This window comes from Taudactylus pleione, unplaced genomic scaffold (genome assembly GCF_031769625.1).
Source record: "Taudactylus pleione unplaced genomic scaffold, aTauple2 ptg000734l, whole genome shotgun sequence".
Taxonomy (NCBI): domain Eukaryota; kingdom Metazoa; phylum Chordata; class Amphibia; order Anura; family Myobatrachidae; genus Taudactylus; species Taudactylus pleione.
Genome location: NW_028285136.1, coordinates 4207153 through 4324758, shown reverse-complemented (window position 1 = coordinate 4324758; position 117606 = coordinate 4207153). Strand labels below are relative to the sequence as shown.

Genomic DNA, 117606 nt, shown 5'->3' with positions numbered 1-117606 from the left:
GAGTCACGACAGTGGAAATTCCAATGCATACAGGTAAGTAATTTAACACTTCCCATAACCCTACCCCTAATTTAACCCTCCCCTCCTGCAACCTAACTCTAACCCTCCCCTCCCACAGCCTAACCCTAACCCTCCCTCCCACAGCCTAACCCTAACCCTCCCATCCTGCAGCCTAACCCTAACCCTCCCCTCCTGCAGCCTAACCCTAACCCTCCCCTCCTGCAGCCTAACCCTAACCCTCCCCTCCTGCAGCCTACCCTAACCCTCCCCTCCTGCAGCCTACCCTAACCCTCCCCTCCTGCAACCTAATCCTAACCCTTCTCTCCTGCAGCCTAATCCTAACCCTCCCCTCCTGCAGCCAAATCCTAACCCTCCTCTCCTGCAGCCTAACCCTAACCCTGCCTGTCTGCAGCCTAACCCTAACCATTCCTTCCTGCAGCCTAACCCTCCTACCCTGCAGCCTAACCCTAACCCTCCCCTCCTGCAGCCTAACCCTAACCCTTCCCTCCTGCTGCCTAACCCTAACCCTCCTACCCTGCAGCCTAACCCTAACCCTCCCCTCCTGCAGCCTAACCCTCCCCTCCTGCAGCCTAACCCTAACCGTCCCCTCCTGCAGCCTAACCCTCTCCCTAATGCCTGACCACTAACCCTAAAACCCACTGTTGGGATTGCAGTTGCCAGAATTATGACTCCTTTCAGGATTCCGGCACTGGGATTCTGGGCACCGGCACTGTGTGCTCCGGGATACCAACTACATGCCGTCAAAGGGAATACTTAGGTTGTTGGAGTTGTGGCCATTGGCTGGAGGGATGATTTCTTCAAAAGCTTCCTAATAACTACTGATCTACCTTAGTTATTATTACCTTCTATAGCTCTCAGCCATTTACTAAATCTTACATACTGAACAGCTCTTAACATGTGACATATATAAACTTTTTAGTTAAGTAATTTTCAGTAAATGTTAATTGTATTTTTCCTCATGCTTCTAATAATCCAAAATTATAAAAAAAATTACTAAAACGGTTTGATTTTGTGTTTTTTATTCAAGCAAGGAGTATATACTGGGTAGAGGTTCTGCTACTATAATAAAAAGGTGCCAGCCAGGTTCGTATCTCACTGGTCTATGTACAGATGTGTCCTGCTACATCTTTGCTGCGTACACGGAAAATCGCACCATGCATGGCGCGAGGCATGCGCCCACGAGTAGATTTGCGCACTGCATTCGCACCCACGACTCCATAGGATTGCATGGTGTGATCGCAGTGCGTGCCATAGCGTACCGTAACGCATGCTGCTGCGGGTGATTGCTTGGCACGATGCGTGCGCACATAGTACGATCGGCAAGGATGTAAGAGGACACATCTATAGTAGTTAAAATGGACTAGTCTAGTGACACAAGCTCCAGGTAGGACTAATATTCTATAGCAGGATTTTGGTAGAATAATTAACTGTTTTGGGAGAAAAAAAACATATCTATACCCTCCCACTGTTTTGCTTTCTCTGACTATACTGTATCAGGGTGAGATGAGGAAACATTTGGACTGAAAAATATTATTTGTTTTTGTGTTTTGTGTAATTAGTCCTACTGCTAACTTATTTGACCAGTGTGTTTTATTTTTGTCAGTACCTCTCAATAGCTATATTATTATTGTATTTTAAATAGTAGGCTTTTATGGACATCTATTGGCCTCTCTTTATAATTGCAATGTCAGTTTCCACAGAAATAGATCTTTGCATTTCTCCTGTTCGTAAGTACCCTAACCCTCTCCTCTCCCCCTTCTAACCCTAACCCTCCCTTATTGGTGTCTAACCCTAAGACTCTCGGGGTGGTGCCTAACCCTAAGTCCCCCCTGTGGTTCCTAAGCCTAATCCCCCCCCCCCCGTGGTTAAGTGTTACCTTCATTCGGGATGGAGGCTTGTCAGGATTTCAGCATCTGGAACTTAAATGTAGATTATTTGTCATACACTTTTTTCCAGCATTTATGTTATATTTACTGAACAGTGTTAAAATTGCTTATGTAACACACCTTTCACCTCTAAAGGGACTTTAGGTTCCCAATTACTTTAGTGTCTAGAATGTACCCATCATTAACATCCCATTAAGTCATACTTACCTACTCCCCCGAAAAGGTCGGAAGCCTCCTGAAAATCGTGTGGCACCCAAGTACACCCGAAAGGCTAGGCAAGTCTCCTGGAACCAGCCGCCGCCGGCCTGCAACCCCCGTACCACCCACACCCCCCCCCCCCGTGACCACCCATTTACTGTATAGCACGGACAGACCTCAGCACCAACCAGGAGCAATGTGCAGCATGAGCGGACCTCTGTGCTATCTGGGAGAGATGCACAGCGCGAGTGGACCTAAATGCTAGCCTGGACAGGCACCAGGGAGGTAAGAAAATGGTTTTTAAGGACAGGAGAGTGACGATATCTAAGTGGGTTGGGAGAAGTGGTCATGTGATCTATGGTCTCTGGATAGTCCTGTGACCTCACTGAGCCTAGTAAGGAAGCTCGTTCTGGCTACAAAGATGTTAGCAGCACCGGCAACCCCTGCAATAAATCTGCAGATGTATTGTCCAAATGTGAAAATATGATCAATAGCAAATGTCTGTTAGTGGGAAAATGTGTTTCCCCGATATGATCATCAGTTTCTTCAGAAGGCAAATGAATTGCTATTCGCAATCTGTACAAGGAAGAAAGTTCAACATACACGACAGCTGCTTACTATACCCTCAGGGCCATGGAGAGATATTTTTGTGGACCTTATTCCTGATCTACTGTCTTCAAATAGGTTTACCACCATCCTAGTGTTCGTTGACTGCTTTGGCCCATATTATGCCATCGACCAAATTAACCACCACATCACAGATGCCTCACTTATTCATCATAAACATCTACTGACTTCATGGATGTCCTGATACCATCACTTCTGACTGGGATTCCCATATCATCGCCTGGATATGACCCACAAACAAATGAGCAAACTGTGTGGTTAAATCAATTTCTGGAGCAAATCTTACACATCTTTAGTAATGGGCAACAGGAAAATTGGTCACATTTCCCACCATTAGCAGAGTTATAACAATGCTCAGCATTCTTTAATGTTGTTTAGTTCATCTTTTATTAATTAGGGATATCATCCTCCAACTCTTCCCATGTCCGATTGTTTGGAAAATGTTCCAGCAGTCCTAGAATTGCATGCTGCATCAAAGGAAACATCGAAGCTGAACACCAACATGAGGTACAGAAGGTGGTTCCAGGATTTTCCTTGTTTGGATGCTTTCTCCAAATAGGTGTCCTGGAAAATGTGGGAGAGAAAGTGCAATATAGTGCATACAGTAATGGTAATGAAATGATCTAGGAGATTATGTGTAACCTCAACCTTGATGAATAGGAAGCAAACATTGGACAAACTCACACCCTTGTCCTATGGTGCTTGCATAAGCAATGTGGAACACTAGGGGGTACATTAACTAGGGTCGATTTTGGTCTATTTTAAAATGTTGCGCAATTTGCTATCTAGTTTGCAATTCAGAGATTTACGAGAGTCAAAACTGACCAAAAAATGACTTTAGAACATCGGACAAACAATCGATACTTTCACATAGACGACATTACAAACTGGAGATTTACAAATGGTTGGTTTGTATATCAACCAAAAACGATATTGCCATTTTCGACCGATTGGAATGACATATCGTTTAAAAAGTGCCCCCAATAGCACAACCAGCCTTGGGCTTTGGAGAACCAGTACTGGTTGTGCTAAATAGCGACATAAGCACAACCAACACCCTGCTATTCAGAGCCAGCCCTGGTTTCCAAAATACAGGGGACAACATAGGGGGCCCTTGTATTTTAGTTACCTTTGCAGTTCTCCCCATTGACTTTAATGGTGGGAACCGCTCATTGGCTGAGAGGCGGAAGACTCGCCTCTATCAGTCAATGAACGTTCAGAACTGGGATTTCTATAGTGAAATTCTGCCACTGAGTCATCATTCGGGTAGTACCATCCTTAGAGGACAGTACTAATGTCCACTGGTTCAGATTTTTGTTTTGACAAGCCCGTGGATGCCTACATGGACAGAAGAGATCATGCTCCACAAATAGGAAGAGGTGGATAACGAATTATTTTTGCAGGAAACTATGGATTCCTCTTTGGAGAGGTGGACATGAATGGCTTCAGGGATACTAGGTGAGTATGTGAGATAGTGAGTGCGAGTGTACATGCGAGTGTGCAAGTATGTTTTATTAAACTTTTACTTTTCAAGGTGTGTGTACTGACTTTTTTTATTTTACAGTGGAACTACAGGTACCAGCGTGTCTGTAATGCCCCACATTGCTGGTACTTGTGGTTCTCCAAGTACAAGCCTGTTGGGGAGGCTTTCTGGGACCTGTAGTTCCACTGCAAAAGACAATAATTTTAACTCTTTCATTTACACCACACTACACTATCAACCTGGCACCCACCGCTTCAGGGGTGCCGAAAATAGCCCCGGGCTATCAGCACAGGCCTGAGGTGCCCTGGGGAAGGAGACCCCTTTATTATAGGGGGGTCCCCAACTCCCCAGGGATCCCCAGCCTGGGAGGACTAGTGGTCAGGGGTAATGCTTTGGCCGGGGGATCTGGTGAAAGGGTTCCCTTGTCTGTGGCATTACCTACTCACTAGAAATAGCCGGGTGCTGGTTATGGATAATACAGGGGACCTCTATGCATTTTGTCCCCTGTATATATCCACAACAAGGCCGGCTCAGAGCCCAATGCTTGTTGCGCTAAATACAGGGGACCCCTACATCATTTGTCCCCTGTATTTTGCACAACCAGTACTGTGTCTCCAAAGCCTTGAGCTGTTTGTGCATTTTTTTGGGGTGGGGGGGGGCATGCCATTATTTTTTTATATTTGCCCCTGTTTTACTTTATTTAACACAGAAGCACAGATGGATCAATGTGTCCGATTTTTACACACTGATACATGCACCCCGGGTCTCCCTGATCCATGCGTGCATCTGTGTCAGCCATGACATCGCTCATCAGGCATACACATGGAATGATGTGTGACATATCGTGAAAGATAGGTCAGTGATCTTTCTGCATGTTGAAGAAATCACCGACCAACGACCACCTAGAGCGCATCGGCATCGTTATTGTACCTACACACGGCACTTTTTAAATTATATGTCATTCCAATCGGTCAAAAACGGCAATATCATTTTCAAAAATTGTACTGTCTGTGTGGTCTTTAACTGTAAAACAGGAGCTAATGTCATGACCGATAATGTAGGGGGAGAAAGGTATTTTTAATTTAAAGACAAATATCTAATGGGTCTTTTCAAGCTAACTTATACCCCTTTCACACTGCCAGCAATTACCCGGGTTAGTGCACGTGAACATGTAGCAACCCGAGTTATTGCTCAGTGTGATAGGACCAGGTTGAAATAACCCAGCATTTAATCCCAGGTAACGAGCAGGTAACACGTGTTCAACCCGGCTTGCGGTGCAATGTGAACGGGTAACCTGGGTCGATTCGGAAGAGCCGGCACTTGGAGGTAATCTCATCTCCAAGCGCTGGCTCAGCAAGTGATAACAGTGATGTCATGGACGTGGAAATTATCCGGGTCAGGCCACCAGTATGAAAGGGATCTCACCCAGGAAGAACCCGTGTTCAAAATTCTGGGTGGGATCTAGGAGAGCGGTGTAAAAGGGGTATAAGATGGAGTGTAGAGGGTTAGTCATAATCATAAACAAAATACTGTTAATTCAATATACATTGTAGCGTTGTAGCATTATCACCTGGTTAGGTCAAATATTTACTTATCATAATAATTGTCATAAGATCTCTGCACATAGTCAGCTGTGTATAATGAGAGTAAATAACTATAGGATTCTTCTGTATATAAAGAGAACAGCCATATATATTACTATAAGGCTACAAATACAGATCAGAGACTCATCCCGTCCTGTGTGACAGAAGACAAGAGAATGGAAGCCAGACCCAAGTTGAAGCATTATCATGTGCATGGGATGGATTCCAGGGAGCACCTTAAATGTTATTTTGATTCAGAAAGTGCATTCAGAGATGAGACAGTGGTGTTTATTATGGAGAAGCTGCACAACGCATTAGTGACAGGTGTGTATTCAGGATAAATTGCTGCTTTAGCTATATAATATGGTTATTCTGAGCACCAGAAGAATTAAATGGGTGACCTTATAGTGTACAGACAGGGGTGTAGTGTGGGCAGAACCGGTGGAGCTCATGCACAGGTGCTGGCTACGGCAGGGGACACTAAGGGCGGTGGATCAGCAGTGTTTTGTTTTTTTTTAAACATTTAATAAATAGACTGACATAATTGCCTGGAATGTAATTAATTTACCTCTGCACGGAATGGCGGCGGTCAAACATTGTCACCGGAATCCCGACATCATTTGAGATGCTGATACTGGAATACTGACAGCTGGCATACCGAACGTAAGTATAGTAAGCCAGGTTAGCTTTTACCCACAGGTTATGTTTAGGCACCGTTGTAGGCTGCGGACAGGGGGGGGTTAGGGTTAGGCTCAACTGGGGGGAGGGGTTAGGGTTAGGCACTAAAGGGGGAGGGTTAGGTGTAAGCACTAAACAAGAGAGTTATGGTTAGGGTGCACGGGGAGGTTAAATACTGAGCATCGGGATGCCGCTGTCTGTGACGGCCAGCATCCAAACTGCCAGTCTCCCATACCCAACCCATTTCCCAGTCCCCTGGTCCCAAATGGAACTGCAGATGCAGAGAAATAAAGCTGGCACTGTGCTCAGGGCCACGGAAGCTCACACTCTGCCAATGGTCTGACACTGCACCACTGGAGGAGTCCAGTAACCAGCCACACGGATGCAACACTGAGGAAAGGAAGACATCAAGGAGTGGAGCAGAGCTGGTAAGAGCTGTAGAAAAGACAGAATAAGGAGACTGGGCGGAGAGGGAGAGGTAGGTGTGTGTGGGATTCGGTGTGATACAGCGCCAGCCTGACATGAAAGGAAATCCCGATCGTCTAGAAGGTAAGTATATACTACCCAAACTCTACCCCCTAACCCTAACCCTCCTTTAGGGGTGCATAACCCTAAAACCCCCTTCTAAGTGCCTAAACCTAACCCCCCCTTTCCCCGCCACCTAAACCTAGGTCCCCCGGGGGGGTGCCTAACCCTAACCTTCCCCCGGGGGTGCCTAACCCTCCCTCCCCCTAGCCTAAACCTAACATCCCGATTGGGATGCCGGGCGCCGGTCTCCCGGCGTAGGTTAGTTAACCCTCGCTGGGATTCTGTAGTCTAGATGCCAGCGGTCGGCATTATGACAGCCGGCATCATAAACGTATACCTGTGTGTGTGTGTGTAGTAGGGTTTGAATTTTTCATGCGGGACAAACGCGGACCTTCTCGCACATTTTAAGGTCCGATTTTGTCCACAACTCACCAAATCTGATAGCCTGCGAACTCATGCTCGCAAGTTATCTTGTATTTTGTATAGTCTTTCTTGCGGAGGAAGGGCATTTACTCATACCCTTCCTCCGTGCGAACGACCGAGACCCATGTGAGGTTTGTCATTACAGGAACCACCAGCCAATCAGCGTGCACCTTCGTAGGAGCTGCACGCTGATTGGCTCTTAGCAGTCAGCCTGTATGTCACACTTTTCCCCATAGACTTGATTGGTGGGAAAGCGCCATTGAAGTCTATGGTGGAAACCACTACATTGCTGCCTATTATGGGAACCGCAAGGTTAATAGAGGTGGCGCCGACTGATTGGCTGCTGGCTCCTGTAATGACAGTACTCACGTGGGTCCCGGTCATTCATGTGGAGGAAGGGTATGTGTAATCCCTTTCTGACCTGGTTTCTGGTGTGCTTTTTTCTTGTTTTTAACCCCATGAATGCCTACTTGGAACTAAGAGGATATAATCTACACTAGGAGTTGGTGAGTATTAATTTTTTTTTTACAGGTGTTGTGGATTCTACTGGACAAGTGGATGTGAATGACTACAGGGATTCTAGATAAGTATGTGTGAATGTTTGCTTTAATAATAATGTGAGTGTGAATGTTTGCTTTAATAAAAAGCTTGGTCTTGGTTCTTAAAATACAGGGGACCACTATGCATTTTCCCCTCTATATTTTAAGAACCAGGACAGGCTCAACAGAGCCCGGGGCTGGTTATGCTTGTAGTGGGGGAGGGACACACATTACAGTTTACTTTTTTTTTTTTACACACAGAAACATTCATGGATTTCACGGATCAGTGCATCTTTCTGTGTTAATCGGACCTGCTGAGGATAGACTCAGTAGCCTGAAACAGGTCTGTTTTCTCTCAAGTTTTCAGGCAGTGATAGTGTACATTGCCCAACTTGTATGCTCACAATGGCAAAACATCTGGATGCGGGTTTTGCCATTGTGAGTTGCATGGGGTTTGAGAAACATGCAAGTTTGCATGTTCACCCACCCTAGCAGACCAAGGGACATACACTAACCACCCACCCCCACAAGCACATAAACTATCCTCCCTACCATCCCAGTGCCAGGCACATACACTACCCGTCCTGTCCTCTCATCCCCAGGAGCCTACACTAGCCACCCTACCCCCAGGCCCATACATTATCCAACCTATAACCCTCGATCCAGGGACAAACACTACTTACCCAACCCTCAGACCCTGAAACATATAGTACCCCCATCCCTTATGTCCAGGTCATACATTAAAACTCCCTGTCCCCCTTTCCCCCGAAAACCTTCATGGCTTCTATATGGTTTTGTATTGATCATGTTCTATTTTAATTTATAAATACAATGCATTGTGTTTGCTTGTTTGAGAATATAATTAAATTAAAAAAATTACTCCATAATAGGTGCTGCCCATCCTGTACACTAGCTGCATATCACCCCCATGTGCTGGCTATGCCTAGTCCCCAGACACACCTCTGTACTGCAGGATGGGGGGTGCCATAGCATGTACCTGCTATGGGCACCAGAGGCATTTCTAGAGAGGAGGGGGCCCGTGTGCAATCTCCGACACGGGCCCCCTCCTCTCTGCCCGGCGGCCGGCTGCGCACTGAGTTGTGCGTGGCCAGCGCTGGAGTTATAGACTCTGGGCACTAGAGTGTGCCCAGAGTCTATAGTGTCTGCACAGGTCACCGGGAAAATGGCCGCCGAGGCCATTTTCCCTGTACGGCGCATGCGCAAACGATGGGAAAATGGCCACTGCAGCCATTTTCCAGTCGTATTACAGTGCCAGACGCTCGCACCGACGTGGGACTCCAGAGAGGTAAGTAATATTATGGGTGCAGGGTGTGCGGTGCGGGGCCCCCCTGGACCCAGGGGCCTGTGTTCCCCACACACCCTGCACCCATTATAGATACACCCCTGATGGGCACCTCAGCTCCACATTACACCTCTGTATACAGGATATAATGGGAACAGGAGACACTTTCCCTGCTCACAGAGAGATGTCAGCTACAGACGTCACTTTCATCCATGGTGCTATGGAATAGAATTAACCCACCAAACGTTATACACACAGCACAGAAATGGCGACAGACTCGGGAATCATAGACATATCTTCCTTATGCATCACAGAAAATTGAGGAATAATATATAATGTTTGGGTGCAGTATATAGATATAAAACATGTGACACAGATGCTATTTTTTTTATATTTGCTTTTATTGCCAACACAGTGTCTCATATATACCATGTGTCCATTACAGTCACACAGCTGTGGGAAATGTATTAACTCGCAAATTCCCAATAATATATTTCATTGGCATAGATGAAGGCACCCAGTATTATGCCATGACACATAAATCATGAGATCCGTTCCAGTATGTGCCCAATACTGGGACTCACATTATCTTTCTTTGCCATTAACTCATTGTAACTTTATAGAATGTTGAATTTCTTCTTATCTGATTCCTCTTTGCAGGTCGTATTAAAGGAGAAACTATGATTGACATCAGTATCGGATCCATGGTTCATCATCTTTTTGTTATAAGTGAATTTTTTAAAGAAATCACTATATTAAAATTAAAAGAGTCCTGTATTATGGAACTCAACAAATGGGTGAACACCCGCACTGGGGCTTTCGATTGGACTCATGCATCTAAGATTGTTACCGAGCTGGGAGGCATCAGGTAAAATGTGATTCTAAACATACAGTAAAAGAACATAAAGATTGAGTCAATTTTAATAAAAATAATAAACAAAAATGTAAATTAAATGTAATAAAAAATGACTGTTTTAGTTTTAAATGGAGATCAGAGAGTTAGAGGACAATAGTGAATATTTCCTAGTTGGTGGCCGGTATTCCTCCTGATTCAACCGTTCCAGTTGTGCATGTTATTTTCTTTTCGTTTTTGGTTTTTTTTTGTGTGGCTGAGGTATAAAAAAAAACTGAAGTGGAACATACAATTCGGCACTGACACTTGAACCTGCTGTATTATATAATGTAATGGTGTTATTATTTTAGTGTGGAAGAACAGAAAAAGGAAGAAAAGTTGAAGGAAACCATTAAATGCATTGTGCAATTTGACTTCAGCAAAGAAAACCTCACGGATCCGGTGGTGTTACCACAAGCCGACTGTATACTCACGGCGGTGGTGCTGGATGCGGTTTGTCAGGACCAACAAGACTTCATCAAAAACCTAAGGAAGATGTCAAAGCTGCTTAAGCCTGGGGGATACTTTATTATAATTGGGTGCCTAAATATGACATATTACACTGTTGGTAATGATAGGCTACATGCATTGACTTATGATGACATATTTGTAAGAAAGACCCTCACTGATGAAGGATTTGAAATTGGTTCCTGTGAGTTACTTGATAGAAAAGTAGAGACTGATATAATAGATTACAAGCAATTGATGGTCCTCACTGCTGTCAAAGGGGGTTGGGTATGCGATTCCAGCACAAACAATGCTGGCGGTCAGAACCCCGGCGCCAAAGTCACGATGGTGGAAATTCCGATGCATACAGGTAAGTAATCTAACCCTTCCCGTAATCCTACCCTAACCCACCATTACCGCAGCCTAACCATAACCCTTCCCCCACAGCCTAACAATAACCCTCCCCTCCTGCAACCTAACCATAACCCTCCCCCCCACAGCCTAACAATAACCCTCCCCTCCTGCATCCTAACCATAACCCTCTCCCCCACAGCCTAACAATAACCCTCCCCCCACAGCCTAACTCCCCCTAATGCCTAACCCTAAACCTGAAAACCGACTGTTCGGATCACAGCCGCCGGGATTCTGGATACTGTTGAGGGTTTTGGAAGGAAACATAAGATATTTATTGTTGCCATCTTTCTCCCATTCAACCCAAATGACACTGACACTTACTTACATATGGGAATGTTTAGTAAGAAATGACACTGATATATCTTTTCTTATCTTAAGTATCAGACCACAAATGTTTCATAGCCAGTCTATAGTCAGTACACAGCTAGCAGGGACAAGGGTTAGGTAAAGTGACATCCAATGACAGGCTGAATGGTCTGGCATAAGTTCAGGCAATAGAAACAGGCAGGTAAAAAAGCAAGCATGTACAGTAATACAAAAGCAAGTCCATTGTTCAGGACATAACAACGGTAATAACATGGTATAAGCAAAGCTGATTCAGATAAAAGCCAGGTTAGCATGTGATAATAATCAAGCAATCAAGAAGGAAGCCAGAAAGTCAGAAGCCGATGTTTATTCAAAGTTTCCGGAGTTTGCGCAAGGCCAAGTTCACAGAACAATCACCTAGCACTGACTGTTAGGTGAGATCTCACTAAAAGTGCTGGTTAATTGGTAGCAAATGTGCAGACCATTTCAAACAATGCTAGGAGCTGGATACGCATCTCACCCTACAGACAATGTCTCCAAACACATGAAAGCTATATCAACCAGCTAACTTGCTGTAGTAATACAAATTTTAAGTTAACCCTAAGGACATCCAGTTGGTACAGGATCCTAGATGGCAGTGGCGTAAAAATGGCCCCAGCAGAGCTCTCGGTGGCTTGGGGACCATTGCTATGCCACTGCAACTGTGAACACTGGCCTCTGAAGTGATCAGGTGACGTCATGATGTCACCCACATTGTGAGGAGCCTGCGCGGCCTCACCTTTTGGATCAAGTTAGATTCAGTCAGTGCACACTGATCAGGATTCCAGCTCCGGGACTTTGTCAGTCGGCATCCCGGCAGTCGGTCAATCCTTTGTCAGAGGTCACATCCCAGGAGGAAGAGACCTCTGACAAAGCCGTGGGTGGAGCGACGGGGAAGCGCATCAGGTGATTGTGATAGGGCGACACAATATGTGATGGACAACATCTGGATATCACAGGAGTCAACTGCATTTGGGGCGAATGAGTCCTGCCCAAAAATCACACAGCAGCCCTGCCTATCTCTTTTGCTCCTCTACTCTACTTACCTCCTTGGAGCCGGTAATTAAAAGTGAAATGTGCAACACTATCACTGTATTAATTAAATGCATTGCTGTTTTTCATGAAACATTTTTATTAAATGATCTTTCATTTTTCGGTGTTAGCCATATTTATTTATTTTTCTTCAAAAATTTAAGTAGCTCTTCGGGAGGTTTAAATTTTCTTGAGTAGCTCACATCCCAATTAAGGTTGGTGACCACTGATATACATATATAATTTATAATTTATTTTTTATATAGCGCCACACCGAGTAACTTCACGCACAGTGCCAAAACCTATTTTTCCCGGAAATGGCCCTGTTAATAACATTCTTGAAATGCAGAGTCCGTAACTCAGTTTCAATATGTAAGCATTATGAATGTATCAATAGGGCTTGTCATTGTATCCAGGATACAGATTTCTTTATTACAATACGCAAAGGAAAACTGTAGAGTAAGACCTAGATAATTACTCAATTCTACATGTGCTGCATCTGTAATTTCCATGCACATTGCTCATATATCAATTAATAAAAAAATAGAAATATTTATATAAAAAAGGGTATATGATTGATTATATATATATATATAGCACCAAAATAATATGAGATATGGTAAGAACTTACCCTTGTTATCTCTATTTCTACGAAGTCCATAGGGTTCCACAGGATACCTTGGGGTATAGGTGTGACGTCAGTCGCAGGGCACCAAAGAGTTAAGCTTTCAGCCTCCCAGGATGCACTAGGTCCCCCTCCTATACCCCGCCCCCGGGCCAAGGCACCTCAGTTAGTTACCAAGCCATAGGCCGGAGGAGGAGAAGGAAGAGAGAGAACAAAGATCTGGACACATACAAGAATCACATTCTCACCAGAGGGAGACAGAAAACCGGTGACCAGAGCAAAGCCCATCTGCAGCACAGGTGCGACAGGGCGGGAGTCCTGTGGAACCCTATGGACTTCGTAGAAATAGAGATAACAAGGGTAAGTTCTTACCATATCTCATATTTTCTACTTCAGGGTCCATAGGGTATCCACAGGATACCTTGGGGATGTCCCAAAGCAGTATCCTTTAAGGGTGGGGACGCTCCTGTGCAGAAAGGAGAATCCGCCGCCCGAAGGAAGCATCCTGAGAGGCGAAGGTGTCAAACCTGTAATACCTCACGAAGGTATGGACAGAAGACCACGTAGCAGCCTTGCAGATCTGAACTGCCGAGGCACCACGTTGAGCTGCCCACGAAGGACCCACAGACCTAGTGGAATGAGCCTTCAGAGAAGGAGGGACCGGTAGGCCTTCATGAAGATAAGCTTCAGAAATAGCCATACGGATCCAGGCTGCCAAAGTTTGCTTTGAAGCAGGCCAACCCTTTTTACGGAAGCCATAGAGGACAAACAAAGCGTCCGACTTCCTAAACGAAGAAGTGCGGTCAACATAAGTCCTTAAGGCCCGCACAACATCCAAAGAGGCCTCACCCACGGAAAGACCCGGTGAGTTAAAGGCCGGAACAACTATTTCCTCGTTAACATGAAACTGGGAAACAACTTTGGGAAGAAACTCGGGCCGAGTGCGGAGCACTGCCCTGTTCCCATAAAAAACCAAGAAAGGGGGTCTACAAGAAAGAGCCCCTAACTCAGAAACACGTCTGGCCGAAGCAATGGCCAGAAGGAAAACAGTCTTAGCTGTTAGCCATTTAAGATCCACTGAGCCCAGTGGTTCAAACGGCGGTCCTTGGAGAGCCCTCAGGACCACAGCCAAATCCCAAGGCGTCACAGGTGGAACAAAGGGCGGCTGAATGCGGAGAACACCCTGCATAAAGGTGCGCACATCCGGGATTGTAGCAATCCTACGGTGAAACCAGACAGATAGGGCCGAAACCTGTACCTTCAAAGAAGCAAGGCGAAGCCCATGATCTAGTCCCGCTTGCAGGAAGGCGAGAATCCGAGACAGATGAAACTCCCGCGGTGCATAACCTCTCGGTCGACACCACTGGAAGAACGTATGCCACACGCGATGGTATATCCTCGCGGAAGACGGTTTCCGAGCTCGTAACATGGTACGCACCACAGAGCTGGAAAACCCCCGGGACCTCAGCATGGCCGTCTCAACAGCCACGCCGTCAAAGACAGCCGAGTCAGGTCCGGGTGAAGGCAAGGACCCTGAGACAGAAGGTCCGGTCGTAGCGGCAACCGCAGAGGAATGTCCATGGACAGACCCTGAAGGTCTGAGAACCAGTGCCGTCTGGGCCACGCGGGAGCTATCAACAGGAGCGTCCCTCCTTCCTGTTTGAATTTCCGGATTACCCGTGGAAGAAGGGAGACCGGAGGGAACAGGTATGCGAACCGGAACGTCCACCGGACGGACAGAGCATCCACCAGAGACGCCCCTTCGTCTCTTGTGCGAGACCCGTACACCGGCAACTTGTTGTTGTGCCGGGACGCCATGAGGTCGATTTCTGGAAGACCCCACCTGTCCACCAGTAGTTGAAAAACGTCCGGGTGCAGGGACCATTCCCCCGGATGAACGTCCTGGCGACTTAGAAAGTCCGCCTCCCAATTTAGCACTCCCGGGATGAAGACCGCTGATATGGCCGGAAGATTGCGCTCCGCCCAAACCAGGATCCGAGAGACCTCTACGAGAGCCGCCCGACTGCGAGTTCCTCCTTGCCTGTTTATGTAGGCCACGGTGGTAGCGTTGTCCGACTGGACCTGCACCGGGCGACCCTGGAGAAACCGCTGTGCCTGCTGGAGAGCATTGAAGACCGCACGGAGTTCCAAGATATTTATTGGAAGCTCCGCTTCTGTCGGCGTCCACCTGCCCTGGAACAAGTGTGGACCCGAAACTGCTCCCCAGCCCCGAAGACTGGCGTCCGTTGTCAACAGGACCCAATTTGGAACCCAGAACGGACGTCCCTTGTTGAGGTGGGTCGTCTGTAACCACCACGCAAGGGACAGGCGAACCTCCTGGGTGAGCACAATCGTCTGGGACTTCAAAGACTGAGTCAGCCCGTTCCACTTGGACAGGATCAGGTGCTGCAGAGGTCTGGAGTGAAACTGGGCGTATTCCACCATGTCGAACACCGACACCATGGAGCCCAGTAACCTCATCGCCGAGTGTAAGGACACCCGGCGGCTGTGCAGGCAACTGCGCACCCTTGACTGTAAAGCAGAGATCTTGTCCTCCGTCACGAAGATCCTTTGCTGTCCCGAGTCCAATAAGGCTCCAAGATGCAGAATCCTCCGAGACGGGATTAGAGTGGACTTCTGCCAGTTGATTAGCCAGCCGTGCCGTTGCAGCAGTGCAATGGTCAGGTCCAAGTGGCGTAACAGGAGCTCTGGAGATCCTGCCACCAATAACAGGTCGTCCAAATACGGCAACATGCAGACTCCCTGCAGCCGCAGAGAAGCCACCATGACCGCCATCACCTTGGTGAAAACACGTGGTGCTGTTGCCAGGCCAAAAGGTAACGCCCGAAACTGGAAGTGGTCGCTGCGGATTGCAAACCTGAGGAACTGTTGATGGCGCCAAAGAATAGGGACATGCAGGTAAGCGTCCTGTATGTCCAATGACACCAAGTAGTCCCCAGGTTCCAGCGCCAGAATGATGGACCGTAGGGTCTCCATCCGAAACTTCGGGACCCGCAAAGACTTGTTGAGTGCTTTGAGGTTGAGAATCGGACGATATGACCCATTGGGTTTCTGTACCAAAAATAGATTTGAATAGAAACCCTGGCCCCTCTGGGAGAATGGAACCGCCACTATAACTCCAGCCTGGAGCATAGTGTGCAATACCTTCCGCAGCTCCGTAGCCTTGTTCCGGTCTGATGGGAGACCCGTGGTGAAGAAGCGAGCCGGGGGTCTGTGCCGGAAGGAGAGGGCGTATCCGTGGGAAACCACCTCCAGAACCCAAGTGTCTGTCGTAGTGGTCGACCAACACTGGGCGAACTGTAGCAGGCGGCCTCCCACCCTGGGATCCCCCAAAGGGAGGCCCGGACCGTCAGGCCGCAGGCTTGTCATCTGGCTTGGGGGCCGGACGTCTGGTACTCCATGCCTGCTTCCGGGGCTTGACCGATTTCTTAGGGCCAGCCTGTCGAGGAAACGACTGTGGTTTGGGCCTGCCCTGGGCCCTAGATGACCGAAAGGACGATGGTCCCGAACCAGAAGGAGCAGCGGCCGACGGGAGACAAGCAGATTTGGCTGCCGCCAGCGTGGCCACAATCTTATCCAGATCCGGACCGAAGAGAACTTCTCCGGTAAACGGCAACGCTTCCAGACCTTTCTTGGAATCTGCGTCCGCCTTCCAGGATCGCAGCCACAAGGTGCGACGAGCAGCTACCGCTGCTGAAGAAATTCTAGACACCAGAGTACTAATGTCTAGAGCCGCCTCGTTGATGTAGGTGGCCGAATCACGGAGATTGCCAATCAACTCCGCCTGTTTGGCCGGACAGTCGGATTCAAAAGAAGCCTCTAATGAATCCGCCCAGCGCTCCATCGCTCTGGCAACCCAGCAAATGGCCATAGCCGGCCGTGCTGCCCCCCCTGCAAGGGAATAAGCGGACTTCAGGCAGATTTCTACCTTGCGGTCCGTAGCATCCTTAAGGGAGGACATGGATGGCATCGGCAATGTGGCACTACGGACAAGACGGGTCACGTGAGAATCCACCTGTGGAGGGGATTCCCACTTAGCAAAATAATTATCCGCGAACGGATAAGCCACCGCCAGGCGTCTCTGCGGCTGGTATCTTTTGCCAGGTTGTTTCCACGCCTCCTCTAAATGGTCCACCAACTGATCCGAAAGAGGAAAGACTGTGGCATCGCCCTTCACATCTTTGAAAAAGGCATACTTAGATTTAGCCGCTGGGGGAACTTCGTCCTCAATCACCAAGGCTGTGCGGACCGCCCGAATAAGTCCAGGAATATATACTTTGGACTTAGCATCAGCGTCCTTAGTATGGAGAGGTTCCTGATCGTAAGGATCAAGAATCTCCCCATCATCAGACGTCCCTTCGTCATCCTCATAAGGAGCGGACAGAGACGCCACCGGCCTTTTATGAGGCCGCATCACAGACTCCCCTTGCAACACATCCGACAAGTGCTGTACAGAACTCGTCAGGGAGTTAACCCACGCTGGCTCCTGAGAACCCGGGAGCGGGGAAATAGGGAGACTGTGGGGTACCACCAATTGTCGTGGGAACCCCTGCATGGGTGACGACACCACAGACTGCTGGGACAAACCCCTCGGAGTAAACGCGGGCTGCGGTGCTAACTGGCCCACTAAAGGTGTTAACGCCTGAGCGAAACAAGCCCAGGGCGGCTCCTGTACCGGTGCTGTAACCGTAATAGGCCGCGCCATGGACAAACACTGCCGGCAAAGGCCCTCCGCGCTACCCTCCCCCTCCGCTAACGGTACTTTGCACGTGGTACACTGTAGCCGGAGGGGAAAATCACTTTCAGACATGATGGCACCACGTATGTGACCTCTCTCACCAATTAAGTATTAAATAGGCGAGAGACCACCCTGCAGCACCGCACCGCAAGGGCTTTAGCAGAAGAACAGGGACAGTAATAAAGCTGACAGTTTAGAGAAGAAAAGTTACAGGCAGCAGCGCTAGCACAGTCACATACAATGCAGAGAAATAACAATTCCTGCACTAACAGCGCTGATCACTCAACTACACAGACACAGGGCCTGGTAGGACACAGCGCTGCATACACAGACCTGACCACAGCGGAGGAGAGGTATGCGGGGGGACCCAGACCATGATGCTTCCGTCCAGCGCTTCCAGCAGCGTTCACCATGCGTTCTGGAGAAGATGGCCGCCGAGGAGCAGAGAGGAGGCTGGCCTGGGGGAGGAGCGCTGCCACAGGACCAGTCGGCAGCATGCAGAGAGGGCTGTGTGCAGCGGGGGAGGCGCCGGCTGTGAGACAGGGAAGGCGCGCTCCCCTGGCATGCATTTAACCCCTGGGACGCCGCAGCGCTACCGCTCTGCTGCGGTCCGCTGTCCCAGGGGGTAGTGGAAGCGCAGGTTGGTCGCCTGGCTCCACGCTGCAGCCAGTCCCCAGGGAGCCCCCTGCCTGGGGACTTAGGACCATGTGATCAGCGGGGACCCACCGCGGGACCCCGCTGCTTACCTCTGTCCCCCTTGAATCCGGCCATGGTCCGGAGCATCTGGGGTCACCGCTAGCTGTGACCCCAGACGCCCACCAGCATCCCCGGATCAGTACCGGCGTTCTGGTACCGGCGGGGTGTAGGGAAGACAGCATGGACGTCAGGACTGACTGTCCATGCTGTTCATCCAGATGTGCAGCCACAGCTGCATGAAGAATAAGCTTCAGGGGCTCTTCTAGCCCCCACTCCAACAGGTGCACCCGACTCCGGCCGGGCACCAAACTAAACTGAGGTGCCTTGGCCCGGGGGCGGGGTATAGGAGGGGGACCTAGTGCATCCTGGGAGGCTGAAAGCTTAACTCTTTGGTGCCCTGCGACTGACGTCACACCTATACCCCAAGGTATCCTGTGGATACCCTATGGACCCTGAAGTAGAAAGAATACTTTATTGTGCACTGTATAGTTATTCCACTGATGTAGTCATAAATATTTATTTGCTATGAAAAGTAGACTATGAAGTTTATTAAATATTAAATGTACAATAAAATACTTAAATTGCCTCATGGTGTTTTTCTGTAGGATCCACTTGGGAAAGATGTTGGACTTCTTAGTTGTGTAATAAAATAGATCAATACAATATATGTCAATAGAAAAAAATATATATAAAATATATAGATATGAAAATTTAAAAATATAGAAAATATGTATTTAGATATAAATATAAAATATTTAGGGTCGTATTCGATTAGACGATTTTTGGGACGACCAAATCTTCTTAAATGGTTAAAAGAGGTTGTTCCATAGAAACATAAAAACAGAAAAATATATAGAATATTGTAATAGAAAATAATCTAAATCAAATGATCTGTCAGCAAGACCTCAGAAAAGGAAACCGGAGAGACCCTTCACACAGTAGTCCTCATGTGACAGGCAGGAATCTTAACACCCCACAGTGTCTTGCTAAGGTAACAAATGCTCACATGATTGTTACCTGTGAACAATGTGAATGAATCACTTCAAGGTTTCTTTACCCAGACACATATATGATGACAGAACATGGGATGCTCACATAGAGGCTGACTTGAAACTGGTATGATGAAAACTTATAAAGGTTTCTTTTCTTCTTAAATCATAAGTGATACCAATAGGCTCCCAAAAATAGGAAAGAAACTGAATATTGGGCCTGATTCAGACCCGCTCACAAGCGGGTCGATGGTGGCCCAGTGCGCACGCATGAGCCCTGGAGCGAGCGCAAAAAGCACTTGCTCCGGGACCCACTACAAAAGGGGCGGCTGTCGATGTTGATCGACAGCTCGCCCCATTTTGTAGGCATGGCGGTGGGGTTGGCTTCACAAACGGAGGCGTTCCCATGCGAACACCTGCCGTTTGTGGGCGGTCCCACTGACATCACTGGTGATGTCTCTATTTGAGCCAGACGCTGTCTGGGGCTTGCAGCCATGAGACCCTACCACAAGGGTCTCATCGCAAGCCCGATGGTCGCGATGGTCTTGACCATTGCGACCATCATCATGGCCGCTCACTATAGCTGTGGGTGGTCACCCACAACTGTGCAAGCAGCCAGGAGGCCACTCCTAAAATAACCAGAGGCGTTCGCAAAAAGCGAATGCTCGCTTTTTGCGAACGCCTCTGAATCAGGCCCATAGTGTAGTATGTCTTAACAAAAATGTAATAAACATTAAGAAAAAATATAAACATAAAAAGTGGGGATTAGCCTTCATACCAGATAGATGGTAAACAGCGTTCACATTGGTATGCATTCAAAGTGGGGGAAAAAAGACACCCGGTGGTGCGCTATTAACCATCTATCTGCTCCTTCAGAACATAGGGGCATATTTATAAATTATCAGGTTTTAGACCCAAGAATTATCTTATTGCAACTTATCACAGCAATAAGAAATTAAAGATCACAGGGATGTACCATTGATCATTTGGGTTCCAATTGAAGCCCATCCCTTTGTTGTGTAAAATTAAAGTGATCAATAATTACTTTCTCCTTTGGGTGACTGTCATGGTACTGCGCGTGCGCGGTTAGCAGCCCACCCTTTTGAGTATGTACGGTCAGCAGGCCACGCAAGTGTGAGCAGCTATTGCCGTGGAGGGATTATACAGGGATTTACCAGGGATTTACTCCTGATAAACTTTGAAATAGGTAGCCCATAAGTTACAATGGTAAATGTTGTCTAAAGATGGTGTTACAGTAGCTACCGGGGGCAAGCTCATAGATCTCATTAATAGCAGCCCCCATACAAACCTATGAGAGCTGCTATTGTGCTCACAAACTGGGGACTGCAAAAGACCCCCCCCCTCCCGATACATTGAGGGGATACTTAAAATTTTCAGATATCACCTGAAACCTGTGTTTTCTGGGGGATATCCTGCAAATTTAATTTCATAGTATGAAAATAGGCCCCATAGTGAGCCTCAGTGATCACCCTGCAGAGTTACTGCCCTACTAACTTTTCTGGTCTTGTCTCGATCTGGAGATACACTTCCCTACCTCAGTATGTCACCTGACCTTCATCCCTTACCGGCTACCTCCATTGATGCGTTGCCTTGAATAACAACTTCTATACAGAGGAAACATGTCAGGACCTGGACTGTCAGACTACGGCTGAGGTCCCGGGCGACTGTGCTCCACGTGTTCAGATTCAGGTGTCCTCTCTGGTATGCCCACTCTCCATGCAGCCATGCATGGCATCAGACGCGTGAAGTCATCTAAACACTGCCTGAATATCTAAACGTCCACTCCTGCACGTGTGGGTTTTTTGCTATTCAATTAGGTGCGTGATTTTTTTTTTTCACGCCGGGAGGTTTTTATTCATGCACCTCCAGAGCAAGCGTGATATTTCCTAAAAACTTTATTTTTAAGAAAAATCCGAGGGACTTGCTCTGGCACCCCGGCGGCACCCCCGCCTTAGAACTAATTAAGCAATTGGAAATTTCCAATTAGCTTAAATAGTCCTTAATTAGTGACTGTGTGTGTGCATGAGTGTGTTAATGTGGCCCCCCAGAATGGGCGCTGGGAGAACTACATCTCCCAGCAGCCCTTGCCCCTCCCACCAGCCCCTGGAGCCCAATGAGCATATTCTCAGTTTTGTGCTATACTAATTAACTCCAGACAACCTCACAAGAGATAACCTGTATAAGAAATGTATGGATGCTCTAAGAGCAATATATCACTATGTTATCTGATCTGTTTCTAGAATAATGTATGTGGAAGTATTCCAAATTGGCACCCTGATAATTATATGAGAGATACAGTAAGTGCTTTTGGAATTCCCAAACAATCAATATGGATATAGTCCGTATTTGCACTGTGATAACTACTGTATATGATAAATAAGTGCTCTTTGAATTAATATTATAAGTAGGGTTTGTGAGAGAGTGAATACTGAAATAAATCAATCACCTTGATCTCTGAAACCTGGCTCAAGAAACTTTGATACTGTATATTGACATACGGGGATTGCAACATTGAGTGCAATTCTCCTTATAGTGGATACAAAACGTAACAAGGGCACATCATAATAAGACTGAGAAATAGCACGTTGGAGAGCAAGATCAGTATTATTTGTGTGATTTTTTTATTCACCAAAAAAAAAATTGTTTAGACGCATGACTGCTTTTAATATTTCACTGGAGAGGCATATTATTTTATTGAAATTAATAAAAGTTATGTTTTAATATGATTTTTCTAGTGCGCCAGCAAAGAGACATTCTATCTTCTTTTCACCATGCTTAAATGTCAATTTGAATCTGATTGGTTGCTATTGGCAACATCTAAACTTCCAAAAACTCTCACGTTAGTAAATATACCTCAAAGACTCAGCTACTGTGCTTACTGCATCCATCTCTAAATCAGGCCCAATATTTCAAAACATAATACACAGCAAATGCTACTAACTACTAAATCATATTAAATGTCATTTATTACATAGTGTAATAATGTTTATAAAAACGTTCCCAGCACCTATTGTACTAAAATATTAAGTAATTGCAAAAAATAATACATCAAAGCAGCGGCTGGAAGTTTGCAAGGACACAGGTATTGCAACATGAATATTTTCACACTGGAATTTCTCACAGAAAATCCTTACAGATATCCTGGACTTTTACCTCTGAACAATTTGTCTTAAGGTTGCCATCTGTCTAGGATTGCTCTGGACAGCCTAGAAATTAGGACATCTGTCCGCTGTACGGAGCTTTAACAATCCCAGACAGATTTACTAAGAATCATGTTTTGGTCAAGTTTAAAGACGATTGGAATCATTGGAATTTGTGAGAGTTTTTTAAGATCAAAGACTCAAATTTACTAAGAATCGTGTTTCACAGAATCATGATTTCCAATGGTGTTTGCAAGTGCATTTGTCTTTTCTCCCCCATGTTGAAACTATCTGAACACTCCCGAACATGAAGCCTGCACAGATCAGTGAAATCCATGCAGGTTTCTGTGTGTATAAAAATATAAAAAAAAAACATGGTGTGGGGTCCCCCAAAGCATAACCAGCACCGGGCTTTTTGAACTGGTCCTGGTTCAGCAAAAACGAGGGAAAAAAATTATGAGGGGTTCCCATATTTCTTTCTACAAGCACCAGGCTCTTATTAGCAGGGGTGTAATGGCACAGCCATGGGTCACACTTGACTGGATCCCCCTGGCAAAGCATTAACCCCCACTAATTATTCAGCACACGCCAATAATGGGATTCCCCCTCTCCAGGTAACCCCAAGCCAGGGCTGAAGGTGGGTGTGGGGTTGATAGTTGTAAAGAATAGATTTAAAGTGTCTTTTACATTAGGACTACAAGTCCCAGCGAGCCTGCTCCACATGCTGGTACTTGAAGAAACACAAATACCAGCATGCAGGGAATTAAGGGCCCGCCAGTGCCTATAGTCCCCCTGTAAAAGAAATATAAAAATAAAGATAGTACACGCACACTGTACAAAAGTAAAAAATTTAATACATACTGTATCACGACCGGATTAGGGGTCCCTCTCCTGGGGTAGATGGACTCCCTCTTCACACACACAGCAGCCGGAAAAATAGTACACCAGTCTGGGGTCTCGTACCAGCTGGTCGGTACCAGTCTTTATTGTGCAAAAAGGAAAACAAAACATAAAAGTAAACGCTAGCCCGTCTGGGCGCTAACTAGACAAGAGGTTCCCTCGCTACAGAAATAGTGGGGCCTACTGCCTCCACCATCAACACAAGCACATGCACAAGACTTTACAGGTTGTTTTCCCCAAGTGTCTCTGAGCCAGCCAGTCTGCTTGCTCTCCCAGGTATGAGACACTAGCTTACAATCAGACACAGCCTATATTAGCCAGTTCCAGGTGCAGACCCTAATGAGCCTGCTAACAGACCAAGAAGGTCAAAACCTGGAGTGGCCTGTGGATGGAGCCCTCCCTCTCCTCACATCCACACCCCCAAGACCCAAACCAGCTTTTCAAAAAGCCGACACTCAAATCTGCTTCACTGCAGACTTTTCTCCTGGGGGTTTTTAGAACACATAGGTCAAAAACCTAGGACAAATGTATCTACCACTGACCACTTTACCAGTGTTCCTATCACAATACCTACACTATACTCAGTGAATCCCATTATATGGTTACAAAAAATAAACATACTCACCTAACCCTTGCTGCAGATCCGTCGTCTTCTCCAGTATCATCCCTGGGCCATTAAAAATAACAAATCATGGTCTCGAGCTATAACAGACACAGAAGAGCTGTGTGTATTGTGATAGAAGCACTGGAGAAGTGTGGAATGGCTTCTATGTATGTCCTAGGTTCCTGTCATATGTGTTCGGAAACCCCCAGTAGAAGTCTGTTTGGGAAAAACAGACTAGAAATGTCGGCTTTAGAGAAAAGCCGGTTTGGGTCCTGGGGGTGTGGATGTGAGGAGAGGGAGGGCTCCATCCACAGGACACTCCAGGTTTTGGGCCTCTCAGCCTGGTAACAGGCTCATTAGGGCTTGCAGCTGGAAATGGCTAATATAAGCTGGGTTTGTTTGTGGCTGAGTGTCTCACACCTGGGAGAGCAGGCAGACTAGACTGTTCAGAAACACTTGGTGATAATCCTTGTAAGTACTGTGCACATGTTTTGTTGATGGTGAGGGCAATAGGCCCTACCATTATTATAGAGAGGGAATCTGCTGTGTAGCTAGTGCCCAGCCTTGCTAGGACTTATGTTTATGTTTTGTTTATGTTTATATTCATTTGGCACAGTAAATACTGGCGCCGGCCAGTTTGTATGAGAACTCCTGACTTGTATCCTGTTTCTATGGCTGCTGTGTGTGAAAAGTGGGAGTCCATCTACCCCAGGAGAGGGAGCCCTATCCCGACTGTGTTACAGTACACACACACAGCTCATCTCCACAAGTGACAGGACCAATGAGGTTCCCTGCACTTACAGAGCTGCCAGCCAACCAGTGGCCACTACTATAGTAACAGGCCAGGTCGCTGATTGGTCTGTCTGTTAGCCAGCTTGATGCTCACATAGAAGTGTGTTTGAAAAGTGTGTTTTGACCCGAGTTTAGTGTTTTTATGGACGTGTTTAAAAACACGATTCTTGATAAATTTCTGGGAATTATTGTTTCTTCTGGAAAGTACTTCCGAGCTTGGCCGATGGTGTATTTAGTTCTATTGGGGTTTTCTTACCAGGGCCATAGCTAGGGTAGTGCGGCCGGTGCCATCGCACAGGGCACCACTGGTCAGGGGGCGCTGTTTGGGCCTTTCAAATTTCTGTTTATTATCATTCTTGCTTGTAGCTTCCTTTTATTTCATCCCCAGCATCTCCTGGCCTCTCCTATCTCTTCCCTGGCCCTTCCCCATGAGGCCATGGCCCTCTCTCAGGTGCACTATATTATGTCCCTATTTATCTCCAGCATCTCCTGGCCTCTCCTATCTTTTCCCTGGCCCTTCCCCATGAAGCCATGGCCCTCTCTCAGGTGCACTATATTATGTCCCTATTTATCCCCAGCATCTCCTGGCCTCTCCTATCTCTTCCCTGGCCCTTCAGCATGAGGCCATGTCCCTCTCTCAGGTGCATTAAATTATGTCCCTATTTATCTCCAGCATCTCCTTGCCTCTCCTATCTCTTTCCTGGCCCTTGCCCATGAAGCCATGGCCCTCTCTCAGGTGCACTATATTATGTATAATAATCAGGATTTGTGATATATGTTTTCACTGCCATAGATTTGTTATGAAGATCAGGATTTATCTTGACACTATATGACTGCCATTCTTAGTGAACAGTGCTGTAAAATTTATTATGTGCTTATTTATTATCAGCTGATTTACACATCCTTATAGAACCATCAGTATTTATCTCTTCTTTCACTGTTTAATATATTCACCTTTTTCTCCCTGACATAGTTTAACACTATGTGAGCAAAGGGTTGCTAAGAATTTTTTGATTGTTGACAACAGTAATGTTTTTCTGGATCATGTTGAAACGATTCAATTAACTAACCAGTCGACTATAATATATTTTTCCCAATTGAGGGTTGATAGTGACCTAACACCTGATGGTTTATAAATTGCTGCTGACATTAACATTATTTGTGAACAACAGCATGTATTCCTGACTGTTATATGGCAAAAGATCACCTCTCGAACTGTGCTGTGATTCTTGTTGTTTGTTATTATTTATTACCAAAGAGCAGATTTTAACATCTTGGAAATAATTTTATATGGGTACAATTTCAGGAGGTTTGCATATTATGCACAGACTTTAAGATACACCCTCTGGATATGTCTGCGTGATCTATATTGTTGTTATGATTGCAATGATTCATATGCATTGGTGACATTTGTGATACAGTTGGTAACGGAGTGTGTTATTTCTACTCATTTCTTTCTATTTTTTCAAGAGGCTCTCATTCCGACCTGATAATCCTCTCATTTGTTGTCCTATGCCTTTTGGGTATGACCACCAACAGCAGAAATTGGGGTTGATGACGGGAACCTCTTCTTATTTGCTTTCTCTGTACTACTACACCAGCAGATCTCTCACTCCTCCTCCTCTACAATTGTGTATGAGACTGAGCAGCAGAGCCTGATTGTGGAATCTTTAGCCCCTACTATTTTTATATCTCTGTTTACCGACATTTCCTATCTATTGACCTGGAATTATACCATGTCACTAGAGCCTTTCACTTCTATGACTGTGATATATCTAGTTATACGATCACTTATGTTTGAAATTCATCATCTCTAGTTGATTACAACTCTATCTCTACAGCACTCTGTATCTTCCTAGAGGTCCTTATTTCAACCGATAAATTCACTCATTTGCGGTCCAATACCATGGGCATGACAGCAAATAGCAGTAATTTGGTGTGAAGACCAGGAACACTGTTGACTATTGTTCTCAGGGGTTACAATGCCAGGAGATCTCTCACTCCTCTTCCTCCACTTTTTAGTGTGAAAGGAGCAGCAGAGTCTGGAATTGAATTTGATATCCCCCACTTTCTATTTTCCATTTTTCAATTTCTGCTATTAATAACCGTCCTTGGGAATCATTAGAGTACATTGTTACGTTATTATTCAATTGAATACAATTTATTTCATTTCTATTGACCTGGTGTTTTTTACTTTATTTTATCAATACATGTTTCATGTTGTATTGTCTAGTATTTGTTGTTCTATATTTCGCCTACTTTTATCTGGGTTATTCCTATCCTGAGATTAATCTATTCACTCTTTTCACTACTCTTGTCAGATATTCTTGTTATCTGTGTAAGTCTTTTTATTGAATTGTCATAGATATAATAAGAGTTATGTTTTATTACTACCATTTGAATTAGTAGAGTGCACCCATATAGAGTCTTTTGGTTTAAGTTCTCTATGAACCTGAACCTTTTGTTTTTCGGAATCCTATATTAAGTCTAGGTAGCACCACCACCCTGAAATATTTATGGTACTGAGATACCCAGATTGACATCAGAGGTGGCTTTAGCATCCTTACACTATATTATTACTTAGATAGATCTATCCAGGATCAGTGCGGAGAATTTTTCCTTTTTTCCTCTTTCCCCTTCCCTCATTTATGATAATCTGTAACATGACAGTTAGGACCTGAGTTCATCTGCCCCAAAGGATTGTCCTGTCTGTCTTGTGTAATTTGTTATTCACTTAGATGGAGGGGAGAAGGAGAAGAGAGGACGTAGCACAATCACAACCCCTGAGGACCCATTCCCAGTTGCACTTCCTAAAGGGAAGTTGTGTCCAATTATTTGCTGACATTAAGTTTACATTTCAGCATACTTACCATTAACATGTTTGTTTGTTTGAGATGTGTGCATCTGTACTGTACATTTACTGTACAATTTTTTTTTTTGCTTTGCTCAAAGCTCTGAAACAGCCCATTTTCCCTTCTTCGTGCAGCATGGATGCTCAAGGCTCAATGCAATATTGAGCATCTTGAATTAAATATCACACAGTTTTATGTAATGTAGACTAAGCACATGTGATCTAGAAATGGCCAATGATATTTGCTTCACAAGAATTAGACCTTGCAGTTAGACATACATTTGCAGCAGAATTACGATGATCTGCAGTTAGTACGCCTTGAAAAATCCATAGAAAGGAAGACATATAACGCCTGTTATATTATGCTTTAGAAAAAGTACAATTTATAAGTAATATTTATTTCACACAGTAATAACTTGTGATCACGTATTCATAGAGTCGGAATAAAACCATATCTTAGTTAACCACTTGCCTGGCATAGTTGCATTTTTCCAACCAAACCACACAATAATCCGATCAGTCAGATACACAGTGGGGGCGGCTGCAGGAAGAGAATCTTCCTGCAGCTGCCGCTCTCAGAGGGATCTTCCTTCCCTGCACCCTCTCCCCCAGTGTCTGCTGTGCTGCCGATCAGCACAACAGGAGATGACAAGAGATGCTGATTCTTTCATTATTACACAGGAAGATAAAAATAGACAGTCCCCAAAGTGCACAGAAATCTACAGATACCTTTGTGCTGATCTTTCATTTTGACTCGAGGTTCCCTGTATCATTCTGTTCCACTGCACTTACTTGCTGTATTACAACCATGTGTAACTATATTGTGAACCTACATGTCTTATGGACCCCACAGTGTTATTATGCAATTTATTAAACCTCAATATAATACTTTTAGAGCAGTGGTTCTCAAACTCTGTCCTCAGAACCCCACACAGGTCACGTTTTCCAGGTCACCCAGCAGGTGCACAGGTGTACTCATTACTCCCTGACACATTTTAAAAGATCCACAGGTGGAGCTAATTATTTCACTTGTGATTCTGTGAGGAGACACGGGAAACATGTACTGTTTGGGGTCCTGAGGAAAGAATTTGAGAACCTTTGTTTTAGAGCATCTCTTATGTAGTGAAGATCAGTGTTTCCCAAACTAATTACTCAGGAAGTACTAACAGTGCTTGTTTTCCATGTCTCCTCACAGAACAACAAGTGAAATAATTAGCTCCACCTGTGGATTTTTTAAAACGTGTCAGTGAGTAATAACTACACCTGTGCACCAACTAGGAAATATGGAAACCATGCACTGTTATGGGGCATACACACTAGAGCAGTGGTTCTCAAACTCGGTCCGCAGGACCCCACACAGGTCACATTTTCCAGGTCACCCAGCAGGTGCACAGGTGTACTCATTACTCACTGACACATTTTAAAAGATCCACAGGTGGAGCTAATATCTCACTTCTGATTCTGTGAAGGGACTTGGAAAATATGCTCTGCTCGGGCTCCAGAGGACCGAATTTGACAACCTGTGAATTAGACGATAAAAGTGAACGATAACAAGATTGTTCAACGATATATTGTACATATCGTCCAGTGTATATGCACCAAGCAACCAACGATGCACGCTCCCACGGGACGTTAACGATATTTGCTGTCGTGCAAACAAGCAGTCCAATATGACGATATATCGTCAGAAAGAGCCTGTTCAGGGATGTGGCAGGATGATGTCACTGAACGATATTGGTAATGATATCGTTCAGTGTGTACACCCAATATTTTTCACCAAAATCGCTCAGCGCATCGTCTAGTGAGTATGAGCCTTTAGTGCTCCCTGAGGAATGTTTGGGAAACACTGGTGTAGACGTTCATAACCCTTATATTTGCATCACACATGCTGAGGCTGGCGTGCCACCAAATCACTGATTTCTGACTACCCACTCTTTAAAGTTCCCAGTAGTGCTTGAATTGGTCCCAACTAGGAATAGTTTCTATTATGAGTCATTGGGGCCTATGTATCAAAGCTTAATGAGAGAGAAAATTGTGAGATATAAATCACCAACCAATCAACATGTAACTTACATTTTATAGGCTGTGTCTGATAAGTGACAGTTAGGAGCGGATTGGTTAATACTTTTCTCTCACAATTTTATCTCTCATCAAGCTTTGATACATAGGCATCATTATCACCTATAACTTTCAGGGTGTAGTGAATCCTAAAAAGAGAGAATGTGAGAAACTACTATGTTATAATTATGGAGGCGTCTCTTGTATTAGGTGACCGTAGGCCTGTTTATATGAGGTAAACATGAGTAGCTGCTTTGATAATAGAGAATTTACAAATCTTGTGACATGAATATAAAACTCACCCTCAGGCAGAACCATATTATTTGAAAACACACAGTAAACTGCCAGAGTCATTAATTCATTGTATTACAAGATACACTGTACATTCAGTATATACCTTTGGGAGTTGAGTAATTTGGAACAGAACAGTATACACAAACATTGTAAATATTATTTTGTAGATATTGACTTATCAGTGTGTGATGTGTTATTATTAAAATGGCAATATTTGTATATTTATTATAGTAAGTATTGCAATCTAGCTAAATCAGAATTATATTTATAAGGATACACAACTATGAATGTTGTATACTGTATTTTTTTATTATATGTTATTAGTAAATATTGCATTTTTGATCGCACCCATTAATAAATAAATATCCCTCTACATATCATAGACATATAGGGCTCTATTCAGCAATAGTGACGATGTTGCCCTGAATATTATTGGGTAACATCGTCGCAATTTTTTACCAATTATTACATTTTATGGGGCATATGTAAAAATGCTTGATGTGAGATAAAATTGTGAGATATATATCACCAACCAATCAGCTCCTAATTATCAATTTTTAAACACAGCCTGCAAAACATAAGTTAGAATCTGATTGGTTGGTCGTATATATCTCACAACAAGCTTTGATACATATACCGCTAAGTCTGCTATTCAGCAATTTTATATGCTGGGACAGTGGTTGCGTTAACACAATGTCCCTGCGATGTTACAGAAGGCATTGTATTCGGGATTCTGTTTCTGCGCACGCGCAGTCATGCGCTCGGGAATAGTCCCTGTCCCTGCTTTGCGGTGACCGCTGAGGGCAAGTCCAACTAGACCCTGTCGAAACTGTCCATATTGATTGAAATGTGTACACAGGCTTTATACTAGTGTGTATACATTTATATTTATGTGCTTTTATATTTATAATGTATATATACATTTTAAATATAAAAGCACAAATATAAATGTATGCAGACTAATATAAAGCCTGTGTACACATTTCAATCAATATGGACAGATTTAACAGGCTGGAGTTGTACTTACCCTCGGCGATCACCGCAAAGCAGGGACGGAGACTGGGAGGAGTTTCAAGATCCAGCAGGGGCTTGTGGGAAGCTTTTCCTTAGTCCCTGCAGTTTCTGGGATAATTAAGGACTTTCGTCATATAACGCCATTCTTAGATGTCGTTATATAAAGTAAATATTTTTAGCATGATTTAAACGTTTTTTTGCTTTGCTGAATAGCAAAAAGCATTAAAGCACTATAGAGATCAATGTCTGATCCCTACAAAATGGTACTCTGCGATATGGGAATTCAATTTAGAAGACAATTGCGTTATCTTATCCCATTGCTGAATAGGGGATTTACATAAAAAATGCAGAAATGATAGTTTCCGCATTTCGTATGTAAAAAAAAAAAAAAAAATCATTGCTGAAAAGACCCCATATTATAGTAGGTATTGTAGACATTGGATATACAATCACACACATAACATGTATATTTCCCATCCAGCCACTTACACACAGATTCCAGTTATCCATATATGCTTAGACACACATCATAGGGACAATGATATTTATAGCAATAAAGATATTATGCGTACTTAGGGCTTCCATAAAGGCAATATGTATCCTTATTAACATAACAATAATCACATACATAATATAAATCAGTTTAGCATATGGGGTAACCATACATTAACAAGTTTCCTTTCATCTGAACTCTGTTTCAGAAAGGTGTTAATGTATTTTGCTCATGTATGTGTGTGGAATCGGTACAGAGGAAGCCCGACAGCGCTGGAAATCCCGATCGTCCCTAAGGTAAGTGTAAACTAACCTAACCTAACCCCCTAACCCTCCTTAGGCGTGCCAAACCCTAACCTCCCCCCCAAGTGCCTAACCCTAACTCCCCCCTCCCCGCTGCCTAAACCTAAGTCCCCCAGGGGGTGCCTAACCCTAACCTCCCCCCAGCAGTGCCTAACCCTTCCTCCCCCTAGCCCAACCCTCCTGGGGGGGTGCCTAACCCTAAGTCCCCCCGGGTGCCCTAAACCGAAACATCCCCCCTGTGGCTGTCCGCTCGCGGCCCCCAGCATCCCTTCGATCAGGATGCCGGGCGCCGGTCTCCCGGCATCGGGAAATGTCAGGCGTCTACATGTAGACGCCCGGCATTTCACCCTCGTCAGGAAATGACAGTCGGGATGCCGGCTGTCGGTATTAAGGTAGCCGGTTTCCCGATTGTATACCGTGTGTGCAGGGGCGTAGGAAGGGCGGCTCCAGTGGAGAGCAAGCTCCAGGTGCCTAAAAGATTAGGGGGCGCTGGCGTGCCACAGCCTGACTCCAGCACTTGTCACCTGGTCGCCCGCAGTTGTGTCAGTGACAGCCTGAGCCGCGTTACAGGTTTCTTCCTCCCTCTTCGCTCCCGGCCCCTAGACATGCGTGTGACAAAAGTGGGCGGGGACTGCACTGCACAGGAGAGGAGAATGGAAAGAGGAGCTGCCTGGGACTCACCGACCCACCCTGGAGGGTGCCATCCAGGAGGGGCAAGTGAACAGAACTGTACACTGCCGGGCTGACACTGGGGATGGGGAATAGGAAGTGCGGTGGCATGCACTGCAGTGAGCGCAGGAGGCACGCTACTTCTTGGAGGGCGGAGATACAGATAGAGGCACAGAGAGGAGTAGGGGTACAGATAGAGGCAGAAGGGTGGACATATAAAGACACAGAGAGGAATATGTGGTACGGACAGGCTGAAGAGGGTACAGTTAGAGGCACAGAAAGAATACGGGGTACAGACAGAAGCAGAAGGGGGTACAGATAGAGACACAGGGACAGAAGGGAGCACAGATAGAGGCACAGAAGAATAGAGGCCCTGATTCAGAGCCGGTCGCTCTGACAGAGCGCTCGCTCTGAATCAGGGCCGGTCTTTTTTTTTTCTTTTTTAGAACGGCCTCCTGGCCGCTTGCATAGTTGTGGGTGACCACCCACAGCTATAGCGAGCGGCCAGGAAGATGGTCGCGATGGTCAAGACCATCGCGACCATCGGGCTTGCGACGAGACCCTTGTGGTAGGTTATATTTGCTTTTTTTGCCAACACAATGTCTCATGTATACCATGTGCCCATTACAGTCACACAGCTGTGGGAAATGCATTAACTCTCAGATTGCCAGTAATTTATTTCATTGGCATAGATGAGGGCACCCAGGATTTTGCCATTAATCATACACCATGAAATCTGTATCAGTATGTGACCAATGCTGGGACTCACATTTTCTTTCTTTGCCTCTAACTGACTGTAACTATATAGAATGTTACATTTCTTATCTGAATCTTCCCTGCAGGTCGAATTAAAGGAGAAACTTTGATTGACATCAGTATCGGATCCATCGTTCATCATCTTTTTGTTATGAGTGAATTTTTTAAAGAGATCACTATACTAAAAATAAAAGAGTCCTGTATTATGGAACTCAACAAATGGGTGAACACCAGCACTGGGGCTTTTGATTGGACCCATGCATCTAAGATTGTTACTGAGCTGGAAGGTATCAGGGAAAATGTGATTCTAAACATAAAAGAACATAAAAGATGAGACTATTTAAAAAATAATAACAAAAATGTAACTTAAAAAAAAATGACTGTTTTAGTTTTAAATGGAGATCAGGGAGATAGACGACAATAGTGAATATTTCCTAGTTGGCGGCTGGTATTCCTCCTGATTCAAGAGTTCCAGTTGTGCGTGTTATTTTCTTTTTGTTTGTTTGGTTTGTTTTGTGGTATAAAAAAACTGAAGTGAAACACACAATTCTGCAATGACCCTTGAACCTGCTATATTATATAATGTAATTGGTGTTATTATTTTAGTTAGGAAGAACAGGAAAAGGAAGAAAAGTTGAAGGAAACAATTAAACGTATTGTGCAATTTGACTTCAGCAAAGAAAACTTCACGGATCCGGTGATGTTACCACAAGCCGACTGTATAGTCACTGCGTGGTTGCTGGATGTGGTTTGTCAGGACCAACAAGATTTTATCAAAATCCTGAGGAAAATGTCAAAGCTGCTTAAACCTGGGGGATACTTTATTATAATTGGGTGCCTAAATATCACATATTACACTGCTGGTAATGATAGGCTACATGCATTTACTTATGATGACATGTTTGTAAAAAAGACCCTCACCGATGAAGGATTTGAAATCAGTTCCTGTGAGTTACTTGATAGTAAAGTAGAGACTGATATAATAGATTATAAGCAATTGATGGTCCTCACTGCTGTCAAAGGGGGTTGGGTATGCGATCCCAGCACACACAATGCTGGCGGACAGAATCCCAGTGCTGGAGTCACGACAGTGGAAATTCCAATGCATACAGGTAAGTAATTTAACACTTCCCATAACCCTACCCCTAATTTAACCCTCCCCTCCTGCAACCTAACTCTAACCCTCCCCTCCCACAGCCTAACCCTAACCCTCCCTCCCACAGCCTAACCCTAACCCTCCCATCCTGCAGCCTAACCCTAACCCTCCCCTCCTGCAGCCTAACCCTAACCCTCCCCTCCTGCAGCCTAACCCTAACCCTCCCCTCCTGCAGCCTACCCTAACCCTCCCCTCCTGCAGCCTACCCTAACCCTCCCCTCCTGCAACCTAATCCTAACCCTTCTCTCCTGCAGCCTAATCCTAACCCTCCCCTCCTGCAGCCAAATCCTAACCCTCCTCTCCTGCAGCCTAACCCTAACCCTGCCTGTCTGCAGCCTAACCCTAACCATTCCTTCCTGCAGCCTAACCCTCCTACCCTGCAGCCTAACCCTAACCCTCCCCTCCTGCAGCCTAACCCTAACCCTTCCCTCCTGCTGCCTAACCCTAACCCTCCTACCCTGCAGCCTAACCCTAACCCTCCCCTCCTGCAGCCTAACCCTCCCCTCCTGCAGCCTAACCCTAACCGTCCCCTCCTGCAGCCTAACCCTCTCCCTAATGCCTGACCACTAACCCTAAAACCCACTGTTGGGATTGCAGTTGCCAGAATTATGACTCCTTTCAGGATTCCGGCACTGGGATTCTGGGCACCGGCACTGTGTGCTCCGGGATACCAACTACATGCCGTCAAAGGGAATACTTAGGTTGTTGGAGTTGTGGCCATTGGCTGGAGGGATGATTTCTTCAAAAGCTTCCTAATAACTACTGATCTACCTTAGTTATTATTACCTTCTATAGCTCTCAGCCATTTACTAAATCTTACATACTGAACAGCTCTTAACATGTGACATATATAAACTTTTTAGTTAAGTAATTTTCAGTAAATGTTAATTGTATTTTTCCTCATGCTTCTAATAATCCAAAATTATAAAAAAAATTACTAAAACGGTTTGATTTTGTGTTTTTTATTCAAGCAAGGAGTATATACTGGGTAGAGGTTCTGCTACTATAATAAAAAGGTGCCAGCCAGGTTCGTATCTCACTGGTCTATGTACAGATGTGTCCTGCTACATCTTTGCTGCGTACACGGAAAATCGCACCATGCATGGCGCGAGGCATGCGCCCACGAGTAGATTTGCGCACTGCATTCGCACCCACGACTCCATAGGATTGCATGGTGTGATCGCAGTGCGTGCCATAGCGTACCGTAACGCATGCTGCTGCGGGTGATTGCTTGGCACGATGCGTGCGCACATAGTACGATCGGCAAGGATGTAAGAGGACACATCTATAGTAGTTAAAATGGACTAGTCTAGTGACACAAGCTCCAGGTAGGACTAATATTCTATAGCAGGATTTTGGTAGAATAATTAACTGTTTTGGGAGAAAAAAAACATATCTATACCCTCCCACTGTTTTGCTTTCTCTGACTATACTGTATCAGGGTGAGATGAGGAAACATTTGGACTGAAAAATATTATTTGTTTTTGTGTTTTGTGTAATTAGTCCTACTGCTAACTTATTTGACCAGTGTGTTTTATTTTTGTCAGTACCTCTCAATAGCTATATTATTATTGTATTTTAAATAGTAGGCTTTTATGGACATCTATTGGCCTCTCTTTATAATTGCAATGTCAGTTTCCACAGAAATAGATCTTTGCATTTCTCCTGTTCGTAAGTACCCTAACCCTCTCCTCTCCCCCTTCTAACCCTAACCCTCCCTTATTGGTGCCTAACCCTAAGACTCTCGGGGTGGTGCCTAACCCTAAGTCCCCCCTGTGGTTCCTAAGCCTAATCCCCCCCCCCCCCCCCCGTGGTTAAGTGTTACCTTCATTCGGGATGGAGGCTTGTCAGGATTTCAGCATCTGGAACTTAAATGTAGATTATTTGTCATACACTTTTTTCCAGCATTTATGTTATATTTACTGAACAGTGTTAAAATTGCTTATGTAACACACCTTTCACCTCTAAAGGGACTTTAGGTTCCCAATTACTTTAGTGTCTAGAATGTACCCATCATTAACATCCCATTAAGTCATACTTACCTACTCCCCGAAAAGGTCGGAAGCCTCCTGAAAATCGTGTGGCGCCCAAGTACACCCGAAAGGCTAGGCAAGTCTCCTGGAACCAGCCGCCGCCGGCCTGCAACCCCCGTACCACCCACACCCCCCCCCCCGTGACCACCCATTTACTGTATAGCACGGACAGACCTCAGCACCAACCAGGAGCAATGTGCAGCATGAGCGGACCTCTGTGCTATCTGGGAGAGATGCACAGTGCGAGTGGACCTAAATGCTAGCCTGGACAGGCACCAGGGAGGTAAGAAAATGGTTTTTAAGGACAGGAGAGTGACGATATCTAAGTGGGTTGGGAGAAGTGGTCATGTGATCTATGGTCTCTGGATAGTCCTGTGACCTCACTGAGCCTAGTAAGGAAGCTCGTTCTGGCTACAAAGATGTTAGCAGCATCGGCAACCCCTGCAATAAATCTGCAGATGTATTGTCCAAATGTGAAAATATGATCAATAGCAAATGTCTGTTAGTGGGAAAATGTGTTTCCCCGATATGATCATCAGTTTCTTCAGAAGGCAAATGAATTGCTATTCGCAATCTGTACAAGGAAGAAAGTTCAACATACACGACAGCTGCTTACTATACCCTCAGGGCCATGGAGAGATATTTTTGTGGACCTTATTCCTGATCTACTGTCTTCAAATAGGTTTACCACCATCCTAGTGTTCGTTGACTGCTTTGGCCCATATTATGCCATCGACCAAATTAACCACCACATCACAGATGCCTCACTTATTCATCATAAACATCTACTGACTTCATGGATGTCCTGATACCATCACTTCTGACTGGGATTCCCATATCATCGCCTGGATATGACCCACAAACAAATGAGCAAACTGTGTGGTTAAATCAATTTCTGGAGCAAATCTTACACATCTTTAGTAATGGGCAACAGGAAAATTGGTCACATTTCCCACCATTAGCAGAGTTATAACAATGCTCAGCATTCTTTAATGTTGTTTAGTTCATCTTTTATTAATTAGGGATATCATCCTCCAACTCTTCCCATGTCCGATTGTTTGGAAAATGTTCCAGCAGTCCTAGAATTGCATGCTGCATCAAAGGAAACATCGAAGCTGAACACCAACATGAGGTACAGAAGGTGGTTCCAGGATTTTCCTTGTTTGGATGCTTTCTCCAAATAGGTGTCCTGGAAAATGTGGGAGAGAAAGTGCAATATAGTGCATACAGTAATGGTAATGAAATGATCTAGGAGATTATGTGTAACCTCAACCTTGATGAATAGGAAGCAAACATTGGACAAACTCACACCCTTGTCCTATGGTGCTTGCATAAGCAATGTGGAACACTAGGGGGTACATTAACTAGGGTCGATTTTGGTCTATTTTAAAATGTTGCGCAATTTGCTATCTAGTTTGCAATTCAGAGATTTACGAGAGTCAAAACTGACCAAAAAATGTCTTTAGAACATCGGACAAACAATCGATACTTTCACATAGACGACATTACAAACTGGAGATTTACAAATGGTTGGTTTGTATATCAACCAAAAACGATATTGCCATTTTCGACCGATTGGAATGACATATCGTTTAAAAAGTGCCCCCAAAAGCACAACCAGCCTTGGGCTTTGGAGAACCAGTACTGGTTGTGCTAAATAGCGACATAAGCACAACCAACACCGTGCTATTCAGAGCCAGCCCTGGTTGCCAAAATACAGGGGACAACATAGGGGGCCCTTGTATTTTAGTTACCTTTGCAGTTCTCCCCATTGACTTTAATGGTGGGAACCGCTCATTGGCTGAGAGGCGGAAGACTCGCCTCTCTCAGTCAATGAACGTTCAGAACTGGGATTTCTATAGTGAAATTCTGCCACTGAGTCATCATTCGGGTAGTACGATCCTTAGAGGACAGTACTAATGTCCACTGGTTCAGATTTTTGTTTTGACAAGCCCGTGGATGCCTACATGGACAGAAGAGATCATGCTCCACAAATAGGAAGAGGTGGATAACGAATTATTTTTGCAGGAAACTATGGATTCCTCTTTGGAGAGGTGGACATGAATGGCTTCAGGGATACTAGGTGAGTATGTGAGATAGTGAGTGCGAGTGTACATGCGAGTGTGCAAGTATGTTTTATTAAACTTTTACTTTTCAAGGTGTGTGTACTGACTTTTTTTATTTTACAGTGGAACTACAGGTACCAGCGTGTCTGTAATGCCCCACATTGCTGGTACTTGTGGTTCTCCAAGTACAAGCCTGTTGGGGAGGCTTTCTGGGACCTGTAGTTCCACTGCAAAAGACAATAATTTTAACTCTTTCATTTACACCACACTACACTATCAACCTGGCACCCACCGCTTCAGGGGTGCCGAAAATAGCCCCGGGCTATCAGCACAGGCCTGAGGTGCCCTGGGGAAGGAGACCCCTTTATTATAGGGGGGTCCCCAACTCCCCAGGGATCCCCAGCCTGGGAGGACTAGTGGTCAGGGGTAATGCTTTGGCCGGGGGATCTGGTGAAAGGGTTCCCTTGTCTGTGGCATTACCTACTCACTAGAAATAGCCGGGTGCTGGTTATGGATAATACAGGGGACCTCTATGCATTTTGTCCCCTGTATATCCACAATAAGGCCGGCTCAGAGCCCAATGCTTGTTGCGCTAAATACAGGGGACCCCTACATCATTTGTCCCCTGTATTTTGCACAACCAGTACTGTGTCTCCAAAGCCTTGAGCTGTTTGTGCATTTTTTTGGGGTGGGGGGGGGGGGGGGGCATGCCATTATTTTTTTATATTTGCCCCTGTTTTACTTTATTTAACACAGAAGCACAGATGGATCAATGTGTCCGATTTTTACACACTGATACATGCACCCCGGGTCTCCCTGATCCATGCGTGCATCTGTGTCAGCCATGACATCGCTCATCAGGCATACACATGGAATGATGTGTGACATATCGTGAAAGATAGGTCAGTGATCTTTCTGCATGTTGAAGAAATCACCGACCAACGACCACCTAGAGCGCATCGGCATCGTTATTGTACCTACACACGGCACTTTTTAAATTATATGTCATTCCAATCGGTCAAAAACGGCAATATCATTTTCAAAAATTGTACTGTCTGTGTGGTCTTTAACTGTAAAACAGGAGCTAATGTCATGACCGATAATGTAGGGGGAGAAAGGTATTTTTAATTTAAAGACAAATATCTAATGGGTCTTTTCAAGCTAACTTATACCCCTTTCACACTGCCAGCAATTACCCGGGTTAGTGCACGTGAACATGTAGCAACCCGAGTTATTGCTCAGTGTGATAGGACCAGGTTGAAATAACCCAGCATTTAATCCCAGGTAACGAGCAGGTAACACGTGTTCAACCCGGCTTGCGGTGCAATGTGAACGGGTAACCTGGGTCGATTCGGAAGAGCCGGCACTTGGAGGTAATCTCATCTCCAAGCGCTGGCTCAGCAAGTGATAACAGTGATGTCATGGACGTGGAAATTATCCGGGTCAGGCCACCAGTATGAAAGGGATCTCACCCAGGAAGAACCCGTGTTCAAAATTCTGGGTGGGATCTAGGAGAGCGGTGTAAAAGGGGTATAAGATGGAGTGTAGAGGGTTAGTCATAATCATAAACAAAATACTGTTAATTCAATATACATTGTAGCGTTGTAGCATTATCACCTGGTTAGGTCAAATATTTACTTATCATAATAATTGTCATAAGATCTCTGCACATAGTCAGCTGTGTATAATGAGAGTAAATAACTATAGGATTCTTCTGTATATAAAGAGAACAGCCATATATATTACTATAAGGCTACAAATACAGATCAGAGACTCATCCCGTCCTGTGTGACAGAAGACAAGAGAATGGAAGCCAGACCCAAGTTGAAGCATTATCATGTGCATGGGATGGATTCCAGGGAGCACCTTAAATGTTATTTTGATTCAGAAAGTGCATTCAGAGATGAGACAGTGGTGTTTATTATGGAGAAGCTGCACAACGCATTAGTGACAGGTGTGTATTCAGGATAAATTGCTGCTTTAGCTATATAATATGGTTATTCTGAGCACCAGAAGAATTAAATGGGTGACCTTATAGTGTACAGACAGGGGTGTAGTGTAGGCAGAACCGGTGGAGCTCATGCACAGGTGCTGGCTACGGCAGGGGACACTAAGGGCGGTGGATCAGCAGTGTTTTGTTTTTTTTTAAACATTTAATAAATAGACTGACATAATTGCCTGGAATGTAATTAATTTACCTCTGCACGGAATGGCGGCGGTCAAACATTGTCACCGGAATCCCGACATCATTTGAGATGCTGATACTGGAATACTGACAGCTGGCATACCGAACGTAAGTATAGTAAGCCAGGTTAGCTTTTACCCACAGGTTATGTTTAGGCACCGTTGTAGGCTGCGGACGGGGGGGGTTAGGGTTAGGCTCAACTGGGGGGAGGGGTTAGGGTTAGGCACTAAAGGGGGAGGGTTAGGTGTAAGCACTAAACAAGAGAGTTATGGTTAGGGTGCACGGGGAGGTTAAATACTGAGCATCGGGATGCCGCTGTCTGTGACGGCCAGCATCCAAACTGCCAGTCTCCCATACCCAACCCATTTCCCAGTCCCCTGGTCCCAAATGGAACTGCAGATGCAGAGAAATAAAGCTGGCACTGTGCTCAGGGCCACGGAAGCTCACACTCTGCCAATGGTCTGACACTGCACCACTGGAGGAGTCCAGTAACAAGCCACACGGATGCAACACTGAGGAAAGGAAGACATCAAGGAGTGGAGCAGAGCTGGTAAGAGCTGTAGAAAAGACAGAATAAGGAGACTGGGCGGAGAGGGAGAGGTAGGTGTGTGTGTGGGATTCGGTGTGATACAGCGCCAGCCTGACATGAAAGGAAATCCCGATCGTCTAGAAGGTAAGTATATACTACCCTAACTCTACCCCCTAACCCTAACCCTCCTTTAGGGGTGCATAACCCTAAAACCCCCTTCTAAGTGCCTAAACCTAACCCCCCCTTTCCCCGCCACCTAAACCTAGGTCCCCCGGGGGGGTGCCTAACCCTAACCTTCCCCCGGGGGTGCCTAACCCTCCCTCCCCCTAGCCTAAACCTAACATCCCGATTGGAATGCCGGGCGCCGGTCTCCCGGCGTAGGTTAGTTAACCCTCGCTGGGATTCTGTAGTCTAGATGCCAGCGGTTGGCATTATGACAGCCGGCATCATAAACGTATACCTGTGTGTGTGTAGTAGGGTTTGAATTTTTCATGCGGGACAAACGCGGACCTTCTCGCACATTTAAAGGTCCGATTTTGTCCACAACTCACCAAATCTGATAGCCTGCGAACTCATGCTCGCAAGTTATCTTGTATTTTGTATAGTCTTTCTTGCGGAGGAAGGGCATTTACTCATACCCTTCCTCCGTGCGAACGACCGAGACCCACGTGAGGTTTGTCATTACAGGAACCACCAGCCAATCAGCGTGCACCTTCGTAGGAGCTGCACGCTGATTGGCTCTTAGCAGTCAGCCTGTATGTCACACTTTTCCCCATAGACTTGATTGGTGGGAAAGCGCCATTGAAGTCTATGGTGGAAACCACTACATTGCTGCCTATTATGGGAACCGCAAGGTTAATAGAGGTGGCGCCGACTGATTGGCTGCTGGCTCCTGTAATGACAGTACTCACGTGGGTCCCGGTCATTCATGTGGAGGAAGGGTATGTGTAATCCCTTTCTGACCTGGTTTCTGGTGTGCTTTTTTCTTGTTTTTAACCCCATGAATGCCTACTTGGAACTAAGAGGATATAATCTACACTAGGAGTTGGTGAGTATTAATTTTTTTTTTACAGGTGTTGTGGATTCTACTGGACAAGTGGATGTGAATGACTACAGGGATTCTAGATAAGTATGTGTGAATGTTTGCTTTAATAATAATGTGAGTGTGAATGTTTGCTTTAATAAAAAGCTTGGTCTTGGTTCTTAAAATACAGGGGACCACTATGCATTTTCCCCTCTATATTTTAAGAACCAGGACAGGCTCAACAGAGCCCGGGGCTGGTTATGCTTGTAGTGGGGGAGGGACACACATTACAGTTTACTTTTTTTTTTTACACACAGAAACATGCATGGATTTCACGGATCAGTGCATCTTTCTGTGTTAATCGGACCTGCTGAGGATAGACTCAGTAGCCTGAAACCGGTCTGTTTTCTCTCAAGTTTTCAGGCAGTGATAGTGTACATTGCCCAACTTGTATGCTCACAATGGCAAAACATCTGGATGCGGGTTTTGCCATTGTGAGTTGCATGGGGTTTGAGAAACATGCAAGTTTGCATGTTCACCCACCCTAGCAGACCAAGGGACATACACTAACCACCCACCCCCACCCACAAGCACATAAACTATCCTCCCTACCATCCCAGTGCCAGGCACATACACTATCCATCCTGTCCTCTCATCCCCAGGAGCCTACACTAGCCACCCTACCCCCAGGCCCATACATTATCCAACCTATAACCCTCGATCCAGGGACAAACACTACTTACCCAACCCTCAGACCCTGAAACATATAGTACCCCCATCCCTTATGTCCAGGTCATACATTAAAACTCCCTGTCCCCCTTTCCCCCGAAAACCTTCATGGCTTCTATATGGTTTTGTATTGATCATGTTCTATTTTAATTTATAAATACAATGCATTGTGTTTGCTTGTTTGAGAATATAATTAAATTAAAAAAATTACTCCATAATAGGTGCTGCCCATCCTGTACACTAGCTGCATATCACCCCCATGTGCTGGCTATGCCTAGTCCCCAGACACACCTCTGTACTGCAGGATGGGGGGTGCCATAGCATGTACCTGCTATGGGCACCAGAGGCATTTCTAGAGAGGAGGGGGCCCGTGTGCAATCTCCGACACGGGCCCCCTCCTCTCTGCCCGGCGGCCGGCTGCGCACTGAGTTGTGCGCGGCCAGCGCTGGAGTTATAGACTCTGGGCACTAGAGTGTGCCCAGAGTCTATAGTGTCTGCACAGGTCACCGGGAAAATGGCCGCCGAGGCCATTTTCCCTGTACGGCGCATGCGCAAACGATGGGAAAATGGCCACTGCAGCCATTTTCCAGTCGTATTACAGTGCCAGACGCTCGCACCGACGTGGGACTCCAGAGAGGTAAGTAATATTATGGGTGCAGGGTGTGCGGTGCGGGGCCCCCCTGGACCCAGGGGCCCGTGTTCCCCACACACCCTGCACCCATTATAGATACACCCCTGATGGGCACCTCAGCTCCACATTACACCTCTGTATACAGGATATAATGGGAACAGGAGACACTTTCCCTGCTCACAGAGAGATGTCAGCTACAGACGTCACTTTCATCCATGGTGCTATGGAATAGAATTAACCCACCAAACGTTATACACACAGCACAGAAATGGAGACAGACTCGGGAATCATAGACATATCTTCCTTATGCATCACAGAAAATTGAGGAATAATATATAATGTTTGGGTACAGTATATAGATATAAAACATGTGACACAGATGCTATTTTTTTTATATTTGCTTTTATTGCCAACACAGTGTCTCATATATACCATGTGTCCATTACAGTCACACAGCTGTGGGAAATGTATTAACTCGCAAATTCCCAATAATATATTTCATTGGCATAGATGAAGGCACCCAGTATTATGCCATGACACATAAATCATGAGATCCGTTCCAGTATGTGCCCAATGCTGGGACTCACATTATCTTTCTTTGCCATTAACTCATTGTAACTTTATAGAATGTTGAATTTCTTCTTATCTGATTCCTCTTTGCAGGTCGTATTAAAGGAGAAACTATGATTGACATCAGTATCGGATCCATGGTTCATCATCTTTTTGTTATAAGTGAATTTTTTAAAGAAATCACTATATTAAAATTAAAAGAGTCCTGTATTATGGAACTCAACAAATGGGTGAACACCCGTACTGGGGCTTTCGATTGGACTCATGCATCTAAGATTGTTACCGAGCTGGGAGGCATCAGGTAAAATGTGATTCTAAACATACAGTAAAAGAACATAAAGATTGAGTCAATTTTAATAAAAATAATAAACAAAAATGTAAATTAAATGTAATAAAAAATTACTGTTTTAGTTTTAAATGGAGATCAGAGAGTTAGAGGACAATAGTGAATATTTCCTAGTTGGTGGCCGGTATTCCTCCTGATTCAACCGTTCCAGTTGTGCATGTTATTTTCTTTTCGTTTTTGTTTTTTTTTTGTGTGGCTGAGGTATAAAAAAAAACTGAAGTGGAACATACAATTCGGCACTGACACTTGAACCTGCTGTATTATATAATGTAATGGTGTTATTATTTTAGTGTGGAAGAACAGAAAAAGGAAGAAAAGTTGAAGGAAACCATTAAATGCATTGTGCAATTTGACTTCAGCAAAGAAAACCTCACGGATCCGGTGGTGTTACCACAAGCCGACTGTATACTCACGGCGGTGGTGCTGGATGCGGTTTGTCAGGACCAACAAGACTTCATCAAAAACCTAAGGAAGATGTCAAAGCTGCTTAAGCCTGGGGGATACTTTATTATAATTGGGTGCCTAAATATGACATATTACACTGTTGGTAATGATAGGCTACATGCATTGACTTATGATGACATATTTGTAAGAAAGACCCTCACTGATGAAGGATTTGAAATTGGTTCCTGTGAGTTACTTGATAGAAAAGTAGAGACTGATATAATAGATTACAAGCAATTGATGGTCCTCACTGCTGTCAAAGGGGGTTGGGTATGCGATTCCAGCACAAACAATGCTGGCGGTCAGAACCCCGGCGCCAAAGTCACGATGGTGGAAATTCCGATGCATACAGGTAAGTAATCTAACCCTTCCCGTAATCCTACCCTAACCCACCATTACCGCAGCCTAACCATAACCCTTCCCCCACAGCCTAACAATAACCCTCCCCTCCTGCAACCTAACCATAACCCTCCCCCCCACAGCCTAACAAAAACCCTCCCCTCCTGCATCCTAACCATAACCCTCTCCCCCACAGCCTAACAATAACCCTCCCCCCACAGCCTAACTGTAACCCTCCCCCCACAGCCTAACCCTAAACCTGAAAACCGACTGTTCGGATCACAGCCGCCGGGATTCTGGATACTGTTGAGGGTTTTGGAAGGAAACATATAAGATATTTATTGTTGCCATCTTTCTCCCATTCAACCCAAATGACACTGACACTTACTTACATATGGGAATGTTTAGTAAGAAATGACACTGATATATCTTTTCTTATCTTAAGTATCAGACCACAAATGTTTCATAGCCAGTCTATAGTCAGTACACAGCTAGCAGGGACAAGGGTTAGGTAAAGTGACATCCAATGACAGGCTGAATGGTCTGGCATAAGTTCAGGCAATAGAAACAGGGAGGTAAAAAAGCAAGCATGTACAGTAATACAAAAGCAAGTCCATTGTTCAGGACATAACAACGGTAATAACATGGTATAAGCAAAGCTGATTCAGATAAAAGCCAGGTTAGCATGTGATAATAATCAAGCAATCAAGAAGGAAGCCAGAAAGTCAGAAGCCGATGTTTATTCAAAGTTTCCGGAGTTTGCGCAAGGCCAAGTTCACAGAACAATCACCTAGCACTGACTGTTAGGTGAGATCTCACTAAAAGTGCTGGTTAATTGGTAGCAAATGTGCAGACCATTTCAAACAATGCTAGGAGCTGGATACGCATCTCACCCTACAGACAATGTCTCCAAACACATGAAAGCTATATCAACCAGCTAACTTGCTGTAGTAATACAAATTTTAAGTTAACCCTAAGGACATCCAGTTGGTACAGGATCCTAGATGGCAGTGGCGTAAAAATGGCCCCAGCAGAGCTCTCGGTGGCTTGGGGACCATTGCTATGCCACTGCAACTGTGAACACTGGCCTCTGAAGTGATCAGGTGACGTCATGATGTCACCCACATTGTGAGGAGCCTGCGCGGCCTCACCTTTTGGATCAAGTTAGATTCAGTCAGTGCACACTGATCAGGATTCCAGCTCCGGGACTTTGTCAGTCGGCATCCCGGCAGTCGGTCAATCCTTTGTCAGAGGTCACATCCCAGGAGGAAGAGACCTCTGACAAAGCCGTGGGTGGAGCGACGGGGAAGCGCATCAGGTGATTGTGATAGGGCGACACAATATGTGATGGACAACATCTGGATATCACAGGAGTCAACTGCATTTGGGGCGAATGAGTCCTGCCCAAAAATCACACAGCAGCCCTGCCTATCTCTTTTGCTCCTCTACTCTACTTACCTCCTTGGAGCCGGTAATTAAAAGTGAAATGTGCAACACTATCACTGTATTAATTAAATGCATTGCTGTTTTTCATGAAACATTTTTATTAAATGATCTTTCATTTTTCGGTGTTAGCCATATTTATTTATTTTTCTTCAAAAATTTAAGTAGCTCTTCGGGAGGTTTAATTTTTCTCGAGTAGCTCACATCCCCATTAAGGTTGGTGACCACTGATATACATATATAATTTATAATTTATTTTTTATATAGCGCCACACCGAGTAACTTCACGCACAGTGCCAAAACCTATTTTTCCCGAAAATGGCCCTGTTAATAACATTCTTGAAATGCAGAGTCCGTAACTCAGTTTCAATATGTAAGCATTATGAATGTATCAATAGGGCTTGTCATTGTATCCAGGATACAGATTTCTTTATTACAATACGCAAAGGAAAACTGTAGAGTAAGACCTAGATAATTACTCAATTCTACATGTGCTGCATCTGTAATTTCCATGCACATTGCTCATATATCAATTAATAAAAAAATAGAAATATTTATATAAAAAAGGGTATATGATTGATTTTATATATATATATATATATATATATATATATAGCACCAAAATAGAATACTTTATTGTGCACTGTATAGTTATTCCACTGATGTAGTCATAAATATTTATTTGCTATGAAAAGTAGACTATGAAGTTTATTAAATATTAAATGTACAATAAAATACTTAAATTGCCTCATGGTGTTTTTCTGTAGGATCCACTTGGGAAAGATGTTGGACTACTTAGTTGTGTAATAAAATAGATCAATACAATATATGTCAATAGAAAAAAAAATATATAAAATATATAGATATGAAAATTTAAAAATATAGAAAATATGTATTTAGATATAAATATAAAATATTTAGGGTCGTATTCGATTAGACGATTTTTGGGACGACCAAATCTTCTTAAATGGTTAAAAGAGGTTGTTCCATAGAAACATAAAAACAGAAAAATATATAGAATATTGTAATAGAAAATAATCTAAATCAAATGATCTGTCAGCAAGACCTCAGAAAAGGAAACCGGAGAGACCCTTCACACAGTAGTCCTCATGTGACAGGCAGGAATCTTAACACCCCACACAGTGTCTTGCTAAGGTAACAAATGCTCACATGATTGTTACCTGTGAACAATGTGAATGAATCACTTCAAGGTTTCTTTACCCAGACACATATATGATGACAGAACATGGGATGCTCACATAGAGGCTGACTTGAAACTGGTATGATGAAAACTTATAAAGGTTTCTTTTCTTCTTAAATCATAAGTGATACCAATAGGCTCCCAAAAATAGGAAAGAAACTGAATATTGGGCCTGATTCAGACCCGCTCACAAGCGCGTCGATGGTGGCCCAGTGCGCACGCATGAGCCCTGGAGCGAGCGCAAAAAGCACTTGCTCCGGGACCCACTACAAAAGGGGCGGCTGTAGATGTTGATCGACAGCTCGCCCCATTTTGTAGGCATGGCGGTGGGGTTGGCTTCACAAACGGAGGCGTTCCCATGCGAACACCTGCCGTTTGTGGGCGGTCCCACTGACATCACCAGTGATGTCAGTGGGAGAGCTTCCAGCTCTATTTGAGCCAGACGCTGTCTGGGGCTTGCAGCCATGAGACCCTACCACAAGGGTCTCATCGCAAGCCCGATGGTCGCGATGGTCTTGACCATTGCGACCATCATCATGGCCGCTCACTATAGCTGTGGGTGGTCACCCACAACTGTGCAAGCAGCCAGGAGGCCACTCCTAAAATAACCAGAGGCGTTCGCAAAAAGCGAATGCTCGCTTTTTGCGAACGCCTCTGAATCAGGCCCATAGTGTAGTATGTCTTAACAAAAATGTAATAAACATTAAGAACAAATATAAACATAAAAAGTGGGGATTAGCCTTCATACCAGATAGATGGTAAACAGCGTTCACACCCGGTGGTGCGCTATTAACCATCTATCTGCTCCTTCAGAACATAGGGGCATATTTATAAATTATCAGGTTTTAGACCCAAGAATTATCTTATTGCAACTTATCACAGCAATAAGAAATTAAAGATCACAGGGATGTACCATTGATCATTTGGGTTCCAATTGAAGCCCATCCCTTTGTTGTGTAAAATTAAAGTGATCAATAATTACTTTCTCCTTTGGGTGACTGTCATGGTACTGCGCGTGCGCGGTTAGCAGCCCACCCTTTTGAGTATGTACGGTCAGCAGGCCACGCAAGTGTGAGCAGCTATTGCCGTGGAGGGATTATACAGGGATTTACCAGGGATTTACTCCTGATAAACTTTGAAATAGGTAGCCCATAAGTTACAATGGTAAATGTTGTCTAAAGATGGTGTTACAGTAGCTACCGGGGGCAAGCTCATAGATCTCATTAATAGCAGCCCCCATACAAACCTATGAGAGCTGCTATTGTGCTCACAAACTGGGGACTGCAAAAGACCCCCCCCTCCCGATACATTGAGGGGATACTTAAAATTTTCAGATATCACCTGAAACCTGTGTTTTCTGGGGGATATCCTGCAAATTTAATTTCATAGTATGAAAATAGGCCCCATAGTGAGCCTCAGTGATCACCCTGCAGAGTTACTGCCCTACTAACTTTTCTGGTCTTGTCTCGATCTGGAGATACACTTCCCTACCTCAGTATGTCACCTGACCTTCATCCCTTACCGGCTACCTCCATTGATGCGTTGCCTTGAATAACAACTTCTATACAGAGGAAACATGTCAGGACCTGGACTGTCAGACTACGGCTGAGGTCCCGGGCGACTGTGCTCCACGTGTTCAGATTCAGGTGTCCTCTCTGGTATGCCCACTCTCCATGCAGCCATGCATGGCATCAGACGCGTGAAGTCATCTAAACACTGCCTGAATATCTAAACGTCCACTCCTGCACGTGTGGGTTTTTTGCTATTCAATTAGGTGCGTGATTTTTTTTTTTCACGCCGGGAGGTTTTTATTCATGCACCTCCAGAGCAAGCGTGATATTTCCTAAAAACTTTATTTTTAAGAAAAATCCGAGGGACTTGCTCTGGCACCCTGGCGGCACCCCCGCCTTAGAACTAATTAAGCAATTGGAAATTTCCAATTAGCTTAAATAGTCCTTAATTAGTGACTGTGTGTGTGCATGAGTGTGTTAATGTGGCCCCCCAGAATGGGCGCTGGGAGAACTACATCTCCCAGCAGCCCTTGCCCCTCCCACCAGCCCCTGGAGCCCAATGAGCATATTCTCAGTTTTGTGCTATACTAATTAACTCCAGACAACCTCACAAGAGATAACCTGTATAAGAAATGTATGGATGCTCTAAGAGCAATATATCACTATGTTATCTGATCTGTTTCTAGAATAATGTATGTGGAAGTATTCCAAATTGGCACCCTGATAATTATATGAGAGATACAGTAAGTGCTTTTGGAATTCCCAAACAATCAATATGGATATAGTCCGTATTTGCACTGTGATAACTACTGTATATGATAAATAAGTGCTCTTTGAATTAATATTATAAGTAGGGTTTGTGAGAGAGTGAATACTGAAATAAATCAATCACCTTGATCTCTGAAACCTGGCTCAAGAAACTTTGATACTGTATATTGACATACGGGGATTGCAACATTGAGTGCAATTCTCCTTATAGTGGATACAAAACGTAACAAGGGCACATCATAATAAGACTGAGAAATAGCACATTGGAGAGCAAGATCAGTATTATTTGTGTGATTTTTTTATTCACCAAAAAAAAAATTGTTTAGACGCATGACTGCTTTTAATATTTCACTGGAGAGGCATATTATTTTATTGAAATTAATAAAAGTTATGTTTTAATATGATTTTTCTAGTGCGCCAGCAAAGAGACATTCTATCTTCTTTTCACCATGCTTAAATGTCAATTTGAATCTGATTGGTTGCTATTGGCAACATCTAAACTTCCAAAAACTCTCACGTTAGTAAATATACCTCAAAGACTCAGCTACTGTGCTTACTGCATCCATCTCTAAATCAGGCCCAATATTTCAAAACATAATACACAGCAAATGCTACTAACTACTAAATCATATTAAATGTCATTTATTACATAGTGTAATAATGTTTATAAAAACGTTCCCAGCACCTATTGTACTAAAATATTAAGTAATTGCAAAAAATAATACATCAAAGCAGCGGCTGGAAGTTTGCAAGGACACAGGTATTGCAACATGAATATTTTCACACTGGAATTTCTCACAGAAAATCCTTACAGATATCCTGGACTTTTACCTCTGAACAATTTGTCTTAAGGTTGCCATCTGTCTAGGATTGCTCTGGACAGCCTAGAAATTAGGACATCTGTCCGCTGTACGGAGCTTTAACAATCCCAGACAGATTTACTAAGAATCATGTTTTGGTCAAGTTTAAAGACGATTGGAATCATTGGAATTTGTGAGAGTTTTTTAAGATCAAAGACTCAAATTTACTAAGAATCGTGTTTCACAGAATCATGATTTCCAATGGTGTTTGCAAGTGCATTTGTCTTTTCTCCCCCATGTTGAAACTATCTGAACACTCCCGAACATGAAGCCTGCACAGATCAGTGAAATCCATGCAGGTTTCTGTGTGTATAAAAATATAAAAAAAAAACATGGTGTGGGGTCCCCCAAAGCATAACCAGCACCGGGCTTTTTGAACTGGTCCTGGTTCAGCAAAAACGAGGGAAAAAAATTATGAGGGGTTCCCATATTTCTTTCTACAAGCACCAGGCTCTTATTAGCAGGGGTGTAATGGCACAGCCATGGGTCACACTTGACTGGATCCCCCTGGCAAAGCATTAACCCCCACTAATTATTCAGCACACGCCAATAATGGGATTCCCCCTCTCCAGGTAACCCCAAGCCAGGGCTGAAGGTGGGTGTGGGGTTGATAGTTGTAAAGAATAGATTTAAAGTGTCTTTTACATTAGGACTACAAGTCCCAGCGAGCCTGCTCCACATGCTGGCACTTGAAGAAACACAAATACCAGCATGCAGGGAATTAAGGGCCCGCCAGTGCCTATAGTCCCCCTGTAAAAGAAATATAAAAATAAAGATAGTACACGCACACTGTACAAAAGTAAAAAATTTAATACATACTGTATCACGACCGGATTAGGGGTCCCTCTCCTGGGGTAGATGGACTCCCTCTTCACACACACAGCAGCCGGAAAAATAGTACACCAGTCTGGGGTCTCGTACCAGCTGGTCGGTACCAGTCTTTATTGTGCAAAAAGGAAAACAAAACATAAAAGTAAACGCTAGCCCGTCTGGGCGCTAACTAGACAAGAGGTTCCCTCGCTACAGAAATAGTGGGGCCTACTGCCTCCACCATCAACACAAGCACATGCACAAGACTTTACAGGTTGTTTTCCCCAAGTGTCTCTGAGCCAGCCAGTCTGCTTGCTCTCCCAGGTATGAGACACTAGCTTACAATCAGACACAGCCTATATTAGCCAGTTCCAGGTGCAGACCCTAATGAGCCTGCTAACAGACCAAGAAGGTCAAAACCTGGAGTGGCCTGTGGATGGAGCCCTCCCTCTCCTCACATCCACACCCCCAAGACCCAAACCAGCTTTTCAAAAAGCCGACACTCAAATCTGCTTCACTGCAGACTTTTCTCCTGGGGGTTTTTAGAACACATAGGTCAAAAACCTAGGACAAATGTATCTACCACTGACCACTTTACCAGTGTTCCTATCACAATACCTACACTATACTCAGTGAATCCCATTATATGGTTACAAAAAATAAACATACTCACCTAACCCTTGCTGCAGATCCGTCGTCTTCTCCAGTATCATCCCTGGGCCATTAAAAATAACAAATCATGGTCTCGAGCTATAACAGACACAGAAGAGCTGTGTGTATTGTGATAGAAGCACTGGAGAAGTGTGGAATGGCTTCTATGTATGTCCTAGGTTCCTGTCATATGTGTTCGGAAACCCCCAGTAGAAGTCTGTTTGGGAAAAACAGACTAGAAATGTCGGCTTTAGAGAAAAGCCGGTTTGGGTCCTGGGGGTGTGGATGTGAGGAGAGGGAGGGCTCCATCCACAGGACACTCCAGGTTTTGGGCCTCTCAGCCTGGTAACAGGCTCATTAGGGCTTGCAGCTGGAAATGGCTAATATAAGCTGGGTTTGTTTGTGGCTGAGTGTCTCACACCTGGGAGAGCAGGCAGACTAGACTGTTCAGAAACACTTGGTGATAATCCTTGTAAGTACTGTGCACGTGTTTTGTTGATGGTGAGGGCAATAGGCCCTACCATTATTATAGAGAGGGAATCTGCTGTGTAGCTAGTGCCCAGCCTTGCTAGGACTTATGTTTATGTTTTGTTTATGTTTATATTCATTTGGCACAGTAAATACTGGCGCCGGCCAGTTTGTATGAGAACTCCTGACTTGTATCCTGTTTCTATGGCTGCTGTGTGTGAAAAGTGGGAGTCCATCTACCCCAGGAGAGGGAGCCCTATCCCGACTGTGTTACAGTACACACACACACAGCTCATCTCCACAAGTGACAGGACCAATGAGGTTCCCTGCACTTACAGAGCTGCCAGCCAACCAGTGGCCACTACTATAGTAACCGGCCAGGTCGCTGATTGGTCTGTCTGTTAGCCAGCTTGATGCTCACATAGAAGTGTGTTTGAAAAGTGTGTTTTGACCCGAGTTTAGTGTTTTTATGGACGTGTTTAAAAACACGATTCTTGATAAATTTCTGGGAATTATTGTTTCTTTTGGAAAGTACTTCCGAGCTTGGCCGATGGTGTATTTAGTTCTATTGGGGTTTTCTTACCAGGGCCATAGCTAGGGTAGTGCAGCCGGTGCCATCGCACAGGGCACCACTGGTCAGGGGGTGCTGTTTGGGCCTTTCAAATTTCTGTTTATTATCATTCTTGCTTGTAGCTTCCTTTTATTTCATCCCCAGCATCTCCTGGCCTCTCCTATCTCTTCCCTGGCCCTTCCCCATGAGGCCATGGCCCTCTCTCAGGTGCACTATATTATGTCCCTATTTATCTCCAGCATCTCCTGGCCTCTCCTATCTTTTCCCTGGCCCTTCCCCATGAAGCCATGGCCCTCTCTCAGGTGCACTATATTATGTCCCTATTTATCCCCAGCATCTCCTGGCCTCTCCTATCTCTTCCCTGGCCCTTCAGCATGAGGCCATGTCCCTCTCTCAGGTGCATTAAATTATGTCCCTATTTATCTCCAGCATCTCCTTGCCTCTCCTATCTCTTTCCTGGCCCTTGCCCATGAAACCATGGCCCTCTCTCAGGTGCACTATATTATGTATAATAATCAGGATTTGTGATATATGTTTTCACTGCCATAGATTTGTTATGAAGATCAGGATTTATCTTGACACTATATGACTGCCATTCTTAGTGAACAGTGCTGTAAAATTTATTATGTGCTTATTTATTATCAGCTGATTTACACATCCTTATAGAACCATCAGTATTTATCTCTTCTTTCACTGTTTAATATATTCACCTTTTTCTCCCTGACATAGTTTAACACTATGTGAGCAAAGGGTTGCTAAGAATTTTTTGATTGTTGACAACAGTAATGTTTTTCTGGATCATGTTGAAACGATTCAATTAACTAACCAGTCGACTATAATATATTTTTCCCAATTGAGGGTTGATAGTGACCTAACACCTGATGGTTTATAAATTGCTGCTGACATTAACATTATTTGTGAACAACAGCATGTATTCCTGACTGTTATATGGCAAAAGATCACCTCTCGAACTGTGCTGTGATTCTTGTTGTTTGTTATTATTTATTACCAAAGAGCAGATTTTAACATCTTGGAAATAATTTTATATGGGTACAATTTCAGGAGGTTTGCATATTATGCACAGACTTTAAGATACACCCTCTGGATATGTCTCCGTGATCTATATTGTTATTATGATTGCAATGATTCATATGCATTGGTGACATTTGTGATACAGTTGGTAACGGAGTGTGTTATTTCTACTCATTTCTTTCTATTTTTTCAAGAGGCTCTCATTCTGACCTGATAATCCTCTCATTTGTTGTCCTATGCCTTTTGGGTATGACCACCAACAGCAGAAATTGGGGTTGATGACGGGAACCTCTTCTTATTTGCTTTCTCTGTACTACTACACCAGCAGATCTCTCACTCCTCCTCCTCTACAATTGTGTATGAGACTGAGCAGCAGAGCCTGATTGTGGAATCTTTAGCCCCTACTATTTTTATATCTCTGTTTACCGACATTTCCTATCTATTGACCTGGAATTATACCATGTCACTAGAGCCTTTCACTTCTATGACTGTGATATATCTAGTTATACGATCACTTATGTTTGAAATTCATCATCTCTAGTTGATTACAACTCTATCTCTACAGCACTCTGTATCTTCCTAGAGGTCCTTATTTCAACCGATAAATTCACTCATTTGCGGTCCAATACCATGGGCATGACAGCAAATAGCAGTAATTTGGTGTGAAGACCAGGAACACTGTTGACTATTGTTCTCAGGGGTTACAATGCCAGGAGATCTCTCACTCCTCTTCCTCCACTTTTTAGTGTGAAAGGAGCAGCAGAGTCTGGAATTGAATTTGATATCCCCCACTTTCTATTTTCCATTTTTCAATTTCTGCTATTAATAACCGTCCTTGGGAATCATTAGAGTACATTGTTACGTTATTATTTAATTGAATACAATTTATTTCATTTCTATTGACCTGGTGTTTTTTACTTTATTTTATCAATACATGTTTCATGTTGTATTGTCTAGTATTTGTTGTTCTATATTTCGCCTACTTTTATCTGGGTTATTCCTATCCTGAGATTAATCTATTCACTCTTTTCACTACTCTTGTCAGATATTCTTGTTATCTGTGTAAGTCTTTTTATTGAATTGTCATAGATATAATAAGAGTTATGTTTTATTACTACCATTTGAATTAGTAGAGTGCACCCATATAGAGTCTTTTGGTTTAAGTTCTCTATGAACCTGAACCTTTTGTTTTTCGGAATCCTATATTAAGTCTAGGTAGCACCACCACCCTGAAATATTTATGGTACTGAGATACCCAGATTGACATCAGAGGTGGCTTTAGCATCCTTACACTATATTATTACTTAGATAGATCTATCCAGGATCAGTGCGGTGAATTTTTCCTTTTTTCCTCTTTCCCCTTCCCTCATTTATGATAATCTGTAACATGACAGTTAGGACCTGAGTTCATCTGCCCCAAAGGATTGTCCTGTCTGTCTTGTGTAATTTGTTATTCACTTAGATGGAGGGGAGAAGGAGAAGAGAGGACGTAGCACAATCACAACCCCTGAGGACCCATTCCCAGTTGCACTTCCTAAAGGGAAGTTGTGTCCAATTATTTGCTGACATTAAGTTTACATTTCAGCATACTTACCATTAACATGTTTGTTTGTTTGAGATGTGTGCATCTGTACTGTACATTTACTGTACAATTTTTTTTTTTGCTTTGCTCAAAGCTCTGAAACAGCCCATTTTCCCTTCTTCGTGCAGCATGGATGCTCAAGGCTCAATGCAATATTGAGCATCTTGAATTAAATATCACACAGTTTTATGTAATGTAGACTAAGCACATGTGATCTAGAAATGGCCAATGATATTTGCTTCACAAGAATTAGACCTTGCAGTTAGACATACATTTGCAGCAGAATTACGATGATCTGCAGTTAGTACGCCTTGAAAAATCCATAGAAAGGAAGACATATAACGCCTGTTATATTATGCTTTAGAAAAAGTACAATTTATAAGTAATATTTATTTCACACAGTAATAACTTGTGATCACGTATTCATAGAGTCGGAATAAAACCATATCTTAGTTAACCACTTGCCTGGCATAGTTGCATTTTTCCAACCAAACCACACAATAATCCGATCAGTCAGATACACAGTGGGGGCGGCTGCAGGAAGAGAATCTTCCTGCAGCTGCCGCTCTCAGAGGGATCTTCCTTCCCTGCACCCTCTCCCCCAGTGTCTGCTGTGCTGCCGATCAGCACAACAGGAGATGACAAGAGATGCTGATTCTTTCATTATTACACAGGAAGATAAAAATAGACAGTCCCCAAAGTGCACAGAAATCTACAGATACCTTTGTGCTGATCTTTCATTTTGACTCGAGGTTCCCTGTATCATTCTGTTCCACTGCACTTACTTGCTGTATTACAACCATGTGTAACTATATTGTGAACCTACATGTCTTATGGACCCCACAGTGTTATTATGCAATTTATTAAACCTCAATATAATACTTTTAGAGCAGTGGTTCTCAAACTCTGTCCTCAGGACCCCACACAGGTCACGTTTTCCAGGTCACCCAGCAGGTGCACAGGTGTACTCATTACTCCCTGACACATTTTAAAAGATCCACAGGTGGAGCTAATTATTTCACTTGTGATTCTGTGAGGAGACACGGGAAACATGTACTGTTTGGGGTCCTGAGGAAAGAATTTGAGAACCTTTGTTTTAGAGCATCTCTTATGTAGTGAAGATCAGTGTTTCCCAAACTAATTACTCAGGAAGTACTAACAGTGCTTGTTTTCCATGTCTCCTCACAGAACAACAAGTGAAATAATTAGCTCCACCTGTGGATTTTTTAAAACGTGTCATTGAGTAATAACTACACCTGTGCACCAACTAGGAAATATGGAAACCATGCACTGTTATGGGGCATACACACTAGAGCAGTGGTTCTCAAACTCGGTCCGCAGGACCCCACACAGGTCACATTTTCCAGGTCACCCAGCAGGTGCACAGGTGTACTCATTACTCACTGACACATTTTAAAAGATCCACAGGTGGAGCTAATATCTCACTTCTGATTCTGTGAAGGGACTTGGAAAATATGCTCTGCTCGGGCTCCAGAGGACCGAATTTGACAACCTGTGAATTAGACGATAAAAGTGAACGATAACAAGATTGTTCAACGATATATTGTACATATCGTCCAGTGTATATGCACCAAGCAACCAACGATGCACGCTCCCACGGGACGTTAACGATATTTGCTGTCGTGCAAACAAGCAGTCCAATATGACGATATATCGTCAGAAAGAGCCTGTTCAGGGATGTGGCAGGATGATGTCACTGAACGATATTGGTAATGATATCGTTCAGTGTGTACACCCAATATTTTTCACCAAAATCGCTCAGCGCATCGTCTAGTGAGTATGAGCCTTTAGTGCTCCCTGAGGAATGTTTGGGAAACACTGGTGTAGACGTTCATAACCCTTATATTTGCATCACACATGCTGAGGCTGGCGTGCCACCAAATCACTGATTTCTGACTACCCACTCTTTAAAGTTCCCAGTAGTGCTTGAATTGGTCCCAACTAGGAATAGTTTCTATTATGAGTCATTGGGGCCTATGTATCAAAGCTTAATGAGAGAGAAAATTGTGAGATATAAATCACCAACCAATCAACATGTAACTTACATTTTATAGGCTGTGTCTGATAAGTGACAGTTAGGAGCGGATTGGTTAATACTTTTCTCTCACAATTTTATCTCTCATCAAGCTTTGATACATAGGCATCATTATCACCTATAACTTTCAGGGTGTAGTGAATCCTAAAAAGAGAGAATGTGAGAAACTGCTATGTTATAATTATGGAGGCGTCTCTTGTATTAGGTGACCGTAGGCCTGTTTATATGAGGTAAACATGAGTAGCTGCTTTGATAATAGAGAATTTACAAATCTTGTGACATGAATATAAAACTCACCCTCAGGCAGAACCATATTATTTGAAAACACACAGTAAACTGCCAGAGTCATTGATTCATTGTATTACAAGATACACTGTACATTCAGTATATACCTTTGGGAGTTGAGTAATTTGGAACAGAACAGTATACACAAACATTGTAAATATTATTTTGTAGATATTGACTTATCAGTGTGTGATGTGTTATTATTAAAATGGCAATATTTGTATATTTATTATAGTAAGTATTGCAATCTAGCTAAATCAGAATTATATTTATAAGGATACACAACTATGAATGTTGTATACTGTATTTTTTTATTATATGTTATTAGTAAATATTGCATTTTTGATTGCACCCATTAATAAATAAATATCCCTCTACATATCATACAGACATATAGGGCTCTATTCAGCAATAGTGACGATGTTGCCCTGAATATTATTGGGTAACATCGTCGCAATTTTTTACCAATTATTACATTTTATGGGGCATATGTAAAAATGCTTGATGTGAGATAAAATTGTGAGATATATATCACCAACCAATCAGCTCCTAATTATCAATTTTTAAACACAGCCTGCAAAACGTAAGTTAGAATCTGATTGGTTGGTCGTATATATCTCACAACAAGCTTTGATACATATACCGCTAAGTCTGCTATTCAGCAATTTTATATGCTGGGACAGTGGTTGCGTTAACACAATGTCCCTGCGATGTTACAGAAGGCATTGTATTCGGGATTCTGTTTCTGCGCACGCGCAGTCATGCGCTCGGGAATAGTCCCTGTCCCTGCTTTGCGGTGACCGCTGAGGGCAAGTCCAACTAGACCCTGTCGAAACTGTCCAAATTGATTGAAATGTGTACACAGGCTTTATATTAGTGTGTATACATTTATATTTATGTGCTTTTATATTTATAATGTATATATACATTTTAAATATAAAAGCACAAATATAAATGTATGCAGACTAATATAAAGCCTGTGTACACATTTCAATCAATTTGGACAGATTTAACAGGCTGGAGATGTACTTACCCTCGGCGATCACCGCAAAGCAGGGACGGAGACTGGGAGGAGTTTCAAGATCCTGCAGGGGCTTGTGGGAAACTTTTCCTTAGTCCCTGCAGTTTCTGGGATAATTAAGGACTTTCGTCATATAACGCCATTCTTAGATGTCGTTATATAAAGTAAATATTTTTAGCATGATTTAAACGTTTTTTTGCTTTGCTGAATAGCAAAAAGCATTAAAGCACTATAGAGATCAATGTCTGATCCCTACAAAATGGTACTCTGCGATATGGGAATTCAATTTAGAAGACAATTGCGTTATCTTATCCCATTGCTGAATAGGGGATTTACATAAAAAATGCAGAAATGATAGTTTCCGCATTTCGTATGTAAAAAAAAAAAAAAAAAATCATTGCTGAATAGACCCCATATTATAGTAGGTATTGTAGACATTGGATATACAATCACACACATAACATGTATATTTCCCATCCAGCCACTTACACACAGATTCTAGTTATCCATATATGCTTAGACACACATCATAGGGACAATGATATTTATAGCAATAAAGATATTATGCGTACTTAGGGCTTCCATAAAGGCAATATGTATCCTTATTAACATAACAATAATCACATACATAATATAAATCAGTTTAGCATATTGGGTAACCATACATTAACAAGTTTCCTTTCATCTGAACTCTGTTTCAGAAAGGTGTTAATGTATTTTGCTCATGTATGTGTGTGGAATCGGTACAGAGGAAGCCCGACAGCGCTGGAAATCCCGATCGTCCCTAAGGTAAGTGTAAACTAACCTAACCTAACCCCCTAACCCTCCTTAGGCGTGCCTAACCCTAACCTCCCCCCCAAGTGCCTAACCCTAACTCACCCCTCCCCGCTGCCTAAACCTAAGTCCCCCAGGGGGTGCCTAACCCTAACCTCCCCCCAGCGGTGCCTAACCCTTCCTCCCCCTAGCCCAACCCTCCTGGGGGGGTGCCTAACCCTAAGTCCCCCCGGGTGCCCTAAACCGAAACATCCCCCCTGTGGCTGTCCGCTCGCGGCCCCCAGCATCCCTTCGATCAGGATGCCGGGCGCCGGTCTCCCGGCATCGGGAAATGTCAGGCGTCTACATGTAGACGCCCGGCATTTCACCCTCGTCAGGAAATGACAGTCGGGATGCCGGCTGTCGGTATTAAGGTAGCCGGTTTCCCGATTGTATACCGTGTGTGCAGGGGCGTAGGAAGGGCGGCTCCAGTGGAGAGCAAGCTCCAGGTGCCTAAAAGATTAGGGGGCGCTGGCGTGCCACAGCCTGACTCCAGCACTTGTCACCTGGTCGCCCGCAGTTGTGTCAGTGACAGCCTGAGCCGCATTACAGGTTTCTTCCTCCCTCTTCGCTCCCGGCCCCTAGACATGCGTGTGACAAAAGCGGGCGGGGACTGCACTGCACAGGAGAGGAGAATGGAAAGAGGAGCTGCCTGGGACTCACCGACCCACCCTGGAGGGTGCCATCCAGGAGGGGCAAGTGAACAGAACTGTACACTGCCGGGCTGACACTGGGGATGGGGAATAGGAAGTGCGGTGGCATGCACTGCAGTGAGCGCAGGAGGCACGCTACTTCTTGGAGGGCGGAGATAAAGATAGAGGCACAGAGAGGAGTAGGGGTACAGATAGAGGCAGAAGGGTGGACATATAAAGACACAGAGAGGAATATGTGGTACGGACAGGCTGAAGAGGGTACAGTTAGAGGCACAGAAAGAATACGGGGTACAGACAGAGGCAGAAGGGGGTACAGATAGAGACACAGGGACAGAAGGGAGCACAGATAGAGGCACAGAAGAATAGAGGCCCTGATTCAGAGCCGGTCGCTCTGACAGAGCGCTCGCTCTGAATCAGGGCCGGTCTTTTTTTTTTTCTTTTTTAGAACGGCCTCCTGGCCGCTTGCATAGTTGTGGGTGACCACCCACAGCTATAGCGAGCGGCCAGGAAGATGGTCGCGATGGTCAAGACCATCGCGACCATCGGGCTTGCGACGAGACCCTTGTGGTAGGTTATATTTGCTTTTTTTGCCAACACAATGTCTCATGTATACCATGTGCCCATTACAGTCACACAGCTGTGGGAAATGCATTAACTCTCAGATTGCCAGTAATTTATTTCATTGGCATAGATGAGGGCACCCAGGATTATGCCATTAATCATACACCATGAAATCTGTATCAGTATGTGACCAATGCTGGGACTCACATTTTCTTTCTTTGCCTCTAACTGACTGTAACTATATAGAATGTTACATTTCTTATCTGAATCTTCCCTGCAGGTCGAATTAAAGGAGAAACTTTGATTGACATCAGTATCGGATCCATCGTTCATCATCTTTTTGTTATGAGTGAATTTTTTAAAGAGATCACTATACTAAAAATAAAAGAGTCCTGTATTATGGAACTCAACAAATGGGTGAACACCAGCACTGGGGCTTTTGATTGGACCCATGCATCTAAGATTGTTACTGAGCTGGAAGGTATCAGGTAAAATGTGATTCTAAACATAAAAGAACATAAAAGATGAGACTATTTAAAAAATAATAACAAAAATGTAACTTAAAAAAAATGACTGTTTTAGTTTTAAATGGAGATCAGGGAGATAGACGACAATAGTGAATATTTCCTAGTTGGCGGCTGGTATTCCTCCTGATTCAAGAGTTCCAGTTGTGCGTGTTATTTTCTTTTTGTTTGTTTGGTTTGTTTTGTGGTATAAAAAAACTGAAGTGAAACACACAATTCTGCAATGACCCTTGAACCTGCTATATTATATAATGTAATTGGTGTTATTATTTTAGTTAGGAAGAACAGGAAAAGGAAGAAAAGTTGAAGGAAACAATTAAACGTATTGTGCAATTTGACTTCAGCAAAGAAAACTTCACGGATCCGGTGATGTTACCACAAGCCGACTGTATAGTCACTGCGTGGTTGCTGGATGTGGTTTGTCAGGACCAACAAGATTTTATCAAAATCCTGAGGAAAATGTCAAAGCTGCTTAAACCTGGGGGATACTTTATTATAATTGGGTGCCTAAATATCACATATTACACTGCTGGTAATGATAGGCTACATGCATTTACTTATGATGACATGTTTGTAAAAAAGACCCTCACCGATGAAGGATTTGAAATCAGTTCCTGTGAGTTACTTGATAGTAAAGTAGAGACTGATATAATAGATTATAAGCAATTGATGGTCCTCACTGCTGTCAAAGGGGGTTGGGTATGCGATCCCAGCACACACAATGCTGGCGGACAGAATCCCAGTGCTGGAGTCACGACAGTGGAAATTCCAATGCATACAGGTAAGTAATTTAACACTTCCCATAACCCTACCCCTAATTTAACCCTCCCCTCCTGCAACCTAACTCTAACCCTCCCTCCCACAGCCTAACCCTAACCCTCCCTCCCACAGCCTAACCCTAACCCTCCCCTCCTGCAGCCTAACCCTAACCCTCCCCTCCTGCAGCCTAACCCTAACCCTCCCCTCCTGCAGCCTAACCCTAACCCTCCCCTCCTGCAGCCTACCCTAACCCTCCCCTCCTGCAGCCTACCCTAACCCTCCCCTCCTGCAGCCTAATCCTAACCCTTCTCTCCTGCAGCCTAATCCTAACCCTCCTCTCCTGCAGCCAAATCCTAACCCTCCTCTCCTGCAGCCTAACCCTAACCCTGCCTGTCTGCAGCCTAACCCTAACCATTCCTTCCTGCAGCCTAACCCTCCTACCCTGCAGCCTAACCCTAACCCTCCCCTCCTGCAGCCTAACCCTAACCCTTCCCTCCTGCTGCCTAACCCTAACCCTCCTACCCTGCAGCCTAACCCTAACCCTCCCCTCCTGCAGCCTAACCCTCCCCTCCTGCAGCCTAACCCTAACCGTCCCCTCCTGCAGCCTAACCCTCTCCCTAATGCCTGACCACTAACCCTAAAACCCACTGTTGGGATTGCAGTTGCCAGAATTATGACTCCTTTCAGGATTCCGGCACTGGGATTCTGGGCACCGGCACTGTGTGCTCCGGGATACCAACTACATGCCGTCAAAGGGAATACTTAGGTTGTTGGAGTTGTGGCCATTGGCTGGAGGGATGATTTCTTCAAAAGCTTCCTAATAACTACTGATCTACCTTAGTTATTATTACCTTCTATAGCTCTCAGCCATTTACTAAATCTTACATACTGAACAGCTCTTAACATGTGACATATATAAACTTTTTAGTTAAGTAATTTTCAGTAAATGTTAATTGTATTTTTCCTCATGCTTCTAATAATCCAAAATTATAAAAAAAATTACTAAAACGGTTTGATTTTGTGTTTTTTATTCAAGCAAGGAGTATATACTGGGTAGAGGTTCTGCTACTATAATAAAAAGGTGCCAGCCAGGTTCGTATCTCACTGGTCTATGTACAGATGTGTCCTGCTACATCTTTGCTGCGTACACGGAAAATCGCACCATGCATGGCGCGAGGCATGCGCCCACGAGTACATTTGCGCACTGCATTCGCACCCACGACTCCATAGGATTGCATGGTGTGATCGCAGTGCGTGCCATAGCGTACCGTAACGCATGCTGCTGCGGGTAATTGCTTGGCACGATGCGTGCGCACATAGTACGATCGGCAAGGATGTAAGAGGACACATCTATAGTAGTTAAAATGGACTAGTCTAGTGACACAAGCTCCAGGTAGGACTAATATTCTATAGCAGGATTTTGGTAGAATAATTAACTGTTTTGGGAGAAAAAAAACATATCTATACCCTCCCACTGTTTTGCTTTCTCTGACTATACTGTATCAGGGTGAGATGAGGAAACATTTGGACTGAAAAATATTATTTGTTTTTGTGTTTTGTGTAATTAGTCCTACTGCTAACTTATTTGACCAGTGTGTTTTATTTTTGTCAGTACCTCTCAATAGCTATATTATTATTGTATTTTAAATAGTAGGCTTTTATGGACATCTATTGGCCTCTCTTTATAATTGCAATGTCAGTTTCCACAGAAATAGATCTTTGCATTTCTCCTGTTCGTAAGTACCCTAACCCTCTCCTCTCCCCCTTCTAACCCTAACCCTCCCTTATTGGTGCCTAACCCTAAGACTCTCGGGGTGGTGCCTAACCCTAAATCCCCCCTGTGGTTCCTAAGCCTAATCCCCCCCCCCCCCCCCCGTGGTTAAGTGTTACCTTCATTCGGGATGGAGGCTTGTCAGGATTTCAGCATCTGGAACTTAAATGTAGATTATTTGTCATACACTTTTTTCCAGCATTTATGTTATATTTACTGAACAGTGTTAAAATTGCTTATGTAACACACCTTTCACCTCTAAAGGGACTTTAGGTTCCCAATTACTTTAGTGTCTAGAATGTACCCATCATTAACATCCCATTAAGTCATACTTACCTACTCCCCCGAAAAGGTCGGAAGCCTCCTGAAAATCGTGTGGCGCCCAAGTACACCCGAAAGGCTAGGCAAGTCTCCTGGAACCAGCCGCCGCCGGCCTGCAACCCCCGTACCACCAACACACACCCCCCCCCCCCCCCCGTGACCACCCATTTACTGTATAGCACGGACAGACCTCAGCACCAACCAGGAGCAATGTGCAGCATGAGCGGACCTCTGTGCTATCTGGGAGAGATGCACAGCGCGAGTGGACCTAAATGCTAGCCTGGACAGGCACCAGGGAGGTAAGAAAATGGTTTTTAAGGACAGGAGAGTGACGATATCTAAGTGGGTTGGGAGAAGTGGTCATGTGATCTATGGTCTCTGGATAGTCCTGTGACCTCACTGAGCCTAGTAAGGAAGCTCGTTCTGGCTACAAAGATGTTAGCAGCATCGGCAACCCCTGCAATAAATCTGCAGATGTATTGTCCAAATGTGAAAATATGATCAATAGCAAATGTCTGTTAGTGGGAAAATGTGTTTCCCCGATATGATCATCAGTTTCTTCAGAAGGCAAATGAATTGCTATTCGCAATCTGTACAAGGAAGAAAGTTCAACATACACGACAGCTGCTTACTATACCCTCAGGGCCATGGAGAGATATTTTTGTGGACCTTATTCCTGATCTACTGTCTTCAAATAGGTTTACCACCATCCTAGTGTTCGTTGACTGCTTTGGCCCATATTATGCCATCGACCAAATTAACCACCACATCACAGATGCCTCACTTATTCATCATAAACATCTACTGACTTCATGGATGTCCTGATACCATCACTTCTGACTGGGATTCCCATATCATCGCCTGGATATGACCCACAAACAAATGAGCAAACTGTGTGGTTAAATCAATTTCTGGAGCAAATCTTACACATCTTTAGTAATGGGCAACAGGAAAATTGGTCACATTTCCCACCATTAGCAGAGTTATAACAATGCTCAGCATTCTTTAATGTTGTTTAGTTCATCTTTTATTAATTAGGGATATCATCCTCCAACTCTTCCCATGTCCGATTGTTTGGAAAATGTTCCAGCAGTCCTAGAATTGCATGCTGCATCAAAGGAAACATCGAAGCTGAACACCAACATGAGGTACAGAAGGTGGTTCCAGGATTTTCCTTGTTTGGATGCTTTCTCCAAATAGGTGTCCTGGAAAATGTGGGAGAGAAAGTGCAATATAGTGCATACAGTAATGGTAATGAAATGATCTAGGAGATTATGTGTAACCTCAACCTTGATGAATAGGAAGCAAACATTGGACAAACTCACACCCTTGTCCTATGGTGCTTGCATAAGCAATGTGGAACACTAGGGGGTACATTAACTAGGGTCGATTTTGGTCTATTTTAAAATGTTGCGCAATTTGCTATCTAGTTTGCAATTCAGAGATTTACGAGAGTCAAAACTGACCAAAAAATGTCTTTAGAACATCGGACAAACAATCGATACTTTCACATAGACGACATTACAAACTGGAGATTTACAAATGGTTGGTTTGTATATCAACCAAAAACGATATTGCCATTTTCGACCGATTGGAATGACATATCGTTTAAAAAGTGCCCCCAAAAGCACAACCAGCCTTGGGCTTTGGAGAACCAGTACTGGTTGTGCTAAATAGCGACATAAGCACAACCAACACCGTGCTATTCAGAGCCAGCCCTGGTTGCCAAAATACAGGGGACAACATAGGGGGCCCTTGTATTTTAGTTACCTTTGCAGTTCTCCCCATTGACTTTAATGGTGGGAACCGCTCATTGGCTGAGAGGCGGAAGACTCGCCTCTCTCAGTCAATGAACGTTCAGAACTGGGATTTCTATAGTGAAATTCTGCCACTGAGTCATCATTCGGGTAGTACGATCCTTAGAGGACAGTACTAATGTCCACTGGTTCAGATTTTTGTTTTGACAAGCCCGTGGATGCCTACATGGACAGAAGAGATCATGCTCCACAAATAGGAAGAGGTGGATAGCGAATTATTTTTGCAGGAAACTATGGATTCCTCTTTGGAGAGGTGGACATGAATGGCTTCAGGGATACTAGGTGAGTATGTGAGATAGTGAGTGCGAGTGTACATGCGAGTGTGCAAGTATGTTTTATTAAACTTTTACTTTTCAAGGTGTGTGTACTGACTTTTTTTATTTTACAGTGGAACTACAGGTACCAGCGTGTCTGTAATGCCCCACATTGCTGGTACTTGTGGTTCTCCAAGTACAAGCCTGTTGGGGAGGCTTTCTGGGACCTGTAGTTCCACTGCAAAAGACAATAATTTTAACTCTTTCATTTACACCACACTACACTATCAACCTGGCACCCACCGCTTCAGGGGTGCCGAAAATAGCCCCGGGCTATCAGCACAGGCCTGAGGTGCCCTGGGGAAGGAGACCCCTTTATTATAGGGGGGTCCCCAACTCCCCAGGGATCCCCAGCCTGGGAGGACTAGTGGTCAGGGGTAATGCTTTGGCCGGGGGATCTGGTGAAAGGGTTCCCTTGTCTGTGGCATTACCTACTCACTAGAAATAGCCGGGTGCTGGTTATGGATAATACAGGGGACCTCTATGCATTTTGTCCCCTGTATATCCACAACAAGGCCGGCTCAGAGCCCAATGCTTGTTGCGCTAAATACAGGGGACCCCTACATCATTTGTCCCCTGTATTTTGCACAACCAGTACTGTGTCTCCAAAGCCTTGAGCTGTTTGTGCATTTTTTGGGGGTGGGGGGGGGCATGCCATTATTTTTTTATATTTGCCCCTGTTTTACTTTATTTAACACAGAAGCACAGATGGATCAATGTGTCCGATTTTTACACACTGATACATGCACCCCGGGTCTCCCTGATCCATGCGTGCATCTGTGTCAGCCATGACATCGCTCATCAGGCATACACATGGAATGATGTGTGACATATCGTGAAAGATAGGTCAGTGATCTTTCTGCATGTTGAAGAAATCACCGACCAACGACCACCTAGAGCGCATCGGCATCGTTATTGTACCTACACACGGCACTTTTTAAATTATATGTCATTCCAATCGGTCAAAAACGGCAATATCATTTTCAAAAATTGTACTGTCTGTGTGGTCTTTAACTGTATAACAGGAGCTAATGTCATGACCGATAATGTAGGGGGAGAAAGGTATTTTTAATTTAAAGACAAATATCTAATGGGTCTTTTCAAGCTAACTTATACCCCTTTCACACTGCCAGCAATTACCCGGGTTAGTGCACGTGAACATGTAGCAACCCGAGTTATTGCTCAGTGTGATAGGACCAGGTTGAAATAACCCAGCATTTAATCCCAGGTAACGAGCAGGTAACACGTGTTCAACCCGGCTTGCGGTGCAATGTGAACGGGTAACCTGGGTCGATTCGGAAGAGCCGGCACTTGGAGGTAATCTCATCTCCAAGCGCTGGCTCAGCAAGTGATAACAGTGATGTCATGGACGTGGAAATTATCCGGGTCAGGCCACCAGTATGAAAGGGATCTCACCCAGGAAGAACCCGTGTTCAAAATTCTGGGTGGGATCTAGGAGAGCGGTGTAAAAGGGGTATAAGATGGAGTGTAGAGGGTTAGTCATAATCATAAACAAAATACTGTTAATTCAATATACATTGTAGCGTTGTAGCATTATCACCTGGTTAGGTCAAATATTTACTTATCATAATAATTGTCATAAGATCTCTGCACATAGTCAGCTGTGTATAATGAGAGTAAATAACTATAGGATTCTTCTGTATATAAAGAGAACAGCCATATATATTACTATAAGGCTACAAATACAGATCAGAGACTCATCCCGTCCTGTGTGACAGAAGACAAGAGAATGGAAGCCAGACCCAAGTTGAAGCATTATCATGTGCATGGGATGGATTCCAGGGAGCACCTTAAATGTTATTTTGATTCAGAAAGTGCATTCAGAGATGAGACAGTGGTGTTTATTATGGAGAAGCTGCACAACGCATTAGTGACAGGTGTGTATTCAGGATAAATTGCTGCTTTAGCTATATAATATGGTTATTCTGAGCACCAGAAGAATTAAATGGGTGACCTTATAGTGTACAGACAGGGGTGTAGTGTGGGCAGAACCGGTGGAGCTCATGCACAGGTGCTGGCTACGGCAGGGGACACTAAGGGCGGTGGATCAGCAGTGTTTTGTTTTTTTTTAAACATTTAATAAATAGACTGACATAATTGCCTGGAATGTAATTAATTTACCTCTGCACGGAATGGCGGCGGTCAAACATTGTCACCGGAATCCCGACATCATTTTGAGATGCTGATACTGGAATACTGACAGCTGGCATACCGAACGTAAGTATAGTAAGCCAGGTTAGCTTTTACCCACAGGTTATGTTTAGGCACCATTGTAGGCTGCGGACAGGGGGGGGTTAGGGTTAGGCTCAACTGGGGGGAGGGGTTAGGGTTAGGCACTAAAGGGGGAGGGTTAGGTGTAAGCACTAAACAAGAGAGTTATGGTTAGGGTGCACGGGGAGGTTAAATACTGAGCATCGGGATGCCGCTGTCTGTGACGGCCAGCATCCAAACTGCCAGTCTCCCATACCCAACCCATTTCCCAGTCCCCTGGTCCCAAATGGAACTGCAGATGCAGAGAAATAAAGCTGGCACTGTGCTCAGGGCCACGGAAGCTCACACTCTGCCAATGGTCTGACACTGCACCACTGGAGGAGTCCAGTAACCAGCCACACGGATGCAACACTGAGGAAAGGAAGACATAAAGGAGTGGAGCAGAGCTGGTAAGAGCTGTAGAAAAGACAGAATAAGGAGACTGGGCGGAGAGGGAGAGGTAGGTGTGTGTGTGTGGGATTCGGTGTGATACAGCGCCAGCCTGACATGAAAGGAAATCCCGATCGTCTAGAAGGTAAGTATATACTACCCTAACTCTACCCCCTAACCCTAACCCTCCTTTAGGGGTGCATAACCCTAAAACCCCCTTCTAAGTGCCTAAACCTAACCCCCCCTTTCCCCGCCACCTAAACCTAGGTCCCCCGGGGGGGTGCCTAACCCTAACCTTCCCCCGGGGGTGCCTAACCCTCCCTCCCCCTAGCCTAAACCTAACATCCCGATTGGAATGCCGGGCGCCGGTCTCCCGGCGTAGGTTAGTTAACCCTCGCTGGGATTCTGTAGTCTAGATGCCAGCGGTCGGCATTATGACAGCCGGCATCATAAACGTATACCTGTGTGTGTGTAGTAGGGTTTGAATTTTTCATGCGGGACAAACGCGGACCTTCTCGCACATTTAAAGGTCCGATTTTGTCCACAACTCACCAAATCTGATAACTTGCGAGCATGAGTTCGCAGGCTATCTTGTATTTTGTATAGTCTTGCTTGCGGAGGAAGGGCATTTACTCATACCCTTCCTCCGTGCGAACGACCGAGACCCACGTGAGGTTTGTCATTACAGGAACCACCAGCCAATCAGCGTGCACCTTCGTAGGAGCTGCACGCTGATTGGCTCTTAGCAGTCAGCCTGTATGTCACACTTTTCCCCATAGACTTGATTGGTGGGAAAGCGCCATTGAAGTCTATGGTGGAAACCACTACATTGCTGCCTATTATGGGAACCGCAAGGTTAATAGAGGTGGCGCCGACTGATTGGCTGCTGGCTCCTGTAATGACAGTACTCACGTGGGTCCCGGTCATTCATGTGGAGGAAGGGTATGTGTAATCCCTTTCTGACCTGGTTTCTGGTGTGCTTTTTTCTTGTTTTTAACCCCATGAATGCCTACTTGGAACTAAGAGGATATAATCTACACTAGGAGTTGGTGAGTATTAAGTTTTTTTTTACAGGTGTTGTGGATTCTACTGGACAAGTGGATGTGAATGACTACAGGGATTCTAGATAAGTATGTGTGAATGTTTGCTTTAATAATAATGTGAGTGTGAATGTTTGCTTTAATAAAAAGCTTGGTCTTGGTTCTTAAAATACAGGGGACCACTATGCATTTTCCCCTCTATATTTTAAGAACCAGGACAGGCTCAACAGAGCCCGGGGCTGGTTATGCTTGTAGTGGGGGAGGGACACACATTACAGTTTACTTTTTTTTTTTACACACAGAAACATGCATGGATTTCACGGATCAGTGCATCTTTCTGTGTTAATCGGACCTGCTGAGGATAGACTCAGTAGCCTGAAACCGGTCTGTTTTCTCTCAAGTTTTCAGGCAGTGATAGTGTACATTGCCCAACTTGTATGCTCACAATGGCAAAACATCTGGATGCGGGTTTTGCCATTGTGAGTTGCATGGGGTTTGAGAAACATGCAAGTTTGCATGTTCACCCACCCTAGCAGACCAAGGGACATACACTAACCACCCACCCCCACCCACAAGCACATAAACTATCCTCCCTACCATCCCAGTGCCAGGCACATACACTATCCATCCTGTCCTCTCATCCCCAGGAGCCTACACTAGCCACCCTACCCCCAGGCCCATACATTATCCAACCTATAACCCTCGATCCAGGGACAAACACTACTTACCCAACCCTCAGACCCTGAAACATATAGTACCCCCATCCCTTATGTCCAGGTCATACATTAAAACTCCCTGTCCCCCTTTCCCCCGAAAACCTTCATGGCTTCTATATGGTTTTGTATTGATCATGTTCTATTTTAATTTATAAATACAATGCATTGTGTTTGCTTGTTTGAGAATATAATTAAATTAAAAAAATTACTCCATAATAGGTGCTGCCCATCCTGTACACTAGCTGCATATCACCCCCATGTGCTGGCTATGCCTAGTCCCCAGACACACCTCTGTACTGCAGGATGGGGGGTGCCATAGCATGTACCTGCTATGGGCACCAGAGGCATTTCTAGAGAGGAGGGGGCCCATGTGCAATCTCCGACACGGGCCCCCTCCTCTCTGCCCGGCAGCCGGCTGCGCACTGAGTTGTGCGCGGCCAGCGCTGGAGTTATAGACTCTGGGCACTAGAGTGTGCCCAGAGTCTATAGTGTCTGCACAGGTCACCGGGAAAATGGCCGCCGAGGCCATTTTCCCTGTACGGCGCATGCGCAAACGATGGGAAAATGGCCACTGCAGCCATTTTCCAGTCGTATTACAGTGCCAGACGCTCGCACCGACGTGGGACTCCAGAGAGGTAAGTAATATTATGGGTGCAGGGTGTGCGGTGCGGGGCCCCCCTGGACCCAGGGGCCCGTGTTCCCCACACACCCTGCACCCATTATAGATACACCCCTGATGGGCACCTCAGCTCCACATTACACCTCTGTATACAGGATATAATGGGAACAGGAGACACTTTCCCTGCTCACAGAGAGATGTCAGCTACAGACGTCACTTTCATCCATGGTGCTATGGAATAGAATTAACCCACCAAACGTTATACACACAGCACAGAAATGGCGACAGACTCGGGAATCATAGACATATCTTCCTTATGCATCACAGAAAATTGAGGAATAATATATAATGTTTGGGTGCAGTATATAGATATAAAACATGTGACACAGATGCTATTTTTTTTATATTTGCTTTTATTGCCAACACAGTGTCTCATATATACCATGTGTCCATTACAGTCACACAGCTGTGGGAAATGTATTAACTCGCAAATTCCCAATAATATATTTCATTGGCATAGATGAAGGCACCCAGTATTATGCCATGACACATAAATCATGAGATCCGTTCCAGTATGTGCCCAATTCTGGGACTCACATTATCTTTCTTTGCCATTAACTCATTGTAACTTTATAGAATGTTGAATTTCTTCTTATCTGATTCCTCTTTGCAGGTCGTATTAAAGGAGAAACTATGATTGACATCAGTATCGGATCCATGGTTCATCATCTTTTTGTTATAAGTGAATTTTTTAAAGAAATCACTATATTAAAATTAAAAGAGTCCTGTATTATGGAACTCAACAAATGGGTGAACACCCGTACTGGGGCTTTCGACTGGACTCATGCATCTAAGATTGTTACCGAGCTGGGAGGCATCAGGTAAAATGTGATTCTAAACATACAGTAAAAGAACATAAAGATTGAGTCAATTTTAATAAAAATAATAAACAAAAATGTAAATTAAATGTAAGTGGAACATACATTTCGGCACTGACACTTGAACCTGCTGTATTATATAATGTAATGGTGTTATTATTTTAGTGTGGAAGAACAGAAAAAGGAAGAAAAGTTGAAGGAAACCATTAAATGCATTGTGCAATTTGACTTCAGCAAAGAAAACCTCACGGATCCGGTGGTGTTACCACAAGCCGACTGTATACTCACGGCGGTGGTGCTGGATGCAGTTTGTCAGGACCAACAAGACTTCATCAAAAACCTGAGGAAGATGTCAAAGCTGCTTAAGCCTGGGGGATACTTTATTATAATTGGGTGCCTAAATATGACATATTACACTGTTGGTAATGATAGGCTACATGCATTGACTTATGATGACATATTTGTAAGAAAGACCCTCACTGATGAAGGATTTGAAATTGGTTCCTGTGAGTTACTTGATAGAAAAGTAGAGACTGATATAATAGATTACAAGCAATTGATGGTCCTCACTGCTGTCAAAGGGGGTTGGGTATGCGATTCCAGCACAAACAATGCTGGCGGTCAGAACCCCGGCGCCAAAGTCACGATGGTGGAAATTCTGATGCATACAGGTAAGTAATCTAACCCTTCCCGTAATCCTACCCTAACCCACCATTCCCGCAGCCTAGCCATAACCCTCCCCCCACAGCCTAACAATAACCCTCCCCTCCTGCAACCTAACCATAACCCTCCCCCTAATGCCTAACCCTAAACCCAAAAACCGACTGTTGGGATCACAGCCGCCGGGATTCTGGATACTGTTGAGGGTTTTGGAAGGAAACATATAAGATATTTATTGTTGCCATCTTTCTCCCATTCAACCCCAATGACACTGACACTTACTTACATATGGGAATGTTTAGTAAGAAATGACACTGATATGTCTTTTCTTATCTTAAGTATCAGACCACAAATGTTTCATAGCCAGCCTATAGTCAGTACACAGCTAGCAGGGACAAGGGTTAGGTAAAGTGACATCCAATGACAGGATGAATGGTCTGGCATAAGAGCAGGCAATAGAAACAGGCAGGGAAAAAGCAAGCATGTACAGTAATACAAAAGCAAGTCCATTGTTCAGGACATAAAAACGGTAATAACATGGTATAAGCAAAACTGGTTCAGATAAAAGCCAGGTTATCATGTGATAATAATCAAGCAATCAAGAAGGATGCCAGAAAGTCAGAAGCCGATGTTTATTCAAAGTTTCCGGAGTTTGCGCAAGGCCAAGTTCACAAAACAATCACCTAGCACTGACTGTTAGGTGAGATCTCACTAAAAGTGCTGGTTAATTGGTAGCAAATGTGCAGACCATTTCAAACAATGCTAGGAGCTGGATACGCATTTCACCCTACAGACAATGTCTCCAAACACATGAAAGCTATATCAACCAGCTAACTTGCTGTAGTAATACATATTTTAAGTTAACCCTAAGGACATCCAGTTGGTACAGGATCCTAGATGGCAGTGGCGTAAAAATGGCCCCAGCAGAGCTTTCAGTGGCTTGGGGACCATTGCTATGCCACTGCAACTGTGAACACTGGCCTCTGAAGTGATCAGGTGACGTCATGATGTCACCCACATTGTGAGGAGCCTGCGCGGCCTCACCCTTTGGATCAAGTTAGATTCAGTCAGCGCACACTGATCAGGATTAAAGCTCCGGGACTTTATCAGTCGGCATCCCGGCAGTCGGCCAATCCTTTGTCAGAGGTCACATCCCAGGAGGAAGAGACCTCTGACAAAGCCGTGATAGGGCGACACAATATGTGATGGACAACATCTGGATATCACAGGAGTCAACTGCATTTGGGGCGAATGAGTATTGCCCAAAAATCACACAGCAGCCCTGCCTATCTCTTTTGCCCCTCTACTGTACTTACCTCCTTGGAGCCGGTAATTAAAAGTGAAATGTGCAACAATATCACTTTATTAATTAAATGCATTGCTGTTTTTCATGAAACATTTTTATTAAATGATCTTTCATTTTTTGGTGTTAGCCATATTTATTTGTTTTTCTTCAAAAATTTAAGTAGCTCTTCGGGAGGTTTAATTTTTCTCGAGTAGCTCACATCCCAATTAAGGTTGGTGACCACTGATATACATATATAATTTATATTCTATAGCTCCACCCCCAGTAACTTCACGCACAGTGCCAAAACCTATTTTCCCGAAAATAGCCCTGTTAATAACATTCTTGAAATGCAGAGTCCGTAACTCAGTTTCAATATGTAAGCATTATGAATGTATCAATAGCGCTTGTCATTGTATCCAGGATACAGATTTCTTTATTACAATACGCAAAGGAAAACTGTAGAATAAGACCTAGATAATTACTCAATTCTACATGTGCTGCATCTGTAATTTCCATGCACATTGCTCATATATCAATTAATAAAAAAATAGAAATATTTATATAAAAAAGGGGTATATGATATATATATATATATCACCAAAATAGAATACTTTATTGTGCACTGTATAGTTATTCCACTGATGTAGTCATAAATATTTATTTGCTATGAAATGTAGACTATGAAGTTTATTGCATAATAAATGTACAATAAAGTACTTAAATTGCCTCATGGTGTTTTTCTGTAGGATCCACTTGGGAAAGATGTTGGACTTCTTAGTTGTGTAATAAAATAGATCAATACAATATATGTCAATAGAAAAAAATATAAATAAAATATATAGATATGAAAATATAAAAATATAGAAAATATGTATTTAGAAATAAATATAAAATATTTAGGGTCGTATTCAATTAGACGATTTTTGAGACGACCAAATCTTCTTAAATGGTTAAATGTAGTTGTTCCATAGAAACATAAAAACAGAAAAATATATAGAATATTGTATTAGAAAATAATATAAATCAAAAGATCTGTCAGCAAGACCTCAGAAAAGAAACCGGAGAGACCCTTCACACAGTAGTCCTCATGTGACAGGCAGGAATCTTAACACCCCACACAGTGTCTTGCTAAGGTAACAAATGCTCACATGATTGTTACCTGTGAACAATGTGAATGAATCACTTCAAGGTTTCTTTACCCAGACACATATATGATGACAGAACATGGGATGCTCACATAGAGGCTGACTTGAAACTGGTATGATGAAAACTTATAAAGGTTTCTTTTCTTCTTAAATCATAAGTGATACCAATAGGCTCCCAAAAATAGGAAAGAAACTGAATATTGGGCCTGATTCAGACCCGCTCGCAAGCGGGTCGATGGTGGCCCAGTGCGCACACACAAGCCCCGGAGCGAGCGCAAAAAGCACTTGCTCCGGGACTCAATACACAAGTGGCGGCTGTCGATGTTGATCGACAGCTCGCCCCATTTTGTAGGCATGGCGGTGGGGTTGACTTCACAAATGGAGGCGTTCCCATGCGAACACCTGCCGTTTGTGGGCAGCCCCACTGACATCACCAGTGATGTCATTGGGAGAGCTTCCAGCTCTATTTGAGCCAGAAGCTGTCTGGGGCTTGCGGCCATGAGACCCTACCACAAGGGTCTCATCGCAAGCCCGATGGTCGCGATGGTCTTGACCATCGCGACCATCATCATGGCCGCTCACTATAGCTGTGGGTGGTCACCCACAACTGTGCGAGCGGCAAGGAGGCCACTCCTAAAATAACCAGAGGCGTTCGCAAAAAGCGAGCGCTCGCTTTTTGCGAACGCCTCTGAATCAGGCCTATAGTGTAGTATGTCTTAACAAAAATGTAATAAACATTAAGAACAAATATAAACTTAAAAAGTGGGGATTAGCCTTCATACCAGATAGATGGTAAACAGCGTTCACATTGGTATGCATTCAAAGTGGGGGAAAAAGACACCCGGTGGTGCGCTATTAACCATCTATCTGCTCCTTCAGAACATAGGGGCATATTTATAAATTATCAGGTTTTAGACCCAAGAATTATCTTATTGCAACTTATCACAGCAATAAGAAATTAAAGATCACAGGGATGTACCATTGATCATTTGGGTTCCAATTGAAGCCCATCCCTTTGTTGTGTAAAATTAAAGTGATCAATAATTACTTTCTCCTTTGGGTGACTGTCATGGTACTGCCCGTGCGCGGTTAGCAGACCACCCTTTTGAGTATGTGCGGTCAGCAGGCCATGCAAATGTGAGCAGCTATTGCTGTTGAGGGATTATACAGGGATTTACCAGGGATTTACTCCTGATAAACTTTGAAATAGGTAGCCCATAAGTTACAATGGTAAATGCTGTCTAAAGATGGTGTTACAGTAGCTACCGGGGGCAAGCTCATAGATCTCAGTAATAGCAGCCCCCATACAAACCTATGAGAGCTGCTATTGTGCTCAAAAACTGGGGACTGCAAAAGACCCCCCTCCCGATACATTCAGGGGATACTTCAAATTTTCAGATATCACCTGAAACCTGTGTTTTCTGGGGGATATCCTGCAAATTTAATTTCATAGTATGAAAATAGGCCCCATAGTGAGCATCAGTGATCACCCTGCAGAGTTACTGCCCTACTAACTTTCCTGGTCTTGTCTGAATCTGGAGATACACTTCCCTACCTCAGTATGTCACCTGACCTTCATCCCTTACCTGCTCCATTGATGCGTTGCCTTGAATAACAACTTCTATACAGAGGAAACATGTCAGGACCTGGACTGTCAGACTACGGTTGAGGTCCCGGGCGACTGTGCTCCACGTGTCCAGATTCAGGTGTCCTCTCTGGTATGCCCGCTCTCCACGCAGCCATGCACGGCATCAGACGCGTGAAGTCATCTAAACACTGCCTGAATATCTAAACGTCCACTCCTGCAGGTGCGGGTTTTTTGCCATTCAATTAGGTGCGTGATTTTTTTTTTTCATGCCGGGAGGTTTTTATTCACGCACCTCCAGAGCAAGCGTGATTTTTCCTAAAAACATTATTTTTAGGAAAAAATAGTGGGACTTGCTCTGGCACCCCCGCGGCACCCCCGCCTTAGAACTAATTAAGCAATTGGAAGTTTCCAATTAGCTCAATTAGTCCTTAATTAGTGACTGTGTGTGTGCATGAGTGTGTATGTGTGTCCCCCCCAGTGTTAGTGTGGCCCCTCAGAATGGGCGCTGGGAGAACTACATTTCCCAGCAGCCCTTGCCCCTCCCACCAGCCCCTGGAGCCCAATGAGCATATTCTCAGTTTTGTGCTATACTAATTAACTCCAGACAACCTCACAAGAGATAACCTGTATGAGAAATGTATGGATGATGGATGCTCTAAGAGCAATATATCACTATGTTATCTGATCTGTTTCTAGAATAATGTATGTGGAAGTATTCCAAATTGGCACCCTGATAATTATATGAGAGATACAGTAAGTGCTTTTGGAATTCCCAAACAATCAATATGGATATAGTCCGTATTTGCACTGTGAGAACTACTGTATATGATAAATAAGTGCTCTTTGAATGAATATTATAAGTAGGGTTTGTGAAAGAGTGAATACTGAAATAAATCAATCACTTTGATCTCTGAAACCTGGCTCAAGAAACTTTGATACTGTATATTGACATACGGGGATTGCAACATTGAGTGCAATTCTCCTTATAGTGGATACAAAACGTAACAAGGGCACATCATAATAAGACTGAGAAATAGCATGTTGGAGAGCAAGATCAGTATTATTTGTGTGATTTATTTATTCACAAAAAAAAAATTGTTTAGACGCATGACTGCTTTTAATATTTCACTGGAGTTGCATATTATTTTATTGAAATTAATAAAAGTTATGTTTTAATATGATTTTTCTAGTGCGCCAGCAAAGAGACATTCTATCTTCTTTTCACCATGCTTAAATGTCAATTTGAATCTGATTGGTTGCTATTGGCAACATCTAAACTTCCAAAAACTCTCACGTTAGTAAATATACCTCAAAGACGCAGCTACTGTGCTTACTGCATCCATCTCTAAGTCAGGCCCAATATTTCAAAACATAATACACAGCAAATGCTACTAACTACTAAATCATATTAAATGTCATTTATTACATAGTGTAATAATGTTTATAAAAACGTTCCCAGCACCTATTGTACTAAAATATTAAGTAATTGCAAAAAATAATACATCAAAGCAGCGGCTGGAAGTTTGCAAGGACACAGGTATTGCAACATGAATATTTTCACACTGGAATTTCTCACAGAAAATCCTTACAGATATCCTGGACTTTTACCTCTGAACAATTTGTCTTAAGGTTGCCATCTGTCTAGGTTTGCTCTGGACAGCCTAGAAATTAGGACATCTGTCCGCTGTACGGAGCTTTAACAATCCCAGACAGATTTACTAAGAATCATGTTTTGGTCAAGTTTAAAGACGATTGGAATCATTGGAATTTGTGAGAGTTTTTTAAGATCAAAGACTCAAATTTACTAAGAATCGTGTTTGACAGAATCATGATTTCCAATGGTGTTTGCAAGAGCATTTGTCTTTTCTCCCCCATGTTGAAACTATCTGAACACTCCCGAACATGAAGCCTGCACAGATCAGTGAAATCCATGCAGGTTTCTGTGTGTATAAAAATATAAAAAAAAACATGGTGTGGGGTCCCCCAAAGCATAACCAGCACCGGGCTTTTTGAACTGGTCCTGGTTCAGCAAAAACGAGGGAAAAAAATTATGAGGGGTTCCCATATTTCTTTCTACAAGCACCAGGCTCTTATTAGCAGGGGTGTAATGGCACAGCCATGGGTCACACTTGACTGGATCCCCCTGGCAAAGCATTAACCCCCACTAATTATTCAGTACACGCCAATAATGGGATTCCACCTCTCCAGGTAACCCCAAGCCAGGGCTGAAGGTGGGTGTGGGGTTGATAGTTGTAAAGAATAGATTTAAAGTGTCTTTTACATTAGGACTACAAGTCCCAGCGAGCCTGCTCCACATGCTGGTACTTGAAGAAACACAAATACCAGCATGCAGGGAATTAAGGGCCCGCCAGTGCCTATAGTCCCCCTGTAAAAGAAATATAAAAATAAAGATAGTACACGCACACTGTACAAAAGTAAAAAATTTAATACATACTGTATCACAACCGGATTAGGGGTCCCTCTCCTGGGGTAGATGGACTCCCTCTTCACACACACAGCAGCCAGAAAAATAGTACACCAGTCTGGGGTCTCGTACCAGCTGGTCGGTACCAGTCTTTATTGTGCAAAAAGGAAAACAAAACATAAAAGTAAACGCTAGCCCGTCTGGGCGCTAACTAGACAAGCGGTTCCCTCTCTATAGAAATAGTGGGGCCTACTGCCTCCACCATCAACACAAGCGTATGCACAAGACTTTACAGGTTGTTTTCACCAAGTGTCTCTGAGCCAGCCAGTCTGCTTGCTCTCCCAGGTATGAGACACTAGCTTACAATCAGACACAGCCTATATTAGCCAGTTCCAGGTGCAGACCCTAATGAGCCTGCTAACAGACCAAGAAGGTCAAAACCTGGAGTGGCCTGTGGATGGAGCCCTCCCTCTCCTCACATCCACACCCCCAAGACCCAAACCAGCTTTTCAAAAAGCCGACACTCAAATCTGCTTCACTGCAGACTTTTCTCCTGGGGGTTTTTAGAACACATAGGTCAAAAACCTAGGACAAATGTATCTACCACTGACCACTTTACCAGTGTTCCTATCACAATACTCACACTATACTCAGTGAATCCCATTATATGGTTACAAAAAATAAACATACTCACCTAACCCTTGCTGCAGATCCGTCGTCTTCTCCAGTATCATCCCTGGGCCATTAAAAATAACAAATCATGGTCTCGAGCTATAACAGACACAGAAGAGCTGTGTGTATTGTGATAGAAGCACTGGAGAAGTGTGGAATGGCTTCTATGTATGTCCTAGGTTCCTGTCATATGTGTTCTGAAACCCCCAGTAGAAGTCTGTTTGGGAAAAACAGACTAGAAATGTCGGCTTTAGAGAAAAGCCGGTTTGGGTCCTGGGGGTGTGGATGTGAGGAGAGGGAGGGCTCCATCCACAGGACACTCCAGGTTTTGGGCCTCTCAGCCTGGTAACAGGCTCATTAGGGCTTGCAGCTGGAAATGGCTAATATAAGCTGGGTTTGTTTGTGGCTGAGTGTCTCACACCTGGGAGAGCAGGCAGACTAGACTGTTCAGAAACACTTGGTGATAATCCTTGTAAGTACTGTGCACGTGTTTTGTTGATGGTGAGGGCAATAGGCCCTACCATTATTATAGCGAGGGAATCTGCTGTGTAGCTAGTGCCCAGCCTTGCTAGGACTTATGTTTATGTTTTGTTTATGTTTATATTCATTTGGCACAGTAAAGACTGGCGCCGGCCAGTTTGTATGAGAACTCCTGACTTGTATCCTGTTTCTATGGCTGCTGTGTGTGAAAAGTGGGAGTCCATCTACCCCAGGAGAGGGAGCCCTATCCCGACTGTGTTACAGTACACACACACACAGCTCATCTCCACAAGTGACAGGACCAATGAGGTTCCCTGCACTTACAGAGCTGCCAGCCAACCAGTGGCCACTACTATAGTAACCGGCCAGGTCGCTGATTGGTCTGTCTGTTAGCCAGCTTGATGCTCACATAGAAGTGTGTTTGAAAAGTGTGTTTTGACCCGAGTTTAGTGTTTTTATGGACGTGTTTAAAAACACGATTCTTGATAAATTTCTGGGAATTATTGTTTCTTCTGGAAAGTACTTCCGAGCTTGGCCGATGGTGTATTTAGTTCTATTGGGGTTTTCTTACCAGGGCCATAGCTAGGGTAGTGCGGCCGGTGCCATCGCGCAGGGCACCACTGGTCAGGGGGCGCTGTTTGGGCCTTTCAAATTTCTGTTTATTATCATTCTTGCTTGTAGCTTCCTTTTATTTCATCCCCAGCATCTCCTGGCCTCTCCTATCTCTTCCCTGGCCCTTCCCCATGAGGCCATGGCCCTCTCTCAGGTGCACTATATTATGTCCCTATTTATCTCCAGCATCTCCTGGCCTCTCCTATCTTTTCCCTGGCCCTTCCCCATGAAGCCATGGCCCTCTCTCAGGTGCACTATATTATGTCCCTATTTATCCCCAGCATCTCCTTGCCTCTCCTATCTCTTTCCTGGCCCTTGCCCATGAAGCCATGGCCCTCTCTCAGGTGCACTATATTATGTATAATAATCAGGATTTGTGATATATGTTTTCACTGCCATAGATTTGTTATGAAGATCAGGATTTATCTTGACACTATATGACTGCCATTCTTAGTGAACAGTGCTGTAAAATTTATTCTGTGCTTATTTATTATCAGCTGATTTACACATCCTTATAGAACCATCAGTATTTATCTCTTCTTTCACTGTTTAATATATTCACCTTTTTCTCCCTGACATAGTTTAACACTATGTGAGCAAAGGGTTGCTAAGAATTTTTTGATTGTTGACAACAGTAATGTTTTTCTGGATCATGTTGAAACGATTCAATTAACTAACCAGTCGACTATAATATATTTTTCCCAATTGAGGGTTGATAGTGACCTAACACCTGATGGTTTATAAATTGCTGCTGACATTAACATTATTTGTGAACAACAGCATGTATTCCTGACTGTTATATGGCAAAAGATCACCTCTCGAACTGTGCTGTGATTCTTGTTGTTTGTTATTATTTATTACCAAAGAGCAGATTTTAACATCTTGGAAATAATTTTATATGGGTACAATTTCAGGAGGTTTGCATATTATGCACAGACTTTAAGATACACCCTCTGGATATGTCTCCGTGATCTATATTGTTATTATGATTGCAATGATTCATATGCATGGGTGACATTGTGATACAGTAGGTAACGGAGTGTGTTATTTCTACTCATTTCTTTCTATTTTTTCAAGAGGCTCTCATTCCGACCTGATAATCCTCTCATTTGTTGTCCTATGCCTTTTGGGTATGACCACCAACAGCAGAAATTGGAGTTGATGACGGGAACCTCTTCTTATTTGCTTTCTCTGTACTACTACACCAGCAGATCTCTCACTCCTCCTCCTCTACAATTGTGTATGAGACTGAGCAGCAGAGCCTGATTGTGGAATCTTTAGCCCCTACTATTTTTATATCTCTGTTTACCGACATTTCCTATCTATTGACCTGGAATTATACCATGTCACTAGAGCCTTTCACTTCTATGACTGTGATATATCTAGTTATACGATCACTTGTTTGAAATTCATCATCTCTAGTTGATTACATCTCTATCTCTACAGCACTCTGTATCTTCCCAGAGGTCCTTATTTCAACTGATAAATTCACTCATTTGCGGTCCAATACCATGGGCATGACAGCAAATAGCAGTAATTTGGTGTGAAGACCAGGAACACTGTTGACTATTGTTCTCAGGGGTTACAATGCCAGGAGATCTCTCACTCCTCTTCCTCCACTTTTTAGTGTGAAAGGAGCAGCAGAGCCTGGAATTGAATTTGATATCCCCCACTTTCTATTTTCCATTTTTCAATTTCTGCTATTAATAACAGTCCTTGGGAATCATTAGAGTACATTGTTACGTTATTATTCAATTGAATACAATTTATTTCATTTCTATTGACCTGGTGTTTTTTACTTTATTTTATCAATACATGTTTCATGTTGTATTGTCTAGTATTTGTTGTTCTATATTTTGCCTACTTTTATCTGGGTTATTGCTAACCTGAGATTAATAAATTCACTCTTTTCACTACTCTTGTCAGATATTCTTGTTATCTGTGTAAGTCTTTTTATTGAATTGTCATAGATATAATAAAAGTTATGTTTTATTACTACCATTTGAATTAGTAGAGTGCACCCATATAGAGTCTTTTGGTTTAAGTTCTCTATGAACCTGAACCTTTTGTTTTTCGGAATCCTATATTAAGTCTAGGTAGCACCACCACCCTGAAATATTTATGGTACTGAGATACCCAGATTGACATCAGAGGTGGCTTTAGCATCCTTACACTATATTATTACTTAGATAGATCTATCCAGGATCAGTGCGGTGAATTTTTCCTTTTTTCCTCTTTCCCCTTCCCTCATTTATGATAATCTGTAACATGACAGTTAGGACCTGAGTTCATCTGCCCCAAAGGATTGTCCTGTCTGTCTTGTGTAATTTGTTATTCACTTAGATGGAGGGGAGAAGGAGAAGAGAGGACGTAGCACAATCACAACCCCTGAGGACCCATCCCCAGTTGCACTTCCTAAAGGGAAGTTATGTCCAATTATTTGCAGACATTAAGTTTACATTTCAGCATACTTACCATTAACATGTTTGTTTGTTTGAGATGTGCGCATCTGTACTGTACATTTACTGAACAATTTTTTTTTTTTGCTTTGCTCAAAGCTCTGAAACAGCCCATTTTCCCTTCTTCGTGCAGCATGGATGCTCAAGGCTCAATGCAATATTGAGCATCTTGAATTAAATATCACACAGTTTTATGTAATGTAGACTAAGCACATGTGATCTAGAAATGGCCAATGATATTTGCTTCACAAGAATTAGACCTTGCAGTTAGACATACATTTGCAGCAGAATTACGATGATCTGCAGTTAGTACGCCTTGAAAAATCCATAGAAAGGAAGACATATAACGCCTGTTATATTATGCTTTAGAAAAAGTACAATTTATAAGTAATATTTATTTCACACAGTAATAACTTGTGATCACGTATTCATATGGTTTTATTCCGACTCTATCTTAGTTAACCACTTGCCTGGCATAGTTGCATTTTTCCAACCAAACCACACAATAATCCGATCAGTGGGGGCGGCTGCAGGAAGAGAATCTTCCTGCAGCTGCCGCTCTCAGAGGGATCTTCCTTCCCTGCACCCTCTCCCCCAGTGTCTGCTGTGCTGCCGATCAGCACAACAGGAGATGACAAGAGATGCTGATTCTTTCATTATTACACAGGAAGATAAAAATAGACAGTCCCCAAAGTGCACAGAAATCTACAGATACCTTTGTGCTGATCTTTCATTTTGGCTCGAGGTTCCCTGTATCATTCTGTTCCACTGCACTTACTTGCTGTATTACAACCATGTGTAACTATATTGTGAACCTACATGTCTTATGGACCCCACAGTGTTATTATGCAATTTATTAAACCTCAATATAATACTTTTAGAGCAGTGGTTCTCAAACTCTGTCCTCAGGACCCCACACAGGTCACGTTTTCCAGGTCACCCAGCAGGTGCACAGGTGTACTCATTACTCCCTGACACATTTTAAAAGATCCACAGGTGGAGCTAATTATTTCACTTGTGATTCTGTGAGGAGACACGGGAAAACATGTACTGTTTGGGGTCCTGAGGAAAGAATTTGAGAACCTTTGTTTTAGAGCATCTCTTATGTAGTGAAGATCAGTGTTTCCCAAACTAATTACTCAGGAAGTACTAACAGTGCTTGTTTTCCATGTCTCCTCACAGAACAACAATTGAAATAATTAACTCCACCTGTGGATTTTTTAAAACGTGTCAGTGAGTAATAACTACACCTGTGCACCAACTAGGAAATATGGAAACCATGCACTGTTATGGGGCATACACACTAGAGCAGTGGTTCTCAAACTCGGTCCTCGGTCCCCACACAGGTCACATTTTCCAGGTCACCCAGCAGGTGCACAGGTGTACTCATTACTCACTGACACATTTTAAAAGATCCACAGGTGGAGCTAATATCTCACTTCTGATTCTGTGAAGGGACTTGGAAAATATGCTCTGCTCGGGCTCCAGAGGACTGAATTTGACAACCTGTGAATTAGACGATAAAAGTGAACGATAACAAGATTGTTCAACGATATATTGTACATATCGTCCAGTGTATATGCACCAAGCAACCAACGATGCACGCTCCCACGGGACGTTAACGATATTTGCTGTCGTGCAAACAAGCAGTCCAATATGACGATATATCGTCAGAAAGAGCCTGTTCAGGGATGTGGCAGGATGATGTCACTGAACGATATAGTTAATGATATCGTTCAGTGTGTACACCCAATATTTTTCACCAAAATCGCTCAGCGCATCGTCTAGTGAGTATGAGCCTTTAGTGCTCCCTGAGGAATGTTTGGGAAACACTGGTGTAGACGTTCATAACCCTTATATTTGCATCACACATGCTGAGGCTGGCGTGCCACCAAATCACTGGTTTCTGACTACCCACTCTTTAAAGTTCCCAGTAGTGCTTGAATTGGTCCCAACTAGGAATAGTTTCTATTATGAGTCATTGGGGCCTATGTATCAAAGCTTAATGAGAGAGAAAATTGTGAGATATAAATCCCTAACCAATCAACATGTAACTTACATTTTATAGGCTGTGTCTGATAAGTGACAGTTAGGAGCGGATTGGTTAATACTTTTCTCTCACAATTTTATCTCTCATCAAGCTTTGATACATAGGCATCATTATCACCTATAACTTTCAGGGTGTAGTGAATCCTAAAAAGAGAGAATGTGAGAAACTGCTATGTTCTAATTAGAATGCAAGATAATTAAGGAGGCGTCTCTTGTATTAGGTGACCGTAGGCCTGTTTATATGAGGTAAACATGAGTAGCTGCTTTGATAATAGAGAATTTACAAATCTTGTGACATGAATATAAAACTCACCCTCAGGCAGAACCACCATGTTATTTGAAAACACACAGTAAACTGCCAGAGTCATTGATTAATTGTATTACAAGATACACTGTACATTCAGTATATACCTTTGGGAGTTGAGTAATTTGGAACAGAACAGTATACACAAACATTGTAAATATTATTTTGTAGATATTGACTTATCAGTGTGTGATGTGTTATTATTAAAATGGCAATATTTGTATATTTATTATAGTAAGTATTGCAATCTAGCTAAATCAGAATTATATTTATAAGGATACACAACTATGAATGTTATATACTGTATTTTTTATTATATGTTATTAGTAAATATTGCATTTTCGATCGCACCCATTAATAAATAAATGTCCCTCTACATATCATACAGACATATAGGGCTCTATTCAGCAATAGTGATGATGTTGCCCTGAATATTATTGGGTAACATCGTCGCAATTTTTTACCAATTATTACATTTTATGGGGCATATGTAAAAATGCTTGATGTGAGATAAAATTGTGAGATATATATCACCAACCAATCAGCTCCTAATTATCAATTTTTAAACACAGCCTGCAAAACGTAAATTAGAATCTGATTGGTTGGTCGTATATATCTCACAACAAGCTTTGATACATATACCGCTAAGTCTGCTATTCAGCAATTTTATATGCTGGGACAGTGGTTGCGTTAACACAATGTCCCTGCGATGTTACAGAAGGCATTGTATTCGGGATTCTGTTTCTGCGCACGCGCAGTCATGCGCTCGGGAATAGTCCCCGTCCCTGCTTTGCGGTGACCGCTGAGGGCAAGTCCAACTAGACCCTGTCGAAACTGTCCAAATTGATTGAAATGTGTACACAGGCTTTATACTAGTGTGTATACATTTATATTTATGTGCTTTTATATTTATAATGTATATATACATTTTAAATATAAAAGCACAAATATAAATGTATGCAGACTAATATAAAGCCTGTGTACACATTTCAATCAATATGGACAGATTTAACAGGCTGGAGATGTACTTACCCTCGGCGATCACCGCAAAGCAGGGACGGAGACTGGGAGGAGTTTCAAGATCCTGCAGGGGCTTGTGGGAAACTTTTCCTTAGTCCCTGCAGTTTCTGGGATAATTAAGGACTTTCGTCATATAACGCCATTCTGAGATGTCGTTATATAAAGTAAATATTTTCCGAGTAATTTAAACGTTTTTTTGCTTTGCTGAATAGCAAAAAGCATTAAAGCACTATAGAGATCAATGTCTGATCCCTACAATACGGTACTCTGTGATATGGGAATTAAATTTAGAAGATAATTGCGTTATCTTCTCTATTATCCCATTGCTGAATAGGGGATTTACATAAAAAATGCCGAAATGATAGTTTCCGCATTTCTTATGTAAAAAAAAAAAAAAAAATCATTCCTGAATAGACCCCATTTTATAGTAGGTATTGTAGACATTGGATATACAATCACACACACAACATGTATATTTCCCATCCGAAATGGGCGGTTCCGGGACTTGAGTGCACAAAGTATTTACTTGAAAATGACCGACGTTTCAGAGCCAACCTTGATAAGAGTTGTGTGGGCTCTAAAACGTTGGTAATTTTCAAGTAAATACTTTGTGCATTCAAGTCCCGGAGTGCCCCCTCTTCTTTCCTAGGATTGAACAAGCACCTACTGTATGAATATTCCTTGGGAGGGCACCCGGGCACCCTGCCTTTAGTTTGGACTGTGAGTCCCGATTGATTTTGTGTGATATACTGTATATATAATATATACATATATATATATATATATATATATATATATATTATATATAACACACACATTGGTAAATAGAGAGGGTACAGGAGCTTGAGGCACACTTATGGGGACTAAAGTGGGTGTGGTATTATATGTCGACATTCATCATGTAGACAGTGATGGAATGCCGACATATCATCCCTGTTGGCCCACTAACATGCTCCTGATGGCTGTAGCAGCTCTAGCGCAGCTTCCGGGTCCCAGCAGTCATGACCTCTGCTGCTCCTGCCTTCCGATGAGTATTACCCCCATCCCTAAACCTAATCCCTACCCCTCCCTGTAGTGCCTAACCCACTCCTCCCCCTGCAGCCTAACCCTAACCTTCCCCTAGTGCCTAACGCCCCGGCACAGCCTAACCCTAATCCCTACCTCTAACCCTCCTTATAGGGCCTAACCTTAGCCACGCCCCCCAATCTAACTGTAACCTCCCCTAATGCCTAACCCTCCGTGCAGTGTCTAAACCTATCCTCCTCCCCCGCAGCCTAGCCTTAACCTTCCCCTAGGTCAGGGAATGGGAACCTCAGGTCTGGGGGCCGTATAAGGCCCGCGGAGTCATTTTGTCTGGCCCTCTGAACTTTTCTCTGCTAGTCTCATCTGGCTACCAGGGTGCCTAAAATAGCACCCTGCAGCCAGAATCGATGCACCAGTGCCGCCAGGAGCCCTTACAGCTCCCTGGAAAATCCTTAGGATGCCCCGGGCATAGCTGTAATCGCCAGGGATTGTGGCCCCGCCTCATGTAATGTCACATGGAGGGAGCGTGGCCTGCACCTGGCCCGCGAATAATGTTATAAAATGGCCCTTGGCAGAGAAAAGGTTCCCCTGCCTTAGGGCCTAACCTGAATCGGTATGAAATACCGCCAGCCGCATGGACGGTGGTTCGATTCCTGGCAGTGCCTGGCCGACAAAAGCAGAGTTCCCAGCAGCAGAAGCCCGACAGCACTGGAAATCCTGATCGTCGTTAAGGTAAGTATAAGCTAACCTAACCCTAACCCTCCTTAGGCGTGCCTAACTCTAACCTCCCCCTCTAAGTGCCCCCCCCTTCCTCGCTGCCTAAACGTAAGTCCCCCGGGGGTGCCTAACCTTAAGTCCCCCCCGGGGGTGCCTAACCCTAACCCTCCCTCTAGCTAGCCTAACCCTCCCCCCCCCCCACACGGCTGTCCGCTCGCGGCGCCCGGCATCCCTTCGATCGGGATGCCAGGCGCCTGTCTCCCGGCGTCGGGGAAATGACAGGCGTCTAGATATAGACGCCCGGCATTTCACCCTCGCTGGGAAGCCGGCTGTCGGTATTAAGGCAGCCAGTTTCCCGATTGTATACCGGTCTAACCCCCCCCCCCCCCACACACACACAGTCATTTTTAAATTAACTGTAATGTCAACATAATGAATATTGACATTATGACTGTCGGCTTGTATAAAACACACTAGAATACATTTAAGTAATCAACGTCTCAGAACTTGTATTCATTATTTCGTCAGGATTAGCAAAATGATAAATGCAAGTTCTGAAACATTGCTTACATAAACGGGTCAGTGTGTTTTATACAAGCCGTCCAGAGTGTCACACACAATCAGCTGGCTCCAGAGTGTCTCACACAAACACACACACAAACAGCTGGCTCCAGAGTGTCTCACACACAAACAGCTGGCTCCAGAGCGCCCTGTGCCGGCACTGCCCCTTAACCACATGACGTCATGCTGTCGTGTAGAGGGGCCTGGGCCACCGGCACCTGGAAGTGCAACACTGCCCAGAGCATCCGGAGGAGGCTGCAAAGACTGCAGGGTGTCTGTCTGGGCAGTACTGCAGCAGTGATACTGGCTGCAGGGTGCAAGCACCGTGCTAGCCAGTAACAAAGGCCATGGGGTAGTGATGGTGCTGCAAACAGAGCCCTGCGCTCTGTGCAGCATCACCGGTCGCATACCTGCAGTTATGGCACTGTATGCAGTCAAAACACACCCACAACACAGGCCACACCCCTATGTAAATCACAGCTACACCACACTAGTCACAACCCCACATCACCAGTCACACTGCTGCAGCACTGGTCACACCCCCTGCAGTGGCACACAATAGGCCCTTCATAAATTTCAGCTCCAGGCCCATGTGGACATTAATCTGGCACTGGGCGCCGGCGCACCACAGCCTGACTCCAGCACTTGTCACCTGGCCGCCCGCAGTTGTGTCAGTGACAGCCTGAGCCGCGTTACAGGTTTCTTCCTCCCTCTTCGCTCCCGGCCCCTAGACGTGCGTGTGACGAAAGCGGTCGGGGACTGCACTGCACAGGAGAGGAGAATGGAAAGAGGAGCTGCCTGGGACTCACCGACCCACCGTGGAGGGCGCCATCCAGGAGGGGCAAGTGAACAGAACTGTACACTGCCGGGCTGACACTGGGGATGGGGAATAGGAAGTGTGGTGGCATGCACTGCAGTGAGCGCAGGAGGCACGCTACTTCTTGGAGGGGGGGGATACAGATAGAAGCACAGAGAGGAGTAGGGGTACAGATAGAGGCAGAAGGGTGCACATAGAAAGACACAGAGAGGAATATGTGGTACAGACAGGCTGAAGAGGGTACAGTTAGAGGCACAGAAAGAATACGGGGTACAGAGGCAGAAGGCGGTACAGATAGAGACACAGGGACAGAAGGGAGCACAGATAGAGGCACAGAAGAATAGAGGCCCTGATTCAGAGCCGGTCGCTCTGACAGAGCGCTCGCTCTGAATCAGGGCTGGTCTTTTTTTTTTCTTTTTTAAAACGGCCTCCTGGCCGCTTGCATAGCTGTGGGTGACCACCCACAGCTATAGCGAGCAGCCAGGAAGATGGTCGCGATGGTCAAGACCATCGCGACCATTGGGCTTGCGACGAGACCCTTGTGGTAGGGTCTCGTTGCTGCAAGCCCCAGAGAGATTTCGGCTCTAACAGAGCCGAAATCTCTCCCACTGACATCACTTGGAGGCGTTCACATGGAAACGCCTCAGTTTGGGCAGCCACTCCACCGGCCCGCCCACCAAAGGGGGCTTGCTGTCACTCAACATCTGCAGCATGCCCCCTTTGGTATGAGACCCAGAGCGACGGCTTGCCCGTCGCTATCCGGGTCTCGCGCATGCGCACGACTGAGCCGACTCCATCGTGCGCAAGCGCTGTGGGCCACCATCAACCCGGTTGTGAGCGCTCAACGCTTGCGACCGGGTCTGAATCAGGCCCAGAGTGTACAGACAGAGGAATAGAGGCAGGAGCATCCTAGGGCAGGGTGGCTACTGATGACAGTCATTGTGCCCCCCCACCCTGGACAGAAACAAGTGAGTGAAGTTGGGCCATGAGTGACACACAGCAGTGAGCCCTGGGTGGAGAGCGGTGGGGTAAATAAGGTCACAGTGAGTAGAGGGACTCAGAGAGGACAGGGGTAAGATGATAGTGGCACAGGTTGCATTTAGCAAAAGACTATCTTTGTAGATCATTTATGATTTTAAAAAAATTACATTACACTCACATGTTGACCACCTCCACTTTACCAAAATTCACTGTGGGGAGGGGGGGGTGCGCTAGCATAGGCATGCCCCGAGCACCATGCTACCCCTCTGTGTGTGCGCGTGTTCCTGGGTCCTAGTACTGTACATGCATCATGGTCTCAATACCTATCACTACTATAGACACTCAGTGGCTCCTTTATTGTCGGTTGCACATAAATTTTAGAAGGATAAAATGGCACATGTTGTATTACACTGGAGGGTGTGTCTATGTGCAGAGGAAGGGGGGGGATATATGATGTCATACAGATTATGCTGAGATATCTCATGGGGGGGGAGATGTACTAAGCCTTGAAGAGTGACAATGCACCAGCCAATCAGCTCCTAACTGCCATGTTACAGGCTGTCTTTGAAAAATGACAGTTAGGAGCTGATTGGCTGGTACATGATCTCCATCCACTTTCTCTCTCTCCAAGGCTTTGTACATCTGCCCTGGGATGTGATCTAGACCAAGGTGGGATACTTGTCTGCGATGTAGAGGGGCTATTTTATCAAATTGAATGTGAATGAAATATAAGATAATGAATTTAGATAACAAACCACACAACTTCCATGTAGGTATCAAATTATATTGCTGTACAACGACAGTCCGTGATGGGATTGCGGTGCTGGAATGTCATGCCATGTGGGTTAGGAGCTCAATAAGCTCTCCTGCTTCCATCGCAACACAGCTCATATTAGGCAGTGTTCCGATGGGTTTCATCCAGGGTACAAGGAGGTAATAAGTCATGTGGCAAGTGGGAGCCAATCTCACCACTGTCATTTTGGAAGATATAACCCAATATGCTGACTTTAAAAGTGTGTGCTGTAGTTTATAATGGTGCTGTGAGGCGACTTGTCACACAATAGTCATTTCTGGCCTCCCACTATGTGCCGTACATAAGACCTTACAGGTAGGTGTAGTTATTTGGGTTGATGTCTTCTCCTGTGTGCTGCTGCCGTTGCTTACTGGGGAAGGCTTTCTCCTTAGTCAGTTTGCGAACTGCTGATAAGATGGAACCCACTTCAGATGGATCCTATTTCTGTTGTCAAGTGCTTCTGGTAAGGAAACACTTTCAGGTATGCAGCATCAAAAGTGTATAATCCAACATGCCTGGGTCACTTTGTAGCTTTCTTCAGGGATAAGGTGCAAATCTTTGAAATACTGGGTAGGTGCCGCCAAACACAGTCTGAAAAGTTTGTGGCATGATTTCCAAAAATGTACTGGAAACATTCCCTAGAGATCCTGGACCATGTTGAAATGCTGGCATCACACAGATTTGTCAGCTGCACATACATGCTTGGAAACTCCCATTTGACTACAAAGAGTGCTCTACATTAGTGGAACCCACTTTGGTCTGCCGCTGTAGCTTATCCTCTCTACAAGGTTCAAAGTGTTTACAGAGCAGCTCTTCCACATACAACATGTGTGTCATACTCACCTCCATCCAGGCGCCGCTCTCCGTAGCATCCACGATCTTGGCAAAACAAAAAAATTACTTACGAGAACCAAACGAACATGTGTAAATAAGTGTATGTTGTTACATATCCCCACACCTCACGAAATGACCGAAATCATTGTTATTTCTCACAGGCCGCCAGCCAATCAGAGGCCGCTTGACATGTAGCTGCCGCTCTTTGGCTTGGGTACACGTGGGGCCCAGCCAATGAGTGGCAGCTACATGTAAAGCAGCAGCTGATTGGCTAGCGGCCTGTGGGAAATAATAGATGATCCCGATCATCTGTCATTTCGCGAGGTGCAAGTATATGTGACAACATAACCTTCCACCTGTTCGTATGGTTTGCGTAACTTGTTTTTGTTGTTTTGAAAAGACCCGTGGATGCTACGAAGACCAGCGCGAGGATGGAGGCGAGTATAGGATCTGTTTTGCAGGTAAATCTAAACGGATTTCTACATGGGACAAGGGGATGTGAACACCTGGCAGCAGGTAAGTATGTGAGTGGGCTAGGTGTATGTAATAAACTTTTACTGTATATGGTGTGTGTACTGTCTTTGTTTAACTATTTATTTTACAGTGTGGGTACAGGTGCCGGCTGCCACTTGTAGTTCCACTGTAATATACAATAGTTTACTACTATTTAACAATTTATTACCCCTGTAACCACAGCCCAGGGGTGCGGGGAAGTGCCCTGGGCTTCAGACCAAGCCTGGGGTTTTGGGAGAGGGGGGGATCCCTTCTTGTAGGGGTCCCCACCTCCCCTGAGATCCCCGGCCTGGCTTGGGGTGTTAATGCTATGGCCATGGAGCCCCGGTGATAGTGTCTCCTGGCTGTGGCATTACATCCCGGTCGGTTTGGGTCAGATGCTGGTTTTAAATATAGGGGCACCCCTATGCATTTTTTCCCCCTATATTTAAAACCAGGACTGGCCCTGCAGCCTGGTGCTGGTTCCTAAACTATGGTGGAACCCTACTCGTTTCGTTCCCCGTAATTTTCAAAACCAGGACTGGCTGACAAGTCCGGGGCTGGTTATGGCTTTTGGGGGGGACCCTACGTAATTTTTTTTTTTAAAACCCTATTTTTACTATTTACAGGCAGAAACATACACATATCACACTGATCTGTGTATGTTTCTGGCAAACTCGCAGCTCCGGAGGGGAGTGTTTAAAACTTCAATTTGGCAGAGAGTTTGCTGTCATCTCACCCGAGACTGTCATCTCGATTCTTGGTAAATTTGCGAGCTGTATATTTTAAGTGAAAAGTACTTCTGAGTTTGCCCGATGGTGATAAGATTCGAGTTTACGATCTCTCCCGAATTTTACGAGTGAGAAGAGAGAACTCTCTCACAAACTCACCAGAGTTTGCCTTTAGTAAATATGCGAGATGAAAAACATGCCTGAACTCACCCGAGATTGTCATCTCGACCAATTGCGAATCTTAGTAAATTTACCCCTTACAGTATATAACATTTTTTCCCCATTCTGGTATTTGGTTCCAACAATAAGTGAATTTCTTGACCATGCCTTGATGTTTTTATGCACTGAGTTGTTGCTACATTACTGGCATAGATATTTGCATTAATTAGCAGGCATACAGGTGTCCCCAATAAAGTGAGTTTATATTTTGATCAATATTCTTGTCATAATACAACTAACTCCATTGTTAGCAAAATAAGTACAACTCTCATTACTATAGATATTCAGCCATATACTCCAATATTATTCGACATACTGTATATAACCATTCTCAAAATACAGTGCTGCCTACAGGCTCCTTTACTCTTGCCAACTAATGGAGAGTGTAAAAATCAACAAAGACCCTGCATCAAGTCGGCTCTTGCTGGGTCATCTTCCGATCACTCGCCACCTAGTACAGTAAATGTTGGATCCCAATTAATACAGGAAAACACTTCAGCAATTGGATCACTACCAAGAATATGTAAATAACTCAGAAGTGGCACAATTGTAAGACTATACTATAGCAACCACTCTTGGGCATCAGATATCAGATACAGGCTTGCTGTCCTGCTGTTGAGGCTTCTATTCTATCACTACCAGCACGGCAATGGTCCTGCTTCTCTGTCATACACAGATCAACAGACCTGAAGGTCCTCCACCTGTCCATATAAAGCCAGACCTCATGCACAGGTCTCAATTAAACAACCCCTTCTCCCTTCCCTGCATGGTCATCAGTTCTAAGATATCCTATTGTAGTCTTCAAGGAAATAATCTCTATCGCCTGCTCCACAATTGGAAGGTCCCCAATCTTTGGGCAGAGACATGTCCTCACCACCCTGTTATAAAATTGGTCAATCATATCTTCTAGGAGCTAGAGGATGTCAGCTGCTGTTCATCTCACTGAGGACCACTTGTCTGAAGTGGCTTCACAATGTCTGCCTACATAATAGTCCTAAAAAGGAGCCTAGTCCTTTGTGATGTGATTAGCAAGGCTTTGTTCTTGTGTTAGCACCCTGTACAGTGTTGCTCTTTGGCTGACGCTAGCAATTTTAGAGAAACGGTGCAGCAACATTAATTACAAAGAAATAAATCAGTTGTATGGCAGGAAGCAACTTGGCCAGATCTGAACACATTGCATTAGAAATATTGTTTGTTCTGTTTTAGGATTATCGGCGATTTGTTTAAAAAGAAAAAAGCTTATTGGAACATTTCAGAAAACTGGCAATTGTAGGAAAAAGGTGCAGCAATTCATAGCAACCAACCAGACTCTGCTTTTATTTTCTAACTCAAACACAAATATCAATAGACCTTTGCATGCTTACTTATATGAAGTGCACAGGGTTCACTCGCGCACGCAGGGGGGGGTTTCCGAGTACCCAGAAACCCCCCCCGACCAATCAAATTATTCTTTCAGAGGCCGTAACCAGGGTGGCCACACTGAGCGGAGAATGCTCTTGGGCGGACACGGCCTCTGGAGCAATTTCTATTTGCCGGGTGCCTGCTGCTATGTATATCAGCGGCGCACCCGGCTGTCCTGGCTGCTGTGAGGGTTTTGTATAGATCCCCTTCTGTTGATACATCTACGGAAGGGGATCTATCCATGACCCTGCTTTGAGCCTTTGAGCTCCGCCTCCTCCGGCTCCCGCATGGTGCGCTGGCTCTATGGAGAGACGACATGTCTTCTCTCCAGTGACAACTGCCACAGCGCATACAAGGGAGGGATCGAGGAGCTGGTCGGCGCAGTGCGACGAGGGAGGGTGGCACGGCACTGAGAGGCTAACTGCAGAATCATGTCAGGTCAGTTTCTTTGTTTTTAGTGTTGGCTGGGTAGGTGGTGTGTGTGTGTGATGTACAGTATGTGTGATATATGTATGTGTTGCTCTGTGTGTGATGTGTGTGTGAGTGTGATGTGTGTGACATTGATGTCCCAGGGAAGAAGGGGGGTGGGAGGGTGTTTGTGATGTGTGTGTGTAAGACATAGGAGTCCCAGGGAAGGTGGGGGGGGGGGGCTGTTTGGTGCCACCAAGCTATATCTACACAGACATTGCTGGTTCCAGTGTGGTCCAATTGACCAGGTGGGTGCTGTGCATCTAAAGTCCCAGGAGGGGAGGAGGAGGGGAATATAGTAGCATGAAATACTAACAGCTATGGAGTCTTTTTTTTTTCCTTTGTAAATAAACTGTATAACTATTCCATTTTCCTTTTTATTTGTTCAATGTGACTATTTAATTGGTATAAATGACAAGGTAACATGTATGTATGCTCTGTGTGTGTTTGTAAGTATGTTGTGTGTGTATGTATACTGTGTGTATGTCTCACACACACAACAATCTCTCTATATAAAATAATCTCTCTCTCTCTAAAATATGGAAACCCCCCCTTAAAAATCCTGCGTTTGCCCCTGGGGTTAAACAAAAAAAAGAAAAAGACGGAAAATACACAACACACTGTAGCTTTGTGCCGGTATCACCTGGGTAGCTCAAATATTTAAACAACATTATTAATTGTCCAATAAGATTTATGCGCAGAGATTAATGCATAGCCAGCGGTGTTTGAGAACATGCTAATGAGAGTTGACTACAAAGAGAGAACAGACATGCACGTTACTAAAAAGCTACACAGTTACAGAGCAGAGACTCATCCCGTCCCGTGTGACAAAAGACAAGAGAATGGATCACAAACCTCTCAAGAACTATTGGAGGGATGGCATGGATAGCAGGCAATTCCTTAATTCTTATTTTGAATCAGGCAGTGGATTTCAAGATGAGACGATGGGATTTATTATGGAGAAGCTGCACAGTGCATTAGCAACAGGTGTGTATTCACGGTACATTGTATCCTCAGCTATAGAGCATGGCTCTTCTGAGTTACAGAGCACTTAATTAGGTGACTTTATAGAGTACAGCAGTGGTTCTCAAACTCTGTCATCAGGACCCCACACAGTTCAAGTTTTCCAAGTTACCCAGCAGGTGCACAGGTGTAGTCATTACTCACTGACGCATTTTAAAAGATCCACAGGTAGAGCTAATTATTTCACTTGTGATGCTGTGAGGAGACCTGGAAAACATGCACTGTTTGGGGTCCTGAGGACTGAGTTTGAGAGTGGAGTACAGGGATAACTACATTGTTCCTCTGCTGTGCATAATGGGAACAGGTGAAACGTTCCCTGCACACAGAGAGATGTCCGCTACAGACGTCACTTCCATCCATGGTGCTTTGATTCTCAGACGGAAGAGCTCTCTAACTCACCATACGTTATGCACACAGCACAGAAATGGCGGCAGACTCCAGAATCATAGAAACACAGTATCTGCCATTTTTTAGAATCACAGAAAATTGAAGAATAATATGTAATGTTTCAGGTATATAGATATATAACATACGGTCACACAGATGCTATTGTTTTGAACATGCTTTTTGCCAACACACTGTCTCATGTATACCATGTGCCCATTACTTCATTCAAAACATTAACTCCCAGGTTTCCAGTAATTTATATCATACATGAAGGCACCCAGTATTATGCCATGAAACCTTGAGCTCTATTTCAGTATGTGACCAATGCTGGGATACATTACCTTTCCCCCCTTAAATTACTTTAGCTATACAGACTGTTGCTTTTTTTCATTTTCTTACCCGAGTCTTTCCTTCAGGTGGTATTAAAGGAGAAACCTTATGTGACATCAGTATCGGACCCATCGTTCACCAACTCTTCGAAGTCTGTGAATTTTTTAAGAAGATCACTGTACTCAAATTACATGAGTCCTCTATGAAGGAGCTCAAGAAATGGCTGGACTACGGCAATGGGGATTTTGATTGGACTCCTGCATCACAGCTGTTACCCCAGCTGGGAGGCATCAGGTAACATGCAATTCTAAAAACACAGCACCAGAGGGCATCCAAGTCAGCAGTCTAAAGAGACAGATCCATTATGCACATACTGTACGTCTCCCATATAGAGAGCAAGGGGTACGGTCTACTCACAGCTCTTGAGTCTATGCCACTCCAGGCCGCTATACAGTACTATGGCTTTACATCAATTCAAGCGCAGTAGATCTAAACTTTTTTTTCCCAAACATCATGAAGGAGGACTCAAACCATTAAACAAAAAAAAAATATTACTTAATGGAGAACTATTTTAGTTTTGAATGGTGTTTATAAAGATATAATAATTCTATATAATCGTCAGCTTGCCACTGGCATTACCCCAGACTCAATAGTCCCGATTGTGCCTGTAGGTGCCCGGTGAAGCTTTCCTTCTTTCCCATTGAGGTTAGATACAGTAATATTTTGTTAATGGATTCCAAAGTCTTCAAAAATGAAGCCAGACAACTTACACATAAACAACACTCAACGAGCACTCAACAGGTTCACATTAAATATTGAAGCTCTGGCTGGGCACTCAGCAGGAGTGAGGCACACAGGGGTTAGGGCATTCTAGGAATGGATACGAGCATCATGTAATAGGCTGGCATTCTGCCCTGAGATTATTATTATTACAATTATATCCTTTATTTATACAGTTCCACAATGTGCCTGTAGTGCCGTACAGGGAAATTACAATAGCACACAAAGTACAGTAAATTCATACAGTATAAAAAATAAAAATAAAAAATCCCACAGTAAAATTTCTATACAACAGTGTGACAGCAAATAGCAATAGCAGTCAGTGCCCTGGGAGGGTCAACAGGCAGGATCAGAGCTGATGAGTGAGTGGGCTGGAGACAAGGATAGTGTAGGGCGAGCTATAAGTAGATGAGGGGCCGTGCCCATGAGAGCTTACAGACTAGGGGAGTGGGGATAAACCGGGAGGCAGAATTGGGAAGATATAATGAGGGAGGACAGAGGGCATGAGTTAAGTAGGGGTATTAGGCTTTGATGAAGAGATGCATTTTCAGGGCATATTAAAGCCCTGCAGGGCGGTATAGAGTCTTATAGGGTGGGGGGGTAGCAGCATCTTGGATGCTTGAGTGAGAGAGGGATTCCACCGTGAGGGTGGGCTGAGATGAAATCGGAGATGCAGAAGTGACCAGATAGCCCTGAGCGTGTATTTCGTGCCACTTTGTCCCTTACGACGCATATTATTCACAAAACGATGCGAATGGGACGCGCGAGCAGCTTATGTCGATTAGAATGATATGCAGCATGCCTATCTTCTGTGTGCGACAGCAGTGACACTGTGACTTAGCATTTCGCATGCAGATAGAGCCGCGATGCAGACAGAACTTAGACATGCCGCATATCATTTTACTCAGCAAAAACTACTTGTCAGGATGCCGGCGTTGGGATCCCAACAGCAGTCTGCCAGAATCCTGACCTCTCGATGGTATTAGGGTTAGCAGTCAGGGTTAGGCACTAGGGGGAAGGGGTTAGGCTGCGGTGGAGAGGGGGGGGGGATCAGGGTTAGGCTGCGGGAGGGGAGGGTTAGGGCTAAAACACTTACAAAATTCTCTCGGGATTCTGACTGCTGGGATCCTATATCTAACCCGGTCCATCTCATGGGCGTATTATGGAAGCGTCATGGGAATGTGATTGCATACACCGATGCTTATTCGCTCACATAGGGGGTCAGTCATACACTGACATACTGCACTGAGCATGGGGCTGGTGCAAATTTCTATGGTGGTATTTAAAGACACACCAAGCAAGATGGCAGAGTCTGTAGAGGCTCAGAAGTGGAGGTCTCAGTCCTTGCACATTCAGACGCGCGGTTGTACACCAGGGAAGGGCTTGCAGCAGAATGTGAATAAAGTCGCAGATATGCAAAGGGCAAAAGACTCAGACACAGATGTTGCTACCGGCATTTCCAGGCATCTCAGCGAGACAAGACAGACGTTAAATGCTGCGTTTCAGACAAACTGAAAAAAAAAAAGATATACCTATGAAAAAGGTGCTAAATACACGTTCACATGTGCAGTTATCTATAGCTTTATAATACGATGATTGTTAAATGCCAATAGTGAAAAAAAAATATTTTACATGGGTTTTATATGCAAGGTAATTCAATCCTTAGCTTAAGTAAGGACCAACTTCCTTTATTTTTTAATACAGCTGCCCCAATGCTGCAGACTAGCATAAAATGCGGTTCCTCTGTCTAATGCTGGGTACACATTTAACGATGTGTATCCAGCACGAATTCGAAAGCATACACACTTGCCGATGTCGGGAGCGACATCGCGACGGTGGGGGTCATGCTGCATTCAGTTCTGATGGGCGATGCCACTGACGATGTGTGGGAGCACGCATCGTCCGTGACATTAAGTGTACTGTACGTACTAGACGATGTTGCCGACATGTCATGCGATCCGGCCGGATCGGACGGCATACCCTGTATCGTCTAGTGCACAGGTTCTCAAAAACGGGCCTCAGGACCCCACACAGTGCTTGTTTTCCAGGTCTCCTCACAGAATCACAAGTGAAATAATTAGCTCCACCTGTGGATCTTTTAAAATGTGTCAGTAAGTAATGAGTACACCTGTGCACCTGCTGGGTGACCTGGAAAACGTGACCTGTGTGGGGTCCTGAGGACAGAGTTTGAGAACCACTGCTCTAGTGTGAACAGGCCATAAGAATCCTCCCACAGTTCCATTTGCACTTATTTCTGTCTTGGCCAGTTGGTGGCCAATTCTCAAGGGATTAAGAAGTCTATGTACTAAGACTTTTGGAGAGAGAAAGTGGACGGAGATAAAGTACCAACCAATCAGCTCCAGTCACTATTCAAAATCAGCCTGTAAAGTGACAGTTAGCAGCTGATGGGTTGGTACTTTAACTCTCTCCAAGGCTTTATTACATAGACCCCAAAAAACTGAAAAACTTTAAACAAATACAGAGAGTAGTGAAAGATTGATCGACGGGACATTAACTTATTAATTGACTGTTAACTGGTCAGTACAGCTGGAATGGTGAATATCTATATAGAAAGTGCTGCAGTTATGCTAGTCCTGGAGAGAGGGGTTTGTTTTCATTTAAAAAGAAAATACAAAAAAAAAATCCCAACGAATGTGTCAGCATGATATAGAGGGGCTTTTACTTACATATGAGAAACATCAATGCACTTACTCCAATAAAAAAAAGTCAACTGGACTCTAAATCATTAAAAATGAATGTACCCATCAAAAAGGTTTTACTGCTAAAGGTCAAATGTTTTATAATAGAAGCAAAACTCCAGTGACTACAAAGGGCATAAACATTTACACTCGTTCTCGTGCACATTAACAATGGTAAACGAAGTAAAACTGAAACTGCAAATCTTATTCAGGTAAGTCTATACATTTCTGCACCGTTCCCATTTAAATCTCAAAATATCATTGTTGAATCTTTGACCTCAATTATATTTTTGACTTCGATAGTATAATTAACTGACAAAAAGTTTTCTTCCTGAAAATTTTTCACCTTGGTTGTAAAATATTTCCAAGGAGAAAACGGATCTTAAAAAATTAATTATTTATATATATATATATATATATATTATATATATATACACACACACACAAAATCAAAAAAATGGGGTTGAAAGAGACAAACAAAAATATGAATTTAGCAAAATTGAAATTACAAATGAATTTTTATGCGAGAAATTACTTTTTTTTTCTAACAAGTAATAAAATGTACTGCTTTGCTTCTGGACAACCCTACGTGGCCCTTTTGCATGTCACGTCAAAGTAATTTTTCGTGTTGATGTCAGGAGGAAAAACGACTGTCATCTACAAGGCATTATTATAGGACCTTGGTTAATAAAAAAAAAAAAAAAAAACTATAGCTGTAAATTCAAAATTGCTCCCATATGTACCATATCATCCCTTTAATTCGGGACACGAGAATTACACAGATTTTGTGGCTGCTGACTACAAGTCTCCATTTCACCTGGTTTTAGCTACAGATCCTGTGTAATTCACAATTAATGACCTGGCAAGACTAAATAATTATATACACACACACACATTATATTGTGTGACAAACAATATTTGTGTGACCACCAAGTGGCACTAAAACCTTTTATATTAGAAAAAAAACAAAACATTACTTTTCTCGTGGGAAGGTATTTCGAGGTTTCATACATGTGAAGGGATTCAAAAAGCACAATATAGTATAATATCTCAAAAAAATATTAACACATTTTTTATGTCATAGGAGTTAATATGCCGAAACATATGAACATAAGAAGTAATATAGGTAGATAAGTCCTGCTATCCTTGACGCATTTCTCTGATGAACTTGATTCTTTAGCGTAGAGAATAAGTTTGTTTTCCATTAACCTGTTACACTAATCCATCTAATATTGGGTGTACTGTAGGTTACATTTACAGCCACTCAGCTGTAAGCTCCTCGAAATACCTTCCCACGAGAAAAGTAATACTTTTTTTTCTAATTTATAAAAGGTTTTATCACCACCTGGTGGTCACACAAATATTGTCTATTTTTCACGAGTTTTGTTAGGGGCATAAGGTACCCACGTGTATCCACTAGAGACTGCAATACCGAATGCGCTAGTGGGTTGTATTGTTACACTTATTACATACTATAACTATTAAAGTCTTAGGAATTTGCCTCTTTGGGAATTTTAAAAATAGTAGGAATTACACTAGATAATGGTTATAGCTTTTGTCTTTCATGTGGATAAAATATGAAAAAAAACTGAAGTACTATAAAAAATATAAAATATGCAATCAGACTTACTTAAACCGAATTATATAATGGTTTATTTCCTTAGTGGTCTGGTACAAGGACCGAAGGATGTTAAAGAAAAAGATTCAACAAATTGTACAATTTGACTTCAGCAAAGAAAACCTGACGGATCCGGTGGTGTTACCACAAGCCGACTGTCTGCTCACAGCCTGGGTGCTGGATGTGGTTTGTCATGACCAAGAAGATTACATCAGAAACCTAAGGAGGGTGTCACAGCTGCTTAAACCTGGGGGAATCTTTATTGTAATTGGGTGCCTTAATGGCACCTATTTCACCGCTGGCAATTATAGGCTGCAAATATTTAACTATGATGAGAGTTATGTAAGAAAGACCCTCACTGATGAAGGATTTGTCATTAATTCCTGTGAGTTACTTGAAAGAAAAGTAAAGAGTGATCTAACAGATTATAAGGCATTTATGGTACTTACTGCTGTGAAGGGGAACATTTAGGATGTCTGAGTATTGGGCATTGGCTGGATGATTCCTTCAAAGCATCTCAATAGTTACCTATCTTACCATGAATATACTAACCTTTCACAGCCCTACACTGTAATAATCTACACTGTAAGCTTAACAATACTTTTCACTAAATGTTGATTACCGTTTTTCTCATCTAGCTTGAAATATATTTAATTAAAAAATATAATAAATAATTTGCTAAAATGTTATGATTTTGTATTTTTCATTCAGAGCCAAGTAGATCATATATTGTACTGAGCAGTATAATAAATTCAACATGGTCAACACATGACAGACAAGACCTTTAAGAACCTTACATAATTTTTAAAATGTATTGAATCACTATAATAAAATTGTAGGACACTGTATAGTTGTGATTCCTGACTTGTTTGGGAGATATATACTAATAAATATGAAAAAGTAATTTTTTTTTAAAACTGTTTTGTGGGAGAAAGAGAGAACAAAAGAGACAGAAAGAAGAGAGAAAGATAAAACAAATTAACATTAAAGGGAGAGAAAAAAAAAAAGCATCACAAAAAGAGAGAAGAAAAAAAATGAAATAAAGAACAAGAGAAAAAGAGAGGTATGGATATTATGTATACAAAAACATTACAAAAATATCCAAATTCATGAGTACAGCTTTCATGTAAGCAATTATATCATTGTTACTAATAAATCACGATAATACTGAGACCCCTTTACAATCAATATCTCTATTGCAAACCACTCGACAAGTGGTATTTCCTCTTCGGCAAATTTTTCTGTTGAAGTCCATATATGAGGAACAAAATATCCCAAAAAGTAAAATATCTGACATATAGGGCCAAATGTAATAGGGTGAGAGTTTAGAAAATGTGAGAGTTTTATCTTCAAAATGGGAAAACATCTGGATGAGAGTTTAAATCGTGAGAGTTTTTTGAGTCTAAAACCATGAGTTTGCAGGTTCTCGGACTCTATTACATTGGGTGAGTTTAAAAAGTTTGAGAGTTCACTGCTAAACTCCCACATTTTCTAAACTCTCACCCTATTACATTTGGCCCATAGGCTGGGTATAATTATCAGAATATCTGGCTATGCATACAGTCCCAGAAGAGAGAGTGCGATGGGGTGGCCACCCAAAATACAGAGAAGTTTAGCCATCTGCTCCAGACGCACCACTTATTCTGACCGGCGTCAGATGGAAGCACAGCCGCTCCCCCATGCGGCTCCATGTAACCGGCAATCCAAGTCTGTAGGTTTGTAATAAAGAGTTCACAGTGGTCCAAGTGAGCTGTTCAAGGGGATCAAAAGTGACCAATGTAATAGGGGATCCAGTATGGGTGCAACATCTGATGCGTTTCATCCCCCACAAGGGAGGATTTATCAAAGAGAATGGTGTATAATGTTCTGCAAAAGGAAATGCCTTTCTGACACACTATATACTATATATATCTGAGGCACACTCAATATGATTAGAGATCCCAGTTAAAACATAACTTTTAATCGTTCCCAAATTTTAAAAGATATATCACCACCATATAAATATAGGAAACACTCATTAGAAAAGCAGTACAATTATTCTCAAATCAAATAGAGGTCTGTAAAAAAAAAAAAATCACATATCCTCGATGACATGCGTGTAGAAAATCTCAACAATCCTGAGCATGTCTCAAACATCCACAAATCACAATCTAATAAAGAACCACCAGACTGTTGTGTAACAAAATAAACAATATTAGTGATACAGAAACAAAAAAGTGTGTGTGTGTATAAAGCGTGACTTAGATTAGTGAAAAAAGGCAAAAATATGTGCAAAAAAACATTAATAAGAAGACATAATTGAACAATTTAAAAGCAACACCGCAAGCTTGTAGTCAGAATTCTTAAATGCATTACATTGCATGGATATTTACACGAAAGTGTGATGTTACTGCCTCATGGCAGGGTGGTAAATGCCAAATCCTTACTGAAATGGAGAGTATGCCCAACTATTGCATCAATATGCCACCAACGGGCTGCTTTTTACATCCAATGAATAACCAACCCAGGAACAACAAAGCCAAAAAAAAACCAGACAACGGAGAATATCGGGACGGTGGGTGGGAAGATCAGAAGCAAAGAGGCCTAATTCACTAGAACACTGGCTAAAAGTAACACAAATCCATAAACCACTCCCACAACTCTTCCCTAATGGCCCAGCCAACCTGCCTACTTCCTCATAAAATTAATCAGAACTCTAAAAATGTCATTAACCTAAACCAATCCCAGCGTCATGGTTAATCCCCTTCAGGCTTATGGACAGCCTTCTGTTAGCCTAAGATATTTCACATGTAAGGTTATGTAGAACAAATTCCTCCCCTTTCTTTGAGAGATAGGGGAGGAATATGTGTATGATGCAGATGTTGTTACAGGATAAACATTGTATGTAAAATATTTAAAATCACATAAATTTACCATAACTATTAATATACAGAAACTAATAAGAAAGTGAATTGCGGAGCATGTAGTTAGGTTGCGTTGGATGGTTGGTTCTCCAGTCTGAAAAGTAACTTGCCTAGTCTACAGTAGGTTATTGATCTTGGGCTACGAAGCTACGAGATATTGGTTAGAGCTATATATATACATACATATATATATATATACACAAGCAGGGCCCTCTAACCTTTTGTTCTTCTCCCTACTGTAATTTCATTTATCTCTTACTCCCCACTAGGGCAACTAACACTTGGCTGCTTATGTGGGTGTAAAGGTCACTAATGTAGCAATGTTTATTATCCATGTCCTGCCTTGTATTGCATTGTAAGTCGTTGGTTACTTATTTATGTACTTTGTAAGGCGCTGCGGAACACTTGTGGCGCCATATAAATTATATTAATAATAATCATTTACGCTACTTAATGAGAGAAGATGTTGCTGCAGAATATATTATGCCAATTGTCTCTGGTGAGCGTTAGCACTGACTTGAGAGTGTGGAGGGAGATTAGCAGTGATGTGCGGTCAGGTGCGGCAGAGCCTTTCCTGTCATAAGGTCCCCATACATCTGCAATGGATTGTCATGCTGTAGCGATGGGATTGGAAGCGCCGATCCACCAGTCAGAAATGCCGACCGGCGACCACCAATGTTCCGCGGTATGTCACAGGATCTGTGAAATTCTACATGTTAAATTTCACCGATGTGCCAATCACGATCATTTATTGATGATGATCGGCATATCTGTGAAATCCAACATGTTGGATATCAGTGATCCTGTGATGCTGGGTTGCAGGATCGCTAAATCGCAACGATCTGTCACTGATGTATGGGGGCCTATACTTAGTGTTACGCCAGAGTTTTGACTATTAAAATAAGAAAAATTTAAAGAAAATATTATAAATAACTTCTTTGTATTATTCTAATCATTTTTATAGTCAAAACTCTGGAGTAAAAAGTGTATACAGGTGAGGCACTGCCTCCCCTGGCTACCTTTTCCGCACATCCCTGATCAAAACACACTAAATTTCCAGCACTATATACTGCGGCACCTTTGTATAATGCCCACATGAACCCTCGGGCTCATATATGTATGTGTAAGTCTGGTTCTGATACTAACCAGTGTCTCCCCAGCCATTAAGTCACCCATAGTTTTATTATTTTCACCATACTTAACTTAAACTTAACATCTAAAATAACGACACTGACAACTGAATAGATTTGCAATAAAGAGGTCGCAGCCAAATTTATTTAATTGAATTGTAATTGATCTGTAATAGCATCGAGCATGGTGGCGAAAAAGCAGTGCTAACTCGGCTACAGCCCATAAGCGGAATGTATTACTAAGATGGGGGTGGAGATTCCACCCCCAAGTGCGAGCTCTCTCGAGTAGTACCATCTCCCCTTAATCTAGCAAAGTGCTGATCCCTCCATAAGATGTAGACCTGGTCCTCCCCTAAGGCAGCGACCGACTCGCCTCCTCAAAGGGGGGATGCTAGCCAAGTTCAGCTGCACTAAATTGAGCCGCCGAGGAGCACTGCTTTCCGCCAAATACGGGGTCCACTGACGACGTACCGCCACCAGCTAACTAGGACCGCTAACTGCTGCCCATACCAGCTAAAAGAACGGATACAAACCAGATCAAACCTTCCCCAACCAAATGCACTCCATCTGATCTATAGAAGTCAACCTCTTCATAGCGGAGACGGGGGTGTTTGATAGCATGCCCCGAGACTCTCCACGGAACAAGACACCGCAGCATTCAGTTGTCTCCTCACTCTCTCTCAAGCTGCACCTCCTTGTTCTCCTCTCCAAAATCTACGGGGAATCACTTCAGACCAAACCAACTTGAACCTGTGACCAATGCTGAGCAATTATTTGCAAGTCTCTCTTCATAGCAATGATGAACTCTACACCTTTACACGCGCCCAAATCATTGCCTCCCAGATGGATGACCAAGCAGTCTGGGGCACCCCATCTTTTCTCTGAATCCCAGAGAAGAGTCAAAAAGCCATTCCATCTGACACCGCGCACCCCAATCCAGCGGACATTACAGGGGGTCTCTCGAGCAAGGGGGTGCCTGCCAGCCCAATACACATATGAATGACCCACAATCCACACCCTATCAAGTACCCTACCACGACCTGTAAGGAAAAAGTTTTTAAAGGAACAGTACTGCTCAAACACCATAGCATTTTAACCACCAACCAGGGAGGGAAAACTGAGTTGTTTGAGTGACCCAGATGGAGGTGAACAACACCAAAACCTCATTGAGGGCAAAAGGTGAAAAGAGCTCCAATCTCCCCTAGCGGCGGGTAGCTTAAGGCACTGGGTTTCCCAAAAAACAAACTCGCATTGAAGCGCTATCTCCTTAGGCAGCTTGTCACCTCTAGCATAACCTTTATAAGCGGAAGACTTCCACCGACCCAATCGCTTGATTGCCTCGCTGGAAGAACCCGCTGCTGCTGCACAAGTGGCCGCACCAAATCTGAATGAGTGTGCGCCATAATGTCCACCGGCAAATCAAGGGCTATCAAATAATGCTTAAAAATCGCTGTGAACTGAAAAAACGCAAGATCCCCATGCACTAGCCATTGCAAACCCCTCCGCGGACGCCGCTGGTTGTAAAGCTTAGCTATGGCCACGGGGCATATGCTCGGGTCCGGATGCTGAGTAATTGACTACCAATGTCCCCCACCTAATTGGTCGGTCTTTGATCTCAGAATTTTCAGCAAAAATCGAGTCCGATATCATAATCACATTCTCCAACAAAGTTCCTGTGCGCACTGACTTCTTACTAGCAGTTGCCAGTTCACCTACACGCAGCGCCCCGAAAAATGCTAAAAAAAAAAAAAAAAAATGCCAAACTGACAACATCGCCTCATAATCTCTAAAGGCCGCACCTGCCGCTGCCAGGCCGCTATTCCTTAACAAACTGGTACCTACTGGCCTACGAGAATCGTCTGAATGCGCCTGTTCTTACGCCCCACCCTTCAGAGCTTTGGAAAGAGTAAATGACTTAGTTGGGTCTACCAAGACACGCAATTGTGAAAAATATGAAGTGCCTGCCAAAGCACCGGACATTGACCGTCCTTGTTCATGCCAAAACCACTGAACTGCAACCTGTTACCTTCAACACTCTTACCCTGATCTATTTTGTTAATGAAAGCCAGCAAAGAGTTCCACGCTTCCGTATAGGACTTTAGGGTACCCGTCGCCAGCGCTTCCAGAGTGAGTCTGCCATCACACCAGAAAAATTATGCTCCAATTACTAAGCTGCGCCATCTAGATCTCTATGGCCACTACAATTGGGAACAACTCGAGGAGGAGCATATTGCTTGTAAAACCGGCAGCTCGCCAATCCTATGGCCAAGCCTCCGCGCAATACTGACCCTCAAAAAAGGCCCCAAAATCCAAAGCCCACTGGCTTGGGCAACCAAAAACCAAACCCTGTTAAAATCCTGCAAAAAGTGCACCATAAGCGCATGTCGATCTTGAGTTCACTATTCAAACTAGTTCACTATTTTTTATTTTTATTTTTTATTAGTGTTTATGCCTGCTGTGGCCCTCTCTACCAATAAGAATTCATCTAAATAATGGGCTATACTTGACTGCCCTAAACCTGGCTGAATGCACCACTGTAGGAAAGAGCTGAAATACTCGAAAAAGGAGCAGGAAATGGAGAATACCATTGGCAAACACTTATCCACACAATATGACGCATCAATTTTGAAACCATTGTATCTGAAAGAATCAGCCTGAAAACGGACTCTGTCACTCTTCGCCAATGGGGCTCCCTCACCGAATTTGTGCACCCACCGTAGATCATCCTCAACAGATTGATAAATGACGCTGCACTCGCCTGGATCTAGAGCGTCGTGAACGGACTCTCCCTCCGGATAGAACAGGTGTTGGATCAACCGTAATTTACCGGCCTCCTTTTAGGAACAACACCCGAAGGGGAAACGATTTTTTCCTCACAACCACTGGTTAATCCCTAGCTGACTTAATGTTCCTTTGGCCGAAACAAAAAATTGGACGAACAACGGGCAAACTAAACCCTCAATAAAAACCTCTTAACACACCTATCTAACCCCCGCAAAAACGCAGTATTAGAGCAATGAACTGCATCACCTGATGCATCCGGAACCGTGCTGTCTGCATAACTACGGAATCTATTTGTGCTCTTATGCTTCCCCTTTTTTTTTTTGAACAAAATAACACGTGAGCCTGTGCGGTTTTTCGCTTGAGCTAGATGAATCGTATGAGACTTCAGAGTGTGATGACGTGGCAGTGTTATGTGGCGAAGTGATCTCACCTGCTCCAGACGTCGATGAGGTAGCGGCGCCGACCGTGGAAACTGATTCCTGTCCCGCGCTGTGAGATGTGCCCACCACGACTTGAATCGATAAAGCCGGAACATCCTCCGTGACATTGGCAGCAGGAGCCAAAGACGCTGGTGACACTATGCTCTGCGAACTGGGGACATCAACATTAGTAATGGACAAAGTTGAAGCTGAAAAGCAACAGGGATGGGAGTTCCGGCTCGGGCAGACAGAGGGGGATGTGGATGAATTTGGGTGGGGTGCGGAGGGGTGGAAGGCCTGCCAGGTGGCGGGACCAGAGGCAAGGGGGGCTGTAGGGTGAGATTCGGCTGTAAAAATGTCCCTGGGCACCTGCTAGATAAATTATGGGTAAGGGTTATGTACGGCCGAAGTGGAAAGAAACTACTGATCACACGAAGGGTGTAGCACCTGCGGTACATAATGGCCCAGAGCATGGGGCAATTGAGGGTTAATAAATCGCTGGGAAAAGACAGGAAGGGCAGGCGGAAGTGTCTGCTGGCTAAAACCCTGACCAAAATATGGGGACCACTGTGCAGCGGGCGGGGCAATACCTATTGAAAATTTATGGTGGGCCAAACCGCTGATGGGAACGCTGGTGACTGGTGGTAAAAGGGGTTAAACCTGGGTATGAGAACTGCTGGATTAACGGGGTATTGCAGTTTGAATCACTATGATGGCTGTCCATGGCAATGTGGCTCATTGGTGAATAGCTCAACCCAGCTGTGCTGGCAAGTAGCTGACCCCTGGAAAAGGGGGGTGCCCATTGGCAGGGGTCAGCAGCAAAAAACCTTCCCCGCTCCTGGAGCAGTGGAGGGTGACATTTGAGTGCTATGGGGGCTCAGGCCATCTAAAATGGCGCCCGCTACTTGTGGGGCGGGGCTTAGCGCAGTGTCTGAGGCCACCGCGCTGCCCAGCCTCATGGAAGCGGCTGGTGAGCAGGGGGGGGGGCCCAATGCAGCACCCGCTCGCACCAGCCATGCCTGCAGGCTGGATGGGGAAGGAGCAGGTGCACTAACCAGCGCTCCAGGCACGGTGGGTGTCGCCGGCCCAGAGGGCACGCGCGCGGGTGCAGTGTGCGCACCGCACGGTGCCATTTGCGGCAACGGGGACTCAGGACACCTAATATGGCGCCCGCTACTTGTGGGGGCGGGGTTTAGCGCAGTGTCTGTGGACACCGCGCTGCCCGGCCTCATGGAAGCGGCTGGTGAGCGGGGGGGGGGGGCCCGATGCAGCACCCGCTCGCATCAGCCATGCCTGCAGGCTGGATGGGGAAGGAGCGGGTGCACTAACCATCGCTCCGGGCGCGGCGGGTGTCACCGGCCAGGAGGACACGCGCGCGGGTCCAGTGCGCGCGCCCTGCGGTGCCATTTGTGGCTATGGGGGCTCGGGCACCTAAAATGGCGCCCGCTACTTGTGGGGGCGGGGCTTAGCGCAGTGTCTGAGGACACCGCGCTGCCCGGCCCCGTGGAAGCGGCTGGTGAGCGGGGGGGGCCTGATGCAGCACCCGCTCGCACCAGCCACCCCTGCCGGCTGGATGGGGACAGAGCGGGTGCACTAACAAATGCGCCGGGCACGGCGGGTGCCGCCGGCCCGGAGGACACGCGCGCGGGTGCAGTGCACGTGCCCCGCGTGTGTGAGGAGAGGCGGCTGCCAAGGCTAGAGGCACTGCATATATAAAATGGCCGCCGCTGTTTGCTGGGCAGGGCCAACGGCGGGAGCCGCGGTGACCGCGACACGCTCCCGCCGCCAAACCCTGGAGACTGAGGGGCTCCTGAAGACAGGGCCCCCACCGCGGGCCAGCCAAACCTGGAGGCCCTACGGTGAAGGCGCGAGGACGCCGGGGCCCGCGCTGTAAGCGGCCGCCGCCAGCGCCCTGGATCACACACGCGCGGGCAAGGAGAGGCGGTGGACACCGCAAGCAGCCTGGCTGCATCGACCAGCCGCTGGGGGGGGGGAGCATTGCGGCGCGGACGCAGCATAATGGATGGGGCACAGGAGGGGGGTTATCAAGTAAATGCAGAGGGGAAAGAGCCGGCAGAGGGATGTGAGGAGCGTGTGGGGTGGGATACACGGGTGGGATGAAAATAATAGAGGAGATGCAAGATAGGAGAGGCAGAATATATATGGGATAGTAAATGAAGGTAAAAACAAGCAGTGGCAAGAATAATGAATAAATATTATGACACTGAGTTACTGAGGTACTTATCCCAAAGGAGATCACAACTGGAAAAGAGGAAGCTGACTCCTCCCAGTGCACTGATAACCCTAAACAGAGCCCGCCTAAACAGGTCCCTGATAGACTGTCAAACTCTGATTGACTCAATACAAAAACCAATAACATGACTGCGACCACAAACCCAGTTCTAACCAGTACTGCTACAATAAAAAACAGGGTGCTTATCTCCTCTCATGCTTATGCTAGCATTCGCGTGCTTTTACCTCACCGCACGTCACTGGAGATTAGGCTTTCTCTAATGCTGCTCTAATAGCCTGTCCAATACCTATTATGCGAGAGGCAAATCATAGCAAAGTTATGGCTAAAGGCCCCCATACATCTACGAAGGATTGAGCCAATTAATCACATATTTAATGTCTATGATAATAACTAAAGAAAAAGTTGTAATAAAGCTGTTTTCTAAGTGATGCTATATTTATTTTCTTACTATAAATTTTTGATATATATATTAGCTCAAAAAGGTGATTGATATATATCTTTTTGAGATTATTGTTTTTATAGATGTTTTTTACTTTGATAACGAGTAAGGTATTTAACTTCTGATGGTCATGAGGAAATACTAAAAGTCCTTTTTTTAACCTATGTACAGGTGTTTTTTAATGATTTACTTGACTGGGATTAATTGTAAAGCTGCATACACACACGATTTTGTTACCAACGATTTTGTTACCAACAATTTTCTGTCAGATTATCTGTCAGATTTTTTTAAAGTGTAAAGAACGATTTTTTTGAACTACAAATGATTTTTGTATATTCCCTTAATGAAAATCGTTGAGTTGGTCAGTCAGAATGAACTACAAACGTGAACGTGCATGAACGATTTTTTTCAACGATAAACGATATCATTATCGATAAGGGTTCAAAATATCGTTGTGTGTATGCACCTTTAGAGGTATTTTTACCTCACCTGAAAGAGAATTGGGAGAAAACCCTCTGAGGAAACAGGCTTCAGTATTGGCTGAGAAACCGGTTAAGGTGTCCTTGTTTTTCCCTCTGTTACTCCACTTTGGAAACTGCAAAAGTGCCTTTCTGCCTGTCTGTTAGAACAAGGAAAACTGGTGCACTCCATTTTAATTACTGCTGCGCAAACTGATAAAGAGAGAATCCGGCGCTTGCAGTATCTGCTGGTATTAAGGATTGCCGCGCTCTCTCTCCCAAGTGCTGCTTTGTGGAACCCCGAGACCACAGCGCCGGTCCCCGGATGGGGTAAGAGATCAGCCAGACATATAGTCACACAGTCGGTATCCAACTACAGGGGAGGTGTAGTATAGCACTGGCTGGACTGTTCTATTGAGTCCAGATAATTTAAAGGACCGTGCACCAAAATATACTGGATAACATTTGGCACTCGTGATTAGAAGTCTTCAATAAGGGGGTGCATTGATGTCCCGCGCTCCTCCAAAGGATAAATGCTGTACATAGAGGAACAATATTTTCCATGAAGGACTGATTATTCTATCTGACTAATATCAGATTTTCTGCTGGGATTCAAGTCTTCTCAGGGGGTATTTATAAATAATAATTATTTTATTTATTTATTAACAGTTTCTTATATAGCGTAGCAAATTAAGTTGCGCTTTACAATTTTAATCAACATTTAACTGGGTTGTAAAAGACATACATACATACATACATAACGGTAAGAGGGCCCTGCTCGCAAGCTTACAATCTATAGGGAAATAGGTGTTGATACACAAGGATAAGTGCTACATATTGCAAATTGGTCCAGCCCGATTGCAGATGTTCTTGGTGGGCTGTATAATCCAATCTCCCAGGAAAATTGGCCTAGGGTTAGAAGGATGTTAAACTGAAGAAAGAGAAGATGTGATAGGTGTTTACTATAAGAAGGGAGTTAGATAGGGAGCTATAAAAGGTTAGGTGGGCGGTCCCGGAATCTGATAAGCTTGTCTGAAGAGGTGAGTTTTCAGAGAACGTTTGAAAACTAGTGGAAAGTCTTATTGTGCGTGGGAGGGCATTCCACAGGGTGGGTGCAGCCCCCAAAAAGTCCTGTAACGTGCATGGGAACAAGTAATGTGCGGGGATGAGAGATGCAGTTCTTGTGCAGAGCGGAGATGTCGGGTTGGAAGATACTTTGAGATAAGTGAAGAGATGTATGTTGGTGTGGTTTGGTTAATAGCTTTATGTGTATTTTAAATTGAACACGATAGAAGACCAGCAGCCAATGGAAGGACTGACAGAGTGGATCAGCAGACACTGAACATTTGGTGAGAAAGATCAGCCTCGCAGCTGCATTCAAAATGGATTGTAGTGGGGAGAGCCCGTTTGTGAGAAGACCAATAAGGAGACTGTTGCAATAGTCAATGCGGGAAATAATGAGTGCATGGATTAGAGTTTTTAGAGTTTCTTGCATAAGATATGGTCGAATTTTGTTTTCTAGATGTATGTAGCAGGATTTAGAGACAGATTAAATGTGGTGAACAAAAGACAGTTCGGAGTCAAGGATGACACCTAGGCAGCAAGCTTGTGGGGTGGGGTTGATTGTCGAGTTGTCATCCAAGATGAAATGGCAGAGACAGTCAGTGACACGGACCAGCACAGATGGTGACAAATCTGGGGAGGATAGGTAAATATGAGTATCGTCCGCGTACAGATGATACTGAAAACCATAAGAGCAGATTAGTTTGCCAAGAGAGGTGGTATAGATTGAGAAAAGCAGAGGAGCTAATACTGAGTCTTGTGGTACTCCGATAGCGGTAGCGAAGTGGAGGTAGAATCAGAAAAGCAAACAGTGAAAGATCGATTAGATAGGTAGGATGAGAACCAAGAAAGGGCAGTGTCTTGAAGACCTAGGGATTGTAGTGTTTTTATGAGAAGAGAGTGGTCAACAGTGTCAAAGGCAGCTGAGAGATCTAGAAGAATTAGAAGTGAATAATGGCCTTTAGCCTTGGCAGTGACCAGATCATTTACTACCTTAGTCAGTGCTGTCTCAGTGGAGTGTTGGGAACGAAAGCCAGACTGAAGTGGGTCCAATAAGTTGTGGGTGTTAAGAAAGTGTGTAAGGCGAGTGTAGGCAAGTCTCTCCAGTAGCTTGGAGGGGCAAGGTAGCTGGGAGATAGGACGGTAATTTGAGAGTCAGGGTCAGAATTTTTTTTTTTCAAAATGGGAGTGATCACTGCATGTTTGAACAGTGATGGAAAGATACCAGTAGAGAAAGAGAGATTACAGATTTTAGTTAAGTGTGGAATGAGCACAGGAGACAGAGCTTTACTGATATGTGAGGGTATAGGATCAAGAGGAGAGGTAGTAGAGTAGGAGGATGAGAAGAGTGTAGATACTTCATCTTCATTAGTGGGGTCAAATGATGAGAACGTGCCACTGAGTTCAGGTAGGGAATTGAACAAGACCCTGGCTGAGGAAGTACATACCATTTCATTTCGGATATTAGCAATCTTGTTCTTGAAATAGGAAGCAAGATCTTGTGCACAGATAGTAGCAGGCGGGTTGGATGACTGAGGGGTAAGTAGTAATTTAAATGTATTAAACATAATAATGCATTTTTCACAGTACATTATTTATATGGTTTTGATTTACAAATCTGCATACATTGTTTAATTTTATGCGCTTCCTTTGAATGATTTATCTATCATTCTATTTGTAGACATGATAATACATTGACTCCATTAAGGGACAGGATGTATCTATACCAGAATGTTATAATAACTTCTTTGTGATCTCAAGTTAGAGCAGGTGGAGTGTGAAGGTTACAATGGCGAGTCTTTTCTATGGTGGGATTGTATCCAGTGTTTCCCTTTGTGAAAGTCTTGTGAGGGATTCAGATACGTATTGAAACTGGGTAAAGGATGCAATGTAGGCTGGCAATTCCTTGGCTTTACCAGTGGTCAAGGTTTACATTTGGAAAGACCTGTGGTTGAGAGGTAACTAAAAATGAAGATTATTTTTTCCAAGACAGTGACCATTTTTTCCCATGCATGTAAATATCGTAAAGTGGCTTTCATGGGGCCTATGTATCAAAGCTTGATGGTTGATAAAATTGTGAGATAAATCACCAACCAATCAGCTTCTAACTTATAGGCTGTGTTTGAAAAATGACAGTTAGGAGCTTATTGGTTAATACTTTTTCTCTCACAATTTTCTCTCTCTTCAAGCTTTGATACATATAGGGGTATTCAATATGGGAGCGAAAACAGTTTTTGCGTTAATATCGCACCTATGACGTCATTATCGCAGGTTTTAGTTTTACACTGTATTCAATTTCAAAGACTTTTCACAGGTTCGAAAAGTTTTTGAAAAAAAAACGGGGATAACTTTTCACCACTGAATAGGTGGCGAAAAAAAGTGCAGAATTGGGGTTTAGGGGTGCAGTCTTAAAAAAAAAAATAGCCTGCACCCCTGGGAATGACATTTAAAAGATAACTGT

General features: G+C 44.0%; 3 protein-coding genes across 3 annotated transcripts; all 3 read left to right on the top strand.

Moving 5' to 3' along the window:
- Window positions 1–5974: 5974 nt before the first annotated feature.
- On the top strand, window positions 5975–33696 carry LOC148477226 (nicotinamide N-methyltransferase-like). Its single transcript, XM_088457040.1, has 4 exons — window positions 5975–6122; window positions 9930–10137; window positions 10473–10978; window positions 33449–33696. Exons 1-4 carry the CDS (start codon window positions 5975–5977, stop codon window positions 33694–33696), a joined length of 1110 nt encoding a protein of 369 aa, XP_088313166.1.
- A 6727-nt stretch (window positions 33697–40423) lies between these two features.
- On the top strand, window positions 40424–65900 carry LOC148477225 (nicotinamide N-methyltransferase-like). Its single transcript, XM_088457039.1, has 5 exons — window positions 40424–40571; window positions 44379–44586; window positions 44922–45427; window positions 61981–62188; window positions 65774–65900. Exons 1-5 carry the CDS (start codon window positions 40424–40426, stop codon window positions 65898–65900), a joined length of 1197 nt encoding a protein of 398 aa, XP_088313165.1.
- Window positions 65901–68956: 3056 nt separating this feature from the next.
- LOC148477224 (nicotinamide N-methyltransferase-like) lies at window positions 68957–104167 on the top strand. Its single transcript, XM_088457038.1, has 6 exons — window positions 68957–69104; window positions 72916–73123; window positions 73286–73791; window positions 98686–98893; window positions 103326–103381; window positions 103743–104167. Exons 1-6 carry the CDS (start codon window positions 68957–68959, stop codon window positions 104165–104167), a joined length of 1551 nt encoding a protein of 516 aa, XP_088313164.1.
- The last annotated feature ends 13439 nt before the right edge of the window (window positions 104168–117606 follow it).

What these genes read in the sequence shown, in the direction of transcription:
- LOC148477226 (XM_088457040.1), top strand. Translation starts at nt 5,975, where the DNA reads ATGGAAGCCAGACCCAAGTTGAAGCATTATCATGTGCATGGGATGGAT. An exon ending in GCACAACGCATTAGTGACAG is followed by an intron (nt 6,123 to 9,929) that starts GTGTGTATTCAG and finishes TCCTCTTTGCAG; the next exon opens with GTCGTATTAAAGGAGAAACT. An exon ending in ACCGAGCTGGGAGGCATCAG is followed by an intron (nt 10,138 to 10,472) that starts GTAAAATGTGAT and finishes TTATTATTTTAG; the next exon opens with TGTGGAAGAACAGAAAAAGG.
- LOC148477225 (XM_088457039.1), top strand. Translation starts at nt 40,424, where the DNA reads ATGGAAGCCAGACCCAAGTTGAAGCATTATCATGTGCATGGGATGGAT. An exon ending in ACCGAGCTGGGAGGCATCAG is followed by an intron (nt 44,587 to 44,921) that starts GTAAAATGTGAT and finishes TTATTATTTTAG; the next exon opens with TGTGGAAGAACAGAAAAAGG. An exon ending in ACTGAGCTGGAAGGTATCAG is followed by an intron (nt 62,189 to 65,773) that starts GTAAAATGTGAT and finishes GTCTTCAAATAG; the next exon opens with GTTTACCACCATCCTAGTGT.
- LOC148477224 (XM_088457038.1), top strand. Translation starts at nt 68,957, where the DNA reads ATGGAAGCCAGACCCAAGTTGAAGCATTATCATGTGCATGGGATGGAT. An exon ending in GCACAACGCATTAGTGACAG is followed by an intron (nt 69,105 to 72,915) that starts GTGTGTATTCAG and finishes TCCTCTTTGCAG; the next exon opens with GTCGTATTAAAGGAGAAACT. An exon ending in GGAAATTCTGATGCATACAG is followed by an intron (nt 73,792 to 98,685) that starts GTAAGTAATCTA and finishes TCTTTCCTTCAG; the next exon opens with GTGGTATTAAAGGAGAAACC.